This window comes from Drosophila navojoa, chromosome X, assembly GCF_054131105.1.
Source record: "Drosophila navojoa isolate 15081-1374.11 chromosome X, UAZ_NAV_1.0, whole genome shotgun sequence".
In the NCBI taxonomy this organism is placed as follows: domain Eukaryota; kingdom Metazoa; phylum Arthropoda; class Insecta; order Diptera; family Drosophilidae; genus Drosophila; species Drosophila navojoa.
Window position 1 is genome coordinate 24433813 of NC_142895.1, and position 144179 is coordinate 24577991.

General features: G+C 38.0%; 10 protein-coding genes across 45 annotated transcripts in view; 1 reads left to right on the forward strand and 9 right to left on the reverse strand.

The window, feature by feature from the left end:
* Positions 1–10385, reverse strand: part of pot (zona pellucida domain protein papillote) — a 10966-nt gene extending 581 nt beyond the window's left edge. The window contains exons 1-7 of one of the 3 annotated variants that reach the window (XM_018108778.3): positions 10252–10385; positions 4877–5070; positions 3760–3843; positions 3556–3693; positions 3348–3487; positions 1059–3267; positions 1–996 (exon numbers count right to left, since the gene is read on the reverse strand). The exon at positions 1–996 is cut by the window's left edge and continues 581 nt beyond it. In XM_018108778.3, the coding sequence (XP_017964267.1) occupies positions 859–996; positions 1059–3267; positions 3348–3487; positions 3556–3693; positions 3760–3843; positions 4877–5047 (2880 nt within the window). In that variant the 5' untranslated portion in view covers positions 5048–5070; positions 10252–10385 and the 3' untranslated portion in view covers positions 1–858. Of the gene's footprint in view, positions 997–1058; positions 3268–3347; positions 3488–3555; positions 3694–3759; positions 3844–4876; positions 5071–9914 lie in introns of all 3 variants that reach the window. The other 2 variants (XM_018108777.3, XM_089263390.1) reach the window with 2 other exon arrangements.
* A 2607-nt stretch (positions 10386–12992) lies between these two features.
* Positions 12993–17647, reverse strand: Sclp (leucine rich repeat containing protein 20 sclp). 2 transcript variants are annotated; one of them, XM_018108781.3, is made up of 4 exons: positions 17023–17647; positions 13552–13695; positions 13317–13484; positions 12993–13252 (listed from the first exon to the last, which is right to left on the reverse strand). In XM_018108781.3, the coding sequence occupies exons 1-4, from the start codon at positions 17345–17347 to the stop codon at positions 13101–13103; spliced, it is 789 nt and encodes a 262-aa protein (XP_017964270.1). In that variant the 5' UTR covers positions 17348–17647; the 3' UTR covers positions 12993–13100. The 2 variants fall into 2 exon arrangements, with proteins under 2 accessions (XP_017964270.1, XP_017964271.1); XM_018108782.3 differs by lacking the exon at positions 17023–17647 and adding an exon at positions 14525–14882.
* Positions 17648–19565: 1918 nt separating this feature from the next.
* Pdzd8 (PDZ domain containing 8) lies at positions 19566–23806 on the reverse strand. The gene is made up of 8 exons (XM_018108774.3): positions 23250–23806; positions 22945–23187; positions 22686–22878; positions 21344–22613; positions 21136–21285; positions 20476–21072; positions 20165–20399; positions 19566–20103 (listed from the first exon to the last, which is right to left on the reverse strand). Exons 1-8 carry the CDS (start codon positions 23412–23414, stop codon positions 19885–19887), a joined length of 3072 nt encoding a protein of 1023 aa, XP_017964263.1. The 5' UTR covers positions 23415–23806; the 3' UTR covers positions 19566–19884.
* Positions 23807–26203: 2397 nt separating this feature from the next.
* On the reverse strand, positions 26204–93004 carry cac (calcium voltage-gated channel subunit cacophony). 32 transcript variants are annotated; one of them, XM_089264321.1, is made up of 35 exons: positions 91265–91523; positions 87408–87585; positions 86937–87255; positions 85765–85904; positions 82490–82590; positions 81890–82045; positions 81602–81822; positions 81425–81528; positions 79304–79419; positions 78241–78300; positions 78049–78153; positions 75116–75283; positions 74539–75052; positions 72745–73080; positions 70925–71488; positions 67324–67467; positions 66896–67097; positions 64586–64750; positions 63969–64079; positions 63342–63425; positions 54015–54197; positions 51744–51838; positions 47631–47912; positions 46628–46830; positions 46323–46531; positions 45404–45418; positions 43807–43866; positions 40042–40253; positions 38526–38562; positions 35072–35193; positions 34288–34451; positions 33307–33507; positions 30978–31129; positions 30402–30628; positions 26204–30342 (listed from the first exon to the last, which is right to left on the reverse strand). In XM_089264321.1, the coding sequence occupies exons 3-35, from the start codon at positions 87153–87155 to the stop codon at positions 30192–30194; spliced, it is 5823 nt and encodes a 1940-aa protein (XP_089120447.1). In that variant the 5' UTR covers positions 87156–87255; positions 87408–87585; positions 91265–91523; the 3' UTR covers positions 26204–30191. The 32 variants fall into 32 exon arrangements, with proteins under 32 accessions (XP_089120447.1, XP_089120445.1, XP_089120443.1 ...); XM_089264319.1 differs by lacking the exon at positions 51744–51838 and adding an exon at positions 53175–53266 and having other exon boundaries at positions 75116–75313; XM_089264317.1 differs by lacking the exon at positions 79304–79419 and adding an exon at positions 80815–80930 and having other exon boundaries at positions 75116–75313.
* Positions 93005–94758: 1754 nt separating this feature from the next.
* Positions 94759–95757, reverse strand: tsg (twisted gastrulation). The gene has a single exon (XM_018107723.3). The coding sequence runs from the start codon at positions 95592–95594 to the stop codon at positions 94869–94871; it is 726 nt and encodes a 241-aa protein (XP_017963212.1). The 5' UTR covers positions 95595–95757; the 3' UTR covers positions 94759–94868.
* A 109-nt stretch (positions 95758–95866) lies between these two features.
* On the reverse strand, positions 95867–98944 carry gd (gastrulation-defective). Its single transcript, XM_018108780.3, has 5 exons — positions 98685–98944; positions 98470–98620; positions 98229–98403; positions 97571–98161; positions 95867–96473 (listed from the first exon to the last, which is right to left on the reverse strand). The coding sequence occupies exons 1-5, from the start codon at positions 98892–98894 to the stop codon at positions 95960–95962; spliced, it is 1641 nt and encodes a 546-aa protein (XP_017964269.1). The 5' UTR covers positions 98895–98944; the 3' UTR covers positions 95867–95959.
* Positions 98945–101405: 2461 nt separating this feature from the next.
* LOC108655900 (uncharacterized) lies at positions 101406–104058 on the reverse strand. The gene is made up of 6 exons (XM_018107724.3): positions 103800–104058; positions 103599–103702; positions 103463–103534; positions 102760–103399; positions 101909–102687; positions 101406–101825 (listed from the first exon to the last, which is right to left on the reverse strand). Exons 1-6 carry the CDS (start codon positions 103888–103890, stop codon positions 101415–101417), a joined length of 2097 nt encoding a protein of 698 aa, XP_017963213.1. The 5' UTR covers positions 103891–104058; the 3' UTR covers positions 101406–101414.
* Positions 104059–106304: 2246 nt separating this feature from the next.
* On the reverse strand, positions 106305–120291 carry fw (CUB and Sushi multiple domains furrowed). Its single transcript, XM_089263682.1, has 15 exons — positions 120050–120291; positions 118312–118652; positions 112042–112304; positions 111501–111975; positions 111273–111425; positions 111065–111214; positions 110830–111006; positions 110471–110766; positions 109868–110276; positions 109622–109801; positions 109421–109547; positions 108274–108386; positions 107847–108200; positions 107258–107776; positions 106305–107202 (listed from the first exon to the last, which is right to left on the reverse strand). Exons 2-15 carry the CDS (start codon positions 118448–118450, stop codon positions 107069–107071), a joined length of 3489 nt encoding a protein of 1162 aa, XP_089119808.1. The 5' UTR covers positions 118451–118652; positions 120050–120291; the 3' UTR covers positions 106305–107068.
* A 10162-nt stretch (positions 120292–130453) lies between these two features.
* On the forward strand, positions 130454–132899 carry LOC115564832 (uncharacterized). The gene is made up of 5 exons (XM_030389576.2): positions 130454–131140; positions 131232–131355; positions 132008–132174; positions 132257–132576; positions 132644–132899. The coding sequence occupies exons 1-5, from the start codon at positions 130625–130627 to the stop codon at positions 132804–132806; spliced, it is 1290 nt and encodes a 429-aa protein (XP_030245436.1). The 5' UTR covers positions 130454–130624; the 3' UTR covers positions 132807–132899.
* Positions 132900–133984: 1085 nt separating this feature from the next.
* rictor (rapamycin-insensitive companion of Tor) overlaps positions 133985–144179 on the reverse strand; it is a 10982-nt gene continuing 787 nt past the window's right edge. The window contains exons 2-12 of one of the 2 annotated variants that reach the window (XM_030389575.2): positions 142951–143161; positions 142347–142892; positions 142129–142282; positions 140101–140985; positions 139846–140034; positions 139579–139787; positions 138711–139502; positions 138521–138645; positions 138215–138453; positions 137520–138157; positions 133985–137058 (exon numbers count right to left, since the gene is read on the reverse strand). In XM_030389575.2, coding sequence (XP_030245435.1) covers positions 135015–137058; positions 137520–138157; positions 138215–138453; positions 138521–138645; positions 138711–139502; positions 139579–139787; positions 139846–140034; positions 140101–140985; positions 142129–142282; positions 142347–142892; positions 142951–143161 — 6032 coding nt within the window. In that variant the 3' untranslated portion in view covers positions 133985–135014. Of the gene's footprint in view, positions 137059–137519; positions 138164–138214; positions 138454–138520; positions 138646–138710; positions 139503–139578; positions 139788–139845; positions 140035–140100; positions 140986–142128; positions 142283–142346; positions 142893–142950; positions 143162–144179 lie in introns of both variants that reach the window. The other variant, XM_030389574.2, reaches the window with a different exon arrangement.

A 144179-nucleotide genomic window follows, 5' to 3' on the forward strand; every position in this document is an offset into this window, starting at 1 on the left:
TAATAATATATATGTATATACATACGTACTGCATCGGACAATGCATGCATATATAATATATATATACGTATTATTATCTGAAGTCCCCGAAAATAGTTTTGTTTGCAAGCTCATGTTGAAATAGAGTAGTCTTTAATGTTAATATTCCTTCACCCGAACAAATTCTATTTAGTATTTGTATCTCTAGCTATGTTTAGTAATACTATCGAAAAGTCTGTAAGCTATCCACAACACAACTGAAGTAATGTCATCTATGTATGCATATGTCTTCATTTCGGTATCTCTTTGAGTTTGCTTAGCGGCAGTAGAATGGAAATAGATCCAATTTCAGTTTGGTCCAATTTCAGATATACATGTACATATATAAATATATAGTTACTTAAAGGCAGCATGGGGTCTAAAGCAGCTGACGATATATAGACAATATTTTGCCTATTATATATGCATATATATATAAAAAAAAAAAAATTATAATTTGTGCTTGAATTTTACAAGAGTTCAAATTTATCAGGCAATGGTAATTGGCACTTTTGTTAGTAATATATTATATATAGGTATATAGACTACATATATAGATAATTGTAGATGTGGATTCGCGCTGCTGCATTGTGATCACTAAGTTAGTTATTAATCGGAAAAGCTGATCGACTCGACTAATCCCAGATTCAAACTGATTATAAGCAAATCTAGCTACTACTCTGATAACCTTTCCCGTTACATATTTTGCCGCTTGTGAGTTGATTTCTTAAAAAAAAAGAAAGTATTATTTATATAAAAATAATGAAAATTGACTTGTTTATCGAGACACATAGATAGATAGAGAGAGAGGGGGGAGAGAGAGGCAGAGAAACTATGCGTCTACCACTTGCGCGTCGGCGCTGGCAGTTGTTTTTCTGATTGGAAGACGCTGCGATGCGTCTCCACGTACTCGCTTTGTGTCTGGGAGACAATGCGCTCCTCGGGCTGGCCCGCTACGTGCTGAGCTAGCGCCAGTGGCTGAAAGTGATGAACGAGAAGATTTGAATAATGCAAAATAGGGGGGGAGAGTCGAAGCTCACCTGACGTGCTCGGTAGGCGCGAGGCGTGCCCTCGGGCGACGAAACCTCGACGTCATCGGGTGCTGTCCAGTGCTCAGTGAACTCGCTGGCCGAGCGAGCCAGCGATGGATGGCTGATTGAGCGGTGGAAGGAGCGTCTGTCCTCATCATCGTAGTACTGCATACGATAGTAAGAGCTGGCATCGCTCACGTTGTCCAGGTTGTCCGGCTGGGGCCGGCCGAAGTCGACCGTCACCTCGGACATGGACCGGAAGTCGTTGTGATCTGTCTGGTACGAGGTGCGAGAGCTACGGCGCGATCGCTGCGTATTGAAGGGGCCAGGCCCAGCCATCGGACCGCCGTGCAATGGCAGTGTCGGATCGTTGCGTATGGTGCGCACGCTGGAGCCGCCGTCGCTGTCGTACTCGTACAGCGTTGGCAGCGAGCTGCGCCTGGAGCGGGTGTCCCACGGCTGTGGCGGCGCCTTCTTGCCGCGCTTGGGTGCGCGCATTTCGACGTCCGCCTCGTCGTCGCTGGGTGGCGCCAGGATGCGTATGATGACGTCCCAGGTCTGCGGCTCGAACATGCGCTCGTACCGCGTGTCCTGGCGAATGCGCTCGAAGTCCTCGCGCACTACCGCCTCGGTCAGCATGGTGCGCAGTGACGACTGCGTGGTAATGATCTCCTTCCACTTGGCCCTGTCGTCGTAGCTGATGTTGTGCACGGAGCTGCTGTCGTCGCCGATCTCGGATAGTTCGGGCTCCTCCAGAATGCGTATGAGCACGTCCCAGTTGGGCACATCCTTGTCCTGCGGCGGCACCTCAATCGGTTTCATGTTGCCAACGAGCTCGGGGCTGGTCAACTTCTGTTTGTTATCGTGGATCTGGGCCGGCGGCTCTGCCGGTGGCAGGCTGAGCTCGGTGCGCGACATCTTCGGCGTGAGGGTTAGCCCGGAGGCGCTCGAGATATCCGAGAAGTTCTCCCATTGCTGCTGCTCGCGCTCGCTCGGATATTTGCGCACCTTCACGTCGAACGTGGGGTCAACCACCGGGGGCGGTGGTGGCGGCAGTGGGGCCTTCGGCTTGCTCTTGTACTCGGTGACGCGTCGCTTGTGGCTTTCAATATCCTCGATGGTCTTCTTCTCGGTAACCGTACGCAAATAGATGTCGTCGACAGTGTGGGATGTCACGGCCGGCAGCGGCGGCGGCGGCTGCACCACTGGCTCCGCTGGCACATACTCGTCCTCGTAGTAGTGCATCGTGTCCACCGCCCGACTGGTGTCGTGGACGACCGATCGCTCGGGCGCCTCCGAGGAGAGATCTGTAATCTCGCTCGGCTCCGGTCCGTCGGTGTAGTCAGACCAGGTCTCTGGACGACCGTCGACAACCTCATGGTGGGTGCGCGTATACACGGAGAACTTGGGCTCGGCTACCATCGGGATCGGCTGTGGCTGTGGCATTTGCGGTGCCGGATGTAGCTCGGGCACGTACGTGAACTGGGACTGCATCGTCTCTACCTGGTGTGGCAATGAGTCCATGGTCATGACACTCTCCCGGTCCTCGTAGCCCTCCATGATGGTCGACAAGTTGTTGCGGTCTCCCCGAAGAGTCGCCATGCTCTCCGTGTCGGATGTGACGGGTGATGGAATGGGCGGTGGCGATTTCTTCACCCTCACCTGAACGTCAAACTTGGGCGAGCCAGCCAACGGCTCCTGCACCATTGCAGTTTGTCGCATTACCGTGGATATCACTGCGTTGGCCGCTGGCACTTCCTGAGCCGGAGCATAGTGGTCACTGTAGATACTGGACGTTTCCTGAACAAATGCCCGATTCTCGAAGCTGCCCGCGGAGCTGAACGGCAGCGATCGTGTATCAATCTCCTCGATCTCCGAATGCGACTCACTGGGATAGTCCGAAGGTATCAAGGCGCCTTCGCTGCCCGACGAGCTATAGACCGCCTGGAGAGCCGCATGAGCTCGCGGTATCTTCACGCCCTCGAATGCACTGATATTGCCAGCGCTACTGCCGCTCAGCTTGGTGATCTCCGAGCCGCTGCCCATGCTCATCGGCAGACGTCGCACAACCGGTATGGGGCGGCTACGCAGGCAGTAGTAGGAGACGGCCAGACCCAACAGCAGCAGGGTCAGGAACATGATGGCGCATATGATCATCAAGATCTGAATGCCCTTCAGTGGTGGCTGGAGTACAGAGCCCGTGGCAATGGGATTTAAGCTGCAAAGAGCATCAAGAAGATATTCACGAATAGGAAGCGAATTGGAAGCGGGTAGACAACTATCCACTTAAGCACTCACATGGGCGCTGGCAGTGCGGGTGGCAGAGAAGGCACCGGCGGCGGATAGCGACAAACGATTGTGATGATCTCATCGCCATCCATCTCCAAATTGGCATGGAAGCGGACAATTATGTTGTTGGTGAACACGCGTGTGGGATTCTGTTGAAGCCAGACGAAAAGACCTGACATTGATCTGCGCTCTAAAGTTCAGCTAGTTCTAGCCATACCTGTATTGTTCCACAGCCCTTGAGCGGTAGCTCCAGGCGGTAGCTGAGGGCGCCTTTACCACTAACGCGACAAGCGCTGCTCCGATCGTAGTCAGCCTGAATGATGCCGTGGAAGGGATCATTGAATTTGAGATCAACCTGTTGCAAATAAAGACTTGATTGTTTTATTCCGACTCAGCGTTACGCATATCCGAATGCACTTACTTGCATTGAGCCGGCTGCGCAGTTCAACGCGGCTTTGGTGCGATTCAAAAATATCAAGGGGCTAATGTCATCCAGCTTGGTTACCTACAAAAAAATGGGGGAAAATTAAAATAGATGAGTCGGATCAGAAATCGAATTCCAACTGAGGTCTGTACTCAAATAGAGAAAGTTAAATTGTAGAAGCTATCAGTTACCCTATCCCCTATAAACAATTCCTAGGGCGAGCTGTAGCAGCTTGGTAGGATTTGTACTCCCTAGTACTACTTGAATGAGTGTAAAATTGGTTTAATAAGACAACAACTTGCCTTCCTATTAGCCGCATTTGTATACGGTCGCAGTCTGGGCGTGGGAAGCTCCTCAGCCAAAGACAATTCATTGCGCTTCCATGGATTATCATATTATATAAGCTACTAGTGTGGGCTCGCGTCGCATGACAGTCGCTTCCGTTGCTGTATGGAATTGTATTTGTCCTCGATACGAGCGCAATACAGGTTCAAAGACATTCGAGTGCCTCAGCCTCAACCTAAGCAATGAGGTTATTGTTGCAACACTTCAGACTTCTTTCCCATTGTGTCGACTCGTATTGGCCCTATTTCAAAGCACATCAGTGCAACTTTGCTGATCGACACAAAGTCACAAATATTTTATTGAGCTGTACTCTATTTATTAGTGTCGAATCATCTGATATGTAGATATTTTAATGTATTTCTCATGTTCAGAATGGATTGAATATTAGCGAGATAGACTACTCTAATTACAAATATATGAGATGGGGAAATCCCGAAGCATGCTGCTGCTTTTGACTTAGTAGACTAATATTCGTTATTCTTGATACTTTAATAACACGGCTTACACGAGTATATGTTTTATATTTGAGGCCTGTAACATCGTACGGACAACAGATGGGTATTGCATAAAACCAATATACTCATTTCGCTTTCGTGAATGAGTATAGTTACTATTTATACTTTTTAGTCTAGCTGAATCTTGTATATAATTGTGAGTACTAATACATATGTTTGTCTGACTATATATTTGGATCATCAGGAATTCAGTTTTGGTACAGCCCTCGCACCTTTGCCTGTCTGTAGTCAAGGGACAATAATGCGGCACTTACCTTGCCATCCAGGGTCGCCTCCTCGGGCAGTCCGTTTGTGGAGTAGTTGCCGCTATCGCCATGCTGCACGTAATTGGATTGGGCCAGCGCTGTGCCACCGAACAGCAGGCAGAGGAGGGCGGCGTAGGTGAGCAGCCGGCTGGACCGCGGCGGCCGTGGGTCGGACTTCATTTTGCTAGAACGTGGTATAGTATCTGCGCGACGGAGGGGAGAGAGAGGAGAAGGCAAAGAGAACGCTTGAAATTAGCACAATGAGCAGCCCGCAATGGAAACGTGTGCACACAATAAAGCCCACATAATACTAGACTAGACTGCGGCCCAGGCCCACAACCAGGCCCAGCTCTGGCCCCCAGGTGGCGATCGTGCTGAATTTGGAGTTGAGTAAGCCTGGTTGCAGCTGCAGCTGCACACGGACACCAAATCGTTAGCTATCTCCGGCCGCGGATCGTTGCAGCTGCACTCGGCGGGCATTACGATCAATTATCGTCAAGTTTGCCAAATTGGGGTTACACGAGCTCGGTTCAGCTGGGGCCTGCATCTGGTTAATAGTGGCTGTGATTGTGGCCCATGGCGAATCGTTGTTGGCTAATAAATGGATATGGATCAGTTGAGGGTTGCATTGTCTCTTCGCTTCGACTGGCATTTCTATTGCGGATACTCGAACCGTTAGCTGCCGAATTGCCAATGACCCTCTGTCAACGACGTTCGGCCCAAATCAGACGAAAAGTGTACCACAAAAAAAAAAAAACCCGAAACTCAAAATAAAAATCAAAACAAAACAAACTAACAAAAAATAAAGATCTCTGAGCATGGTTTCTCTTAGGCAGTCTTGAACAATAAAAAAAGACATAAGAAGCAGAACGCATTTCTCGTCGGTTTCTTTCAACAGAACTTTGTTGCTCTCCAGCGCTTTCTTCACAAACAAAATGAAGATTGTACTAGAAATGGCAAAAAAGACACACACACACACACACACACACTGTGCCTTTTGCACAGATTGATGATAAAGCCGAGACTCGTGTCAAATCCTCTAGAAAGTGGCTCGAAAGAGTCATTGATCGTATTCGCTTTTAATGGCCAAGTCGGTTCAAGTGAGCTATGTATGGTTGTATTGCATAAGCCAGACGCATATATTAATGTGTCTGTGTGTGTATGTGTAGCTCTTACATCAATATATGTATATCTTATCCACAAAAGACATACGTATAAAACTCCTACGACAATTTTGCCATATTTGTCAGACAATCGCCTTGAGTCGGCGCAGCTGCAGCTCGCAACTCGAGAAAACAGACAACGTCGGGCAAACTGTTGGCATTTTGTGGCTCAAATTCTACTTGGCTTAGCATTTGTTGGCCAAACAAGTTTCAGTCACACACACACACACACACACACTCGCAGCTATAGCTGCAAATGCTTGTAGGAGAACCTTTGCAGCCAGATATTATTTTAAGCTCTGCAAATTCCTTGACGCTAAAAGCTAATCAATTCAAGTGCACTGCTATATGCATGTATCTATGTATGTATATGTATACAGCATTTAGATAAGGCCTCTCACTCACTCTCTATACATACATACATATAGAGTCGTATCAAAACAGGCTTTCACAGTTAGTTTTGGAGTTAGTCATGTTGCTAATTTAATATATATTTTGAAGGTTAAAAGAACTTGAATTGAAATTCGATATATATACATACATACATATGTATATCTATTGATATACCACACTGTCAGCCAATCAAAGATTTTCAGAAATCGAATAAAAACTCGAAATGTGCGAAAAAAACATAGCTAACAGTAATATTATTAGAAAACAATAGATACGATTTATATACCCACACACACACACACACGCATCTGTAAAGAATTTCTGTGTGTGTTTAAGCCTTATTCAGTTATTGTACCTGCACATTGTTGTAACACAAAAAAAAAACAAACTCGACTCGTACCTATCGAGCCACATTCAACTACCTACAAACATGCATGCACACACATACCTACACACATATTGTACATATATATGTGTACATATGTACATACATGCACGGTATGTCGTCGCACTTATTGAAAGACTTGGCGCAACAATAAGCTCAGATGACGGCAATTTCGAGTAAAACTGGTATTTTGAGTTGCCGTAGATCGCGTCCCTCTGTCCGCGCTCGTACCTAAGCCCAGCTTATGCGGCTCCGGCACTGGGCACTGGCATGGCTTAATGATTACGTGACGCGGGAGACAAAGTAGCTGCCAGCAGAGCTGATGAAAATATGTCGGGAGTAACTAGTGAATGCGAATATGGTTGACTCAAGTACGTCTGCTGCTGCTGCTGCTGCTGCTGCAATGCCAAATCAATTCATATATGTATGTGTGTATACAATCTATCCCTTTGGGCTCTCTACACACAGTACCAAGACCATTATTGCTTAAGCTGCATATAAGCCAGCGGCGGAGATGGAGGAGAGAAACAACTTCGAGTTAGCTCAGCTTGGCCAAACTGCTAACCCACGCAACACGACGCCCTGAACTTGATGTACATACATACATACATATGTATGTACTACATTTGTGTACACACATGCACATACATATGCATACACATTGCAAACAAACACATACATATATATATATATATATGTGAATATCTGCGCTTGTTTGACTGAGTCAAAGGTATTCTGTTCAAACGAACTACAAAATTAATACTTTAAATAAATAAATTAAACTGTTTCAAACTGATTTTAAAACAAGTAAGAAAGCTCTAGTCGAGACTGCTCGACTACGAGATCCCCTGAACCCTACAAGCAACTGATATTTCAATAATAATTAGCAAACACACACACACACACACACACACACACACACACGCATACAAACAAACACACGCACACACACGCATACAAACAAACACACGCATATACACACACTCATATATACAGGCGATTACGCTTGGGTTGCGCTGCAATGTTGGCGATATTAGGAGAACTTATTTGTTGAATAATTTAATTTCTAGACGTACGATCGTAATGAAACTTTCAGAACGTAATCATAATGTTAAAATGTATGTGTATACCGAAGCACAAGTCTCTAGTATTTGATATACGACTTTTACAAAGATTAGGGTGAGGGGGTGGATTTGGGGGTGGGGGGTAAATTTTAACAAAAACCGAAATTGTATGACATGCGTCTTAATATACATTTTAAATTTGGACACTGTAGCTTGAAAGATGTAGGAGATATAATTTTTAAACTGATCTTCGATAAGGTTTTTTATCGATAAAAAAGTATCGGAATGAGTTATCGTTTTTTAGTGATAAACTCGATATCCGCGTGATATATACGGACATTTTAAAAAAAAGTTGAAGTCTCTAGCTCTTGTATCTTCTGAAATCGACGCGTTCAAACATACGGACAGACGGACGGACGGACGGACGGACGGACGGACGGACGGACGGACGGACGGACGGACAGACAGACGGACAGGGCTAAATCGACTCAGCTCGTCGCCCTGATCAAGAATATATATACTTTGTGGGGTCTGCCACGCCTCCTTCTGCCTGTTACATACATTTTAACAAAACCATTATACCCTGATTTCCCATTTTCAATGGGTTCAGGGTATAAATATATATAGTAAAATATAGTGATTTAAGAAATACAATATAATTTAGATTAAAATAACTTATTTTCAGTGCTTTTTAAAAATATAGTACAAAAATATTTGTACTCTAATAAAAATAAAAAAATAAAAGAAAAGAAAATACTGAAAATAAATTATCCAAATACTATTTATATTGTATTAATAAAACATTGATTTAAAAAAAAAAAAAAATATTTAAAATAAATCTACTTTTTTATATTAATATCAATAAGTATAATAAAAGTTACTCAAATATTATTTTTGTAAAATGAATGAAAAATAAATAAAATAAAATAGGTAAATTAACTTGTAAATTCCAGTAAATAAAATATTTACACATTGACTTGAATAATTAAAAAAAAAATTAATAATAAATTTTAAATATTTTTTAAGACAAGTTTTTAATATGTACAAAAAATGTTTAATCATTTACTGAATTATTAGCAATCATTGATTTCTTTTTAGATTTAAGTAAATGAAATATATAAAAATACATACTCAATTAATTTTTTAATTATGTTTAAAAAAATAACATAAATATTTTTTTTTAATTGTATAAAATTAGCTTCAATTTATAAATTTAAAATAATATTTTTTTTTTTAAATATTATATAACATGAAAACAGCTTGCAACAAACTTCCGTAAAAAAATATTAGAAAATTGTATGTGAAACTTGGAAAGAAAATTGCCAAAGATCAAGCCAAGTTGGAGTGGGGAAAGAAGCGAGGAAATTCGTTGGGAACTAAGACAATTAACTGAACATCATCGGGCCCTGAGCATAGCAGCGAGCGTACGAATCGAGTGTGTATACCTTGAGAGCAGCTCACCTGCCTAATACAAATACTCTCTCAAACGCACACTGAGACACACGCATTGCTGTATCTGTGGAACTCATGGAGCTCGTAGGGAGTTTGAGAAAGATTCTATACGCCGCTCAAGCGATCCACTTGGATGACATAGTGCTAGCTGCATACACGCTATACTATATACATATATACATATGTATGTATGTATGTAGATATGCGAGTGATGTTTAACACAAAGTATGCACTCATTATATAATGCAATGCAAGAGAGCAACAAAAAAAAGCAGTTTTCAGGTCTGATGTTTCCCATCTCATTGACACACTTTGCGAATATTTCATAAACATAAATATAAATCATAAATAATAAATAATAAATAATTATTAGTTATCCAGTTGGAAATGCTTGCATGTAAGTTACTATGTGAGTTTTTGAAGCACAGAAAAAAAACAAAAACAAAAACAAAAATACAACAAACACACACTCACACACATACACGTCAAAAAAAAAGGAAGGTGTTTGCAAAACGCGACTAAAAGCCCAATCACATGCAATGGATGTGAGCCGAGTTGAATGCCCAAATGGATAAATATGCAATGCTCACTTTAGCCGATATGCACTGTACTCTACTGAACGTTAGCTAAATCGTAGATCGTCTATGCATACACATATACATACATATGCATGAGCATCAAGCCGTAAACAACAGAATTTCGCAACGGTATTGCGGGACGAGCTTCTCTTGTCTCAAATTTTGTAAAGATTTTTGTTATTTGCGTCGCGATTCGATGTTTATTTATTTATGTTTTCAATGTTTCGCTCTTGTTGTTCGTTCGTTATTATAATTTAAATTTTTTTCTAGTTTTTTTTTTTTTTTTGTGAATTCTTTGCAAGCGGCCAATAATATTTTGTCCGGGCCCGAACGCGCTCTAGTAGATTACCTGCTTGCGACTGTTGCGTTCGTTTGCCATTTGACGGCTACGAGCGAGCGTTTGGCGCTGCTCCACACACAGCGTCGGCCATTTCCGCTCCCGCTCCCGTTCCCGCTCCCGCTTCAGCTCAGCTCAGCTCAGCTTGGCTGCCACTTTTAACCATGTTGGCTTACCAACATTTGAGCTTTGCCCACGTATGTATCTGTATCTCTCTGTGCGTGCGTGTGTGTGTGTGTGTGTGTGTATCTAGTTGCTTCTCTGCTTGCCTGGGTGTGTGTGTGTTTGTGTGTGTGAATTAATCATTGCGAGTTGCGACTCTCAGTCGCTCTCTGCTCAGCGACGCGGTTTTTGACTTGTTCGCCAGCTCAACTCCCGTCTGTCCACCCCTGTGCCCCCTCGCCTACGGCTAGCACGCCTCTGGCCCCTGTTGCGCCCTTGGCCCAGCGGAGCGCAACGAATTTTTATAGCCAGAACCAGCTAAAAGTTAAAGCGGCCTTCGTCCCCCCAGCACTCCCCCGCCTCTCAGCCGCCTCTATCTAAACAGTTGCGATCAGCTAGCCGCGAGTCTCCGGCCAGCGAGTCTGAGCTCAGCTCAGCTCAGCTCGGCTCGGCTCGGCTCGGTAGGGTTGGGTATCTCGGCACCAGCATCGGATTCAGTATCTGTACAAGTTTCTCTCGGCATGTTGCCAAACCTGTTATGTTCGCTATAATAATTGCGTTGGCACCGTCTCATGCACCGTCTCTGGCTCTGTTTATGTATTTCTCAGCCGTGTGCTGAGAGCTTGACTACAAAAGAGCTGGCAATCGACTGTTGTTTGGCGGTGAGCGCCACGTTGATAAGTTTTCCTTCTCATTGAGCACAGACAATGCGCACAGACATAGACACAATTAACGACGATGCTCTACTCAGCTCAGCTCCGCTCAGCCCAGCTCGGCTCTCAAAAAGGTTTTGTTCGCGATGACTAAAATTTGATTTTAATGACAACATTTCTCCAGCTCACAGCTCACAGCTCACCAGCTCGATTCTGTTTTGAGTCATAGGCATATTTCTTAGAAAACCCACATACCCAGTTTCGCACATTGCATTCCTCGAACATGAAACGAAAACATCTCTGATCCTATAATGTAAATTCTTGGCGTATTATTTTCTACATGCTCACACGCCTATTCAGAGCTACATTTTTCATAGCATTAAAGTCTTAATTCTGAAGAGTTTAATCCGATTGTGTGGCAGGAAAGTTGCTGACAAGCTGCTTTAATACTCATGCACGAAATGGGTATTTTGGCTTTTGTATGTACATATGTATGTTCTGATTATCCTAAATACTAATGCTCTCTCTCTCTCTATCTCTCGATCAGTATTACGATAACATTCTATATATTACACCAATTTGAATCTAAAAGCCTCTTTTCGATTTAAGAGTTTTCCCAAATAATTATTCTTCCGCTGTGTGAAAGCAGAAGACCCCATAGACTCAAGTACGCATAATTTCAAAAATTAGGACTCGAAAGAGTATTGTACAATTCAATGCATTCGAATGCTGTGTTCTGTCATATTGTATTTCTTACTTGTACTACTTACATATATATATTTAGTAAATATATCAGATGAGATGCAAAGATTTTAGACAGAGAAGTGGAACTATTTTTGGTTTACAAATTGCGTGACAATTTAACATTGAAAATTGTCACCTAATTGAATAATGTTTCTATCTATAGCGATTTTGTTGTAAGACTAATTTGCTATGGCAAAACACAATGCATTACGTAACTTTCATACGTATAGAATTAGCATATTTTCTCTCTATATGAGTGCACAATGTTTTAAAGATCTCATTGATGATTAATATTTAGATTCAATAAGAGCTATAGTGAGACTCCTCAACTTGATTCTTTTCTTGTAGCTCCACTCTTTCAATGTGAGATCTATAGTTCAAGTTGCTATAATTAACATCCAGCAGAGCCTATTATATTTTAGTAAACTGAAAATTCGATTGATAGTCATAGTTTGTAGATCGTGTAGAGTAACACTTCGGAACGGAATCCCAGCTACTGTACGACTAAAATTATCCATTTAACCAATCTATATAAATTGAACAAAGTTTCAAAATTCGGAAGGTAGTCTAGCTATATTATGGGAGCAGCTCTCTATATTCGTTGGATTTCGTTTCTGACTACCATCAAAAGAGGTAAGCCTAGCGCACTTCTTAACGGTACAAAACTCTATCAAATCTGTTTTGACATTAATTACAGAAGATTTTTGAAAGTACTCATTTTAACCGCTTCTAATACTATTAAAAATCAAGATATCTCCGTACTTCATGTTATATTATATACACATATGCATGTATATATAATATTTATTACACATGATATCACAATAATACATTTAACATTGAGTATAAAATTATATATATGTATTGTATATATGACATCGCGTAGATCTTTAAATAGTATTTTACACTTTCGCAAAGCTAATTAAAATTCGCTATTAAATATAATCGAATATTATTAATGTATTTCGGAAAAGAATAACAATCCTATTGGATTCCCATATCTTACAAACCAAACTTGTGGGGTGCTTAGATTTTTGTTGTATATAGATTTTTATTTTATTAGGTCACTTCAGCTGATCCTGTAAGTCCCATTGTTGAAACGCTTTAACTATATAAGATATTTTGACATGATCACAGACTAGGATTTAACTCTGCCTATTTCCGTACAGTTCATAAATAATAATCTAACGGATGTCGGCGAATTTCTTTAAATAAACGAATTTAATAAAATGATTAAAAACATTACAGTAAATGGGTTTTTCTATAGATAACGATGCACTTATTTCAATTCTTCCCAGCCGATCACCAATCGTCCTCAGCTTCCTGTGATATCTCTAGGCGAAAGCTGGTGACAAAATCTTCCAATTTGCGACGACAGTTCCTGCTCAGTGGATTATTGCGTAGATCTACCACTGTCAGGCAATCACTGCTGATTGCTTCGTCCGTGTCGATCTCTGAAATGGAGGATCGATAGAAATGCTTATTGGGCTCAATCAACAAATGGGTCTCAGTACTTACCCAAAATGGCATTATGTTGAGCATCCAAACTGGCTAGCTTCTGAAGCTTAAAGACGACTTGAGGTAATACAATAAACGAATTATGCGAGATATTTAAGTTGGTTAAAGCACTCAGAGTGGCAAATTCGTCTGGCAGCTTTGACAACTGATTATATGAGAGATTGAGATCTGAAAATGTCATTAATCGAAATGCATTATAAGCTGGCATTACATAGAGGCTTATATTAATAATCACCTGTAATTGCGCTAAACTTCAGCGCAAACTTTGGCGTCACCTTCTTCAGCACATTGCCACTAAGGTTACAAGTTTGTAGCTCTGTATTCCGCATCAAGTGATACACTGCATCTGGTATTTGCATGAGTTCACATTCTGATAGATCTGAAAAACAGAGTTGAGGATACATTAATGTAGTGGATATACTATGGATACTATATATGCATATTATAGAAAAAAATCGATCGTAGTAATTGAATAAAAGTTGAGATAAAGTTTTAAGAGATTTTGGTATTCTACAGTCAGTTATTAACTAAACAATGTCAACTCGCTGCATTCTCCAGTCAGGCATTTTCAATAAAATCATTGACAAAGATAACAACAGTGATGACTCACGGCCAGGTTTTCTCATAATTCCGGTACCCCTTAATCAGTCATTATCGAAGAAAATAACTACAACAACATTCTAGTCGGGCATTCTCAACTCAACCCAAAGTTTTAGAGTATGTTATAGTAAAGCATTTTCAAATTTGTAGATTGAATTGGGAGGATATTCACATTTAGTCAGACATTCTTGTATAGATTATCGACACATAAAGGAATAGGGTATCCCATAGTCAGTCATTGTCAAATACTAGAAATAACAACAATGACAACTCAAGGTAGATCTTTAGTGAAGCATTTTCAAGGAGAATTACAATGTATCAACATTTTGGATTATCTGTAGACATTTTTATATGGAACATTTATATTGTTCAATCTTTATATAATGTATACCAATACATTGTATGTGTATCATTGTATCTATGTAAATACATTTGTATTTATTTTAATGTATTGCCTACAGATTGAGAACTATTTATGACACATTCATACACACACGCACTTTTACACAAATGCCAGAACATACACATGCACATATACGGATGTATGACTATATACGTATACACATTTATATCTATATTTATATTATTATATGAAGGTCAAACCTTACCTAAATGTGCACTTTCTTTTGCATTTTCGCACCGCTCAATTACTTGAACCACCAAGTGCGCCATTTCCGTACCATATGCTCCAAAGGCGTATATGCATATACATGTGTGTGTGTGTGTGTTGCACTGCTCGCACGCTTGCCACTGCTCTGCACTATACTGCCTATGCGAATACGATTGAATAATAAATGCGGCAAGATCTTATGAAGTGAGTATTCGTGCGAAGACGCGTATGTGTATGCGCACGCATGTGTCGGCGGTGAGCAGCCGATAGCTGCGCCACTAGCCGTAAGCTAATTTATCCGCAACCGAAGAAGAGCACCTAACGCCCCACACTCTTGCCAAGCACTAAAAATGTTTGATATTTCTTTATATCAGCTCAGCGCAGGTCGAGTGACTCCAAGAGAGTGAGGAAGACAGAGAGCAAGAGAGCGAGCGAGAGACTGAATGAGAGCGAGCGCATAACATTTCAAATAATTAAAAGAAGAAACTAGCAAAAACTCAGAGAATAGCGAAAACATAATTAGACGCGCAACAAAGCAACAAGTGCTGCCGCTTAGTGAACAAAAAAAGCTAACTTGGCTTTTTTTTTACAGAAACAGCTGTAGAACAAACTTGTTAGATATTATTTACTATAATTAATTGCTATGTATATATTGCTTATTTACTAAATGCAATTAAGCAATAAATACAACAAAGTTTCGCCCAGGTTCGATACAATTGAAAAGCAAAGCCGAGGCTAGAATAATTAAATACAAATACATATAGTAGTAAGTAAGTAAGTAGTAAGCAGTGAAAGTAGAATTGCATTAGCATGGAAGAGTATTAGTATATTATATAAGCAGGGACAAAGCTGACATTTTCGCTTATCGAAATGAAAACACAAATTTAGCGAGAAAAAAGCGAGCATACCAGCACTGAGCAGCGACCTTAGATTTTTGCTCTCTCTTTCCTGCTCTCTCTTCCGTGCACTGAACTAAATAAGTTTCGCATAAAAACAAATGATGACCCATAAATGAATGGGTCATTCCACCACGAATTTGCTGTTTGCATTGTGGCCCTATTGCCCTCCTTGCCAATGAAACTGTTATGGTTTAAATTATTGCGCTCTCCTCTGCTATGGTAAACAATCCAAGTGCAATCCATATGGCAATTACAAAAGCAAAGCTCAAGCTAAATATTCTCTGTGTACACTCGTGATGTGCACACGAGCGAGTTGCATGTGAGTGTGTGCATGTGTGTGTGTGCGTGTGTATAAATAACAATGTGTTTCTTCTAGTGCAGTCATTAGGTTTATAGCTTTGTTGTGGTATTTAGCTACTGCAGACACCACCTACCGGCAGTTTTGTGTAGGGTTTTGAGAGTGATCATTGTGATTCACACTTCTTATCGCAAATACATTTTGCCGTTACATACTACATACATGCATACATGTATGTACATACACATAACATTTCTATTATCATGACTTATCAATAGAAATACTATTTACGTATCCATATAAGGTACAGAGATATTGCCAAATCAAATTGATAAGACTTTATGACTGAGTAAAAAGTGGGCTAATGTATGACACACACGCATACAGACATACATACATACATATGTACATATGTATATGGCCAACTTCAAGAAGTAATTTAAATAAAGAAAGAAATTAATGTCATTCATATAATATATATTATTGTATATATAGTATATATTATATACCCATATTCATATATAGATACATATATTCACATCTATCTAAGAGCATTTAACCTTCGTCGTGTCCACATTTCTTGTCGTTAATTATTATTAATTTGAATAAATAAGTAAACGTCTTGGGGGGGAAATAATGTAATGCGTATTATATTCATTTAATTCGACGCACTTTCTGGACACTCAAGGCGAAAACCAGACCAGTATTATTGAGATATTTTACATATTGTATCTATCTACGCATCTACTATATAGTTTATCATTCTAACAAAACTCAGTGCGCAATAACTGAAATTGGCTCTTGGCCAGTTTTCGATCTGTTTTCAGAGGAAAAATGTGTTCATATATTTTTACAAATTAACAATAATGTGTAACGACTAGAGTTGGTCGTACATTTACATGTCGTACGAGCGGGACTTTGTATCTTGCTTGATACTATTCAAATATTTTTTGGGATAGGTTATTTGGCCTTTCGGACAATTTTTGCAGTATATATTGAGAGAAATTTGAAATATTGAATACAGTTAACATGATGTTACATTTTATAAAGATGAATGAGACTCTCCTTGTTTGATTGATCAGCCCCAATAATCAGTGTATTAGTAATGTAGAGAGTGTATAAATTCCATTTCTCTGTATTAATATCCAATTCTTGCTGTACACAAAATATATCAACGAAGCCAAATAGGAAATTTATCCCATATTCCAAGGGCATGGCGATTCGAAATACCATTCCTTATTGTACTTGGTAGCCCCAACTAATATGACTGACCCAAGGCCGCGTGGTCATGGATCTTACCTAGCTTGTGATTTTCCTTGGCGTCCTCGCAGCGTCGCACCACTCGTATCACTCCGCGTCCGGCGATTGGCGAGAATGTGACAATGCCACCGATTCTGGCTATGTGTGGGGGTATGCGTGGATCTGTCTCTGTGTCCAGGCCCAGCTCATTTGTGGCCGAAGGATTGGGGTCTGACTCGACGTTGTCTCTGTTGATGGGGCTGTTCCCATTACCATTAACGTTGCCATTGTTATTGCCATTGCCATTGCCATTTGATCGATCGTCACCATTGCCGGCTCCATTGTTATTGGAGATGTTTGTAATATCGTTGCCGAACGGGCGCATTATTCAATTTTAGAGATTCTCCCGATGCTTTTTAGTCAGCAGTGCGATTGTTTCTGAATTGGTCTATTGCCACCAGAACACAAGTGTACAAATTCTCGATTCTACCGCACTTTAACTTCAAATTTAAAAAAAAAAAAAATAGTGTAGAAAAAAACACACGGCGAATCAATTTAACATTTATTATTATTATTTATAGTTGTATTACGAACAATTCATTCGATTGCATTACAGAAAACAGCTTTGAATTAAAATCGCGATCGCCAACTGAACGTCACTCTCTTGCGCATTGAAATATTGAAAATTCGTTTTACTTTCGGTTTTTATAGCACGGAAGAAGAAAGAAAAACTGCGCACAACAAACAAATGGAAAATAAAATAAAATGGCAAGAAAACCAACAGATCTGCCCGACAGCAAACATTCTATACCCTTTCGCACAGCGAGAGACTGAAGAGTGCATATAAAGATAGGTAAACCCATCGATATACGTACGTATATAGAGTAACATATTCATAAATGCATATGTATGCGTGTGTGTATGTGTATATGGGTGCCAATCTTAGTGCAACACTTGTGGGAATATTATATGTATATACATATATCTATAAAGATACACTATATACATATATATAGACTTTTAGAAACTGCTTTACTTAATCAGAAATCATAGAAATTGTGCTTCATACAAATATATCAAATTCATTATCTATTCGATTCATTTTCTGTTACATAAATAGTGCTGTGGCATTGCTACTCGTGCGCGGTTAGGGTATTATATGGCAAGCTACAAAATCTTGTCTTGTCATCGTAAGAGCAATACCCCCAGTTATAAACAGTCTTTCTCTTGGTCTGCTCGGTTCTGACAACGGAAAAGTGTAAGAGTTCAACACGATCGAGAGAAACATAGAGCTAACTAGAGAGTGAGGGAGAGAGCGAGAGCGAATGAGAGAGAGAGGAAATGAATCAATGCGAAATTGATGCGTATTCGTTCAAAATATACCCATATATATATGAATATATATTTGTATATATAGAACGTAGTTCTGACGCATAAATTGCGATGTTTGGATAACGGAACTATTGTATACATTTTCCGCACACTTGCCAATTGTCATTACATATATGTATGTATGTAAGAGTGTATATGCATGAATTTACACATATACATAAGTATATATATAATATATATATAATTGCCTACGGATACTTTATCTTTACCCAAGAACAATAAGCAGAGATTGTGGGAATACTTACAATCACATATTGTATAAACATATTGAAAGCCTTGTGGGCATGTTGCAACGGCATATCTTTATCAGATATGCATGTACATAGGTTTGATATCAATACAATAATCAAAAATCTGTAAAATTGTCATTTTAAGGGTAAATAAGGTAGCCAAAATTAAGTACTTGAGATTAATGAATATACAAGAAAATAATATATTTATGTAATTACAATTCTTATTTTGATCCGATTCCAATTTATGAATATGCCAATCCTTCCTTAAATCTCTATAAATATAAGAATAAAAATATATATTAGGAATACAAATCTATATACAAATTAACCAATAAATAATGCGTTACACGCTTTATGATGAAATTAGTACACTCACTCTGTGTTAGGGTATTCCCAACGAGCTTTACAGCTTTTGTGCTTTAGCATTTGTAAACGTTTTCCTCAATAAGCTTACACGCAATATATTATTAGATGTTTATACACGATACCCACTGAAAGTGTGTATGGCAAAGTAGGGTCTACCCTGCTTGTGCTAGTGAACAAAATGCTAGCACATTGATTCATCCCTTAATATTATCGTGCCAGACTTACGAAGTAGATATTACCTAAAACTATATAGCTCACTAAATACATTGGGGATATCTCGTATAATCTATGCATATATCTATGCATGTCTGCAAAAATTTCTCGTCGTAGCTGGTATCCCAGAGGTGTACATATAGAACCGATTCTTGTGCACTCTGGGAGGTCTTCGGCACTCGGTCTCTCAAATAGCTGCTGACGATGCCTATGTATATAATAATAATTATAACAGGTAAGAAAACTCTAGAGGAAATTGATTGACAGACGAGATTGACTTAGGAATATACTTTATGGGGTCTGCTAGGCCTTCTTCTGCTTGTTAAAGAAAACCTTTACACCTTGATTTCCCCATTCTCAGTGGGTTCAAGGTATACAAATGAAATGAATTGACGCAGATTTGTAGTACTTTAAAAAAACTCATTTACTTCGATCAAAGTTGAAAATAATTATGTATAATTCAATATCTCTTATATACTCAATGAAATTGTATTAATTTGACAAGATTTCTAACACACAAATACATAGTTTGCCTGTTTTTTTTTTGTTTTTTTTTTTTTTTTTCTGTTGATTTTGGTTTTATCGGAACAATTGTCTTAAGAGTAAGTTAAGTGCCGTAACACAATTAAAAAATGCCCATAGGTTCACTAACACATTTACAGTCAAATACATAACAAATATTAATAATATGTAATTCGGGATGCCCGGATGCATCGGATTACTGCATTACCGAGCCCTGCGCATGCTGTAGACCCGTGCACAAGTAGAGCATGATGATGCTTAAGGCCTGGACTCGTTCCTCGGACTTGACTTTCGTTGTGGCCATCGATTTCCATGGCGACTCCGACTCCAGCCTGTGTGTAGTCGCCTTTTCCCCATAGCTTAGCAACGTGTAGCCCTTCGTTTCCGCATCCAATGCGCCCTTCAGTTTGGTTAGCTTCAATTGAAAAACGAATCGGTTATTGGGATTGACTGAGACAAGTCGGGCTGGGACTGACCAGCTCGTTTATTTTGGTAACCCTCTCGCTGGGCGGTACGTCCGCGTAGAGCAGCTTGCTCTCGCTCTTGGCCAGATTCATCAGATCTTCGTTGCGGGAATGTCCAATGATGGGTTCTGTGATCAGCATCACCTGCTCGAAGCTCAGTGCTGAGCACTCCACGGGTAGGGTCTCTAAATGCTGTGTGACCCTTGCAAAGGGATTGGAGCTACTCTCCTCTGATATCGATGGTTTTCTGAACCGCAAGGGAATCAAATTGTTGTTCGATTAGCACTGGACGTAGAGTATATATGGGTATAAGGTACACTCACCGCGATGGCGTATGCTGGGGACTTGGAGGCAAACTTTTGGAATTCATTTGCGAGCTATTGCCGGAAAGGGACGAGACTATGCCGGGTATGTCTAGGTTGCTAGCTTGCCGCTTTATACCCTGTGTCAGCATGCCCGTCAAACTGGGCCGGTGAGTATCCAGATTGGCTTGCGGCATCTGCTCGGCGATCTCCTCCGCTGGCAGCGAGCCTCCCGCAACGTCCACATACTCGGGCTGGGTGATTGTAAACTCGGGCTTGTTGACCGCCATCGACAGTGTTGAGGGGGTGTTCGGTATCGACCCACCGTAGTCCACTGGGCCGCACACCGTGGCGCTCTGGCACTTTGCGATGCACTTCTTGTGGCAGCACATGGTGCAGTCCTTGCACTGCATGGCGTCCTTCAGCCAGATCTTCTTGCCGCAGAAGTCACACTGCGTGGCACGTTGAAAGTGCGTGCGTATGAAGTTGTGAGCCTTCGATGCTGACGTTGCACTACCAACGCCGGACACGGAACCATCGCTGGAAACGTTGGACGACCTCACTGACGCTGTTTCTGCGCTGTTCTCCTCCTGCTGCCGCTCGCTGGCCGTTGATTGGCTTTACCGACAAAGGTCAAATTTGTACACCCATTTCATAGTCAATATCAATATATGCATGTACCTGGCCGTCGATGTGGACTTTGGGGTGTTCTTTGCCGTGTTCTCGTTGGCGGTCGCATTGGGATTGCCATTCCAGATGAAGCCAAACAAAATGTCCCCGAAACAGAGGTTGGGATTGAAGCCGGATTGATTGGATAACGGATGGGATTTTCTACGGGCAAAGCGATATTATATTGCATGCATGGACAAGCGAGCTCCTCGATACTCACACTGGGAGAAGTGATGCCGGGTTTATGGCTATCTGCCTGAGGCATTGATTCAGACTCGTCTCACTGCACTCGACCAGTATCTGACTGACCTGCAAGTTGTAGTAGCCGAGGAGTATGCTCTCGCCGGCGCACTTGCCAAACACGGACACATTCAGATAGCGACTATTGGCGTCCAGCTGAAAGTTGGACAGGTCATCCATGTGGATTAGGGGGCTGAAGGGGCAGTCGATGGTCGAGTGCTGATAGAAATAGTTGACTTCCTCCAGTGGCTTGTCGCTGGCGGTGGCGCACTTGTCATCGGATTGACTGGGATGGGGCAGCTTCGCCGGCGTCTCTTCCGACTTGGGTTTGTCCTTCTCCTTTTGACTGTCGCCGCTCTCCCGGCTGATCGTCTTCTTGATGGCCTTCGCAATGATGTTCGACTTCTTGGGCGAGTTCGTGGGCGTGGACTCGTTCGAGTTGCGACTGAGACTGAGACTGGCCCTAGGCGCCAAGTGCTTGGGCAGTACTTCGGGCTCGTCGGGTTCGTGCTTCAGGCCTGCAGGAATGTCACACAGATCATCATATTTCTCCAGGTCCTCCAGTATGGCATCGTTGCGTATGATGCCCGGTATGATGCGCTCGATGCGCAGGCAGCAGACCGTCGACTGCAGGCTCTTTACCACCTTGGCGATCTGCTGGATGGTTGTCACCTGCTTGCCCTCGATGGACACGAGCGCATCGCCCGGCAGCAGATTGCTCTTGCAGGCGGGCGTGTTCGGCAATATCGACTCGATCTTGACCACCTGGCTGCTGCTCTGCTTGAACACAATGCCGATTTGCTGGTTCTTCGCCTTGTGTATGACCACATCCATGGAGATGAGCACGTGCCGATGGTCCTTCTGATGCACCTCAATGAACGGCACGGGCGCCAGCGTAATCGTGCAGTAGATGCTGCTGGTGCCCGGCCAGGCCATCAGCCGGGACAGCTCCGCGACGCGCACAGTCAACCCCCCATTGGGCTGTATGTCGCAGTCGGTGATCTCCTCCTCGGCCGCCCAGTGGAAGAAGGGCTTGTAGCGCAGCTTATAGTTGGGCAGGGTGTGTTTGCGTCGCACCGCCTTGCGTATCTGATTTGATATGAGGTTCGTAATGTTGGACTGCATTTGCCGGCCTTGATACTTGGACTCGATGACCAGGTTTAGCTCCGGGTCGCCCAAAAAGCTGAGCGACCAGTGGGTGTAAGGCTTCCGAGTGAACTGCAATCGTGCCATGCCCGAAAGTTGTTTAACTGTTGACGGAAAGGCATATTCAGGCATAACCCATCTATTTATATAACGAAAGAGTTTCGTGTTGGCATTACCCTTTAACATTATGGAGCCCTTCTTGCCCAGCACCATGTCCGCATCGATCGATGTCGAGAAGTTTCCGATGTAGTTGATGTCCAGCAACAAGTCCAAGTTCTCAATGCGCTGCTCAGCGTCGTCCAGCTGCACATTGTGCACCGAAAGGGATCTGATATTGGGAAACTGATCGCCCAGCTCTAGTTCCCTGATCTGAAAGGAAAACCAAACGAATTAGGACTTGACCCATTGCTGGACTCTCAGTTGATTGCACTGCACCGTCAGCTTGTCCAACAGCTTGCCCGTCGTTGTCTTTGTAATAAGCTCGTCCAGCTCAATGGACAGCTTCCGGTAGAACCATTTGCGGACACGGTTCGAGTTCTTGAACTCGTGGAACAGGAACTGCATAACGAAGTTCAACGATATCAGCGTCGAAGAGCCGTGATCGTTATTCGGATGCATCTCACAGCCAGCGCCATCAGTTTGCGTCGTATTCAAGTCCCGAGCTGTCTGCTTGATGTTCTAGAAGAGAGTGACGTCGTTGGTATATGTCATATATTCTGTGATCTGTAGAATCGGCTTACCAGTGGCAGGGTGTACTTGGCATTCATTTGCTTCTGCTCCTCGCTCTCGTCCGGCAAGTTGGAGAATTTGATGAAGAGCAAATATTGAAGAAGTATCATAATCACTCCGCCGATTAGCAGGAATATCAGGCAGAGCAGCAACACATTCGAAATGGGTATCTCCATATTGGGACTATTGTCAGAGCCACAACTCCTTAGGCCGAAGAATTATGTTTATTTGCTTTGTTTGCTTGCTTGAAATCAGCTAGCAGTCCTCTCAGCTATACCTGGTTAACTGCATGTACACACAGCTGAATCGGACATCGTCGTTAATGTGTACACGGGTTGAGAATGGAGTATTGCGAGTGCTAGCTAATCACTTCATCCATTGGAGTGCCTGATATTATCCCCTTTATTTATTTGCCTTTTAGTTAGCCTAGAATCTGATATATTCCTGTCGACGTGACGTCCACACAAGGGGAGAATTCTGCTACTTTCCTAGTGTATTGCTGAATGCGCTGTTAAAAAAATCGATATCCTCTCCAAATACTGCGCATGTCCCTTGCAGTCAGCTGATTTCTATATTGTTACCAAGTTATTTTCTTCTTCGTTACAGTCCGAACAGCTGTTGAGCAGATGGGACAAGCCACAGTATTACATGACCAGAGAGCCCCTCCTCATTGCTGTAAATTGACCTCATGTCATTCCCAAAAAAAGGCAAATACTTTGAGCTTGTCGGGCCAGGTCGCTTATACATAATTAATTCATATGTCAATCAATAAAATTATGTTTTACATCTCCTTCTAATTGACTGATTATTCGTCACTCTACTCTTCATGGGGATATTTCAACTGTTTTATCCGAAAAAGGAGCGAAAGCAGAGATTTTTGTGATTTTACGAACTTAAAGTGTACCGATATGAGGTCCTGTAATGGCCCTGCTTTTTCTTTTAAACTCTGTAGAGAGAGATGAAAGGATAGAAGGAAGGGTTTGTATCCCACAGAGACAGAGGGAGTAAAAACGAAATGGTGGTGGAAGCAGAAATGCAGTGAAAGATAAAAAAAGAGAGGGAGAGAAAAAAGAATGAGAGAGAGGGAGAGATAAAGATAGAAGGGAGGGAAAAGGGCAAGAAAATGAAAGGGAGAGAGAGTCGGAGAGATAGAAGGGTGGCCGACAAAGGCTTAGGCAGAGATAAGAGAGAGGGAGACAACAGAAGATATGGTGGAGGAGGCAGTGATGAGCAGAGAGTGAGATAGTGAGAGAATTCATGATAGAAGGATGATCGGTGAAGGGTTATGCAGTGATAACATGGAAAGAATCAAGATGGTGGAAGATGCAGAAAGTCAGAGAGGGAGAGCAAATAAGATGGTAGAGAGGTCGTATGACAGATACCCAGCGAATTCATTAGATGATATCTAAGCGGCAGCAAAGGATTTTCCAAAAATTTTATCCTGAAAAAAATATTACCTATAGAAAGCGTAACTTTGTCCTCAAGATAAATCAAGTCTCGAATGAATGACGTGATGTTTGCTTTCCCGTTTCAAATTCGTAATTTCGAAAATTCTATTCGGATTATGGGTACCCATATTCTGCTGCAGCCGATATGAGCTCAGTTGCTCAAGGCTTACTCCGTGTCCATTCGCTATGTCATGTAGCTGTAGGTGATTAAAGATCTAAAAGTAATACCGTTCTCCATGACCCCACAATAAAAATAGGCTCGAATTGGAATTAAGTTTTATAATTTTCTGGCATTCATTTCGTTTAGTTTGTATTATTATGTCATTCCTTTACTTTGTGTAAAATAAGAAAGTATTAATAGGTTTTATTAACAAATTTGTTGAAGGCAGGTATTTATGTTATATGTTTGTTTGTGTATATCTTGTATATAAATTACAAGTCGTTTTTCATTTTGTTTTTTTGTTTTTTTCTTTCATAATTAATAATTATTAAATTTACTTCAGTTATCTTTTACTCTAGCGTTTCTTAATATTATATTTAATATTTAAACTGCATTACTTAGTGTACTCAGTTAAGATAATTTATATATATATATGTATATATATATATATTATATTATATATATATATATTTTTTTTTATAATTAAATTGTTTGCCTTTACCATTTTAAGTTGATCTAAATTACGATTTCTTTGACTTCATTTTTTTTGTATTTTTAATTTTTTAATATTTTTTTTTAGTTTTTTTGCATTTTTTTTGTAAAAATGAAGAGCTGTTTAGATTTAGATTTAGATTTCCCATGTGACTTTCATTCCAGACAGTTATTGAACAAGCCAAATTTACAATTATAGTAGGAAAAAAAAAACATAGCGAATCGCCTCGTAACATCATAATACACTAACGCCATCAGATGAGCAATAACATTTGGAAACAAGAAAGAGTGCTCTAGTCGGGCCTACCCGATTAGCAGATACCCTGTACCCACCCTCGAGCTGCTGTCAATTACACATACTAACTTTCCGTACATCCTATATCTACACACACACACAGACACACACACACACACACACGCATACGATCATATTTAGATACTATTTTTTTAAAGCGTCTTCCAACTATGCATCTTTTTCTTATTCTTAGCTCAATCTTTCAGAACATAGAAGCCGAATGTGTTAATAATCAAATTGCAAAAAAAAAAAGTTATATATTAACTTTAACTCTCAGTGATCCATTAGCTCTACTTTATTTTAGACTTAAAAAAAAAGTAGCACAAACATGTTTTCAGTTTATATAATAGTACATATATTATTCTCAAATTTGTTAGTCTGTGCAGACGATTGGACGGACAGACAGACGACTCAGATATTTGTCCCGCTAAGGAGAATCTACAATCTACATGCACAGGGCCAGTCTGCCCATCTAGCACATATCCCAATATAAATAGGTACAAAGCATCAGAATGAATTGGCAGAATTGTTGGTGTATTGTTCGGATTAGTCTGATTACAATTACGAAACGTTCTTCGTTTTTGGTATTTACAAAATGTGAGAGCCAAGTTCTGGAGCTTGGAAGAGTTAACCGAGCTCGAGTATGTGAAATATGCATGTTAAGATATTTAAGTACTTAAACGTATTATACTCGTACGCATGGCAAGAAGGGCATATGGACGTAGCTCTCCTAATGGGAACCCATTTATCTAGATGAATCTGAGATCTAACAACATGAGTCTAACAATTTTCTATTGAGATCTTAACTTTCTCTTCAGAAAGAAACAATGTAGAATAAACGTGACTATTAGAACTGGAAAAATTTCAACAAAATCTATGAATATAACTAGGCCAATATTACTACCAACAAATATCTGAAAACTAAATTGAAATTACAAAGTTGATTGAATACAAAAATTGAATTGTTACAATTGATTTAATAATTGATAATTTTGTACTTAATAGGTCGATTCTTATGTTTTTTTTTTGTCTTCCTCTTGAAATTCTTAACATTTTTTCTTTTTAACTTTCTTTTCTTTTTTTTTGGCATTTGGTGACTGCATGGATTTGCAGATTGTTTGTGTTTTTTATTTATTTTATGTATTTTGTATTTTTTTTTTTTTAATTTGGGCTAATTATTTTATATGAAGCCGTTAGCGAGCGAACTGTGAACTCGATAAATTGATGCCTAGCTGAATGTCCGTGCAGGAACATATCATTGTAGATATACTAAAGAGAGAGTATATATACATATACATATACTATACATATACATATACATATACATAGACATATACATATACATATACATATACATATACATATACATATACATATACATATACATATACATATACATATACATATACATATACATATACATATACATATACATATACATATACATATACATATACATATACATATACATATACATATACATATACATATACATATACATATACATATACATATACATATACATATACATATACATATACATATACAAAAATGTTGAGAGGTAAATGGTAACCCATAGATCTATGTAAATGTACATATTATTCGAGATTAAAGGCAAAAGGTCATATGCCATGGTTTTTCTTTTATTTTCTTTAATTAATAAAGTAGGATTGATTTACCTATGGTTGCTATAATATACACCATTCGATATATATTGCATGTAACATCTTGCACGGCACACATACAAACATGTGTTTGCATATGTATGTGTGCATGTATGCTGTGTATATGTATGTCGATTGATGTGTGTATGAGGCTTCATCATTAATGCTTGATTTATGTACATGTATGTACGTATATCGCTCGCTCTCTCTCGCTCTCTCTCTCTCCCACTCACTTTCAAATAGTCTATGTGTATGTGTTTGAGTGTGGGTGGGTGGGTGGTGTGTGTAGATAATGTTAAAGTAGTATTAAACTAGCCTACATACATACAAACTATTTAAATATCGTATCGTATGTACTATTTAAAGTCGATCCTTACATTTTGGTTGGTGTTTGCAGGACACTTTCATATATACATATGTATATACATGCATATATATTTCTGTATATATACAAATACATATGTATATGTGTACATATATATTGTGTAAATTCGCAGTAATGCTCAGCGGTTTTAATTTTAACTTAAATTATGGATTCATTTATTTAAATTACAATATTTGTGCGCTCTTCAATCCTCCACCGAATCCCGCCTCCGAAACATCTACATATTGATTCACAGATTTTTAACTATCTAAACGCTAACTGGTTTTATTTTGTTTTCCTTTTTGATTTGGAATGTTTCTAGTGAGTAATATATATATAGTATATATATATACATATGTATGTATGTATATATATGTGAACTAGATGTCTCTCTTATATTTTGTCAGCAGGCTCTTCATATATGTATATATGTATGTTTATGTATGTCTGCATGTATATCTGTTGTTGCTATTGGTTAGCTCCTAGGGAAAATCTATTGTCAGACTCGCTCAATAATGTCATGGCTGTCTATGTACCTAAATACCTACATATATATGTATGTACATATGCATGCATATCCTTTAATGTTCTTGTAAGCATATAGATGTGTAGTATATATGAATCGGAAAAGTATCTAGATATATGTATGTATGTATACGTAAAAGAACTGCATTTAGAGTATCCGAGAATAAGTGAGATAGCTATACATATGTACAGGAAACATAGACATAATTATATGACAGTGCATTCGCTTTATCTCTGTATGCAAGAAGGGAAGACAACAAATCGATCAAACCATAATATTTGTAGACCAGCAACATAAATTGGAAATACCGTAAGCTACTTTCCTCATTCCATATATGTATGTATGTATGTATATATAATTATAGATATATTTTCCTATTATGCACATGGAATTGAATCTAGCTGAATTTAGTTTTACTTTATCTTTATCTTTAGCTATAGCTTTATCTTTAGTTTTATCTGTATCTTTATCTTTATCTTTAGTATAATAACAATGGATCTTAAGACACTTATATGCGCGCATACACACACACCCACACACGCACACGCATACACATACAGTTGCAAAAAATTGAGACTCTATCACACACACTTGCACAAACACACACACACACACACACACACATACAGCACGCGCACATATCAGTATTTCAGGCATTAAATATCCGATTCATCCGCATTGGGGCTTTAGCTTTAGCTATTTTATAATCGTAGTCGTAGTCGTAGATAAATACATTACATACAAAAATTTGATATCTACAATAATATTTGATAATATGCACAATCGTATAATAATAAAGATAGTTCGGCATTTAAATGTACATAATTGAATTATTAACTTTAAATATATATGTATATAAACAAGACAAAAACGCTTGCAAATGGATTACAGATTCATCGAGTTATGTATGTAAATATGTATATATACTGAATAACTTACGATGTATGCGTGTAACTACATATGGATACAAACATACCAGCACATACGCACACACACACGCACACATACATATGCACATAAGTGTGTGTGTGTGTGTGCGCATGTGTGTATGTGCATGCATGTGTGTATAGAGAGAGATACTACCTACTTAGAGCTAATTATGTCTACAAGTATTCGAAATATTTTTACGCCTTACATACAATACGTTTCACATCTTTTACTTTTATGACAATCGAGTTAATCCATTATTTATATATTTTTTTGTTTTTGTTTTGTTTTTGTTTTTGTTTTCTATATATACTTTTATGTTTTGCATTGTGTTTTCTCTTTGACTTTTGCTTGTTCTTTGGTTTGAAGATCTTGTTTACATTTCGAAGCGGGCTTCTGCATTTAAAGTGTGTGATACGAATGTTGTTGCTGGTCTTCGGGTGTTAGTTGTTCGTGATCTTGATTAGGTTTACTATATTGGCAATAATGTTGCTCGATCGTCTCGCCAGATAACGCATGCCCATAACTTGAGCTGGCTGCATTATAGTTAACATCGTTATCTGAATAAACTCTCTGAATGGCTGAGACTGGTATTGAAATTGGTAATATCATTGCTTGATCAGTTGGTGTCATTGGTATTGCTATTGTTGTTGCTGTTGCTGTTGCTGCTGCTGCTGCTGCTGCTGATCTTAGTTTCCTGCTTACTAGTATATCCGATAGAGGCGATGTGGTTCGTGTTCCGGGCAAGGACAAAGCCATTGGAACTGGCATTGTTAACAGTGAAGCATCGCTAGGCGAGTACTCGTAGCATGTGTCTGGCTGTAGTTGATTTAGTTCTTGTTGTTGTTGTTGTTGCTGTTGTTGTGTTAAGAATTGTTGCGATTGCGGCTGTCGATTTGGGTCTAAAGCATATGCTGATGTGCTACCTGCTGGAGCTGCTGCTGTATATCGAATACATTCGTTTCGTATCGTATCAAAATTGTGATCTAAGTTTGGTGCTGATAACGATGACCAATTGGCCTGATGCTATACCCAGATCTGTTCGTTCGGATTACGCGATCGCAATCAAAGCCTTTGCTAGCACCAGTCCTCCTCATCCGAATCGGAGTGTCGAGTATTAAGTCCGCTCTTTGGCTTAAAACCATTTAGAACTGGAGATGGCAGTACACGACCCGTTCGGCCCATAGCCAGCGCTTGCTCAAATGACAACGGTGCTATATATTCCAGTCTGAGGGCAAACAACGATTACAATTGATTGAGAACATTCAATTGAGCTGATCATATTACCTTTCTCTTTCCACTTCGCGCTCGCGATCCCGTTCACGCTCGTACAACTCTCGTTCCCGGTCCCGATACTCGTAGCGCACGTCGTACTCGTGCAGCCGATCTCGGTCTCTGAAACGTTCCCGATCACGTTCTCGCTCTCTACTACTATAATACACGTCTCTCGGATCCCGCAAAAGGTCGCGGTGATGCGGCAGCGAGTGAACACTGTGGGGTGTTGAGTGATGCGTCTGAAAGTATTGCAAATTGAATATTACTCGCAATTCACGATAAATGACGGTAGCAAAAATGAATAAGGTAAAGAATTCATAATCAAAAGATCCATAGATTTATAATCTGCAAGCCTAATATTAATTCTTTGTTAGGTTAGTGTCCGACCGAGCGGGGTGCTGGTATTTCCAGATCGATATTTATCGACATTACGAAAATGAAACAAAAGAAAAAGATGTAGATTAGACTCTCCAAGATGGACTCTACCGCACCTCGCTCCGTCTGTGGCATGTACTTGCAGGAATACTTTCTACTCTACACTGAAAACGAATCTACAAATAAAAGTTAGTTGAGGTGATTTGCACTTACGTGGGTTGGACTCGCATTCAGCTTTGGAAAATTAATATTGGTTGGCTTTAGCTGAAGGGTTGACGGTTTGCTCGGAGTCGGTGGTAGGCGTCGTCCGATGCCAGCACGACGAGAGGCCAACGTTGGGTAGCTGTGCTGTACATGGGCGCCACCTAGGGTAAACGGGGGACACACAGAGACGTGACATATTAGTTCATTTGATGGCAGATCAGCGATTGTGTAACCAATTAAAATGTCATGATATAAGCAATGTATGAGCCTAAGAAATCTATCAAGGGCAAGAGTCATCAGAAACCAAACATGGTACATATAATGAAGATATTTCGATTGAGTGTATTCTTGCCCGAATGTTCAGTTGATATTGATATTGATATGGATTTGGATATACTATGCTTCAAGAGAAACTTTTGATTATTTCATCCTGAACATTCGCGCCTATTGAACCAGAATGAACAGTAAATAGATGTACAAGTTATGTGTATATAAATATATATAACATATCTTTTAACTTATCGAATGTCCATATTGAAAAAAAGAGATATATATATATATAATGTGCTAATTATTGTTTTTGTTTTGCATCAAGATGCAGATATACGTAAGATGATTCCGAGTAGAGAGGTAAACAATTGCGATAGCATGCATGACTGTGAACTATAGATACAGGTTGTAAATCGAGAGAGTATAGAGTATAGTATATTCCAGACAGAAAGAATGAAACTAGGATAAACGTAACAGTGCAAAAAGTACGAAATGTTTAAATGTTTGTATATACATATATATAAATATACACGTATAGGTATATATATGTATATATATGTATATATTATATAACAACTGCAGCCTGAATGATAACCATGAATGCAATTCTTGAGCTAATTTCTTTCATTTTTTTTGTCTTTTCCTCTGCAAGTGGAAACGAGAACAGCATCAACAGTAAGAACAGCAACAATAGTAACAATGGTAACAACAATAACAATAACAACAACATAAACAACGACAATAACAACGACAACGACAACAACAACTAAATATAACATAAATCCACCCATGTCTTTGACTCGAAATGAGGGCAAACGAAATATGAAATGAGGATTTGAGGAGTCCCCTTAATGCAGCTGCTGACGCCTAAACTTTGTTCACATTTTGCCGTCGGGCATAAATCAATGTCAAATTAAGATAATGTTGAAGCACATAGATTCTTGGTCAGTTAATTGGGCATAGACAAACAGTAGTGATCTAACATTGAGTCGAGTATACCCCATCTACATATGGATATGATGAAACACAAGTTAAATTTGCAAATGAATTTCAAACGGTTTCGTCTTGTTCGTCGTGAGTCGCGCAAAGATCCATAAACAACATAAACTTCCGCCCCTCTCTTTCCCACTCTCCCCCCTCTAATTCTCTTTATGTTTGTGGTGTGACGAAATAATTTCTAAATTATATATATATATATAATATATAATAATTATATAATATATATATATAGTCTTAAAGTTGTGCTGTATGCATATAATATCTTACAACCGTTTAGTGAAAAGTTATTTCTTGCCAAATTATTTTCGTGTCATTGAATGAGGATGAATGTTTGTACATAGCTGAGGCTGTGGCTGTGGCTGTAGTTGTAGCTGTAGTTGTAGCTGTAGTTGTAGTTGTAGTTGAGTGTATGGGCACTAGAGAGATGGATTTATGAAATGAACGCTGCTAATACGAGTATTTGAGTTCGAGTACAAGTACATACATACATACATACAAAGGTATATTGTTCAAATGGTTCAAATGGTGAAACGCTAACAAAACTGAGAGCTGAGAGTGTAAGTTTATGATTTTTGTAGTAGTAGTAGCAGTAGTAGCAGTAGTAGTAGCAGTAGTAGTAGTAGTAGTAGTAGTAGTAGAGTAGTAGTAGTAGTAGTAGCAGTAGTAGTGGTAGTGGTAGTGGTGGTAGTGGTAGAGTAGTTAGAATAGAAAACTATTTGATTATTGAAAGCTTAGAATGGAACGTCTCATGGCATGACAATACATGTACATGTTAAGCACTTTAGCAGCTGTGTACGAGTAAGCATGTCTGATTGATATATATATCTGATGTTGAGATGTTTGAAGAAATTTGTGTAGAAGAAAGTAGTACTAGCATTATATAGAAAACATGTTGTTTTTTTTTTATCGTGAGAGTGTAAGTGTTTTTTTTTTCTTATTGATTTTGATTTTGGTTTTTTTTTTTTTTTTTTTTTTTGTGGTGTGGTTGATATATATATATTTTGATTTGATTTAATTTGGTTTGAATTGTCAGCTTTAGTTTGTTTTTTAACATGTGCCAAAGATGTACCCATATCAATCCCATAACCAAGTCTGTCTCGTTCACGCATCTCCTGAAGTCGAGCGGGACTCGGCGATCGTGATCTTTGACATAAACTTGTTGTCCCATATGTGGGATAAGGCAGTTGAGTGCGTTTACTGCGAGACAAATGACCACCATAACGAGAAGGCGAGGGCGAACGGGCCGGACTTGTCGATGCTGACCATGAACCTATATTGTACATGTAACAACAATAATAAAGAAAAACAACAATAATTAAGGATGTCGGGGCACAACAGTTTACGTATCGTAAAAATCGTTTCGTGTTTGTTTCTTTTTGTTTTATTGCAAAATTCAGATTTTTTTTTTATTATTATATAGTTTTTTTTATTATAAAGCAAAGTTCAAATCTAATTTCGGTAAATAATAGCAAGAAGAAGAAAAACGTAATAGAAAATCAAACAACGAAATGAAGTGAATAAAAGTCATCATTGAATGCTAATTAACTGTAGACATATAATCATAATGATGTATTTACTAGGATACTACAACATTTGTCTTAGATAAAACTTCGGCAGGACCGAATGCGAATGTATGCACTTTCATGTTATCGTATATAACATAAGTGATCTTTTCTCAGCTTCGTTGGATACGATATTGGTTGGGATTAAGATTAAGACCGATACACCTATGGGAACGTATTGGGTATAATTGAAGTTTGAGTCTTAATAAAAAAACGGTATTCAAGCAATCATAAAAACGCATTTCTAAGCTTGGCAGACATTTTTGTTTTCTGTATTCTCTTTTTTGCTTTAAATATATATAAATATACTTTCTGTAGTGGGATCAAATAAATGTAATGGAGCGCGTTCAAACAAATAATATTATATATTTATATTAGTTTTAGCGATCGGCTCACACATAAAAATCATAAGTGCATTAAATATACATACATATTATAGTACATACATAGATTGGTATAGAGAAATGTGTTAATTAACTGTTAAATACCTCTTGGATACCGTGGATGATTGTTGCCATGCCTAGGATGCCGAGTCTCCTTGACCATCTCTACCACATTAGATACGGTATCGGAGAATCCGATATCATGATGTATGTATTGATGGCCGCGTCGTCTAGGACTTGGCGATCTGGCCAAAGGAGAACCGTTGTGCCTGCAAATAGATGACGAAAGCAATTCAAGATTTGGCTTGAGCTATGAGAAGTTGATTTTTGTGTCTGCATATAAAACTTGAAGAAGAATGTAGAAGAAGTAGTCTAGAAATTGTTTATAAGTACAGAAAAAAGTCAAGTATAACTCAAGACTCGATCGATCTGATTTTGATCCATGAAGCAACTTTGGCTCTGCTAACCCTCTTAAAGCCAGTAAACGAGTAAATAATATTTGTCTTTAGATTGTTTATAAAATGATTAATTATAAGGTTTTCTGGAAGCTGAAGATCAAGCTGTTTATGTGAAGATTATCTCTGGCTAACATTGAAATAACATCGTCGGTTTTTAATGACTACGCCGGAAAGGTCATGGCGCAATCTCAGTAATCTTAACTATCAGCGATAAGTTCTACTACCAAGAGCTTATTATCTAAGGCACTGGAGCACTTGTTAGAGCTCTGATTGACTGCCCGTGAAACTCCAGTTGGGATAACAGAACAGAGCATGTTAGTTAACATGAAGTAGCCCTAGTGATTATTATAACAGTAATACTGATTCAGATCTCAATAGACTATATTGCTAGAATAAATTTGGAAATGAATTTAAATGGTGGATGAACTTACCTCGAGCTAGGCGAATGCCGATGGCCATTGATATACGAATGTCCAGGATGTAAATGGCCAGCATCGGGACCGGTCAGCGACTCCTGCGATGGATGTCTCGACGAGTCTTGCAGATCCAGCATCTAGTTAAGAAACGTGGTTGGAGCAGTTAGTGAATGGGTAACAGAAAAATGAATGATACCATTTGAAATCAGCCGCGGCATGGACACCCGAATGAGCATTCAAATATTTGATAGTTTAGATTCATTTTCGATCCGATTGGGGTTATTTATGTGCTTCGCAAGCTGACGGCATTCAAATGAATTCATTCATTCCTTAATTCCAATGGGGTATATATATGTATATATAATTTGATTTTATTTTGGGTATACAATAAAAGCTACAAATGTTACCAATGCTCCGTACTGGAGCGCAGGGAATATAGTATAATATAATATAATATAATATAATATAATATATAATATGATATATATACGTATAAACAAAAGCGACAAAATGAATAGATTCACACACACATATATCCGTATATGGGGGCATGTGAATGTATTCGTTTTGCGTGGGTATTCGTTAGGGGATATACATATACATATAATATGTTAATTAAGAAAAACAAAACAAAACATAGGAACAGGAGAAGAAGATACACACACACATATATACACACACATACATGTAGATATATGCATGTATGTTAGCATGTGTATGTGTATATTACTTCACTGCAACAAAATACATATCCAAATGCGAATTTCAATTGCACTAGGTTGAAGTATCGAAAGGTTCTTAAATGCAGGATAACCTAGTTTAGGGCGTGAAACATTTAAACAATTTCATACACTACTTAAGAGTATACATGTATGTTTACATACTTGAACACTTTCAAATTAATTTAGATCATTTTTTTTTTTTTTTTGGTTATAGTTTTGTTTCTGTTTTTCTTTGTATTTTATGCTCTATTTGTTTTTCTAGCTCATTTAAGTTAGTTTTTTTTTTCGAGTTTTTCATCTTTTGTTTTTTTTGTTTTTTCTTTCGTTTTATTGATGTGCCAATCATTTAGTACCCAGATTCATCTACATATTGTCCTATATTTATGTAAAACCAAGTGATATATTGTTCAACTGAATCAAATATAAGTAAATGTGAAGGATACGAAACTTAAGTTCAATAAAATACAGTTATAACTGACAAATGATGTTACACACTACGGTTGTCTATTTATATTTACATACAGTTAGTGGAGATATATACAGATATGCTACAAACAAATATGTACATGTGTGTTGTCTAAGACTCGGATCTACAGATAGATATTACATCAATACAAAAGTTAGTTCGATTCAAGCAGTGTACAGAGTTCAAAGTTGTGTAAAAACTAAGCGTGTCTGAATATTTACAGTTTAGCATCTACATATCTAAGTACATCTATTGATAGATATATGTATGTGTATATATATAGTAATCTCATGCAATCTACGGATAGTTGTACTAGTTGTGTGCGTTTGTTTGTGGGGTACATATATATATATATTGTATATGGGATTATTCTGTTGGTTTCTGATTTCAAGTTCTGGTGGATGTGCAGCTGAGCGAGCGAGTGACCTGTCCAAATGTCCATCAATCAGGTAATGAGCCCGACTTACTTACCACGCTTTAACTAACCTACTTTGTGGACTTGCAAACAGTAAGCGATTAGGTCGAGTTTTCATTCAAGTGTATTCCTATCAGGGCGGATACCAAGGCGGCATCCAAAACTTTGTTCTCTTGTTTTCTTCGAGTAGAGTTGTGTGCCCGAATCGGCACGAAAATATTTGATAGTAGTGAAGGAGTATTTAATTGTTGTTCTGTTTCGTTTTCTTGTTGTGAATTGAATACGTGTTTAGAGTTTGAAACTACTTAAGAGTACAATATAAAGGTCCTAAGTTATCAACAACAGAAAAACGGGAAAAGAAGAAGAATAATTTACTTTCCGTATTGGTAAGTGGGACACAAGAACATGTACTATAGTTATAAGAATAAAATGCTTCTGCTTTAAAATATCCTAAACACATTACTCTATATTAACACTAGAACTGCCCGAAGTCAGAAAACGTGTACACAATTATTCTGCAAGTATACGACCCTTACTGTCTCATACCCGTTCAAGCAGTCAAACTGGGCATATTGGTTCGATTTATCTGCAAGTGTCCAGTCCGGAGTTATACTACTTGACTTGAAAAGTCCCGAGATTATAACTTTAATGTGGGCGTGGCAAAACGGACATCACTGGATTTCGAACAATTTTTATGCGAATGTCTATGGAAGCTGGAGACCTGGAATTTGGTATTTAAATCCGAAGTATACGACTCTCTGATAAAAACCTTATAAAGTTAAGGCTCCTGAGACTATCAAATTTATGTCCCTATTTGAGTAGGCGTGATAAATCGCAAAATAATTATTAGTGCGATAGTTTAAAACTTGATCTGGTTTAGTTTACATATTGATCTCAAGAATATACTAAAAATTCCAAGAATTCAAAAAGTACAATTCGGTTGATCTCTTCTATTGACAGATCTGGAGCCACATCTATGGTTCGCCCATTAGACTATTTACTAAAGTGAACTGGCTGAACGGGTATTGGGCAGTCGAGTGCGCCCGACTGTCATGTTCTTGATTGTTTTTCTTTTCTTTTTAACAGATTTCGCATGGGTTGCTTTAAGGCGAAGGCTGCAGGGATTTCTTTGAGATTACTTTTCGTTTAGATTATATTACGCTTTCTAAATTTCAATCATGTTTCTGCCAATGCCAATTCGCTGTCGGAGCAATGCCAGGCGACGCTCTGTTAAATTGCCGAAGGAATGCTTACGTACATGTAAGTAATTAAGTACTTATACATACGATCAACGATCAACGATCAAATTACAACATTTAGTATGAATACTAGGCGAAGATTTGCTTCTCTAAACTGTTCAATAATGGCTATGCGATACACACGCATACACATATACGGATATGTCTATATATGTACACATATGTATATATATATATGCATATGCATGTGTATTTAAGGTATGTATGTAAGTTGCTAAATTGCTTACATTAAGTTACATCGCACGCATGTACATACATTTAGTTCTAGATGTACACACATTAATACTTATACTGTTACATACATACATTAATTTATACATATACAAGTATATATACGTACATATACAACAATAATTATATATATGTGTATATGTATATGTATATATATGTATATATAGTTGTGTATGTAGATGAGTGAGCGTATAGTTTCAAAGGTACTAGTGTTTTACTTCGACTTAAGTAATTTTGGTTTTTTTTGAACAACATTTATATCGGAAACGGATTATGGACACAAAGAGTATTCACATATATTCATAGAGATAATATACACAATTATTGATTCTTGTTTAAGTTTTTAAATTTGATTGATAATTTCTTTTTGGTTTACCGCTTGGAGTTTATCAAACTTATTCACCTTTTTGTTTCTGAAATTATTTAAAAATTAGAAAAAAAAAACAATTTACTTATGTAAATGTACAAAGCACAGAAAGTTGTTAGTGTTTGTTTGATTGTTGTTAGTTAGTGTTTGATTGTTTGTTCATTGGTTTGTTGTTGTTGCTATTGGTATTGTGATTGTTGTGTTACTTTGTGAGTGAACTTAAAGGAAAACAAATCAAATATTCAAAACAAGAGAAGTCTTGAGAGTCTCAGCAGACCTACACATAGCATATCATATGATGGCTCGAATTTATTCATTCATCAAATATACATACATATGTATATGTATGTGGTAAGTCTGATCTCCATTATATAAGTATACATATAAATAATGTATGGCAAATGGCTGATTCAGGTGAATACGAATCACGTATATATGATATTTATATGGGATGCATATGTATGTATGCACATGTATAATACATCTATGCATGTATGTATGGCATGTATGACATGTGCAGCCAGTACAGCTAAGAATAGATTGATAATAAGCTGTGGAATACCGAAATCTGAAGTGGAAGATGTATCTTCATTAAATTGTTGGGTAACTGTTATTATGACGAACACCTAAAGAGTTTTTCTTGAGATCTACATGTACATAATAATATTTTATATATTATAACTTGAAGTTATACTGGCTATATCAGAGATATCTCAAATTGAGATCATTAAATTGCATTAAAAAGGGAATCTTCGGTCCTTAAAGTACTTTTAGATAGCACTATAGAACTTCAAATGCAAATCTTTTCTGGAAAAAGTCCTCGAATACAATTAAAATATTTTGCTTCAAGATTCGATTTATCACGTGAAAAAACCATCAGGAACGTGGAATCCCTTTGGTTATTGGTTTATGTTTTAGAAGAGTGCAGAACTATGTGTGTCATACCTTTGAGCTGGTCAAAGAAGCATTGGACTTCACTTTAAAGTAAATAATTATCTTGAGGAAACATCATTTCGATCCCAAAAGCTATAGGAAGTATTGGCATACACTTCACAATTTAAACAAATCCTGCACTATGTCAATCGAATTTCGATTCCGTCCTTAAAACATTTATCAATAGACATTATGTATTATAATTAAGTGGAAAATATACTGGGTATACGAAGAGTTCCTTTCTATAACAATATACGAAATGGGTTGAAAAAGCGATTGAGGCAAGTAAGTACAATAGAGGTAAGAAGGTCTTTGTTTCGTTACACATATGAGGTTCAATCAAGGAGAGCTTCTAATGAGCAATACGAATGGATATGAGCTCTACAGCGAGCTGGTCATAAATGTACCCAGAGCAATATCGAGCGAGCAGTTCTGGCTGACAATGAAGACTGGATGTATTGATGTATACATAAAGATGAGTGATGACTGACTGATGAATGATGAATGATGACTGATGACTGATGAATGGTGACGTTAGCAATACTATGCACTTGTGATGTTAAAGTTAAGGTGTTGTTTGTTTTTAAATTACCTAACTGATCGCTTTCTGATCGTACTCCGACGTGCTAGTGTTGCCAAACTGTTGTGTTCGACATCACCATTAGCGTGATAAGTGCTTGCTAACAAATGTGTCTGTGAGTTGGCGCCTCCTTCCCCATTTGGCTCAAAACTTATCGAGCCCTGACGCGATCCTCCTTTGTCAAGGGCTGCCATATCGAGCAGGCAATTAAAGAATGATTGTTTCTATTTTGTTTCGTTTCATTTAGTTTCGTTTCGTTTTGGTTTTGGTTTGGTTTCGTTTCGTTTTGAAGTGCAGTTCGTGCCAGATTTGAGGTTCGTTTATAGCATTTGGTTTGTTTTCAGTTATTTGGTGATTGTTTCATGGGTATATATAGAAAAGGTTTTGAGTGTGTGTTTGTTGTTATTTTGTTGTTGATTTTGGATTTATCATTGTAGTTTCATTGGATGCGATTTGTTGGTTGGTTCGTAGATAGCGAAACGTTGCGAGTTCAATTTTCAGTTTTCAGTTTTCATTGTTGTAGATTTGTTGGGTGAGTGGTGAGTATAAAGAGTCATGTTTGCATTGCAACGCATTAGATTTTTTGTTTGTTTTTTTTTTTTTTTGATTTGTGTTCAAGCATTAGAATGGAATGTAAGAATTATTATAGAATAATTGAAAATGTAATAAGTAGTTACAAAACGAATTAAAGATACATAACCAAAAAAGATTTAATTATGTATATAGATATATACACATGTATGTATATATTTATATATATTAATGTATAGCTGTTGTATTTTCTTTTTATAGTCTAAAAATATATAGTTTTGTTTACGTAATATAATAGATATATATGCAGTTATATATATATATATAGGTATGTTTATATTATAGTAGTATGGGCAAATAGCGGGTTTTCTGCTGATTTCTTTGATACGTATGTGTATGGAGTAGAGTATACCATTTAGAGATGTTTAAAGCTCTATGCATTTTAGAAAAATGTGTGTGTGTGTGTGTATATATATATATAGATATAAATGTGTGTGTGTGTGTGAGTGTATTTTGATTTGGTTTTATATTGATGTTTTTTGTTTTTTATATATATATATGTATATATATTTCAATTGATGTGGTAAAAACATGCGCAAACATTTTTACAACTCACTAGGTTTTTGAAGAAAATCTAAGAAGTATCTGTGTAAATATTTGAATATGAGAATTATGAGTGCCAATTTATAGAAAATGTGGACCGGGCAAGTAAATAGAATTAGATATTTGCAAAGAAAATCGTTTATCATATTGAGAATGTTTCTTTTTTTAGTCTTAGCTTATCGCTTAGCATGGTGTGGATGTAGTCTAGTAGTAGATGGTAAATGCTCAACACAAAAGATAAGTATCGAAAAGATATCTAAGTTTTTAGGTTGCATTTTCATCACACTTTCAGTTTATTTATGGTTTTTGGTATTATTAGTTTTGGTTTTTTGTTTTGTGCATGCCAAGGATTTCAAGTTTTTTATTTTAATTAAATTAGTTTAGTTTAGATCTATGGTTGGAGATTAGATATGCAAAAAGTTGAATTGGTTACCTAACTTAAGACTTATGTAGATGGGTTTGTTTTGCATGCCTATCGTCATAAATAGAATGGTATAGGAAACTCAACGGCACAACTTGTGAAACAAATAAAAATATATTGTAAATATAGGACATTTGCCATTGTTGTTTTCAAACTCGTACTAGTTCACATTTTTTCTCCTTTTTTTTTTTTTTTTTATTGTTATTTAATCATTTTCTTAATACGTTATATAATTTGCCTCGTCTTCAAATATAATTCGATGGCGGCCATCTTGGGCGCTACATATATAGTCTGATGTTGTCCTAATTAGATATACTATATATGTGAGTGTGTATGTATATATATGTATATATATATATATATATATAGGGTATATATGTAGGTTAATAGCTTGCAGTACAATGCATCTCTATGCATACAAATATGAAACGGTGCAAAACTCGATTCGAAAATTGATTAAATTGTGCGATTTAACAAGGCTCGCGAATGCAAATCAGCAAAGATAAATCATACAAACTAAGATAGCTCTAGTATTATCATTGTGGACTTAGAGAGGGTGCTGCTCTCCGGCAGCATGGCTCAAGCATACACTCGAAGGGGGCGTACTTGCTGCGGAGGGCAAAGAATGATCTAAATGGGTCTAGGTGCGATTTCAATTTCGATTCCGATTCAGAAATTTGCCAACAGAAATTATAAAAATCAATTCAGATAACAAACATCAAATTTGAATTTTGCCGTTATGCTATGAAAAATCATATATCATATAGTGTGTATATAAAAGATTCGTCAAGCCGGTGATAATTATCAATCTATTGAATGGTGTTCTAATAAAGGCTACCCTTGCAGAGAAGTTTTTTGAGTTGAGTTCAGATCTTTAAATATATACTTTTATATACTCATTCACGAAGTCAGAAGTCAGTCAGTCATTGTTATTGAAGTTACAATCTGGAAAAGCTAGGTACATGACAAAACGGTTATGACTATATGTAAAAGTCATAATGTGGTACGTGGGTGTAGCCTGAAATTCATTACGTCACTTAGGTATATAAAGATGGTATAGCTAAGCTAAAGTTCTGAAAGCCATTGACGGGCCCATAGATAGTATCAATGGACAATAATTTAGGTCATGAATCGATGGATTTTGTTCGATGTTTATTAATCGTCACATTCAGTCCTTCTGAAACGACGAGCGTACTCTATCGATAGTATCGATCGTTAAAACAATGAGAGACATTTTCGAGTAGAGTCACTATCCTTCGTTGTGCAGCCCTGTGCAACGTCAAGCGGGATGTAAGCAATCCCCTAAAATGTAGCTGTATTCGATTCATGTTAACCTCCTTCAATTATAGATAGATAGACGAATTCTACAGGAGGAACTACATTTTACAGATGTAGATAGATTTTTTTCTATTTACTTTGTTTGCAGTTCGTGAACGAGTATTGGGTAGTCGGTAGAGCCCGACACAATATCATTTTAAACAATTTTTAAAAAGCCCAAAAGTCTAGTATGTCTGTCTGCAAGGGTAGTTGATTTGGATTCCTTCTTATATCTTGTTTTTACTCAAGTTCTTTGCACAGATATTGTATAATAATCTAGATTAAATATGGTTTGATTGCTGTACATTGGTTCGTTAATATTCGTAATTATGATCAACAGGGGGAAATTAGTTGAAAAATTCTATTAGAAAATCGAGTATAATCGTGTGTCTCGGTATCGGCCTTGGCCTAGGCCTACGCCGTTGGCAATCGGATTATTTCGAAGGGATTGGATTGGATATTGAAGCTTTGTTCGAGCCTAGTAGATTGATTGGTGAGCGAGTGAGTATAGCGAACAAGTAATTTGTGTGGAGTTTTGTAAGCGAAAACATAACCATTGCATTGTTTAGATTTGTTACATAGGTGTTCTAGTTGTAGTTGTAGCTGTTTGTTGTTGTTTGTTAACTAGATATTTAGAAATTATTAGCTTAGGGTGTCTATGAAGAAATCGCATAATGCATGTTAACTAGTGTGGTAGGTTGATTCCCATATATGTAGTTATATAGAATTATAGTTCAGTTATGCACGTTCCTATGCGAGTATGTACACATGCCTCTAGCCGAAATTGTTGGTATTTGTTACTTGCAGAAAGTTGTAAAATGGCAAAAACGGTGATATAGGAGAGCTTATTAAAAGGCAAAGTAAAATCAAGCGAAAGATATTTTGTATTTAAAGAGATTATATACCGGCTCCTCGACGGCCGTTGGGCTATATTTACGATCATCATCATCTTCGGGCTTCTTCCGCTACCATTTGCCCAATTATCCAATTACAAGTATTCAACGACAATTTGCAAATTTTTGTCAATTTGTCAGTGTTAATTTATCGATTGTTTGTGCATTTAACAAGAATAAAACAATGTATGTAATTTAATTACTTTTCTTACTCTCTTAAGGCGCTCAACGAATTTTCGATTGGTTTTATGAATGGATTGTGACTTTACAATTATAGTATATGCTTTTTTCTATTTGGGTACGTGATCAACCATCATAAGAACAAAAATAATGTAAATAAATATAAATAAGTACATAATATACGAAATAGAGAATCACTTTTGCTTTCGCTCTTTGCTCAAACAACTCAAGTAAATATTGATATTTGTAGTATGATCTACGAAGTAAGACAATCAATGAATCAATTAACTCTACAATTACCTAAAGGAACAGCAAACATACGAGAGTCAGTTACAAACTTGACACTCAAAATATATGTATGTATATATGTATGTAATTAGTTATCAACTCGTTTAACTCTACCAAATATATGTATTTGACTACGGATAATTGTTTCGCTTTCGCTTTCGCTTCAATTCGGATCGTTTTAGATAATTTGATTGCTTGACAAATGATGTTCCATCCGAACAATGCACCACGATGATTTTCAGATATTAATCGGATATGTTTCATATTTTTCGTTAGCCAATTCGACTGCCCTCAAATGCAGTCAAAGTGCATTACTTGGGGAAAACACACAAATGTGAAATACAAATGAAAAGTGTGCACGACTTTTTCCATCACTTGGCTGAACTCATCTGCTCTCGTCTCCGTTTCATTATTTTCCTAATTGATGGAGACTTACAAAAAACCTATTGTCATTGAGTAGCATTTTAATAGAGGTTCTTCTTGGATTCATTTGAATGGAAATTGAATATCCCTTAGCAAATGGCTAAAAGGAAAATATATTGAAATTTTAAGGGTAAAGAATAAAATATTTGATTTTTATTTAATGCGATCTTTGCTCGAAAATATTTGGGAAAATTCAATTTGAAAAATATTTGAAAAATATTTTTTATTTTAGTTTTTTGATAGGACAGGATAGGTAAAATTTGGTGTCTATTTTTTATATCGGATACGGAAAATCAAAGTAATTTTTGTAGCTGAAACCTAGCTCAGACCAACTCAAGAGAAATTAAAATGGTTACATATATCTTCAATTATTCTTCATTGAAATTATCCTTACTTTAGATGAATGCTCTAACTAGCTTCGCTTTCTCACTAACTTCCCACTAAAGTTTAGGAATCTTCTGTTCCCACGACTCACAAAACCTCATTAAAAGTATTTTTTTTGCTGTGATGGAAAAAGTTGAAACTGTGTCACTTATCAATCGGAAATTTCGTTTCATTTGCTGATTATGTTTGGCTCGAAAAGAAAAGTATGCGAAAAGTATGCAATGCTTTTTTTTATCGGTTTTTGGTTTTTGTATTAGATTAGATACATATGTGTCTCAACAGATACTTTTACAAGTGTGTTAAGTGTGAGGTTGCATATAAGTTGATTATATACCTCCTTCCAATTCTGCATTTGTTATTATTAGTTAAACAAAATGATCAGTATTTGTTGTAGTCGTACATTTAATTGTATTGTTTTAGGTTATGTTCGAGAGTTCATTGTTAAAAAACATATGAGAAGAGAAATCATAATATATATTAATCAAATATTTTCATTGAATTAAATGTGCTTATTTGTAGGCGATTCGATGGCCCAGATTGGATCTCAATAATTGGAATTATTACATTAAAGTTTAGATTAAGTGATTTGATTAGATTTTGGTTTAGATCGTGTTTATATCTGGTTAATTGTGCACTTCTGATTCGAGTTTATAGATGACGATTAGCCGATCCAATCCAAGCCAAGCTAAATCATATATTCAATATGCAATGTCCTTGGAGTTGGCCTACAGTGTTCATTTTTTGTTTGGCGTGAGTTGAGAATACATGAAATGTATTTCACTTAACATGATTAGACACAATCTATACACATATACATACAGCCGTGTGTACATATATATATTCATACTCGATTAATGACAGTTAAACAGACAGGACACAATCTTGAATGATGGTGTAAGAGTGACAGAACTAAATAGCCAAAAGAAATATTGTAATTTATTGTAGACATATGGGTATATAGTAATTGCGACTTCTTGAAAATAAAACTTAAGCTCTTCCTTGATACCTAGGCACGATTATCGATTCATGATTCACAGATCCCTTAAAATACGTATTGCTATTTGATCGAAAGCGACAGTGAGTTAGACTGCGATACTTAAGCCCTGCGACTGAGATATCGATCATTGAAATAATAAGGCTAAGCAAACTGAAACAGCCCTCGGGCTGATTGCTCTTATTGATATGCTGAAGTACGAATTGCGCGATATATTTGCTGTTGTTTTTGGGTATATGCGAGATGGGGGGCAACTTACCGGCATGCCTGAATCAATCTGGCCGAATCGTGTGTTTCTCCAGGATTCCAATATGAGAAAACCTGCATAGATTTTACCAACTGAGAGTTTGCCCTTGTTCAACTGATCGATGGGCGGAACCAGCAGATTCAGCATCTTCTTTGCCTGCAGTGGCCAGATGTTCGTGATGGTTTCCCTGAGCTCCAGATCCGCCTGGTCCATTTCCTCGGCTACAGATGCGGATAATCGAAAATAGTAGTGAAATGTATTGCACATTATATACATGTATATGTATTTGTCTCGTTCGGTTTTTGTTTGTAACTTACGCGCTCGCATCTTAATGCTCAGATTCTCCCGAATCAGAGCGAACAACGTCGTCGTGAATTGGACTCTCAATTCATCGTCCAATGGCATATTCATACGTATTAGTTTCTTGTAGGCAAGCCGGTTGGGACACTTATTACCGAAACCCAGGGGCGGATCCATATTTTTCAGCATGTCATACATTTCCGTATAATGTATTCTACCACTATATGAATATCGTTTGTTGTTTGTTGTTGCCAACAGGAATCAGAAAGAAACAGCATAATCAGTTTTTCAATTTTCAAATGGCCAGACCAAAACAATCTATTCGATATAACCGAATCCCAGATACACAGAAACACAAGATCAGGGTACGATCTTTGGTATCTCTGGAGTTACAACAACAACAACAAAACAGATGCAAGAGAACTGAAAGTATGCTTTGTACAACATTCTTGGAGGCAAAAACCAATAAGTAAGTTTGAAGGGGCGAAAAGAAAACACTGGAAACAGAAGAGCTGTATCATTCGATCTCTAGAGGAGATCAGATATAGATGTATCGAATAACGATTCAAATATAAAACGTGTGTAAAGAGGAAGTTACGTCTAATGGGCAAGATGAATCATTGCCAAAGACGAAATCGGAAATCAAAATATATATATGAATATATATACTTGTAAGTCTAAAGTATTCTGAAGATCGTTAGGTTTAAGAGAACTGGAGAGACTTGTGTATCAAATAAATAGAAATCATTAACTGTGTGCACGCGTAGCTGCGTTAAGAAGACCCTCGAACGGAATTGATATGAAACAAATACGATCAAATAATAATCATTTAATATTTGTTGGAATCAGAGGATTCGAGTGTAAGAAAGTGTGAGGTAGAAAGCAAGTGAACAAAATAATATGGGGCTATACGGATATAAGTGTGGATCAGAGGGTGGATATTTTCATTGGGTATATATAAAAATAAATATGTGTACATATATTTAGACATATATAAATATATATTAAACTGATAATTACGTCGCATTTGGATCATATTCCGCCCATATGCGCACAAATTCGTCTAAGTGATGAGCACCCAATATACTGGAGTCCCTCGTTAGATAATCAAAATTATCCATGATGACGGCCACGAACAGATTCAACATTAGAAACGAACAAAAGAATATAAACGATACGAAATAGGCGTAAGCCAACGTCGAGCCACAGTACTCTCCGGCACCCTTCTCGGCATCATCGTCGCAGGCCTTTCCCTTCAGGCAGGCCAGCATTATGTTTGGCCACGCCTCGCCCGTTGCGCATCTTCGTTGTGTCAATCGTCGTCGACAGGTGGGGACAGGTGAGAGCAAACGTGAATGATGGGGATACCAAAAAAAATAACAAACAAAAACACAAAAACAACACACAAAAATTGCAATCAATTTTCAAGTTTAACCGTGCCGCCCAACAGGACTCGAGTCAGTTAAAGTATGCTCTACGTAAATGCTGATTTAGTACTTATGTATGCATGATAATGGCATTTAGTAAATAACTAAGTACGTATTGTTTGCTTAGTTGTTTTCTCGTTTCTTTTCATGTTTATACATGTGGGTGTATGTACATGTGTATTTACAGTTAACTCAATACATACATACGTATTTACTCAATCTGTTTAAAAGTTTAGTTAGATATAGTTATATAAAGTTAAATACATACTAAATACGCAATACATACAAACTGCATATATACATATACGTATATATATATAGATATACATATATTGATATATATACATATATATATGTGTGAGCGTGTCTGTGTTCTAGGATACTTTATCATTGGGTATAGGTATATCCTAGTCGAGCATTTTACTTATATAGTATAGTATATATATGTATATGCTAGAGCAGTTTCAGCTACAGTCTTATACCTCTCTTACTTTGGTCAAAAGTTACTTTTTAATGAAAATATAAATGGTTATATATATATGTATATATGCTATATATATATAGAGCAACAAATAATCTTGTTCAATATGTTTAATTACTATGCAAACTATCAACTAACATTTTACCTAAGATATACCAGATTATATTATAATTTATCTAAAACTTATCTAGTTTTGGCACGGTATATGATCTAAGATTACACTAGTTTACAAAATTGTTTAATTCACTAAATTTTTACTTAATAATTTCGACTTATTTCTCTAGAATATATTCAGCAAAACTAAAAAAAATTAAATAAAAGCCAGAAACCTTTTCAGATGAGATATATCTTGTAATCTAATAAATCAATATAGAACATAGTTTCTAGATCTAAGACTAGCATAGATATAATTGCCATATGATTAGAACTAGTCTCTCTAAGGTATAAACACTTCCTGCTTTGCTAGGCCTCTAGAGGCTGGACCTGGAAAATTGAGTGTAAGTTTAAAATTTCAAGTTTCTAGCTGTAATAGCATCGAAATTCCTTGCGTTCCTACGTATAAACAGAGAAATGAACGGACAACAATACAGATAATGGAAGATAACCAATATACTCGTTTTACTTTCGTGAGTGAGAAAATAGCATTGAAATAACGAAAATTTTTTAAATAATGACATCAATTTCAATTTGACTCGGATCTTTAAAGAATTACATATTGCCAAGTGTTTCGAGCGCTCAAACGTTCGGCTGGGAGATAGCTCGAGCCCAATTTAAAAGTATCTTAGATTTTTTAGAGGGAAAACTATGTTGAGGTGAGCATATGTAGGTCCATGTCGTTTGTATATATATACATATGCATCTAGTTAAATATAAATATACATGTATATGTATATATATGGTATTAATATTGAATATGTAGGTGTTGTCATCGCTGTTCATACGTTTACCAAGTATTTATTTAGCATAACTACGGTGAGAAACATTTGTCAAAAATTACTAGAAATAACTTAGCTCAATCAACTTAATTGCAACTGCAACAACTCCAACGCCAACAATAAAAGTGCAGAACTTTGCCAAATTAAGTTGCATCTGATAAAATTTTTTGTTTTTGGGTTTTGCTTTTGGATAGGCACACACAATCATACATACATGGGAATAGTTTGGTTACATAATACACATAGGCCAGATATGCATTTCTAGGCACATCTGAAATAACGCTAACAATGATCTATATATACAAAGTCGAAATTCTTAGCTATATATATATATTTTTTTTTCTTTGCTCTATTTGCAATAATCAAAGTTTTACGCATATTCGACTCAACACATTGGACTGAACTTTCGACTCCTTTCACGTACGTAAAGAACAAAAGCAAAATGAAAACATATTTAAGGGGAAAGGCGTAGAACTCTCTCACGTTACTACATTTGTATAAACTAGTTATGTATGTATGCATGTATGTATTGTATTATAGCCAAGCTACCATAACTCCGACTAGCCGAAATTCTATTTACTCTTTACCGTCTCATAGTACATACATACATAGCGGCTTATACAGCGGACATTTACCAGCTTCCAACTGGGCCAATTTAAAAGTAAAATTCCAGTGAGGAAATGGAAATGTGGTACCTTTTTATACTCATTCACGATGCTGAAATGAGTATATTGTTTTTTTTTTTTTTTTTGAATGAAAACCATTTAGAGAATTTGGAGCATATACATATAGATATACTAGAACGTGTCCAGTTTATCTGGACAAATGAATTTTTCGTTACCAGAAATCATAAGATATGGCGAAAAATGAGTACTTTGCAGCTGGTAATCTCCGACGGAAACTTACAAAAATGGCTTAGATAGGTTAGGCAAAAATTCCCTTGAAGCTCTTTTAATATCAAGAGAAGTATTTTTCTTTTTATGAAAATGATTAAGCTATTATATATATTATATAAATCATTGTAAAAAATAAAATTTGATCTATCCTAAATAATTATCAAACAACCTTGAAAAGGAGCTTATACCGAGGATTGTTGAAAAATAAAAAATATATATCTATTTAATAATTTAGATAGACTTGAGAAGTCTATGACATCAGACAGTTGAAAATAAAGTCATATAAGAGAAAGAGGATTATTTTCAGATATTGTGACTATCTCTTTAAAAACATTGTTGCATAGGTTACGTCAGGAAAATCACCTACAAACAGAGTATGATCCTCATTGGGCAAACAGCTTTTTATCTGTCAACTTTTAATAGGATTTTAAATACTTCTTAATCAGATTAGTTTATGAGTTATCCCAATCTTGAAATTAACTTCAGAGACAGATGTTGGACATTGGGACTCGGGTACATTCTCAGAGCTGGTAAATGTCCTATGTATGTTTGATTTTATCTACTGTTCTTTTATTCTTCACCCTATTTTTAAAATACAAAATTAGTTACTAATAGAAACGAAAAGAAAAGCTGGATGTGAGTTCTAGTTATGTATGTACATTATGTATATATATCTATATATATATATGTAGTTGCATGATGACAGTTGTACTACGGCTACACTGGCCTACACAACCAAGACTCTTGCACCGAGAGATAGGTCTACTTACGCACTGGCATAGAGCTTTGATTGTCGCAGTGATAAATACTTAGTTTCGACTATGAGAGACTGAAATGTACAGTAATTTGAGATCCCTTAGAGTCACGTACTCTCTTTCTTTTCGGCTTGAGAGGCGCGGCGTCTCGTGATTGTCGATTGTCGAGCACCTAACCATATTGGTTTTTGCTAAGAATCTAGGTTAAGTTGTTAAGAATAAACTTGCCTAGGTTAATTGATGCTATCTAGTATGCTAGTACAAACGATTCCTAGTTTCCCATTAATAGTTTTAGAAATATATAGTATGTATATAGTAAAATACTACAGTGGGGTTGGCCAGCCAACTGCATCACGACGAAAACAGAACTCTATTAAATATTATAGTATATTTATTTGGTAACGCTAAGGTAGCTTGTATGTTAAATGTGGGACTATAACTATGTATATGGATATACATATGTACATATACATATATATTTCTTAAATCATGTATATATATGTAGATATACATAGGTACATATATAGAGGTACTTATTATTTGTCTTAACTATGGAAAATCGAAAATTTGCTTAAGAAACAGTCTAGTTTGGTATTAAGTCTAGGCGATTAGTCGAAGGAGTTTTTATGATTTACATACCTGAAGAGCAACATGACGCCTTGTTCAAATGACTGGAAGTTGTTGTGCCTAGTAATAGAATTTTCCACTGTACCTAGTTTGATATTTCCGAATACCTATGCACGATTCAAATATCGGTAAGTAATATTAATTATTTGCATTTGTATTTGTTGCCATAAAATGTGAAAATTCCCTTCAACACGTAACACATTTTCGCCCTTGAACATTTCTCCTCTTCTGCCCATAGAGAGATCTGACCCACAGTTGCTGAAACACATTGCTCATATAGCCAGCCACCTATTTAGCTTCACTTTGGTTTACGCTTCTCTTGCTTTACACGAAATGGGTGAATGTAGTATAGGGGTTTACTTATCGGAGATATGGGATTCCTAATGCAAATCATACAAATATCAATGCTTATATGGGTATATAAATGTGTTGCAGAGGGTAAATCAAAACATCAAATCAAATGAAATCAAATCAGAACCGATAATGATAAAGTGCCTCCTGATTAGTACTAAACTTGAATGAGATTCGCTATAGATTACGAGGTATTAAATGGATTAGTAAATGGAAAAGTATTTAAATAGAGGTGGAGGTTTGCTTCAACCCAACTCTAACGCAACATTATTAACTTGCAAATCAATCAAGCCACTAGATTTATAGCAAATTGCAAGCCGTTAACCGCAAACCGTCAAATGTTTCTTACAACTTAAGTGTATATTGATTTTGTTTTGTTTTTTTAAGTGTATTATACATTTGTATTTTGCTCGAATGCCAGTCAGCAAAACTTGTGGCAACGTTAATGTTATAACAAATGAAGATGTACAAGATACTATGCTATACTAGTTAGCTATATTAACTACCGCGAAATCTAACTACAACTGTAGCTAGTTACAATTTCAATTTCAAATTTAAATTCAATTTCAATTTCAATTTTCAACTCCAACATTTGCATACAGTTAAAGCTAATGACGAATGAGCGCATTGTGTCGTCGAACGAATCAAACGAGTTTACAGATTACTTAGTTATGCTAGTGAGTGTGAGTTAACTAGATACAAAATGCTTCAAAGCCATCCCAAGTCACAAAGGACACGCCAGATTGAGCGGATGAGAATTCCAATCTACATTCGAATCATAGTCAATCGTTGCGTTCCCTTTGTGACTTGCTCAATGTTGAGTCAACTGTGATTGACTCTTTGAGTTGATGTAACGCATATATATGTATATATAGATATAGATATATGTATTTGGTAATTCGGGTGTGAGAATGTCCTCTCAATTTGAGTTCGATTTCAATCCAAAACTAATAATAGTAGTAGTTACAGTTACAGTCGCTAATACATGAATGAATCAATTTATGTACGAATATGCGCTGTGTCTGTTGGTTGTGCCGTATCGTTAATAGACACTAAGAGTTACACTAGGGTACAACCGTATTCTTCGTTTACCGAAAGAGCAGCATGATTCCTCCAGAGAACGATTGGAAGTTATTGTGACGATTCAGTTGGGTGTCCGGATCATATTTTATGTTGCCGAATACCTTTCAGTTTGTGAGATATTATAATTGATTTAGATTATTCATAACATGTTGTATTGCTAAATTCCTAAATTGACATCTACATAGAATCGAAATATATACATATATACATACAAATATCTACAAATTTGTATGTATATATATATATATATATATTGATATTTATATACCGAACGCGGTCTTTGGATTCGGCGTTGTCTACACCCTCTACACCCAAAATGTACCTATTCAAAATCAAAACATAAGAACACTAAGCACTACAGCTAGACTTAAAGCTAAATCAAAGAAAACTTTCAGCTTCGCCTATGCTAACATTGAGTTCAGATCGGGTGTACGCCCTATTGTGCGTATCTAGAAATTAGTTTGTTTTGTTTGTAATATGTCAGACTAACTGCTAGGTGTTGTATGGCGCTTACAGACTAGATTGTGGTGAGAATGAAACAAAACAAAACTGAGAGAAAAGAACGAGAAATTATTGTGTTTGTGTGTTCAAAACGATGAGCAAATGATAAAAATATATATATGTTCCCTAACTTTAGGTTTGTTCAAAGAGCTCCCACCACTTATGTCTTATGTTGGCTATATCACCCGAAATCTGATCATGAGCAACAACTGTTCTAATGTGTTATATATTCGTGTTTCAATCGCGATTCACATATTTTTGTTTTTGGTAGTTTCTTTTCTTTGGCTTAGTTTCTCGTAACACTCAAAAGACAAACTGAGCTTCCGAGGCGGGGGAACACAGACTTACCTGCATGCCAATAATGGCGTATATAAAAAATAGCATTGCTATAAGCAAACAAACATATGGAAGTGCTTTAAATGATTGTACAAAGGTCCACAGGAGAATTCGTATTGTATATCCTTGTCGAAGCAATTTGATAAGACGCGCCGCACGAAACAAACGCAGGAAGCCAACGTTGATTGAGTTCGACTGTAAAATATTATTGGTCAAAGGGCGAGAAGAGAGAGAGAAAGAGAGAGAGAGAAAAAAAAACGAAGAAAAACAGAAAATAAGGAGAGTAGATTAGAGAGACGGTGTATCGTTGTGAAACCGATGAGTTCAGATATATTCGAGGCGAGTTGCCTAGCGGAACCCCTCGAATATAGTCTCAGGCTTAGTTTCATGTTTTTGTTTTTATTGCTTTTTCAAATTGTTTCGTTAGTTCTTAGTAGTAGCTAGTAGTTAGAGTAGTAGTAATATTAGTAGTAGTTATAGTAGTAGTCATATTAGTAGTAGCTAGTAGGTATAGTAATAGTTTTAGTAGTACAGAAGTAGTTATAGTAGTAGTAGTATTTATAGTAGAATTCATAACAGTAGTAGTAGCATTCAAAATAGTAGTAGTAGTAGTAGTAGTTATCGTAGTAGTAGTAGTAGTTATAGTAGTAGTAGTAGTTGTTATAGTAGTTACAGGAGTAGTAGTAGTAGTTATTGTAGTTATAGCAGTAGTTATAGTAGTTATAGTAGTAGTTATAGTAGTTATAGTAGTAGTTATAGTAGTAGTTATAGTAGTAGTTATAGTAGTAGTTATAGTAGTAGTATTTTTAGTAGTGGCAGTTATAGTAGTAGTAGGTATTGTAGTGGTAGTTAAACTAGTAGTAGTATTTATAGTAGTAGTAGTTATAGTAGTAGTAGTGGTAGTAGTAGTTATAGTAGTAGCAGTAGTAGTAGTAGTAGCAGTAGTAGTAGTAGTAGTGGTAGTAGTAGTTATAGTAGTAGTAGTAGTAGCAGTAGTAGTAGTAGTGGTAGTAGTAGTAGTGGTAGTAGTAGTTATAGTAGTGGTAGTTATAGTGGTGGTAGTAGTAGTAGTAGTAGTAGCAGTAGCTATAGTAGTAGTGGTAGTAGTAGTAGTGGTAGTAGTAGTTATAGTAGTGGTAGTTATAGTGGTGGTAGTAGTAGTAGTAGTAGTAGCAGTAGCTATAGTAGTAGTGGTAGTAGTAGTAGTGGTAGTAGTAGTTATAGTAGTGGTAGTTATAGTGGTGGTAGTAGTAGTAGTAGTAGTAGCAGTAGCTATAGTAGTATTTATAGTAGTATTATAGTTATATTAGTAGTGGTGCAGTAGTAGCAGCTGTTGTAGGTTCTAGTTAGTTGGTGGTACTAGCAGCTAGTACATAATAAAAAGTACATACATAATACATATTGGTAGTTAAGTAAATTAGTAGTTGGACTGGTTAGTAATGACCGAATCGTTAAAATATAATTGAAGAATTTTGAATGGGTTAGTAAAAAGTTGAAATTGAAATTTATCTTCTCTAATTAGTATATATAGTTAATAATTACAAAATAATTACAATCAAATTTGCATAATGGGTATGTTTACTCAGATATAGTAGTATATATAGAGAGAGAGAGAGAGATAAAGAGAGATAATAATAATAACAATAATAATAATGATAATGGTAAAGGAAAATCTTAGATTCTTTCCAACAAAATGCTAAATAAAATGTGTTTCCAACTGTTTGTACCTTAATCAAAATACAGCAAATGCAAATATACATATGTTTTGTTTGAATCGAAATTTTGTGTTTTGTTTTCGTTAAATTTGATCAAAAAACTATTGAGATATTTCTGTTATCAGATATATTAAGTAAATTGTAGTCTGTTTCTGTGTGTGATTGTGCGTGTCTGTCTGTTAGTGGGTGTATGCGTGTGTGTGTGTTGACTACCACACCAATACAGCGTAACATGTGCATTTGTATTTTTTTTTTGTTTTTTTTTTTTTTTTTAAGATGCTGATACTAATTACAAAACAGTTTTGAAAATGTGTCAAGTATTTGGGCCTTGGGTTGAAAATTTCTAAACAAAATTTGAAATTGTTTTTTGGTTGTTGTTGTTGTTGTTTTTGTACTGTACTAAACTATTTGGGCGAGTTTTGGTTTTAGTTTTTGCAATGGAAAAGACAAAAGCATAACGGATACCATAATATACATAAAGAAAATTTTGCATTACGAACAAAAAACAGACAATAAAGGAAAAATATACATTTTTTTATTATCCTGTATGTACATTTTCTTTTTTTTCTTTTTCATTTCGTTTCTTTTGTTGTTTTTTGTACACGTTTCATTATTCAAATTGTTGTTATTCATATTTTCTTTGTTTTTGTTTTTTTTTTTATGTGTAAAAGTAAGTTTGAGCAGTCAAGAAGTGAGGGTTAGTTCGGTGTTCGACGACATTTGAGGGACCAAAAACACAAACACAAACGAGAAAACGAAATAATAAAACCGATTTCAAAACTTTGACCAAAATATTTTACTAATCAGCTGTTGTTGCATATTAAAATTTACAAACAGTGCACATCTACATATACAAACTGCAACGGCGATCACTGCTAAATCACAGTCACGGTCACTGTGACTGTGACCGTGAGGAGTGACAGTGGGAGTGGCCAAAAAGGTTTGTATATATAGATGCGCCTTGGCAACCCGCTGACTGGGGCGACGCATACCGCCTCGACGTGGCCTCTACGTAAATAGTTAAGATTAGAAAGTAAAACAGTTATAGATGTATATATATATATATATAGAAATATGTGTCTCTGTATGTGTGTCTGTGTGTGTGTGTGTGTTTGGTACAATTATCGTTGAATAAATATGTACATATGTATATGCGGATTGGTTTACATAGATGTAGTTTACAACAATGCTCTGTTGCTATCGCTATAGTGAAGCAGTTGGGGTAGATGGTGCGAGTGGATGACATTAAGAGAATAAACTAGGCTTGACATTGATTCGAACCGTTGAACGTACATTAGACGCGTATGTATACAAAAATCATGGCCAAGACTTATTCGATACCTATTGGGCGGGGAGGGAAAAAAAACACTAGAATTCGATTCGATTCGACTTGATTCGATTCGAGTCTTCACTAACATGATGGGATATAAGCATTATTAATGACAAATTTATTATATATATATATAAAGAGAGACATAGAGAGAGAGGGAGAGAGCAATACTATTCGTATATAGTATATTTTGGTATGCCAAAATTACATCTTGGCCAATATCCATACCGAAGGGTAACAGCACTACGATTAATGATAGGGTTTATGATTTGTTGTCTGTTCACTAGAATATGTTCGGCTAATGAGCAGCTAAATACATATACATATGCAACATATACATGTATGTATGTATGTATATATATATATATGTATGTATGTGTGTATTCTCGACTGTTTGAGCTACGGAAGAGAAAAACATCAACGATGCGATGTGAATATAGTTTTGGAATAGTTTTGGATATACTTAGAGTAAAGTAAACGTTTAGCTAATTTGCTAATTGATATAAGTTCTTTCGATTTCAGTTGTTTTTAAATACATTAATATAGTAATTGGGGTGGGGGAAGAAAACAAGAGAATTAACGCAAAAGGCAACTAAATATAGAGAATAGATTTCTTTAGGTTTTGGTTTGTTTACTTACATCCTGTTGGATAGTCAGAGAAACCATATTCAATTTGAAATTTGTGTGGATTCGGATTCGTATTCGGATTCGGTATTTGTGAATCAATTGATCAATCAATTAATATAACCGCATTGTGCCCGGTATTTGGTATTTCAGAACAATATCGAGAACGGCAAATCCAAAATTTGCCCAGATTGTTTTTAGTGTGTTTCGGGTTCGACAGCAGCCAAAGGATGATTCGATTCGATTCGATTCAATTCAATTCGATTCAAGACAGTTTCAACGATAATGAAATGTGTGATTTGCAGTGTTTTTGCAGTGTGGTCAGACGTTGATTCATTTTGTCAGATATTAGAAGGTATATTTTGTTGTTATTCATTTTATTATGTATGTGTTTTTTTTTTTTTTTTTGTATTTAATATATGTTTATTATTTTGTTATTGATTTATATGGAATAGTTTTATTTGCCATAACGAGTACGCATTGATATGGTGTTTTTTTTATTAGTTATAATATATTTTAATCAAATTGCAGTTTTCATATGACGTTGTTGACGGCGTTAAGGACAGTCGATTTAGTTTTTTTTTTTATTATTTTCCAAGAAAAAATAACAAAGAAATTAATAAAGTAGAGTTGAAAATTAGTAATAATAGTTGAATTGAATTTGTTGCAGTTTGCAAATATATATATATATATAGAGAGAGAGAGAGAGAGAGAGAAATCAATGAAAATTGGTATTCGTGTGTTTTGTTGTATATGTTTATGTTTTTTGGTTTGTTTTTGTTCTTGTTTATACATAGATCGTTTCATATTGCGCTGCTGCTCTATCAAGCCTTGTACGTCTCTACCTTTAGCTACGTATGAATAGTTGTTGTACTGGATCTTAACTGAGTGTTAACTGCTAGCTAATGGACAAGGGCAACAAGATGACAACGAATGATGGGACTTACATACCTGAGGCAGTGGTCGAAAAATGTACATACAAATATAGATCTAAATACGGTATTGTTGTATGTAAGTCTCTTAAAGTATCGTGTGAACAAAGCAAAGTTATACAGCAGCTTAAGCCTAACAGCACCCAATAGCATTCAGAGGGAACTTCATTAAGCATGCATCGTAGCAATCTAAGCAAGTTGTCAGGGTTCGTACTTGCATCATAACACTAGACTATGGACTACAGTTTGTAAGGGGCAGTTTATCGGCAAGGCAGCTCGATGGATCAATCGATCGATCGAATGAGACGTTAGCGACGATCGTAGCATATAAGGACAGCAGAGAAAAAAACAAAAACTTTTTCAGGCTTATTGAAGGAGGCATGTCAGTCAGATGTAGAATCTTCAGAAGAGATAGAGAATGTAAGCTAGTAAGATGTTGGAAAGTGGTTGTAGACCCGTAGTCGGTTTAGAGGGGATAGTGGAAAGCTCTACATTCGAGGCACCTAGTTAAAATAGTTAAAAGTAGTTAGAGTAGGCAACAATATACATTCTTGCCATGTGCTGAGAAGCGAGACACTCTAAGTATCCATATGGAGTTTACATCATGCGAACATGTTTGCTATATACAGTTTATAGAGGATATACACAAGTATATATTTGGTATTTAAGAAAGTCTTTGAGTGCACATAGATGTTGGAGCGGAAGTCCTTGAATCCAATAATACTATTACTTACATTCGCCACTCCTGTCAGCTAAATAACTCCACTTACACAGTTACACACAATCGATATCGTATCGATATTTGTTAAATTACACACAATCGATATCGTATAGATATTTGTTAAATGTATCGATATTTTCATTATAGTTTGGTATTGTATTAGCACATGGTATTATACTGTAGTCGGGACTGTTCGAATCGGGTGTCTCTCGTAGTGTGCGCGTGTGTGTGTAAGTGTTTAAGTTTCAAGTTTAGAGTTTTCATTGCAAGTTTTCATGTTCGAGTATATAGAAAGCTTTGTATTTTTCAAGTTAAATAAAAGAATGCAGGCTCGGGTTTTTTGTTAGATCGATCAATCAAATCCATGCGCAAATACTGAGCAAAAAGAAAGTGAAATAGAACAACTGTTGCATAGCTTCAGATAACTAAGGGTAAAGCGCCTGAAAGTCTGCTTCATGTTCTCTCTTTTGTTTGAAATGTTTGTTTAGTCATTTAACAAAGGCAAAATATCATATTAAATACTAGAGTGAAACTTTGTATATACATATAGAAGGAAATATTTGAAAATAATTATTAAAATCGATTTCATTTAATGCTTAAGGCAGGCCATCTGATCTCTTGATCTTGGACTAGGACTGCCAAATATATAAGTAAATAATTGAGTGCGAATTCGAATTGTCTACAAAAAACATTCGGTTTAGTGTGAGGTATATGCAAATCGTCCGTCATAAAGCAATTGTTTAATCAAATCTCTAATCAAATCATAAATATTTGTGAAAATCGAAATAAGAAACTAAAGAAAGTGAGACCCATCCAGTCGCTTTATAGGTTCATCTACCAACTTGACTACAGACTTAGACACGCAATTTAAAAGAGAAGTAGATACAATCGCAATTTGGTGTGCTTTGCAACAGAAAATGGGAAAAATCACAGGTATACTATGTATATGGGCGCAACGGAAGTAAACAAAGAAGTTGATTGAAACAAGGCAAACGAATTGTGTTCGGCGAACCGAAAATCCAAATACCCCTACTATCATATACATGAATATTTATGTATATCGGGTAACATCGATTGACAATCTTTAGAACTGCTCTACACTAAAAACAAAGAAAGTAGTAAGAAAATTAGAAATATACAAAATTAATTTCACTGAACCACTCTTTGACTCTCTTCAGCTAGGAAATTTACAGAGCTCTATCAAAACTATATAGCACCTCTGTGTATTATATGGGGAGTTGGAAGCGTTATGCTTCCGAATTTCATAAATATAAGAAGAGCGTATGGGTGCCAGAGGCAAATATATATCTATAGAGCTCATAAAAGCGTTTACAGCAAATATCTTTTACATGAATATACATATAATAGAAATCTTTATATCTAGAATCTTTATATTAAAAGTATGTATAATAGCAATATTTATATCTAGAGACTTTAAAAGCCTTTATAGCCAATATGCTTCATGTGAACTTATAATAGAGATCTATATATCGAGAGATCTTAAAAGCCTTTACAGCAAATATATTTCACATGAACTTACAATAGAGATCTTAAAAGCTTTTACAGCAAATATATGAGAAAATATATGAGCTATATGAAATGTTAGTTTAATTTGTTATCTATATACAACTTATTTTCTCAACCAGAATCACATATATATAGGTATATAGCTATAAATATATACTATATATATAGTTCAGTTTCATTAGGATTAAGATGAGGAGTTAGTATTAATTGTTAGACTCGCCGCTGTTAAATGATAGTAGATAGAAATAAATGCAACTCTTTAATACAAATGTGTGTGGGTAAATTGTTAAGTGTGTGTGTGTGTGTATGCGTGTGTGTTTGTGTGGAGGAGAAAATGAATGGAGAATGTTATGGAAAAGTATAAAATCTAATAAGCTTAGTTTAGGTAGGTAAGTGAAAAGTGCTTAGCAGTAAAAGCGAAAGCTAAATCATTTGACTTTTTGTACACATAGTAGGATTTGGAAAAATGCAATTTCTGTGTAGATTGTGTTTCGTACTTACATCGTGCTGTTGGTGTTGAAATTTGTTGTACATGTCGATGTAGTTGTTGATGAGTTGTACATATATGTACATGTATGTATGCATATATTGCGATATATATATACACACATACATATATATATATATATGTGGATATATATGTATGTATGCATATGTGTGTGCCATTTGGTGTGTGCGTGTGTGTATGTGTGCGCGTTTGGGTGTGTCAACACATACACACATATTCACACACACACACACAGATGCATGCATGCATGCATATTAATAATTGTTGAATGACAACATGTTTGTAATACAATTCAATTTGTTGATTGGGTTCGTTTCATATTTCATATCGTGGTATTAATTTTGTTCGGTGAATTTGTTTTTGTTTATCATTTTTTTTTTTTTTTTGGTTTTTTGTTTTTGTTTAATACAAGTTGTGATTGGTGATGAACGAGTTAGTTGCATATTCATTGCATTTGGTAATTGGTAATTGGTAATTGGTATTTGATATTTGGCATTGGTGTTGTAATTACATAGTACATGTGTGGGTGTTGTTTTTGTGTTTTTTTTTTATTGTTTTTGTTGTTGTTTATAATTGATTGTTATTATTGATATAGATATATATGTATATATCGTGTTGGGCAGTGATAAACGTGATGTTTTTTGTTCCCGATGGCCAATTGATATGTGGGAATATTTATTGATTGGATAGGCATTTGTATAATATAATTGATGTTCGCATACATATATACATATTCATATACATAAATCGATGTATAGACACACACACACACGCATGTGTATGTGTGCATGTACATAATGTATGCACATGTACATAGGTATGCAAGTAATGCGTATAGATTTGCATGTGTTACATAATTCATACATTAATAGATATATATATGTGAGGGGTGTACATATTTTTGTTTGATTGCGTGAGTGTTTTATTTTATTATATATTTTTGCATTCATCATTTTGTTTTTTTGTTTTTTTGGTTTGATTCGGATTTGGTTTTCCCGATTTTGAGACCACATTTCGTATTTGGTAATCGTTTTCGTACACAAATAAATATGAAAAAGGAAATCAAAAAGAAATATGATTATTAATTTCTGTATTTCGTGGGATTTTATAAAAGAAATATTAAAATTTTTGCTTTTTTTTTGTTTTTTTTTTTTTTTTTTTTTGTTTCTGTGTTAAATCAAATGTAAACTTGTTATTAACAATTTCTTGTGTGCCTGTGCTTACATATAGTACATATATATATATATATAAACAGCAGTGTCAGATGTTGTCTATAACACACACTCCGTTAGGATTGCAAGTGACCCTGAGGTAGGTGGGCAGTAGATAAGATAGGTATATCTATAATATAAATACTTAAAAGTCCTATCCCAGAATATATAGCATGAGAGATAATGATTATGAATTGATGATAATCACCCAAGAAATTTACCCCAACAAAGGTAATTCCCCACTCTCTTAAATAGGTCGAAATTCGTGATATTCTTCACAGGTGCTTCAAAGTTTCATATACATATATACTCTGAATCGAAATCACCTCAATTCATTAACAATTAACTTAGGATTCATTATTGCATATGTCATATACTCTCATTCACATGGATCGTCCGTTCGTTGAGGATCATAGGTCGGTTGACATATTGCTAGTCCGTCAATTGCATAGGATTGTGACTTAAATACATATGCACGCCTGTTCACATTGACATGTGTACGTGTGTATATAGATATATACATCTTGTGTGGGTGTATATGTTTGCATATTTGTGATTTTTGGTATTCATATGAATTGTGTTCGGGTTCGAGTATCTTGGTAAAGGAACCAAACAAAAAAGAACACAAAATGAAATATATATATATACTTTTGTTGTTTAACTTATGAATTACATTGTTTGTTTGTCTTGCAAAACGGCCTACATAAATCGAACACAACAATAATATGTATGGCTCATAGTTTAAGCTCGTGCTGAACAGCATATAATTACCCCGAATTCCATCCAGAGAGCATCCACAATGCTGCCCAATACCGTAATTAGATCAAAAATGTTCCACGGATCCTTGAAAAAGTTCTACAAAACAAATATTTCGAAATATTATTTAGCGTACTTAAAAGCCTAAATATATACGTAAGCAAAGCTCTCCCCATTTACGTAGAGATAGATAGTTGAAGGAGACGATCAAAGATCACAGATTAGGGATCAAAGATCCGAGATCAAAGATTAAAGACCAGGAATCAGAGATCAGAGATAGATAGATTAGAATTTGATTGAGTTTGGATATAAGTAGAGGTAGATATATGCTAATATAGTGGATCGAGGTGTCGAGTAACTTCTAGTCGGATACATCCAAAATGTCAAATTATTCGCTTAGAAAGTGAAATGAAGTTGTACTTAATATTGGAAAGTCTTAATATTATTTAAAAATACGTATAACTGCAAAATGAGGGTCACAGATTAAACATAAATGAAATGAGCATAAAGGTTTCATACATTTTCACATAGGTTTACTCGAATCTATCCTCCCTCTTGTAGACACCCCACCCGTTAAGACTTAATGTTTAGCAATAATGCAGAGTTTCAATAATATTGAGCTCCAATAATTATGCAACTTACCTTGAAACCGAATCCAATTATTTTTAGAACAGTTTCAACACTGAACATGCCTGTGAATCCCATGTTGATGTATTTTAGTGACTTTTCGTACATCTCGCTTTGATTATGATACTGTTGAGATGATGTTTGCATATGATTAGTCTAGAATTCTTCTTGACAGTAAAAATATAAAGTATGTCTAAAACTTCTTCGTCAAAAACTTGAATTCTTTGTTTCTTCTCGGAATTTAATATATGTTCATAGACGAGTTGTGTGTCTTTGTAGAAAGCTCTGAACATCTCCTGATAATTACAATTTATGTTTTGAATACATTCTTAGAGAAACTCTTAACTAAAATAGATTATACAGCCTTTTTATTTAGTCTATCAAATGCAAGAAATTAATAATATATATCCAATATATCTGTACATATATAGTGGAGGTTCAGATTTAGAGCTTTGCACAATTGTATTGGAATTTGAATACTCTAAGTTGAAATCTTCTATTTATCTCAACTACTATTTATGACTGACTCATTTTTATGGCTATGAATACGTTTCTCTGACTCATCAGAAGATTCTCTTATATACCATACCGTATTAGTATTCATATTGGTGCTTCATGAATCAGAAACTTACCTTCATCATTAACAACAGCGTATTGAACACAATCAGCATCATTATAAAGTATTCGAATGGTGTAGAGACAACAATGCGCCACACTTTATACTTGAAAGTATTTCGATTTTTGGGCATATATCGCTCAAGTGGCCGGGCTCCGATCGTAAAATCAATACACGATTTCTGTGGGAAAAGAGACAATTAAATAATACCACATGCGAAGCCAGCTACAAATTGTGTAGAGCTAAACATTTTATAATTGGCTATAAATTAGGTCCAGCACCCAATGCAAATGGAGAACTGAGAACGAGCTGACAGCTATAGAAGGCTATATCTTCAATAGCTGTGCATCAAGTATCAACTAAGCTTCTTAATGTTGGCGTCATCCAATCGAGTCTACGAGCGTATTTAATCGTCTGTCAAAACATGTGTTACATGGCTGAAGGTCTCATAATATAACCAATCGATTGATTGATTAAAAAGTGATAAAAGATAACAATTTCTAAATTTATTAATAGAACAACGTCTAAGCAGAATTGATCGATAATTATTTTCATATACACATTTCTGTTTAACACGGAGTATCTTAGATTGTTTCGAAATTCATTGGAGCTTAAAAAATAAATAAGATATTTTAGCTATTAGACTATTTAATATATATTATTTCCAGACAACTACAATTTGATAAACAGCATTGTAGAATTGTTCAAGTACAAGGTATACGAAATAAATACAGGAATATTTGGTAATGCCTAATTATGCTGTTAGTTAATAACTCATTCTCTTTACTCAGTTGACTCGATGAAGTATTGAAATCTAATATTATGGTTTATTAAGAAGTGCCCGACTAACCGAGGAGCCTAGCACCAGGTTTCTATACTGAGACAGACGTATATAGTAGCTAAATCGACGCAATAAATGAACAAAATTAAGAAGTCTCTATACAATATTATATAGGATCCATACTAAGAATTTACACATGTATATAGTTCAGATCAGCTACTACCGTCATTTGCAATGGGTGCAGGCTATGGTATATAAACATGAATGTACAAAGTCTGCTCGCTAATGAGTTTTACACAATATTGATCGGCCCAATTGAAATGTTTATTTGTAAGCTATTAGGTGAGATGCATGCCAATCAAAACAAGATCAACAGAATGGAAAAATTTTTTGCATTTTTTGTGCAAGAGTTGAATCGATTCCAGATGTGAGACTTGGTGCCTTACTAGCTATGATATATGTACATATACATAGGTATGTCGATACAGTTACATTGGAAATAATAATATATACATATGTTTTTTATTTATAATTGATAGCTAATAAATAATAGAAATGCATATCGATTGGTTATGTCGGATATCGCCTTTATAAGAGATATTGCTGGCTTGATAGATGGCATACTTACAGTGTCGAGCGTGTTGTTATTCAGCAACGAATTGATATAGCTTATGGCTTTACGATATTAATCGTTAAATATTCATGACTGAATATTTAAGGACTATCGTGAGTATTATCAAAAATCTCTACTTTCCGGTAAATGTTCACTCTCTATATATATTCAATGGGTCTCTAATGATGTCTTATATACAGATTCCGATCGATATATTAACCCTAGCTAAATGTGCCCTAAGGCCTATGCCATGATAGCTAGCTAGATGTATTTACATCTGGAGTTTAAAACTAGTTTTGTAAAAAGTTTCCAAAACAAAAGAAAACTAAACTATTCTACGCTTAATTCCAATGGGATTTGCATGCGAGAATTGTTTTTTGTGGTTTCATATCAAATTATTATTATACTAGATGTCGTATCACATCATATTCGAGAGATAATGTCAAATGTTTTCGGCCATAAAAAATAATTCTCGCATGCTAAACGCAATATCTAATATGTATCCGCAAGGCAGGGCAGGGTCCGGGGCAGGGACAGAAGCAAGAGGTCAGAGGTCAGAGAGATATAGTAGAAGCAGATTGGAACGATTTGTGGGTGTGGGCGGGCAGAGCCCGAGCAGAGCGATCAACGTTTGCCGATCTGTGTGTCTTTGGTTGTAGTTAGTATTCGAGTTGGGCTAGCATACATATACATACATCAATGGGTTACTATCTAATAGAGGTAGCATGTACATGTATGGGTATCGTTGTATGTATGTGTGTACATTTACGTGCAGATACATAGATAATTGTTTAACGACTATCAATTTTACGAGTAAAACACACACACATATAAAAGCATTGTTTGAATTTCGATTTTGTTGTATTTTGTTGTTTTTTGTAGTTTTTAAATTTTGTTTAATTTTTGGTAAAAATTTTGATTGTCTCGCTCACCTGATTTTTGTCAATTTCACCATCTTGCAATTCAGCTTCGCCTTGCTCTTGAAATGTTATGATAATCAAGGCGACGAATATGTTGACGAAGAAGAATGGAAATACAATAAAATATACTATATAAAAGATGGACATTTCGATCCGGAAATTTTGGATTGGACCCCTATCTTCATAAGTGGCAGCCATTGAGTGTTGCAAGACCCTATTAGCAACATTCGAGTGTGTGTGTGTGTGTGAAGATAGCACAAAACAAACAAAAAAAGTAAAAAGTAACAATTCATTATTCACCATCCGCACTCGCTTAACAGAACAGCAATAATTAATCATTAATCATTATCATTATTATCAGTATGAGTATTAGTATCAGTATCAGTGTCAAGGAAAAGCAGAAATCAAAACACACAAATCTTAGAGCAAACAGAGCTTACTGTGGCCATCCCTCGCCGGTCTGTACGGCGAACAGCGTCAGCATCGCAGCGGCGACATTGTCGTAGTGGAAGCTGCGTGGCTTCCACACGCGCATCTCCTGTTTGGGCAGCAGTTCGTCTTCCTCGTATTTGAAATACGAACCCCTTTTGTGTTGGTTGGGTTGAGTTGTCAATGGATTGCATATAACATTATATGTTGATGTTTGGTTTATGGTGTGTTCGAATTTAGTTATTATTTGTTTTTTTTTTTTTTTCGTTCGATTATATAAATATAATTGGAATCGGAATAAGAAATCAGCTTAAAATAAAACTAAAAATAAAATAAACACACACACTACATATATAAAATGATAAAGTCAAATTCAATTGAAGTACATTCATTTGATATGTGAGAAGATATTTGCTAAGAGTTTGGATATATGTGAGTGTGAGAGACACAGAGTGTGTATGTGTGAGAGAGTGTGAATATATACATAGATCTAGTAAATAGATATAGCACAAATATGTTTCTATTGCGATAATGAGCTTGACGTCTTTAGGTAAATATTGCACAACAAAAATATAAACAGATTCTTATGCATGTATGTATGTATGTAGGCATGGTATGTACGTATGCATGTATGCATGTATGCATGTAGCTGATGGATGATGCGTGTGCTCAGCAATTGTAGTATTTGTGACAGTATTTAAATTTGTCTAGCTGTAGCCCAGAACAATCCAAATCAACACTGCACAATCTCAGAAGGCGTACAAAGAAAAGAAATGTTCGAAAACCTAATGCATATCTTTCAGATACAGATACAGATACAGATACAGCTATATCGGATATAGGTTCTATATCCAAGTGTGTGTTGGTGTTTCGCTTGGCTCGACGTGGTTTGAGTGTTGTTTCTGGCTGCTTGTTTGCTCGGCGATGTGTAACAAGAAAGCTGCGCTTGCGATGTCTGAAAGCGATTTTGCATAGCGATCAACGCGATCTAACGGTGCGAGAGAGAGCTCTACATATGGAAATACAAGTATGCATAGGAATGAGTAGGATGTGCGTGTATCAATTTGATTGTGGATTCTTGTATCAATTTGAATGTCAGTCAGTTGACAGCATCAAATAATAATTGAAATAGTTTCTTTTCCTCGCACTTCGATCTCAACGTGGGCTTTCTTTTCTCGATTTATTGCCAATGTATATTAGAGTATATATATTTATATAGAAAATGTGGGAGCTGTTTTGGAATCTGATTATCAGTTGTAAATGCGACTAGTCTATACATATCTAGTAGTTAGTTAGAAAGAAATGTTAGATAGAAAAGATTTATATATATAGATATATATTTAGTACGTATGAGAAAGTATAAATAGACGTTAGTAGAATTGAAAAAAGTTGAGAGAAATGGCAAAATAAAACTAGTCTCCGATATGATCAATCAGGGCTGGGCTAGGTTGGTTGGTGGGTTAAGTTGGTTGGTGGTTCACATGATATACGAGTACTACAAGAGATTGAAGTTTGGAACACGACGAGATCTACATTAAAATTGAAACGATCTGTGATACTATTTGGTACGTGTACGCGTATACAGACTTATTAAGAAATCTTCTGGTAGTAATATGGACTCTTTGGTATTTGGTAAAATACCCAATTGTAAAGAAATAATATTGATATAGTTATAGATAGATAGTAGATATTTACATGCTAAACGCGATCGGCAGTAAATTCTTGAATTGAATTGTATTGATTTGTCTGATTTTTTTGGACTTTGGATTTTGGTGTTAGTTAGAAGGCAACAGATACAGAAAAATACATTGATCGAGTTAACGGATTAACTAGAAAATCAAATAGAATAAAACTAGAAAGGTCTTTCATTCAGGTGGCATTTGTAGTTTCGCATTTCAGTTCTGATCAAAGGATTTACATATTTTTTGTTTTGTTTTCTTTTTTTTTTTCTTTTCTTTTCTTTTCTTTTTTGTTGAATTTTCTTTTATTTGTTTCCTTTTGATGTTTCTCTTTGGCTCGTTCTTTGCTTCGTTATTAAATTCACATATTTATGTTTATCGTTGGGTTTTTTCCTTCTTTTTTTTTTTTTAATTTTTTTTTTTTTTTTTTTTTCGTTTTTGGCCCTTTTACTCGCTTGATTGTGGTGGAAGCACAATTCAGGCAAGAAAACTGGGCGAGAAACTTTAAAATGCTACTCTTACATTCTGTAAAATCAGTGCACCTTTTTTGTCATCTTAGAGAACTTAGAGAACAGAAGAACGCAGAAGAAAACGAAATGAGAACGCAAAAGAACACGAAAATCAAATCGATAGAAACTTAAGGAATGTACAATCGGAAAAGTTGTAGTTAGGAGAGACCGAAAACAAATACATTTAGTACAACATAAAGTAAATAGAGTCATTTTAGTCATTCTTGCTTCACTATATATACATATATGCGTGTGTATATTTATATATAGTATTCATTTGCAAGCGATCAAAATCCTGTTCCCTGTCTGGGGCACTGCGGCTCACTCTCCCCTTTGATCTGAAATCATTTATCACAACTCAACTGAACAGAACTGAACTTGACATCTCCTGGAGCGGGATGAGTATGTATGTGGCAGAATCGCTCTTTGATCAAACTTGGTTCATGTTGTAGAGTAGTTATATATGTGATATAAGGGTATTTGAATGTGTACATACATAGAGACAACAAGGTAGACAACTAGCTAGCGTAGTGCTAACACCTCATAAGTGAGGCACACATAGACAAGCACACACACACACACAGAGAGAGAGAGAGAGAGATAGCGATAGGTTCATCAATTAGTTAGACATCTATGTATGTTCAGTCTGTTAGAGTTACCTAAAAAGCTAATGTACATATACATAGGTAGAACAGATGTAAGTTAGACACATATCAGATTGTAGCTTGTGTTGTGATTTGAGACAGCTAGGCATGTACACAGTTAACTATTGTTATGTATGTAGTAGGTATTTAAAGCTCTGTAGACACAATTGTAACAAGCTAAGGATTGGAGCACACAGACAATAACTGATGTATTTATATGTATATATATGTATATTAAAGAGTCTAATCAATCGAACATGTACATGTACATATATATGCTAATGTGAATGTATACATACATCTATATATATTCATATCAATATCAATAGGTATACATTCAAATGCATGTATTTATCGAGAGATTGAAAAACGTATGGATAAATACAAAAGAGGGAGAGACAGAGAAGGAGAGACACAGAGAGAGAGAGAGAGCAAGAGTGTGGAGAAAAACTATATATACACATATGTATATGCATATACACATACACACACACATATATATATATATATATATATATATATAGTTATGATAACACCGAAATGTATGTGTAGCGCGTCTAATAGATATAATCATCATAATAATAAGTAAGATCTATGAAATGATCATAGAAACTATACAAACTATAAGGTGAACAACAATTTGTATGGCTTACGAAACACAGAATCAACTGAAAGCAGATACAACAAGAAACGATAACGAAAATGAAAATGATAATCAAAAGTAAAATCAAAAACAATTGTCAATGTTTTTGAGAATACGGAAAGAAAATGTTTACTTACTGGCACTCTTCGGAAGTATGTTTACTCTCATCCGTACAATAAAAAAACTTTCCATTGAACAATTGTACACCAATAACAGAAAATATAAATTGAAACAATATGTACACGATTAGAATGTTAACAACATTTTTTAATGAGTTCACGACGCAATCGAAGACGGCTTTCAATTTGGGAACACGTTTAATTGTCTTCAATGGACGCAGGACGCGCAGCACCCGAAGCGATTTGATAGTGGACAAATTTTGTCCAGCGCTGCTACCGCTCATATCGAAACCGAAACTAACAGCAGCGCATATAACGACCACAGCATCCATAATATTCCAGAATTCTCTTAAATAGCTGCCAGGATGTAGGATGACACCCAAGTCTACAATTTTCAGCAACATTTCTATCGTGAATACGCCGGTAAATGCATAGTCAAAGTAATTTAAGATCTTATTTCGCCTCGAGTTCTCACGAACGGGATCTTCGGCTGCTAATGCTATTGATGACATTGATATGACGACCATTATGAAGAAATCAAAATATGGTAAATTAACCACCCAATGGGCGCCACGTCGTATGCTGTATATGCATATTGATATAGATATAGGTCATTTGATTGATTGTTGTACCAATAGAGGTGGTTGGGTTGGTTTTGTTTTCATTTTTAATTTCATTTGATTTTTGGTTTTTTTTTTTTTTTTTTTGTTTCGATCGATTTTGTTTTTCCAATAGATAGCCATGGAGAGTTCAGATTAAGTTGTTTTTTTTTTATCGTTTACAATTGCAAGATTCGATTAATTCGTTTATTACATTTGTTATTAAATTTTATAGAGATAGTTTTTTTTTTTCGATTGCGTTTTGCGTTTTGTTTAGTCAACCGTTTTATTTAATTCGATTTTGTTTTTGGTTTTCCAATTATTATTTAATCGGTTTTTATTTGAAGTAATTAGCAATTTTGTTTTGTCGTTGTTGTAGTTGTTGTTGTAGTAGTTGTTGTTGTAGTTGTTGTGTTGTAAAAGTTAAAGTTGAATAGAATGATGATGATGTGGTTCATAAGATGAATTGCAGTTGCTCGAGATGGATGGTGATTGATATTGCAGGCAAGGAGGATACAAATGAAGTATTCGTCGATATTTGTAGTGCAAATATTTACAAATATATATATTATCATGTAGATATATATGTATATATAAATTTGATTAATTTAGTTCAGTTCAATTGATTTAATTCGATTTGATTCGATTCGATTCGATTCGATTTGATTCGATTTGATTTGGATTGTTTCATTGTAGTGTGCAACAGAAAATTGTAACGAATCCAAAAGAAAAAGTGAAAAGAAAAAGAAGTGAAACAAGTTAGTACATTTGGCATTACCATTGGCTAAAAAGAAGTTTATCGATTATTAGGTCAATTACAGTGGATCATAAAAGTGTGCTAAGAGTTAACCTTCATTTACGAACCTATGCGAAGCTTACGCATACTGAAATCAAAAATAATATTTATTCATAACCCTGCCTAGGCAGCTAAGGCCGAGCCTAGCAGCTCATCGAGTGCAAATGTTCAAGATTCTTGTTGATTTTAAATAAATGTAAATATATCTTAATATCTTTAGATACGCTGTCGGACATAGACGCGGACCGACTCACTGCAAACATTATCTAGGCATTGTTCAGATATTACATTTAGAATTTTCGTTTCTTCATATAATTTACTTTTGAAATATTTTGTTTTTCAAAATGAATCAAAGATAAATTGACCGGACAAAGCCGGGCAGAACCTGACAGCCTGTAATCAAATATATTTCAGCCTTAGATATAGATGAGAAATATATTTACGGATTTGTTGGTGATAGTATGAACATCGAAGAGTATGGCAACATTGGCTTTGGCCCTTCCGTTACTTCCTCCTCCTCCTTCTTCTCTTCCTCCTTCTTTTTGCCCTTGCCCTTGCTGGTGGCCACGGTACCATCGCCGTTCTCCAGGTGGACACCGTCGCCCTGGAGGGCTTCCATTTCCTTTTCTAGTTCTTGGAGCTGTTTCTCTTTATCTTCTTCGACTTGTTCCTCTTCGGCTGCTGTCAGTTCTTGAGCGTTCGCCAAATTATCGACGGCGATAGCCAAGAACACATTTAAAAGCGTATAATTACCGAAGAGTACCAAAACGATAAAGTATCTGTTGGAAAAGAGACACAGTGCGATTAGTGCGATCCAGTGCGAACCGATGTGGAGCTAATAGTATGCTTGATAATGCTCGATGTAAAGCCCAAAGTCTACTCTGTATCCTGCATCCGGTCAAGTGTAGAAGGTCAGTTTCAATTTCGTATGTTTCTATGTTTCAAGTGATCAAATGATCTGGCGATCAGGTGATCAATTGACAGAGCAATAGCTAAATATACCAATAGGAGCTGTTCAATCTAATATATGTGAGCATAGTGTATCGGATAGTAGCAGCAGCTAGAGTGTTGAGTAGTTTAAATACTTGAAATGTTGTGCCAAGGGGCCAACAATGAGTCCAAAGCATGGTATGGCTGGAAGAGAAATGAATTATGGAAATAGATAAGCAAGCGTGAGCTCAACTAAGCTGGCATAGCTAAATGTAATACACTTACGTTATTCGATAGCGAGCGAGTGCGCAGAGGGAGGCTGCATCAACTAGGGGGGCAAACGATGGATGGACTTGGCTTGCAGAATTTCAGGATCGCATTTAACTAAATTCTCCAAGCTCTAAAGTCCAATCTTTTTACACACACATATATATATATGGGTCAATATATATATTGTGAGACCAAAACTCCAACGTTCCGGATCTTTATGGTAGATTGCACACATTAATGGTTCGACGTTCAATGAATAACAACTAATTGCCCCCAATTAGCTCCCTATATATCTTCCCAACCAACGAAAAGTACTTTTTTTTACTTCTAGGTTACAGCAACCTACTTTAAAATCAACTAGTTTTTCCAATTTTTAGTGCAAATAAATAAATATATATATAGCCCAGTTCTCTAGCAGCTTTTCTTGAGTTAGTGATAAAGCTAACGATGTTGTATACTCGGTTCACAAAGTAAAACAAATAAATCCAGATAAGAAACTCGATTTTGCTGATGATAATCATATAATGGAAAATTAATAACACAAATTTGATTGATTAATGAAATGGATTTCTCTTTAAATGATAAGAAATGCTGCTCATTATTCTCCAGCCGACCATCGACACGCTCTTCTCTCCCATTTTGCCTAGAATTCTCAAATGGTTACAGCTCAACAAGAGTTGCAAGACGAAGTCTCCTGACTATAGAACCGAAAGGTCCTGGAAATAGTTATTTGTGTATATAATTCGTAAACCCAAGAACACATACAACAAAATGAGCCCAAGGATTATACCCAATTATAGCCAATTTCATATAATATAATACAATAACTACTCATACATAAGACAAATAAAGTGCTGTGAACCGAATATAGCAAAGTCGGTGAGAGCCGACTGTAGCTAGCTTTGTTTGATTCTACAATACGATGTTAGATAGCAATACTTTAATCACATATGAATATATATGTATAATGTCAATGTCAATGAGTATTTCAATTATCGACAGTTAGCAAACATTTATAGGTATTTGTGTAAACTTACATAGAGTAAATCATTCCTTTCTTTGCACCACCTTGCGATATAATGCCCTGATACATAACTTCATTCCAATCTTCGCCGGTTAGGATTTGGAACACTGTTAGGAGTGCTATGGGAAATGTGTTAAAGTTTGTCTCGGGCGTGCCTCCTGGCAAATTGAACTGCCCACCGAACAGTTGCATGCCAAGCAGTGCAAATATCAGTATGAACAAGAAGAGCAGGAACAACAGTGAGATGATGGATCTCATCGAATTCAGCAATGATATAACTAGATTACGTAGGGATGACCAGTATTTGGTCACTTTGAAGATGCGCAACAGCCGGAGGGCGCGCAACACAGACAGACCGAACGAGCCGCCCTTAACTTCAGACCAGATCACCTCGAATATCGAACCACTAATGACGACACAATCAAAACGATTGAACGACGACTCGAAGTAAATGCGTGGCCCCAGCGCATACATCTTGATGAACATTTCCGACATGAACAGCCCCAGGAAGATGAATTCCGCATAGTCTGCAAGGGAAAAGTTCCGATTAGATCGTACCACCATTGCCCCGCCCCAGGCAAATTACTTACACAGAAACTCCGTGAGGAATGTCGGCTGTCCATAGTGCTCGACAGCGACGCACACAGTGTTGAGAAAGACGAGCACTATCACGAACCAATAGAACCACTGCGTCTTCACTGTGTGCCGTATCCAGAAGCGGAACCTTTTCTCGGCGCGCCAAAATCCTGTACAGCTGCCTTGGGGTTTCGAACGAGTTTTCAGATAACCTGTCAAGAGTACATTGACGCATGATCAGTAAGGTCGCAACGGCTGATCGATCCACTGTGTATATAGTCTAGATAGTCTTATTGCCTAAGTGTTTCGATTATTGCCACACATACAAGTTTTTGTGTATCCTGCGTATGAATACGTTGTGATATAGTCGTGGTAGTTGTTGGATTTGTTGCTGTTATTGGTACTAGTTAGTAAGTATATACAAACTCGATATCTCTATCTATACGTTGAACAAGATGCAACTACAAGCACAGTCATCTACGAGTATGATAGCACACATACATGAAATGTTCGATTTTGAGTACGACTATCGTAGACGATAGATTATCGGGAGACAAACTCTTAATAGTGATTTCAGTTATACTTTCTGTGACAGCTATAGACCTATTGAGAAAAGTAAATATCTATATCTGTATACATGTATTTTCCGGTTATTACAACACTCAAGGAATCGTCGTAATACCTAGAAGATACTATAGTCGTATAAGTTTGCTCATATAGGTTTGTCTGGGTACTACAATCCGTTGCAATAACCGTACAGATGCTATAAGCGGAGTTGTTATAGCCGGATTCTAGGCATAATACTGTAAATTCATTTTCATTTGTGGTTTTTTCTCCCATTGATATTATTTCTTAATAATCATTATGAATTTCACCAAATAGTAGATCTAGTCCATTTTATTATAGAACAAGTTTTTAGTTTTCTTATTATCCTTTTGGTATCTTACTACTTTGTTAAAGGCCTTCAGTTCGTATGATAAGAATGAGCTGGAAAAAATATCTATAGCTGCCCATAAAAGTTAAATCCTTTGATGTATCTGTTCTATAAAGTATATTTATAAAGCTTGACTAGTTACCTTAGAAAACAAAATTGTTACAAAAAAAAAAAAAAAAAAAAAAAAATTAAAATTAAAAATTAAATTAAAAAAAAAAAACAGTTAAGTTATGACTAAGAAATGCTCAAGACAATGTCCTTGAAATATATATACCATAAATAAAATTAAATTAAATGATGTTTTAGTGTTGTCCATTAGGAAAAGTCAATCTATACATATTTCTCGGGGGCTCTATTGATTTTGATGCTAAATATAGCTCGAATAAACCCATTTTCCCAATATTCGAATCTCTGAACCTTCCCGATTAATAATATACAAGTGCTTGGGTACAAACAAAAATAGAGATATATATTGAATTATACGAGCATACATATCTTTGGGGCCGTAGCATTGTTAGGGTGCCTTATAATCGATGAGAATGCATAAACAAGTGCAAGAGTAGTTTCAATTTCGAATTCATTAAGAATTGAATTGTCGCTTAGGAGACGATAAATACATTTGCATACGTACGTACAACCATTAGAGACTATGAGCCTAGCATAGATGATATCGACATGAGAGATGTGTATGCCAAACATCCCCGACATGGTTATAGAGTTAGTACAATGCGTGTATGTACATACATATACTGTTATACTGAATATGCTACCGAATGCATGTTGTTGTGATAATGATATTGAGTTGTATACGAAATCAGATTATTTATCGAATTGGTAGTTTACTTACACATTTTGAATATACATATCAATAGAGAATTTCGTATTGTTCGAATTCACAAATTCAAATTAAGAGAAAATGAAAAACGTAAATTAATTCGATTCAAAAGAACTTATTTTCAAACATAATAACTTAATTGAGATATTCTTTCAAATCGAGGTTGAATCAAGTACCGCCCATAAATGTTCTGAATTTGGGAGAATTTACTCAACAGCAAAACAAAAGCCAGCTGAAGAAATTTCCATCTAAATTTTCAGTATAAATATAGCGTTGCATGCAGAAAGAATTTGTTTCATTTCAAACCATGTTCTTAAGTATATGGCCTACATATTTTTTTGTCTTTTCAATTTTATACTAAATATCACTTTTGTGGATTTCACATGAGTACATGACAATACTTTCGATGCCATATAAATTCTTCTTGAATATCTGTTTACGGTTCACACATATTCAAATCGATCGAATCGGACCACAATATCTAAATATCTAAATCTTACTAATCGAAAAAAGATCTATAATTTGTTATGGTTTTTATCGATACTCCTACTTTTGTCTTTTTTTTTTTTTTTTTTTTTTTTTTTTTGTATTACAAAATGTATTGACTTCCTACGGTAAAACGAATACAAGCATTCCATATGCAAGTTATTCCGATTGACCTTTCTACAGAGAATACATTTATATATACTTATATATTCAGCATGTATATGCAATAGACATATGTTAGATTCAGTTAGTAAATGTCTTTCTCTTATTACCCACACTGCAAAGAAAATGCCAAAATGTGGAAATTTTATGCCTTAAATAAGCTTGTATAATAAAATGTTTAGGGGACACAAGTTTATATCTATCATCTATCTATTTATAACGAATTGAATTTTCAGTTGAAATCCCTCTCAAATATTGCCATGGCAATTTCGTTAATTGACTTCATTTGCAGTCGGATTCGCCCGACGTCCAAGGCCTTATTTGTTTTTTATTCAATATTTCATATTATCATAGATGTATTTACGATATTCGCTTTATGCATAGATCAGCCATGGACAGCAAATGTTAGCCGAGCTATTAGGTAAATAACCACCTGAATAGATTCCTTTTAAAATTCTTTTTCAAGTATTTAAGTTTCTGTTATGTTTTGAATGGGTCTTAGGATCTATGCAGTCCAATACAATTCTTACCATCATCGCCGTAATCCTCCTCGGCTTCTTCTTCTTCAGTGTCTGTTGACTTTGACTTGCCTAAGCTTTTCAGCTTTTTCCGTTTAGCTGCATTTCGCCTTCGGGCTACAAAAACAAAACAAATCCAAACAAGTTACATATATGGAAATTTCGAATACCACAAATTCGATACAGCTGAGCCGATCGACCTACCTTCCATAATATGCATTTTCTCCTCCTCTGTTGTTCGTTCTTCGGCTAATATAACTTCCTCTGCAATTATATTGTAACGGTAAACGGATTGTCAAATGTTCATGGCATGCACGAAAAAACGATTTGCGACTGAGATTTTTCATCTTTTTCATTTTTTAACAAGCAGGATTAACATATGTATGTGAATATGAGTTGATGAAGCTCGAGAGTGGATGAATGGCAGCATATAGCTTACGTTTTACTTATTTATTTGAGCATTTGAGGTTTACTTGTGTTGTGAGTTAATGTGAAGTATATCACTAACTGTGTTTGTGTCGGTGAATCAGTTTCAGCTCTTTGGATATATTTTGTTTTTATATATTTATGGGAGATCTAGAAAGTGTTTTAGGTGGACTTTTGTATTAATTATGAAAGCAAGTCAGAATTTGTGTAATATTCAAGCAACCCGACTTGAAGATACCCAAGCGACCAGCTCAGCTCTATTAGCTCAAGCTAATTGACGAATTTATACCGATTTCTAAGAGCCAAAGAGCCTTCATATGAGCTCTTGTTCCTCTTATCCTTGAATTTAAGAACAAGTTGAGCGCCATCTAGAATGGACCTGTTTATTAGCATTATCGTTAAATATCGATACATAGATCGATAATTTGATCTTTTGCTCATCGATAGCTAGAGATACCATATTTACCATGGATTGCTCTTTTCAAATTCTAGATACCTCTTAAAAAATAATCACTTTTAATTAGATTTGATTAGACTAAGTATTTACAGACATTTATCAGTTATTTTTTGAGCCAAAGATATAAATTAGCCAAACAGCGAGGGTATGAGAAGAGCTCAGGGTATTTCATAGTCGGATACTTCCGCCGTCTTTTCGTGACTTACTTCCATATGGCACATTTATTAGTTTAGTATTTTTTAAAGGTATGAGTGTATGTGTATGCGTTGGTGTCTGGTGTGTTTGGCGTTAAGAGGTGTCGGATAATATAGTATATATAGAGAGAGACAGTTATAGATATATATTTTTGATAAACATTACAAAAGAAAGGGGTAAATACTATACCAGCTTTACAAATCCATTCAACATAGCCGTTTAATTCTCTTTCTAGTTGCTGCTGCCTTCTAAGTTTAAGAAATTCTTGTCTATTTTCTACTTTTTCTCGTTCTTTTGCGAATTCACTACAAAAAATAATTAAATAGAATATGATGAACTGAAAACAGGAACGATCCAATGAACAAATATGATATATTGCATTACAAAACAACAATTTTCACATTTTGTTACCTTTTCGAGATATTTGTTTGTATTTAAGTGTGTGTATGTGTGTGTGTGTGTATTATTCAAATAAAAAACAAACTCAAATACATATTGAGTGTGATGTACAGATGATGAGAATAGTAGTTGTAGTAAAAGTAGAACAAACAGAAGTAGAGCATAAATAGAGTCAATGGGGAGATGAAGATAGAACAATTAAGTATTGGTAGCATACTGTGCATAACTCTTTAGCAGTTTCAAATTATACCCGAGATAGGAGTTGAGTATGTGAATGCCATTGTGTCGTGGGTCCATAGCAGACATACATCATGCTTGCTTCTATGCAAATATCATCGAAAAGAACATAAACAAATGTGACGCAGATCCTCTTTGAGCTTTTAGCCAGAGTACAGCATGATGAAGTACACGTCGTATATCTATCTATCTATAGATAAGTTATTATGTATATATGTGGGTGAGAACTTGAACGATCTGAACTCGTTTCTCTAACCATAGCAGAGCAGCATTTCGATATTGTCGATATTGTTTGTTAAATACGGGATTGTTTATATGTATAAAATACTAACAACAATTGCAATTGGCATAACAAACTGGTGTGGAAGTACCTTGTATGCTTGTTGAGTAAATCTATGTATATATTGAAGTTGGGAATTAGCTAGATATATAGTTGTATAGTTAGTTAGTTAGGCAGTTAGTTAGTTAGTTAGTTAAGTGGGGATTAACGTATGTTTGTATTAGCTAAAATTTGCATTGAATTAGTTGATTATGTAGCATGTAATACGAACTGGGTTCTGTTCTAGTATATGTAACATATATGGGGACTTTCGGGTGGTAGGACCAAACAGCATTTCGTATAACAGTTTTATTGCATTATCTCAATTAGCGGCAGATTTATATTTTATATATATGTATATATAGATAGTATTGAGTATATGTTGTTGTAACTATGTAGTTGACGAGAGCAAAAGATGATTTTGTTGCCGAAAGGAATTAATTTGCTTGCGGTTTTATTTGGTTTTTAACTATCGTATTAAATGGTTAACTCATTGTATTTGTTGTTGTAGTTGTATTTGCCTAATTTTGATATAGTATATAAGATAGTCTTGTATATATATATATATTTGTTTATATATATGTAGAGAGGGTTTGGTTGGTTTATTAACGTTTCTAAGTTGAAGGAGGTACAGGTTGGGCACATCTCTTGCTGAGATTCGAACAGTCTAAGGATATGACAGAATTGGCCAATTTTGTGATTATACGAATAGTTATGGCATTTGGCTAAATTGCAATTTAAAAACCTGCTTGCGTTATCCAATCAAGATATGAGACCATTGCTGTTTGAAACATGGCGCGAAAACGGCATTTCTGAAATTCCATGCGACGCTCGACGCGGTTTCTCTCGTTTGAAAACTCTCTGAATTTTCAAAACAAACAAAAGCATTTTATTAACACAAAACAACACAAAACTCAAAACGAAATAGAAAATATAATAAATGAAAGTAATATATATATGTATACATATAGAGATTTACAATAGATTTGAGATTTATAATTCGTTCGATGTATATTTTGATATTTTCAATTACATCAAATATTTTCAGTATATGTACAATATGTACAGCTTGGGGTAATCGACTATATTTTGTACAACTGTATCATAATATGTACAATATACATAATATTGACATTGAGTCGAGAGATATTCGAAAATTGATATATCCAATTCTTCGAATCGAGTTTCTTTAGTTCTGTAGAGAACGACAGAGAGAAATTCTTTAAATTTCTCAAAATGATCTTTATACATACATATATTTTGAACTCAGAGATCAAATCAAAAACAACTTAAACAATAACTGTGGCAGAAGACTGTGTGTTGGTATTCAGAGGCAAGTTTCAAGGCCAACTTACCCACTCAAGACACCAAGAACTAAGTTGAGCATAAAAAATGAGCCTATAACTATAAGAGGCACGAAATATATCCAATTAAATGATGAACCTAATGCGTCGTTGGTCTGTGGAAGAGGTAATAAGTAGCACAAATATGTATAGTATGTGTATATCACTCATCTTTATACTTATTCTTACCCAATATAGTATTGCCGTCCAGCCCTCCATTGTAATACACTGGAATACCGTCAACATGGCGAAGCCAATATTATCAAAGCTTGTTATGCCTGAATTTGGTCCATCCCACTTCTCCAGACACATACTCGTCGTAATATTACACACATAGGAACCACCCGCTTTCTCTGTGGTGTTATCTGTGTTGCAGGGTGTCTCCGATTCACCTTCCTTCACTAGTTTGTCTAGAAGAATGAAGCGGAAAATACATCAATCTGGGCATCCCCGATAAATGGTCACTGATGATATTACTTGGATCTTCTAAGCTATAACAAGTCTTATGCAGTGCGCCCGAATAAAACTCGAGTCCAATGATTGCAAATATTACGATTGCAAACAACACCAAGAGTCCGATTTGCAGTAAAGGTGCCATCGCCTTGATTATAGATTTTAAAACTACTTGTAAACCTAGATATCAGATATTATCGGTATTCATTGTTCCAAAATGGGCATGGTCGTCATGGGCGTCACAGACGAGGTGTTTTTGGAAAAATACAAATTGTATTAGTAAAATTGTATAAAATAAGGCAAAGCAATCAAAATACATTTGCTCTAGCTACTACCGCTCATCCATATATATATTATATATACATACATATATATATGTATGTATGTAAGTAGAAGAGCACTAAGAATTATATGAGGAATAGATTTACTCTATGCAAAAAACTGAACTTTATTTGAGCATGCAAGAGAAATTCATGAAAAAAGAAAATGTTTTTCTATAGATATTTTTGTTTTGTAATATCTATTACCATACGCTAGGCCGTATGGTATGCTATATACTACATATTTATGTTGTATGTTAACAATTATATTAAAGTAAAATGAACAAATTGTATGACTACTCACTAGGAATTCCAGACACTAATTTTAAGGGCCGTAGCACACGAATGGCTCTAAGTGTTCTTAGATCTACCTCGGGCCCCATTTGTGGGTACTGTGTCATGAATCTGTTAGCAGACGTTAAGCGATCGAAGCGAGCATTTCATTAGCAATATTCCAATGAATTCATTATAGTGGGTGTGGGAGGGGCGGTTGGAAAAGGAAGGGGTAGATGGATACATGGGTAGACGGGTAGATCACAATTATGGTAAAATTGTTATCAAATGGGACATTCAATTGTGCTACGATAACTAATCAACATAAACAATTTTATACATAGCATCTGGATGGCAAATAAATATGATGACAGTAAATAAATACAAAATATATAGGTGTATGTGAAAATAAATTAAAATTTAATTGAATGATTTCACTTGTTCTTATACATCGCTTGTACATAGATATGTATATTCTTATATATGATATATACATATGTACATACATATATATATATCTAACAGCTACTGAAATCTTGTTCACTATAAATTTTTCTACAAATTAATTTAAATTATTTTCTTTCTTATATCTTTACAATTGTTTGTCTTCACTTTATCAGTAAATAATAAGACAGAAATATGATATATTTATAAACTATGATTTTTGACTAGTAGTTCCAATTAGATCTTCTAGATAAAACTATAAATAAATATTCACAAATTCATTTTTTTAATAACGAAAATTCAAGTTGTATTTATAGAATAACTTGAACTGAATTTCTATGTATAAATAAATATTTATATAGAATTTGTATAGACAATATATTCTCTCAGTTCAATAAGAAAGCTAATATTTTTGCTCACATCTATGCATGTGAATCCTATATCTAAAATGTATATATATTTTCTATCTAGTACCCACTTTTTTAATTAAAGTAAAGAGAATTTGGAAAAACTTACAAACTAAATCTTTAGTTAGACACGTTTTCTTATATGCTAAATTGTATTAATTATTCGTGTGCTACTCGATAGATCTCTTCAAACGTCGAGTTCGTACATTTGCATCTCCTCTAATGAGATACAAATTTCAAGTAGTCTACATCCCAAATATATTTGCATTTGTTAATATTGTAAAATTACCAAAATTCATTTAATCAACCTGATCACATAAAAACCCAAACATAATGTATGTGTACATAAATACTTTCTGTAAGACGTATATTGTTCGTATATCATTACGTTAATTATATAGCTATATTGTAAGTAAATATTTGTTAAATTATTATTATTATTATTTAAATATGATTTTATCATAGCCATTCACACAGGCTAACAAAATTTAGTAACCAGCTATAGAACTACGCTTCTTTCAGTAGACAGAGTAGAGCTATTTTGTGATTTTCTAATAGATTTAAAATTATTATTATACTTAACAAATTTAGTTCGGAAATCAAAAACTATTTTGGCTAACTAAAACTTGTTGGCCTGTGTATTCGCCATCTTTATGCTTATGCCCTTACGAATCTGATTGTAAGAAAATGAATTACCAATTGCATATGCCGTTTTATGAAGATGATTAGCTAAGACTCTAACATTGAGCTAAAATAAACTATAATTATATACGCTATATGCATATATATGTATTTATACAACATCATTAGCTCAGCTAAGGAACGAAAATTGGCAATTCTCTGTAAATATCCAGACGATAAATGAAATGTTTATCAATTAGGTCTCCATAAATTCTTACTGAGGGAAAGAGATATTTGAAAAATGCTTTTAAAGATGAAGAATTGAATTTGTGAAGTGGCTAGAGATAAGAATAGAGTAATTGTACTTCTGGCATCCATATGAAAGTACTGAATTATCACAAGTTATTCAAGCAGTATTTGCGATTCCGAAGGGATCTTTCAATGAAGTTTAACTTTGAGACATATCTGTAGATATGATCAATGGATATGAATGATCTTTGGATTGATATAATATGTTAAAATCAGGAATTTGAAATACATAAAACATTATACATCTATATCACGAAATTTTCCTTTTTAGAGTTCTGCGATTAAACAATGTAATGCAAATTATGTAGTACAGTGAACTTCTTTTTCCTTCAGGGCTCATCGACCAAAGATAAATTTGACTCATATCGTAACATATTCAAAATATGTTTAGATTAAAGATATGTAGGAAGCTATAAAATTTAAGTAGGTACTACCGTGTATGTAGCGAAAGTCTGCTGAGCATTAGTTCATCAGTATTCATTGGGCAACCGTTTAGAAACTATACAGTCATAAATGCTATTCATTTGTAACTAACTAAGCTATGAACCAATGAAACACACACATTTTCTATTGAGTATGCTTAAATGGAACCCTGGAGCTTCTACTAAATCTCTAAATGCTCCAAGGAACCAATATATGTTTTATGTGTAATATTTATATAGATATATGAATAGATTCTGTCAACTAGCCCCTAAATTTGCTATGGCTCTAATTGAATGTACATAGTAACCAACGGAAGTAAATGACACATATAGTTAGAACTGAACTGGCCTAAGGAATCTTTTATTTTGTTTTTTGCTTTTGTTATATGAAATCTATAATTTCGGCAGCGAATTGTCTCTTACTTGGTATTCGGGATACAAGTTTCAGCGGCCGTAAGACACGAAACGAACGCAACATGCGTAGGTCAACATCAATATTGGCCTCGGCAAATATCGTCATGGCACTGTTCGGCATTCGAGTTGCCATATAGAAGTCGGTATTTACATATATATATGTGAAGAACAAATAAATTAACCAAATGCCATCAAGCTGCATAGTATAGTAGTTAGGAGTGAGAGAGCAGAGAGAACTTTTCTTTTCTCTACAGTGTAGCTCGGTTAAACATATTCATTTCACTAGTATATATACTTATACTTAAAAATAGTTAGATATTCATATAAATATGTATATTTTTTTAGCTTTTGGGTTTCTTTTATAATATCCCTCTCCATCAAAATAAAAAAATAACTCAAGATGTAATTTATATATGAACCTAATCCGCTCAACTTTAACAGTTATCATTATGATATTTGTAGATCCTGTATTTAATAATAATTATGTCTTTTGTCATTGTTTCAATATGATTTCAATAATTATTGAAAAGCAACTGAGGAAACACATTATAAATAAAATGATGACAAAAACTTAATAAATTAGTTGCATTTATTTTGCCCACAATCGATAATGGACCAAAAAATAATTATTTAAGAAATATATGGTTTATTTGCTCCTTTTGTGGTTAGTAATTAAATTACATATTTACCCCGTCACTACAACGAAAAAATCCATGATGTTCCAAATATTCCTGAGATAGGAGTGTTTATGCAGAACAAGCCCTAAGGCAAGGATCTTGAGCGATGCTTCTACACAGAAAATGCATAAAAAATAGGCCTCCGTTTTTTCCTAGAAATATGGACATTAAATTTTAATTTAATGTTAAAAAATTAATAAATTATTAAATGATATATATTTTATAGTTTAATGTTATTTTTTATTATATATAATATTTATATACAACTCTGTTCTTTATCATTTTTTGTTTTTATACTCATAGGCAAACATGAAATGAGCAAATTAGTTTTGTGCAGTTTCCCATGCGGAACACAAATCATTTCGAATGAAAATAGAGACCTGCGATTTCGAGCATATGCTCGTGTATACCTTCCAATTGAAAACTGTCAAGATTTGAACGATCCGCCCACTGAAATCGTGGTAAATCGAAAACCGATTTGAAATTGGAAAGAAAACTCGAGTGGGTTAATCGTCAATAAGAAATCTACGCATATCGGGGACGTGGCAAATCTAGTAAAACTTTTTATAATGGATACGCTCGACTGCAATGTTATTCCTTAAACGCAATTTGTACATGAAATGAATATGAATTAACAAATGCCTAAAAACCAATATTATTAATATATATTAATAAATTATATGCTCTTTATGCACCTATACATACAAACGCATGTAGAGGCAGCTGACGCAGGGCTGCACTTCGACTATGTTAGGAAAACTAAATTGCTAAATAAATCCTCTTTAGAGGAAGTATCCATATACAGCATTCAGGTAATATAATTCCAATTATTTGGCAAAGCAAATCTTAGGTGCTAACAGTATTCAAGTGACGCCTAAAAGCCGAATGATTGACATTTATCGGTTATAAGGAAATGGGATGAGTTATCGCAAAAAAAAAATTACTCTTGTACTACGTATAGTGTACACGACTATTAATGTGAAATTCCATAGCTCTAGATTTTGTCGTTTACGAGATCTGTGCGTTCCTATGGACGAACTCAGCTCGTTGCCCAGATCGAAATGTAACAAATAAATATTTAATCAAAATATAACTGTTTTTATAACGATTATCCCAGTCGTATCATAATCAATGTAGCATTATTAATTATTATTCATGAAAGTATGTATGTATATGTAGCTTACCAATTTTTGAGCCAATACTGTCTTGTCGCCCTCTGGCAAATGCTCTTCTAATGCCAACACAACACAGTTGGCTATGATTGTCAATAACACAGCGTACTCAAAGGGCGGCCATTCAATGATGAATCGTGTGTACTTTCTAATTGGGTTATCCTCGGTTAGGATAAACAATGACGTCGGACCACCACCTGGTGGGTTTTCCTCTTTTTTCGGGCCACCCATTCTATCAGCTAAGCGATGGGCTCCCTTTCGACCCAAGTGCCCCCCGCCTAAGGAGTCCTGTTGATGCCCTGCTAGCACTGCTTCCTGAGCTGCTTCCAACCTACAATTAGAGTCAATTATTAATGTTATTAATAGATATAAAAGATAAAGAAAATGATAGAAACGTATAGAAGTATATATATGTATATATGTATGTATATATAATTAGATCTTAATAGAAATTAGACTTCAAGAGATAATGATTATACATACCGTCACTATATCCAATTTTTGATACTTTTGTAACGACCGCTCGGCCATAATTATATTACACAAGATGAACAACAATACGCATTTGTCGGATGTGACACGCCGTCCGCATGGCACAAATGTGGCAACCGGACATTTAGTTGGGTAGCCAAAGGCTGTACAATGATTTCGCAATGGCCGGCTGGATTGGTAGTGCGTGTTATATACAATATATACACATGAACATATATACATAAACATGTATACATATACAAATAAATATATTTAAATATATGTATAACTCTATATATATATTTATGTATATATGTAAGTGTATGTAATAATATCAAGGCTCATTTCACTCTTCAGTTTATTTCTTTGTTCACAATTTATTTCTAATTACTTATTGCTTTTTGCTTCCAGCTTCTTTTTTTTTTAATAATTAAGAATTGTATTATTTTATATTGTTGCACAAAATTCTAATTGGTCAGGATAATTGAATTGGAATTGATTAGACTTTGATTTCATTAAGTTTTATGCACAGTTATTCGACCGGGTTTTCATATTTGGTTTTCTCTTCATTTTTTGTTAACACACTTTATTTCATTCAACATTTATTTATGCGATTTATTATTTAAGGAACTCACTAAAACTAATGAGCTTGTCGCGCTGCGAAATGGTTTTGTTTTTGTTCGGGTCAATTCAGTTCATGACCTATCGAAACACACACACACACACACACACACACACACACACACACACACATGCACATACACTAAAACATATGCATGCATGCAGCAATGCATACATATGCACGTTGGCATGCATTTGTACATATGTATGTATGTATGTATGTAGGTCTGTATGTGTGTCATTTGACACGAGTATACACATGCCACGCGCACATCTATGTACATTCTATGCATGTATGTACATATGTATGTATGTATATGTAATGTAAATATAAAAAAAAGAAGCACAATTAACAGTAATATGAAATCAATTCATAATATGAAAACATTTCACTTGTTTTTCCATTTGTTTTGTCGCTCACTTTATAATTTTGTATGTATGTAAATAGAGTTGAAGCTATCAGTATAACATTTTATTACTGGAGCACGATATGAATGAAAAGTTAGGGGATGAAACGTTCGGCACTTGCATACCCATACATACAAACACAAACACAAACATACACGGGCACTGGCACTGGCACACGCATACATACATACGTACATACATACGTAAGTGTGGTCATGAAAAAGTTCAACACGCTGTGGTGAATTGAGTGGAATGGTAAATAAGAGCTTGAGCGAGAGAGAGAGAGAGAGAGAAAAAATATCTGTGACAGCGCTGCGCTGCTGAGAGCACGAAGAACTTGGTTAAGCAGCAGCAGCGGCGCCTCGGCTCGGTTAGAGATGAATTCTATAATTAACAACAGTTGTTCATACACCAACACACACACACACACAGACATACAGGTATGCCCCTAACAACAAATGAAATGCCATCAAATTTCCAATTTCCAATACTGGTCGGGAATCTACTGATGGTATAAGGCATGCGTGTGTAGAAAGAAGCAAGCACACATTATTTACTATTTATAACGGACGATTAAAAATTTAAATATTTACGAACACGAAGAAGACGAAGAAGAAGAAGAAGGAAAAGGCCAACGTTGCATGGTATCAAATTATTGATAAACTGAGATACTTTGGACATCACACTCCAGCGCTGAAAAGTAGACTTCGTTTTCTGTTCGCCTCGCCAGTTCAAGCATTTGCATTTCAAATATTTATGAACAAATTGAATAAAGCGCAATCTTTCGGGCTAGAATACCATACTTATATATATATATATATATATATATATATATATATATATATATATATATATATATATGTACATACACATAATTGAAACTAACAGGCTTAAATTAGCCATATATGAGTTGTATGGCTAAAAATAGCTAATTCTCGGTTAACAAATGCATATAATAAATGTAGTTTAGTGACGTCATCGTGCTATCTACTCTCTTTGTTTGTGTGTGTTTCGGATGACAAACGGGAAAACATGAAATGGCAAAAATATAACAGAACTGAAGGGAACCGAACAGAATAGAACTGAGAGAACAACTTAAGCCCACAAAACAAAATAAACACAAACAACAGCTCCAGCAATACACACGCACATACACATGCATACATACATATGTACACGTACATATATGCATATGCTTGTAAAGACGTAACGGTGCCAATTTGCGCTTTCGTTGCGATTTCGCTAGCAAAAAGCATTTATTATTATTTGGCACAAGCAGAACCTTGTTGTCTAGTGTAAATGCATGTCGTATGCATGCATACATACATATGTATGTAAAGCAACATTCTTACACTCAGCTTAGAAAATACTAACGAATTTTGTTTTCATTCAATGCACCTATATACATTATGCTATATACATACATACGTAAACATATGTATGTCTGTTTGTAATGCCTGTACAAATCCCATTAGCACACAAAATACCGTTTTCATTCCCGAGGGCACTCAAAATACAATAAAAACAAAAATGAACAACAACAAAGAAGTAGCCTCAACTCTTGTACTTCTGCTTCTTCTTAACATATTGACATTTGAGTGTATGTGTGTACGTGTGTGTGTATGTACATATGCATATAAATAGGTTATAGCCATTTTAGAGGGACAAACACACAAGTACACATACATATATGTACATATATACATGTAATAAACGTAAATAATTTGCTGCTGCTGCAGATGATGCTGCTCCTTCGGCTGCTGCTGCCTCTGCTGCTGCTGGTGCTAAATACAATTCATTCACCTTGCGACACATACACGTCACAACATAAAAACCGCTGTAACCGAAACAGAAACAAAAATTCACTTGGCGTTGTCAAAAACTGTCGCTGTCGCTGACGCTGACGTTGACGCTGGCTCTGACGCCGTTACCACCCACGCAACATTCCACCCGTTGTGCTACCAACCCGCTGACCCAATCCCAAGCTCAATTCACACACACACACACACACACACACACGCGCGCAAGCACGCACACAGACACGCAGGCTGGCACGCACGCACACACATTGAAATGAGCGCACATACTGTCGCATTCACAGCCGCATTTGTAACTGGATGTACGTATGTATGCATATACACAAGTATGTAGGCTTACATAGCTAAATATAAATACATATGTACGTCAAGTGCGTATATTGAGGCTATTTAACTGTAAATGTTAGCGACAACTCAACAATTACAGCCAACTGAGCGATGCGCGACAAACATTGTTGAACAAGATGTACGACAAGGGATATGGCTATATCTATGGCTATGTCCATGGCTATACGGAATAGCAGGTGCTGGACTTGTGTACATGTGTGTGTATGTGTGTGTGAATGTTGTATGCGGTTGTGAACTGTTTAATGGGCGGCGAGCGAATATTATTAATGCATGATTTTCCTTGGATTCACTTCTTCGTCGATTTCACTTTAATTACATATACATATATGTTCACATACACACACATACATATATATCTAAATATAAGTATATTTCATGGCTTCCATTTAATTTCAATTTCGCAATTATTCGGTTGAACTTTTTCTAACTTTATATTCACCACTCGACCCGATTTTTTTCTTTCGTTTTTTTTTCTTCTTTTTTTGTGACTATATGCCACCACGAAAAGTCGAGTATTTTAGCCCCAATTAAGTGAAATGGCCAACAAATTTTGCTTTATACATTTATCTTTCACTAAATGCAGCTGGACAACGTTAACTAGGCTCGAATGCCGTTTATAAAAATAAAAAACAAAAACCGCTATGTTTTCCGGACCAGTTACCGACTTTGTCTCACCAGTTGGACGAAAAAACTTGACAAACGCAAGTCGATGAAGACTTTGTGTTACACTTTACACATTACACACACAAACACGTACACAGGCACAGGCCACAGGCACACACACGACGACTACACGCACAAGCAGCTAACCAAACAGTCCTGCGCTTTGGATCGAACATAAAAAAGCTTCACACGGAACTTGCAGGCACTGCCGCCGCAAATAAACTGCACATCACTTGATGTAACCAAGACGCTGTCTGCGGCACGGCGTGCGCGCAAAAGAGATGCATATATGAGCCGTTACTATAGCTGTGCGTTCTTTCCATCTGAGAGCAATGCTCAATAGTGCCTATTCTATTGCTCATATGACATTGACGGGAAGCTTTAAGCTTTCGCATGATGCTTTCATCCACCATTCGTTTGTGCGGCGCACAAATTTAGGGTCTCCCTAAACACCAGACGAAACCGAAAAAAAAAAAACAAAAAGCGAAAGAAAAAAAAAACAAAGCATGTTGACAGCTGGTTGGCAATTATGCTTGCTGGTCGCTTATCGATTTACTCAACTGGCAGGGCTGCTTATACATAGGCGCCATCTATTGGCAAAGCGCGTAAGCTACTGGATTTATTTAATTGGCGCAGTTTGGCAATTTGCCAAAAACTGAAAAGGATCTTAACAGCAGGAATGACCTCAATTTAAATTACCAATTGCCAAATTTAAACACGGTACAGTAAAGACAAGTATAAAGGACAAACGTTTGGCTCCTTGACATATGCTCGAAACTATGCTAGCTAAATTTAAAGATTTATTGCTTTAAAGATGTGTATATGCTTATAATTTAAAATTCTAAAGTTTAATATGATAGATGTTGGAATAGAAAAATCCATTTAAGATAAGCTTAGTATAAATAAAAATAAATAAAGCGAAACTATAAGTATATGTATAATAGATACATATAAAGAATCGACATATATTAATAATAGCTGCACCTTAATATAGCAAATGTTTAAAAGAGATCCTCCTTAATTCCTATATAGGTATATGCAAAATTTAATTTCCACTTTAGCATGATTATTATTAAAAGCGAGTTTAAATACATTTTCGAATATTTTTAAACAGCTCTGGGTAATTTTTCGGGATGAAAACAGACAATATTTTGATGGAATGTTTCAGTTTCCTTCAATTATTTGCTTTAACAACATTGAACTCGACACTAGGCTTATCCAATATTTATTTATATATTAGTCTACTCAAAAATATACAATATTTAACAAAAGTATAGTAATATATATACGATATTATTTGATAAAAATACGATATTTAAATAACATAATCTTTAAGCTAAAGCTAAGCATTTTATGGAGGTCTCTGGTGCGGTTCATATCCGCAATAACACTCGCTTCGATTATTATTTATTTATTATTAATACCTATAATAGATTTTAGCCGATTTGTCTTAGAGACCTCCATAATATATGAAATTCGAGTAGAGTTTGGAATGTATTCAAAATGGATAATACTCACATAATGTCACCCAAGTTGAGACGCGTTTGAAATGGTGCACAACTGTCCGTGCCAGCGGCTGCTAGGGGTCGTCGGCGCTTGCCAAAAGGGTGCGAGCCCGGCGGAGTGCCGCCCCTGGTGACGCCATCGCCAATGATGGCAATGTTGTCATCCAGACTGAACGTATTTGCGCTTGCCAAACGTCCCATCGGGGATGAGACCCTACCGCGTCGGGCACCCACTCCACCCAGCATCCTGAGTGGTAAAAAAACAAAAAAAAAAAAAAAAACAAAAATAGCACACACCCCAAAGCTAATTAGACAATGGAGCACAGCACGACAACGAAAGAGCTTACTGTTTCTTATAGTGAAAGCCCCTTCCGGAGATCAACGCTTGAGTATCCGAAACATTTCTCGATAATAACCACGCGCACAATGCACCGCACTAGCAAAAACCTTTTCGCCAAACATCAGAATATGTTGAATCGCACTGGATTGATGTAACTCCTATTTAGGCACTGGCACGATCTGCACCTGGCATCGATTCCCGTCCAGACATATGAAACACGACCGAGGCTGGATGCATTCCCGGGCACCTTTCGGGCCCAACTGATGTCCTGTTACCTGTACAGCAAGGCAAGCAGACTAGCCTAAGCCCCACACACACACACGCACACTCACACACACACACACATCTAGACATCGGCATCAGCATCGACAGAGACTTGCGCATATACGTAGCTCACTTTGATGATGACAATGGAGAGCAGATGATGGCGATGATGCGAGGAGGATGACGTGCTCGATAGCATCGAGCATATGCGCTTTAATTAGTTAGTGTCTGAAAATGCTTGTGCTACTTATTTGATGTGGCCCGAGCGCAAGACTTAAGCTGAAGCTTTAATTAAAGCCAGACAGACGATAAAACGAAGGACACCCCGACACTTTGACAAAGCGAAAGATTCAAGATTCCGCATTTGAGTTACATTTATGTAGTTCTAAATAATTTAGTTACTTCTCTATGTCAAACCAAATAGCTAATGCTCTCCTCTCGCCCACTCTTAGCCAAAGGGTTCCTCACTTTCACGGATAAATGCTAAGGATAAAGGTTAACTCACTCGGATAACTCTCCTTCTCTTTATCTCTCTGTCGCTCTCTATCACCAATACCCTATTGTAAGTCCCTCTACTCTATTTCCCTCTCTGTCTATAGGCAATACCCAAAGCTATTTGCTGCTGTCTCTCTCTCTCTCTACTTCTCCTTCTCCCTCACTCTACCTATCCCTCTTCCACTCTCATTCTCCCTCTCACAGCCTCCTTCTCTACTTCTCCTTCTCACACTCTCCCTTTCCATCTCTTTCTCAGCAGCATCCGGTTCTACGTACATCAACAGCTATCTCCGTCTCACTCTCTCTTACTTTCTTCAAGTATTTACCAACACGCAAACTCACTCGGATTATGCCTCCGCAACAACCATTACTTCTTCTCTTCTCTCTCTTCTTCTCTCTCTCTCTCTCTCCCTCTATCAGTAATATCTGGGCCTAGCAAGAACTACCTCCTTCTCACTCTCACATGGCTACACTAATGTCACAGCAGGAGACTCTACTATGCTACTTATTACCAACATCTATATCTGTCTCTCTCATGCCTATACTAGAGACTCTACTGTGTCTCTCTTACTCTATCGCTCTATTACTCTACCAAGCTGATGATTTCGAATTGCTTTCTGGCATACCCACTGTGTAAATCCTCGTCCAAGGAGTAGTATTTCACATACATTCGGGAATACCGACTACAGACTAATTGAAGTATACGATCTGTAATAGATGTCTATAAAATATTCATAATATATGGCATTGTTGTCTTTGATGCCTTTTTCATACATTTACAACTAACTTGGGCATTATGTCTTCTGTTCCGTCCAAGAAATACCCTAAACAGCAAACCGAAATTCACCTATTGCTATGCGATCCACAATCTAGCCTCCAATATAATAAACACACATAGAATATACAGACAAATAAAAAAAAAGAATGGTTTATTCGACTATGTACAATTTGTTGGACAGTGCAGGTGGATAGAGCATAGAGAATAGTTTGTGGAGCAGCAGCGGGGGGTAGTTTAATCCATTTCCTCGTCCTCCACATAGTCCCACATGTCGTTGGGCGCGTCGTCTTCAAAGCCAAATATGCGCTCCAGATCCTGGTCGGCGTCCGAGCTGGCCGCATCCGCAGTGAGCAGATCCTGCTCGGGACAGGAGCTGCACCGGCTCTCGTTGATGCCGTAGTTCAGGCAGTGGGCGCCCACGCACTCGCAGCAGCCGTCGTGGAACCAGCGATAGCTGTTGGCGCCCATGCTCTCGCACTGCTGCTTGCACTTGTTCGATCGGATGCACGAGTTCACATAGATGACGGTGCAGTTGACGGTGTCCGCCGGCCGGCTGTGCCGGGGCAGGCTGATCAGATTGGACTCGTCCTCCATGCGCTGCTTGAGGCCGACGCGCATCGGTATGCGTATGGTCGACCACTGGTCATCGTCCTCCGCAGTCAGGGTATCAAAGAGCTCGGGCACACCGTCCACATCGCCGATCTCCGAGCGCAGCGTCATCGCCGCCGAGACGTCCTTGTGCTTGGGGCACATGTCCAAGCAGCCGCAGCACTCCGTGTACAGCTCGCCCAGGCAGTTCAAGCAATCCTTGCAGCAGTGGCAATCGTTCAGCTTGCACTGGCAGCTCTGGGTGAGCAGGCACTTGGACACTACCGAGCCGCAGACCATTTCGTTGCAGCCGTCGTCGTTGGCCACCGCCGTCGCACCGAATCCAATTATTATCAACACCAGCTTCAGCATAACTGCAGCAATCGAGGCTCAAACGCGCAATGATGCAATGTTGGATATGGCCACGCGGCTTTATATCGGACCGTTCGCACACCTGACCTGATCAGGGGCAGGTAGGGGCGCGGATAGGGGCAGCGCCTGCGGCTTTGCTAGGTAGCGGATTAGCTAGCTGGCCATAAAAGCAATTTAAAAGAAGTTAAGCCCAGGATTTGTTTCATTAGGTAAGAAGGGACGGTAGCCAGCCCACCGCAGGGCGGTAGAGGTAGCTCTGGTAGCGTCAGGGGTTATCACAGCAGTTATTTAATTCAAATTGAATTCGCCATTTGAATCGGGCATACATTACATTGACACACACACACACTAACACACATCATGAATTATATAATAAAAGCCATTATCCAATCAATAAACTTTGCGACGTCGGCATAAATGATATATTGAGTAGTACAGCATTGAGCTGGATCGCTGCTCAGATTCTTGTCGCTGGGCAGAGCAGCCGAGACGGTGCCGCGCAGCATCCAGCGATTGTTCCTGAGTATCATCAGGCCGGCACCAGAGATGCCCGTACCAGCTCCGCGTCTCTCCCTGCGCTCCCTGCGCCCGCCGCCCCGCTGGCCGTCCAGCAGGAATCCCGCACAGAAGGTGCGATTCGACGAGAGACTGCGAAAGTGCTCGTTCGCCTTGAAGCACTCCGCATTGGAAACAATGGGCGCCTTTACCACAATTGGTATGAACTTCGCCTCAGCTGCGGTTGCCGGACTCTTCGAGATCGCCGTCGCGTTTCTGCTCCTGTCGAAGCTCCAGCCAATCACAATGCCATGCTCGCCCACGATATACTCCATTTTGCTGGAGCCCGACCACAGGCAGACGGGCTGTATGAATGTATTAAAGCTGGAGCGAAAAAGGGTATATTAGTTATATGCAAACAGGCAACAGAATGCGAGAATGGAATACACATAAAGAGGAATCATATTGCTGATTAGGGTTACGAATTTAGTGGACACTGATATGCCTCTATCTGTTTTCATATATATGAGATTATGGCGATCGCCGCTAATTATTCTAATATAAACTCAGCTTGTAGAGGAATGCGAGGCATCCAATTCTCTCCAAAATGAATACTTCATCAACTGAGTTGTCATCACCAAACTTTCCAAGAGACATAATATCATATATCTGTATTGTTAATGTAAGGAACATAATATCTAAATCTATATATGATCACTACTTTGGATGTACAGCTCCAACAGTATTCAATTTACACTGGAAAAGGCAAGCTAGCCATTTATATCGGTAACAAAATAAATGAAATGATTTATCGACAAAAAAAATCTTAATTCTTAGACCATATACCAGTATATATTGAAAATTGAAAGTCTCTAGCCACAAAGAGTTACGAGATCTCAGTGTTTATACACACAAACCAACTTCTATATATGTATGAACATATATGTATACATATGTATATCAACTCAGCTAGTTTTACGTATGCATATATGTATACCTTATAGGGTCTGTTATGTTTTTCTGCCTGTTACATATGTATGTACATTCTATGAAAACTATTGTACTCTGATTTCCCTTCAAAATGTGTATGGGTTGAGGCAATAAAAAGTCTTGGAATATATATATTATATCTCAAATATCTTCCCGCTTTTCATTTGAAATAAAATTGAAATATAATTTAAGATCGGTAATCGAAAATTCTAGAACTTAATTCAGCTATGTACATCTATCAGAGTCGGAGATCTGTAGCATTAGAAAACATCAGTTTAAGCTCTTTGTGTGTCTGCATGAATATAGGGTATATCCTAGTCGAATACTTCCCAACCGACAGCTGGCTAAAGTAAAAATATCCTATCATATGTAGATAAAGCCATAGTTTCTCGAGAGAGAGAGAAGAGAAAAGAGTGGGAGAAGAGAGTGAGAGAGAGAGAGAGAGAGAGAAATCTCAAAAAGAGACTGAGAGAAGAGTTTCCTCCACTTACCGCACTTCATTCTTGAGCAGAATGACAGCGATGTCCGCGTCGTAGTTGCTCAACTGGCCGTTGTAGTCGGAGTGTATATAGATGCCGTCGACGGGCGCTGCCAGGGAGCCGTCCTCGTTCCAGTTCTTGAGATTGTGCCTGCCGAGAAAGACGAGCACCTCGTTGGCCGTGTAGCGCTGATTGAACATCTGGAAGCAGTGGGCCGAGCTGATGACGACGCGGGCCGAGACGAGCGTGCCGCCGCACTGGTAATTGAGGGACGTGAGATTGTTGACGTATATCGCCGCCAGCCAGGGCCAAGCGCCGCGCGTTAGTGATGGCAGCATCGTATTGCCCGTGGCAGTGCCTTGGCCGTCCACGAGCACGATGCCATCGTCCTCATCCTCGGGCGACTCGTCCTCGTCGTACTCCGAGTCAAAGACTGGCAGCTGTCCGGCCGGCTCGGCTGCGAAGCGAGGCGCGGCTGGAGTGGAGGCAGCGGAGGCAGCGGAGGCGGCGGAGATCATCTTGCGCTGCCGGCGCTTGGGCAAGCGAAAGTCGAGGGCCTTGTCCACCCGGCCGCAGACCTCGCCCGGCGCATGGAATGGCTTCCTGCAATGACATAGGCACACATACATACATATGTATATACGCAGCAGAGCACACGCCCAATGCATACTTCTTGAACTGAGTGGAGTGGAGCTGGGTGGGCTGCTTCGGATTGCCGGAGGACTCCAGGCCCAGGTCTCCCTCGACCGACGGCGACAGCGTAAGGCCCGACGAACTGTTATCGGCTATAAAGGTTAGCTTTCGCGTGTGCTCCAGCTGAATCTGAGTCATAAATATGCTGTGATCTATGAATGGAATGCAGATATTATTATCCCATATAAAGAGAGACGAAGATCTCGAAACCCATTTACCGGCAGCTCCAAAGCAGATGACCTGGTTGTTGACCGAGATGAGCACCAGCTTGGGTGGAAAGTGATGTTTGGGAAAGCGGATCTTGTAGAGCACCGGCGCATTGCTCGTAAACCGGCCCCGAGTCAGCAACTCGATCTCGCCCAGGTAATTCTGAAAGCAGAGCAAACTGAATCCGAGGCCACAGCGTTCGATCGCTCGACTTTGAAGCACCCACCGTGGTTGGCTTGCCGCGCATGGAGAGCGTGATGCGGATCTGTAGCGCCTGGACGTCCGGATTTCGTATGGCTGCCAGACCGAACCACTCGCTGCCATCGAACCGGTACTGAAAGACCTTCGGGCACGGACTCACTGGCATGCCCTGGGCCAGAGCCTTAGTAAATTGCTCGATGCATATCAGCAGAATTGTAGTGAACTGCATTCTCATCTTCACCTGTTCGTATTTATCATTCGTCTCTCGCTTCTCGCTATTCGTGCACACACACACGCACGCACACGCACTTGGAAAGGCGCTTCCATATGCATTAGGGTGGCCCAATACTGCATCGCATTGAATGCGAATTTGGCTTAAATCTAACTGAAATTGTGAAAAGTTCTATAAAGTTATTTCGCTTCCGTTTTCGACATTATGTAAGCTTCCATCACTAATTGTTATAATCAAATAAACGAATAAATGAAAAGTTATTGAAAAGCATTATTTATTATATGATTATTAATATTTTCATAAACAATACTTATAACATATTTTATTTTATTATTTGACTTTTTTCAAGAAAAAATAAGCTTCATATAGTTATTTTGCTCTTTCTGATTTAATATATGCTCCAGTAACTAATTTTTTTCATTAGCTAAATGATCTAACAATACTGATACTTATTATGTTTTTATCAACGCAGAATATTATATATTTATATTTGATATATTTATATATATTTATATTTTTATATATATTATATATTTTATATATCATATATATTTATTTATTATATTTTTATTATTATATAGAATATTTATTATATATTTAACTTTTGTCTTAGACAATTTTCAAGCGACTTACAATTTTATTTTAATTGACCTAAAATTCAATAAAGGGTCAATAGTAATCTCTCTAGTATTTACACACATATTTAATAATAAAAACATGTTGTTATCCAATATGCCTTAGCATCAACAATTTAAATAAATTAAAGAAATTATATTAAATATAAATATTTATAAGGTAAACTTTTAACACTTTGCGTAGTTTGAGCCACCCTAATATGCCAGCCTAACTAACTATGCTTGTGTATGTATGCAATTGCAAATTCTATTATCTATGGACCGCGTGCTTTGTTCTTTGTTTACGTTTTGAGCCTAAAGAGTAATAGGCATACATACATATGTATATATATGTATATGTATGTATATACATATGTGTGTACATGGAAATATGCATAAATACAAGAGATCATTATCTGCTCATTTATTGTAATGGACATATGTATGTATATGACACGTTGCATACCCTGTAAAAAATTTGTAAGAGTCGTAATTAACATGGAGGAGTAGTGGTAGTAGAAATAGTATTAGTAGTAATAGTAGTAGCAGTTGTAATAGTTGTAGTAAGAATAGTAGTAGTAGTAATAGTAGTAGTAGCAGAGTAAGAGTTATGGTAGAAGCAGGAGTAACAAAAGAGTAGCAATAAGAATAAAAGTAGTAAAACAAAGGAAATTAAGTAACCTATAAAATAAATAAACATAAAATAGACCAAAATAGTAGTAAGCAAAGAGTATTACAAGAATAGCAGGAGAATAAGAGTAATGGTCATAGAACAGAAGTTATATTAGGGTAATTCTAATCGTAGAACATTGAAATAGAGTAAAGCTTGCATAAAACAAAGCAAATACAAAAGTAGTTCAGTTTCTGCTCCACAACAGAAATAGTAGTAGAACAATATAAGTGCTACAGTACATACAAGAAAGTAGTAGAATTCGGGCAGCAGTGTAAGGAGACCAGATGTGGACTAAGAGTAGTAGTATATGTATGAATAGCAGTAGAGTATAAGTTGCCATAGAGCAATGGTAGTAATAGAGTAATAGTAGTAGATCAATGGAGTAATAGCAGTATCACATTTAAAGTAACAGTAGAGCATGATTCGCAATAATCCTTAAAGAATAATAGAATAAGAATGGTAAGTAGATTAAAGCATGAATAGTAGGAGAGTATTAGTAGTAATGTAGTATAAGTAATGCCATAGAAATAGTCGCAACTGAATAGTGGTAGCAAAAGGGTAGTAGTAAAATAAGAATAGCCGTAGATTACGAATAGCTGTAAAAGAAGCGTAGTAATAGAGTAATAGTAGTAGCACACTGAAAGTAAAATGAATAGCAATATGCAATAAACAAACTAATATAAAAGAGTAGTAGTAAAATAGGAATAGTAGTAGATTACAAACAAGAGTATCAATAGAGCAATGGCAGTAGCACATTCAAAGAACATGAATAGTGATAACAAAGTAGAGTCTCGCTTTAAATAAAGAAACATTAGTAGTAGAATAGAATAGTAGCAATAGAATAGAAAGTACGAACAGTAACAGAAGAGTAAATCAAGTGATATAGAATCAGTAGTACTCGAGTAAGAGTAGGAGCCTTTACTAGAATTAATGTAGTAATTAGACGCAAAAGTAGTAGACTACAGGTAGCAGTAGCATAGAGAAACTACCATCTTTAGTATTTCTAAAACAAAATAGAAAAGTAGTAGAAGTGTAGTAGACTCTGCTGCTCCTTTAAGTCTACTACTAATAGAGTCGTCACATTCTAGTGGTCGAATAAGAGTAGTAGCAATGCTTGTTCGTATATGTAGTGTGTATTTAGCGAGATTTCGAAACGAACGGTGTGGTACAGCACTACAATATGTATACATACATACATATATGTATGTGCATAATTTGGGGTGAGAGACAATGGAACTATTCGGCTGGCGCAGGCTCCGGCGCTGCCTCTGCTGGTGGCGCCTCGGCGGGCGGTGGCTCGGCGGCCTCAGCGGGAGCAGCGGGAGCTGCGGCTTCCTCCGGGGGCGGCTCTGCAGCGGGTGCTGCTTCGGCGGCCTCGGCGGGCTGTGGCGCCTCCTCTGCCGGTGGTGCAGCCGGCGGTGCGTCCGCGGCTGGTGGTGCTTCGGCTGGTGCGCCTTCGCCCGCCGGGGCCGCTGGCTCGCCAGCCGGAGCCTCGCCCTCTGGCGGCGCGGCGGGTGCTCCTTCTGCGGGAGCGGCAGCTGCAGCTTCCGCAGGCTCGGCGTGCTTAATTTTGGACGGCTCACGCGACTTGCGTGACTCACGCGTCTTGGCTGCTGGCTCGGGGGCGGAAGCGGCCTTCTTCTTTTGCTGCACGAGGCGAAGGGAAGACAGAGAGATGGGTTAGTCAAGAGCCGGAGGGCGGAAGCAAGCGAAATCTGAGTGAACTCTACCTTCTTCGGCTTGGGCTCCACGTCGGGCGGTATCTCCTCGTCGGTCTTGTAGTCCTCCGGGAAGAACTTGAGCGCGTCCTGGCGACCATTTTCCACATTGCTGCTGCAATAGGTCGGCTCGAACTGCACCAGCGAGAGCATCGTGTACGATAGCACCTTGTTGACCTTGAGCACGAAGCGATCGGTCTTCGCCGTCTCCTTCATGTCATCGTATCGGAATATCGAGTTCGTGATGAGCTTCGCTTCGCCGGGCGTGTCGCTGGTGAAGAAGCCGTAAAGTGGCACGTCATCCTTGATGGTCTCCATCACCTCCAGGATGTCATCGCGCTTGGATGCCTCGAAGGCCATGATGACGTGCGGCGGCTCTGGTGGCGGATCGGGCGGCAGGAATCCGGTCGTCTGGTTGCGGAAGAACACATAGATCAGGGCGGCGTGGGTGCGGCGATTGTTGGCCACCCATATGGGAGGTATCTTGACGCGCTTGGTGCGCGTCAGGGGCTTCGGCGCCTCCTCCTCTTCTTCCTCGGCCTCCTCTTCGGTGGCAACGTTGTCGTCCAGTCCCAGGTCCAGGTCCAGCGGCATGCCCGGGAAGGCCGGTTGGATGGCTTGCACCACCTCCTCTTCCTCGCTGGCCTCTTCCTCGCCATCGTCTTCCATTTCCTCCTTGCGGGCTTCATCCGGCTGGGAGCCGGCCTTTGCCTTTTCGGCCGCCTTCTTCTCGGCCGCCTTCTGCCGGGCCTCTTCGGATGAGCTGATCTCCTCCACCCAAACTTCGCCCTCTGCAAAAACAAAGAAATATGAATAAACGAATGTCCTACCCCAACATCCCATCATCCCAACATCCCACATACCTTCCACTTCAACCTCGAACTTGACCTTCATCGGCGAGATGATCGGCGGAATTGGATGCGGCGATGGATGGTCGTCGTCGGGCGGTGCGACGCGCTCCTTCGTCAGCTCGTGGGCGTAGGTGGCCAGCACGTGCGGTATGGGCCCAGAGGACTCGTCGATCTTCCAGAAGCATATGAGCAGCTCCTTGCCATGCAATTGCTCTATGACGTCGGTCGACAGCGGATTCTTGCAGGCAAAGTTCACGACCTCAAAGTCCGATGCGAACACCTCAATGTACTTTCGATCCTTGCACTGCATTTTCAGATGATCCGCCGGCTCGGCGAGCTTCTTGAACATATCGCGCGAGACTTGCGGGCCAAACACTGTCACACCAATGTCCGGCAAGTTCTCCATTATAACGTCCGTGCAATGGGTGAGGTAGTCAATGCGCTTCTTGTGCTGCTTCTCCCGCTCGATGCGCTCAGCCTTCTCGATGGCATCTTTCTTGACCCGGAGTGCTTCCGCTTCGATGGGCTGCAGCGCGTCAATGGCGTAGGTCGGCCGCGGGGCTGAGGACTGCGACCTCTCGAACTCCTTCACAATGAGCGCCACCAATTTGGGTGCATCCGACCCGTAGAACAGGTTGACAGCTCGGCCATTCTGGGGGCAACGGAAAAGCGGGCTGCTCAAGGACGGTAGCGAGTGCCAGCTGCATTAACTTACCACGACAAACAGCCAGGTGGGCTCGCTCTTCTTGTAAAAGCGCCTCAGAGCTGTCACGGTATCTGCCTTGCACTGGGTGGGAAATTGGATCTAATCAGCTAACTGAGATCGTAGACTGGGGAATGCAGCTACTCACTATTGCCAGGCTCATGGCCTCGCCGCCCACTTCCAGCTTGACTTTGCGCAATGCCCCAAGCACTCCCAGGCATGGCCCACACCACTCGGAGTAAACTTCCAAAACTGCGAATCAATGGGCGACATGGAATAAAGAATCATGAATCATGAATCAAGAAACATCCTGATCTATGATCTGAGAGAGATACACAGCTATACATACTGAGCAATCCTGGACGAGCTAGGAACTTCTCTAGTTCCTCGTCCGTATTGATTTCGGCCTGCAGCTGCTGTGCTCCTCCACGCCTCGCCATTGTCTGCGCAGCTCACTTCCAAGGTGAAACATATGCAAATTTAGATCCAAGTAATTTCGAGAAATTTTGATGAAAGATCCAAATTGTTGTGCAAATCTAGCATAGTGTGTTAGTTGATGTGTGTGTTCTGAACAACTGCTCAATATTACGTACGCACTCGGCCCTGCCAGCTCAACAACTCTATTTCCAATGAAATATTGATCAAACAAATTTGTTTAAAGTCCCAGTACCAGATAGACGCAACAATTTACAGTCCTCGAGTCTGCCCAGCGGCACAATGCTTGCTCGTGTCTGCATTTTCCATGGAGGTCTATTTATAGGGCAGCTCAACAAGGGCTCCATCTGCGTCAAAAGTAGAAATAAATCTTGTAAAGGTATTCCCCCTCTTTTTGAGCAATTTACAAAGTCTGAAGTTGGATTACATAGGTTATACTACAGACATTTAAAGTTGTTGCGAGTCGAGCCGCAGTCCAATACTGATCCTATTTCCTGAGCTCAAGTGACACCCTCTTCGGGTCCTCCGATTTCAGCTCTACGCGTAGACAAATGTAAATATCTCGAATTATCTCAGGACAGCAGCTAGTCCAGGAGATCCCTATTAGCTTCTATGTCCACCTGGAGTTCTAGCTACAGAACTGATAAAGATAAAACCGGTTTCGGTTTAGCTCGTGCCCAGTATTACTAAGTGTAGATCTATAGCGAGGACAATACCAACCCGAGCAAGCAGAAATACCAAATACTTACTTGGTTACTGTTCCTCAAATAGATGAGTACCTGAATTTGCAAGTTAATTATTATTTAGTTAACATATATAATATCTATATATAATATATAATAATATATAAATATAAAAGAACTAGTAATAGAGCAAGAACGGGCACCACCGACTGTGGAATACCCACTCACTCACACTGACAGCATCAAAATAAAGATATGGATTTTCCAGTTCTACATACATATGTGTATTGCATATATATACATATATATGTATATGATTTTTGTCAGCTCAATAGAGCAAGCAAATGATGATTTATTTGATATATATCCCCGGTGGTCAATGCAAAGTTTCAAGTTTAGTCTAGTCTGGCCAAGTTTGGTGATGGTATTGGGCAAGCACCAATAATCACTCACTTGTACTTCCATGAATGAGTATACATACATATATATAAAGCAAATACCTCTATATTAGTTTCATACGGACAGACAGATGATTGCATAAAATGGATATACTCACTTTCACTTGCGTGAATGAGTATAAATATCATATTAATGTCTCTAGTCAAGAATCGTAGGGATGTACAGAGAGACGGACGAACAGACGAATGATAGAAATTTTTTTAAATACCAATATACTCACTTTCACTTTTGTAAATGACGTCAACTCTAATACTAATATCCCTAGTCAAAAAGCATAAGGGTGAGCAGCATATAAAAACCTATATCCTCACTTTCGCGTTCGTTAATGAGCATAAATAGAGTATGACGACAATCAACAAGAATTCTCTCTCATTCGCTGTCAATTCCTCGTCCATATCGATGCCATTATTAGCCCCTTGGGCCATGGGACACTATGATGTTGTTCTCCTTGGGGTGCCCAGGGCAGGAAATGTTGCCGACGCAAAGTCTGTTAATTGATGCACCTCCAATGCTCCAATGCTCTCTACAAGGTTTCTTTTGGGTCTCATATGATATCATCTGATTGTGTTTATCTATATTTATTACTTATTCGACCTTAACTCATATTCTTTACACAAAATGCTCAGGCTCAGCCACCGACTGCGTAATACTCGCTCATGGTCCAAAAAGAGTTTTATTTGATTTATGCTAAATCTCAAGAGTAGCTTAACAGTTATATAAAAGAATAATCTTTCCTCAATGTATTTAAATAGCAAGACTCTCTAGAGGATTCATATGTGCAGTCTGTATATGTGCCTAGATATATCTACTATATATATCTTGAGTTGTCCAGACGATTTTACTCTACAAATTTCTGCACTCTCTAAGTAATAGCACTTCTATTATACTAAATATTATTATTATCCGAACTGCCACGCCTCTAGTGAGTGTGTTAGGAAAATCTCAATAATGCCAAATATCAAGTCTTCAGTTATAGAATAGAGAGTAGCTGGAATTCGGACAGAAAGACGAGCACCGCCTAAAGCCAATATACCCGATTCATTTCGTAAATCAGCATAAACACGAACAGTTCCAAGACGAAACACATAAATGTATATTGTAAACGATGATCATTGCAAGAACAAACCAATACGATCGACTCAAGAAGGCTTCAAATGGTGAATACCAATATTGAGTATATACATTTATACATATACATACATATATATATATAATAGAAACATAAATGAATGCTTACATACATGTGTTAGTTTATATGTACATACATACATTCGAGCTCAATCATAATACATTAGTTAACCACATATTTATTTAAGTACAACATAGTTTCTTCTCCATCTTCTCCCTCTTCTTCTTCTTCTTCTGTTTCACTTAAGCTTTAGCGAGTACTTACACATTGCATAACAAAGTTGTACAATCCGATTATACATATTTTTACTTTATATATAGGTATATATATATGTATATAATACGTAATAATTTAAAAAAAAAAAAAAAAAAAAACAATTACGAGTGCTCTAGTCGAGGGCAGCCGACTAGCAGATACCCTGTACCCAGCCAGTGCTACACACACCAACACAATCAGAGTCTCTCTCCCCATTCTTCTCTCAGTTTGCGTTTCAGTCGAATCGAAATCAAGTTTTCAGGGCTTAAATATGGCACCCAGTGATATAGAAAAGTATGCGAAACCTAAGTGAATCTCGATCTAATCAATTACTGGATATTGATACAGCTCAAATGAACAATAATTCAAGGCAGACAGACAGAGAGACGGACTGGGCAGTCAATGCAGATGCTACAGTAATGGGCCAGAGGAGCATATACTCTCGTCTTTGATCACAACAGTTAAAGAAGTATGTCAGTGTCCAGTGTGTCTAGCGTGGGTAGTGGGCGTTAAATGGTCATTGGAATACTTCGATCTATTTTCACGTTCTCCTCTCTCTCTCTCCCTCTCTCTCTCTCTCTCTCTCTCTCTCTAAAATTACTATATACATATATAAACACAAGTTAACATTAATGACGCATGCGTGCCACATGCTCCTTATCGCACTGAAATGCCATTGATTGTGATCACATTGTTGGACACTGGCTCCGGCTCGTATACCTCGTCATTGGTGCGCATCTCGTAGGGCGCATCGTAGAACTGTTCATTTGGTATCTGGTCGTAGATGTTCTCTGCAAATGGATTTCAATTAGCTCATGAATGGGCAATTATTCTCTCAATGGGCACCTGAGCGATTGTTCACTCGTTCGCCAGCGCCCACAGCGCTGTCGTTATTGCGGGCTCCCCGATGCGCGGCGCCGCCTTGGAATGTGTTGAACGTCGCCGATGGATTGTTGTCCATGTGCATGCGGTTGTTTGCCTCCAACGTGGAGTAGGACATGACCGCGGCGTTGCGTTCATCCTTCGTTTCGGCCGCCTGAATGTTCTCGGTGTTCTTGACGGGCCGCGCCTTGTTGCGATAGAGGAATATGAGGCCAAAGATGACCAGCAAGGCGACAATTACCGTGGCGCCTATTGCCACGCCCGTGCCCAGCTCCGAGCTCTCTTGGCCCTCGACGGTCGCCAGCTCGCAGCGCGGCTGCTTGCCGCTCCAAGCGCCCTCCTCGGTGCACTTTCGCAAATACTGTCCGATGCGCTGGTAGTTGGGTATGCAGTGGTACTCGGCGGAGCCGCCGTATAGGGTCGAGTCGTTGACCACAATCACGCGCCCGTTGTCAATGGCTAACGGTCGTCCGCAGTCCACAGCTGTTGCCGTTCAAACGTGGAGCATATTAGTACAAATTGGAGAGGCATTATGCGTATGCATGGTACTCACGTCGGCACGTCGGATTCTTGCCCGACCACTTGCCATTCTTCTGGCAGATGCGCGTATCGTTGCCCATCAGAATGCGTCCCTTGGCGCACTTGAAGAGCGCCACCGAGCCGACCGCCCGCACCTCTGCCTCGACAATCAGGCTGTCGCCCACATTGGGCAAGTCGCAGACAACCTCAACGCACTTGGGCGCCTCGTGGCTCCAGTTGCCATGCTCCGTGCACAATCGCCGCGAGACGCCGTTCAGCTTGTAGTTGACATTGCACTCATACAGCACAGCGGCCCCGTAGTAGGTGGCATTCGTGGCCAAGGTCACCTTGCCGTTCGTTATATTCTCCGGTGTTCCACACTCCACATCTGCAAGAGTTCAATATTGTATTACATACATACATGCAGATATATATAAACTCTGATCGATCGTTTTACTCACAGACACACTCTGGTATAATGCCGCTCCACTGGCCGTTATCCGTGCAGGTAGCCAGTGCCTCGCCCACCATCTTGTACCCACGCTCACAACGGTATTTCGCCAGCGCTCCGATTCTGAAATGCCAACAACTTGATTACATTTCAGCAAACTGGTTTCCTTGCAAGATTTCAAGCAAGATTCCATATTCAAAGTGAGCCAAATACTTAAATTTAACCAACTGAAATACTTGAATATAAACAGCTAAATGTATATTATATTACGAATGACGTTTTTAAACAAATACTTTTGCTCTGGCTCGACGAACATTTGCTTTACACACACACATGATGAATAAGAAAGTCCAACATTTCCTTATAAGGCAGCTCAAATCAGATAATGCGACTCTTGACTAAAAAACACTTTCTATTCATTAAAAATAAAAGAGAGAGAGAGCGAGAGAGAGACAGTCGAGGTATTTAAGTTTTTATCAAGACATCGAGCTAAGTCAATCTAAGTCAATCTCTCCATTCGTATCCCATCTCCTAAACTACTTTTAGGTCTTCACAGACAAATTCATATATCTATATTCTATATATTATTCGTTTATACTTCTCATTCAACCAACCTTCATGTTATCGATAAGAATCAATATTCAGAGATATCAAATTTTCCTATTTCGATTTTAAATAGCCTACATGCATAATTTAGAATAATTAAGTTTATATATTAGTATATCTCGGTATTCCATTTATCGATAACAATCGATAATCAAGATATATCAAATTCAATATGAGAGTTTCTATGATAAATGTGAATATTTAGTCAAAAAAGCATATATGGACTTTGTATATGCAAATATAAATATAACAATTTCAAATACCTATGTATATCTACATATTATTCCTTTATATTCCTCATTCAACTTTCTTATTTTAGAAGAATCGACATTCAAAGCTAAGCCTGTAAATTGGATATGTGATAGTTATTTTAACCGACCTCCTGCTAATCCTATTTCGATTTTAGATACCAGATATAATATTTCAAAATGGAGCTCTGAGGTTTGCTAACTTCATCTGGAGCCGCAGTTCTGTTTAGCATTTAGTTGCTAACAGTGCATCTGCCAGTCGAGCACACCCGACTGGAGCACTCCTGCTTCAGCACAACTCACTTGTATGTCTGCGCCGTATTCTGTGTGGAATCGGCTGTCCGTATGAGCGTCCGGCCGTACATGCGATCATTGCCGGTGACGGACAACAGGCTATGCGTGGGCAACAATGGCTCGTGACAGCGAATTTCTAGAGTACAACAACAAATACAACACATTAAATGATATATTACTCTAAAGTGAGTTCTTAGGAAGCGGTTCTACCTTCGCATTTGGGCGAGGCATCGCTCCAGATGCCCGTCTCGAGGCATTTACGCTTGAGCGGGCCGTTCAGCTTGTGGGACGGCGCGCAGCTGAAGATCACCTCGGAGCCGACGTGCGTGGTGTTGGACACGTACTTGATGGTGCCGTAGGGTATGGGCAATATGGTGCCACAGTCGATATCTGGGGAGGACGACATGAAGTCAGATTAGATGAGGCTCGCCTCAGGTTTGTGTACAGACTGCTTACATTCACAGTAGGGCGCATCGGAGCTCCATTCGCCTGTGTCCAGGCATTCGAGCACCGGATTACCGTGCATTATGTAGCCCGGATCACAGTTGTACTGTATCTTGGAGTGGACGTTGTAGTCGTAGCCGATGACGAAGGCACCGGCTGGCACTTGCGGCGTCTCGCACGTGACCAGCTCGCAGACTGGCGCCTCGCCGGACCACTTGCCATCCCTGGTGCAATAGAGCTCCGACGGCCCGTCCAGCCAGTGATCCTCGTCGCACTCGTACTTCACCACCGAGTCGACGGTCGTGGTGCCGTTCACCAGTATCGATATGCCACGATCTGGACGAGCGGGTGCGCCGCAATCCACAAATCGGCACGAAGGCGTCTTGCTCGACCACTCACCGCCCAAGCCGCAGGAAATAATCTGGAATGTGCAGAATATGACGTTAAGGATAAAAGATATTCGATATTGACATAGATATTAGTATATGGATAAATGTGAGATCATGCAATATCTCTAGAAGAGCTGAACAGATTCAAAGCCAATGCGAATATGCTCGTCTACACGTCGTGAACGTGCATAGATGTGGCTTGATATGATTGCTGAGTTTCACTTACGGCCTCGCCAACGAGCACGTAGCCCGGCTCACACACATATGTGGCCGTGGAGCCGGCTCGCTTGTCATTGAACTTCACATGGCCGCCGGTTATCTGCTGGGGATCTGGACACCAATCGACCAGGCACTCCGGCTGCTTGCCATTCCAGCCGTCCTGCAGGCAGGTGCGATTCTCGTTGCCAATCAGCGTGTAGTTCTCGTGGCAGCTGTACGTGGCCACCACGCCGTAGCTGGTGCGGTCCTCGGACAGGTGTATCGAGCCGAATTTCAGCTCTGGCAGTGGGCCGCAATCCACATCTATCAATTGTGAGACATTGGTAAGAATTAACCGTATATATATATATAGTAAGGCCTACGCACATTTGCAGCTGGGCGCTGAATGACTCCAGGTGCCATCGGATTTGCATTCGCGTTCGGCGTGGCCCAGCAGCGAGTGGCCCTTGGGGCAATCGTATTGAATCTTTTCGCCCAGCGTAAACTTCTTGCCCGAGACCGTCGTGTTTTGCTGCGCATCCGGTGAGCCGCAGGACAAAGGAGCTTAATGGACAAAGGATTCATATAGATAGGATTCATATAGAAATGCAGCTGCACTCACTGTGTTGGCATATGAAATGCAAGTAGTCCAGATTGCAGCCGACATCGTTCCAGAGCCAATTGCGCCCGCCGTCGAAGACAACGCAGTTTTGTTCGCCATTGTAGTTATTCGGCTGATCCTTGCCCCATGCCGGCTTTTGCACCACTTCGCCTGCAATCAGCATAGCCATTTGCCGTTGTATATCATATATTGTAATCACATAACTTACCATTCACCCATTTCCAGGTGCGCGACGTTATGCCCGGCTCCTTTTGTGCGCCAATCCAAACCAATTGCGGTTTCAACTCTGACTTTCGGCGCTCCAATTCCGATAAGATGTATTGACTTGTCGCGCCGCGAAACTCGTGCACGAGGTTGCCACCTGGTTGAGGACAGAAAGGATGGCGGCTATCGTTTAAATGTGTCATCGATAGTTTGATGGGAGCTGTGTACTTGCCTGTTTGCTTGCATATGGCCTGAGCTTTTTCGAAGCTTTCTCCTTTCGTTATATGAAAGTCGTAGCATGTCTTGGAGAATGTCGTCACAACGGTATCAACGCCAATTTTGGGACTGAGACAGCGATCGACCGAAAATTCATCATTTGTAAAAGTCTCCACCTCACACAAACTCAAACTGCCCTCGACACCGACCAGCTGTATGGCCACATATTGGCCAACGAGCGGCCGGGCGCAAGTGAAAGTCTTCACAATGCCCTCGTCGAGTGTGCCCGGATACCAGGCGCACAGTGGATTCCGCTGCAAGTCCGCACTGCTATTGCCCACACGTATCTCCAGATCTTGCAGCGGCTGGTGGCCGCAGCAGCCGCGCGTCGTAATCCGCACCACATGCACCGCCTGCGGTGCCAAGAGATCAACACGCCACCATGGCGATGGCTCCTTCTGCGTTTCAGAACACTCCTGCCCATCTGGGTTCTATGAGAGACAACATACATAGATGATGACGGCTCGACATACTATTTGTATGTATGTGTATGTTACCTTGTTGCCTGGCTTGCCATCGTTTGCATAGCTGGCCGGTCCACTGCGCGTATAGGAGCTCTGATTAACGGGCTTCCGGTAGGCGACATTGACACCACAGAAGGGCAGCTCTCGCTCCCAACCGGTCCGCGCATCACATTTCACTGTTGGCGATCCGAACAGCTCGTAGCCGGCATCGCATGTGTAATGCGCCTCCGATATGCCCGTCTCACCGGACACTGTGCGAACTTTGGCATTTAGCGGCACTGCCGGCGGACCACACACTGAAAAGAAACACAAAAAGGGCTTTATTCACTGTTATGTACATATGTATGTAGATATGCATGTGTGCATGTGTATTCAAGCATGGATGTGACAACTAGAACAAGCTTATTTTTAAATATAACTGAAGTTTGTATTTGCTGACCCCTTACTCTCTTGCGCTCTCATCCAAGCTGTCTCGCTCATAAGGTGTAATGTGATCGAGCGAGAGATCCGATGCTCTCATTCGGTCGGCTCACAATGCACCATTTTCTTTTTCTTACTCTCACTTCTTTCTCAACTGTATGTTTTTGTGCATACACACATACATATACACAAGCAGCTGTGAACAAAAATGTCTTCTTCCCATTTCTTCCCTTTGGTGAGAAGAGTATGGCAAAACTATTTAAGTATTTGCTACGCTCTCAATAAATGTCGGCTTTTGCATAGTTGCTTTTGGAAGAGTAACAAAACGTTGAGGCGCTTAATAAACAGTTTCGAGCGGAGGTGCATGTTCATATGTACACATGTAAGTATGTAAGTATGTGTGCATTTACAACGGCATAATGCGTAAGCCTTGCCCAGCTGTCTGACGAAATTGCAAGAACAACATTTGTATTCATGTTTTACTCATTTCAATAAGATTCTTGAAAGTGAATCGAAACAGGTTGGCTAGGGTAGGATGTAGGAGCTATAGTGGCATATGTATGTATGTGTATATATAACATGCATGCATACATATATTCATACATATTCATGTAGGTCCTTCCGTAAGTTCAGAAACAAGTTTTTTGCTTTAATACGAAAGACCTCAATTTGATTTCAATACATTTAAATAAATTAAATTTATTGATATACACTGAATACTCCATAGATAAATTCAAATACTTTCTTAAAAATATAAATTAGGAAAAGAACAAAATTTATATTTTAACCATTTTACTAAACATAATTTAAATGGCTAATTTATGCATAGAAAAATGCCTAGACATTTTTTTATAAAGCCTTCCCAGTCGTTGTCTAGCTAATTTTCTTCTTCTAGACTTTCCTTTGTTAGAACACAAGACTCCAATTAATTTGCATATAATATATAATCAGTTATGTTTTAGGCCTTTTTCCCAGAGACCATAATTTGTAAACGAACAATTTAAAATCTGTTTTTTTTTTTGGCTGTTTCCCTTTCGTCTCACAATTTTCCCATAATGCTAAAAAAAAATATTCACATGTTTTATGTCTAGAAATTCCAACCGAAAATTTGTTATTCAAATTTTGTAACAATTTTAGAATAAAAACTCTCATTATTGTTATCTGCCTATCTACATCATACGTCTATCTCTATATATATATATGTATGCTAGATATACTCTTAACTCTGTGAGCTTTACGATTGGCATAGATATTATTATTACATTACGCATTATTATTACATTGCAGTCAACTGTAACATGATTTTCGCCTCTTCTTTAGCTTGAGAGTTTAGTGTGGCTTTTATGCCCATTAAGATATTAAAACATACCCATACCATCTGGAATCGGTACTTACACACACACACACACAACCACACACATTTCATGTTGTGATCGACATTTTCCTAAAAGAGCTGAAAACAAGTTTTGAATTGGATTTGATTGAAAACAAATTGAAATTTCTCCCACACAGACAAAACGAGTTGGACTTTAGCAAATATTCGCAAGTATATGAATATATGTATGTATAGATAAGAATCTTCAATTTGGACCAACTTTTGTCTGCCTTTGACAATATAGAAACCCCAGAGCCAGATCAAACTCTAATTTGATAAGATTGTAATGTTAAATCGGTTGACTTGACTAATCTGATAAAAATTAATAATCTAGGTGATATCTTTTCACTGGGTTTTATAGTTTCCATGCCTGGTTCACTCAAAGATCTTTCGGCTATTCAAAGCCCCTCAGTGACAAGTTTCGAGAGGAAAAGGTCAAGAGTTAAGGCTAATTCGTGTTATGCGCTGGCTCGGCCCAGAATAGAGTATTCTATCATCAATTGCTAGACGTATTTAAATTTGATATGCATATATCCCTTGCTTGGGTTTGGCATCGTTTTTGAGCTGCTTTCTGTATTGTTTTCATTTCGTTGGCTGCTGCAGCTGTTGATGTCAGGTTTCTCTCCCTTCTCGGCGTTGCAATTGTGCAAAGTGTTGCTAACTTCAATGAATTTGTTATTTTGCTTCTCTCTCATGCCCAAGAGCCGTATAAAAAGCAGTTATTGTTATGAGACAACAATCGCCTTTATCCGGTTTTACCAGTGCTTATGATATCCACACTTATACGAGGGCTGCCATTTGCATTGCGCGGCCAATCCAAATGAAAAACATGATATATGTATGTGTATCAAACGATATTAGCTCTGTTTCCACCAGAAGCAATTATTCATTGAGCTGAGCGGGTCTACCGTAAGACCTGAAAAACTTGGTAATAAATCGACTTGTGTTTTGTAAGGAAATATATGTGAATCTTAATTTTTAGATATATATATATACTTCTTTACCAAACTTGATAGATTCACAATAGTTACTTAAGATCCTCGAGTTGGAATTCTATTTAGAAATATTGTAAGGAATCTAAGATATATGTGAATCTTTACATTTTAGATATATATATATATTTCTTTACCAAACTTGATAGATTCACAATAGTCACTTAAGATTCTCGAGTTGAAATTCTATTTAGAAATATTGTATTAGAAAATTTGCAAAACATTCCTCAACATTCAAGGAAGACCTCGCATAAATCTAGATTAAACCATTATGCATGCACATACGTAATAACTTCAATGTGTCTTTCGGCTTTGTGTGGGTATACGCCAGATGTACATACACAGATCCATGTGTACAATATGATATTATAGTAATAAAAGTTATTTCCTTGTCTGATTAATTTCCTACTTATGACTAGAACAAAGTGTTAAATTTATATCATTAACTTGGCTTAAGAACAATGTTTTCAAACTCGCAATTGCTTATAAATTACATTTCAAGCAAACATTAAAATTTATTCCGTCTTCCTTTTTCATAAGGCAATGGACTTCAACTTCCATTTCAAATAATATTCACAAGTAATTTTATTAGTTAAATCTTAAATTCATGAAAGTCAAGAGAAATATTATGCAAAATACTAGCTTATGAAAGATTTACATATTCGCCGCAGAGCCTGAGCGCAACAGAGATCTGATCTTGTAATAATAATTACTATAATTATTCGTATTCAGTCCACAGTCTTGACATCAAAAATTGTCGGCACATACAACAATTTTTATTGGCTTCAGCTATTTTCTTTTGATACTCATTCACGAAAATGAACGGAGTATATTGGTTTTGTGCAATGTCCGCATGTCCACCTGTTCGTATATATGCTATTGATATACCCTTGTATACCCTTGTATTATGGAGCATCAAGATTGTGCCGATCCATCCCCTAGGAACCCAAAATCTAACGATTTCACTATATCCCTGATTCGCTGATTTGCATATACAATATTATATTGGAGGAGTGGCAAATCGATAAATCAAAATTGCTTTCGAATAGAGCAGTACTAGAGCAAAGAAACGGCAAGTTTTCCGCACTTTTGGTTCAAGCAACTTCCTATAACATGACGTGATAGATCTAATCTGGTTGCAAATTGCGATTCAGGTGATCGAAACCCATAAAAAAAAAAGTTTTAATTACCAATTCCTGTTGGCATGTGTTATTGGTCAATGAGTTTGTGGCCAAGCCAACATGGCTGTGAGTTTCATATGAAATGTGTGGGGAGTTTTGCGCATATGCATACAAGGGTCGCTATACCTATAAATAGCTAGGCAAATATACAAATTTGGATTGATCTGTTGAGCAAGTTGTTAATTATCTATAATTATCAAAACTCTATCAGAGACTTTGATGGATTTGTGTTTGTGGAGTCCAACAGCTGATATACTCATTTTGCACTTATTTGATGAGCGAGTGGGAAGGAAAGAAAGACAGATGAACTACCTTCACATTTGCGCTAACTGGGCCAGCCAGCTCGGGCAGAGTTGGGTAGTTAGGTAGCTTGAATCTAAATGCCGTTACGCCACAAAAGCGACATTTACAAACATATCACATACATAGGTGTATGCAATGTTTGAGAGTCGTTAACAAAATTCGAAATGCGTTTGCCTCCGGCAATTATAAGCGTTAAATAAAATTTATTTAAATAATGTCGAACAATTGGAAAAAGTCGAACAGCCAAATGGGTCAAGAAAAATCCAATTTATATTTGCAGCTGAATAACGTTCATTGTGCCGATTTTTATGTGGATGGATGGAGCAGGTGTATTTGAGTCTAGCTACAAGATCGAAATGGATTGCATATAAAGTGGATCTTCCAGGCCTTCTGGCTGTAAGCCAACAACCGCAGACAATTCTTCGCCTTCTCTTCTTTCATTTCTTCTGTGGGCTTTCAGTGTGTGTATACTAAATAGAATGATATATCTATATGGGTGTACATGCATTAATTTTTAGGTAACTCTTCTTTAAATTCGTACTGCTTTAAGAAACAAAAGTAATATCTAATGGAATGGAAATGTTTCTGTCTCTGGAAAGATACCAACTTTTTGTTTAGCATAGAATGCAAAGAACTATGAGATCTGCTGTAAATATGATATTAGCCCTTAGCATTAATTAGTCTGCGGTTTGGAAACTGGATTCGATCAATTTCATATTAAGTGAAGAAGTCTCTCAGTACAAATTTAGCTAGAAATATGCAAATGTTATAGAGAGTATACACATACAAATATAATATTTATATATATGTATATTTGTATCAATTATGTCTACATGATCTGTCCTAGATTTGAATGAAATACGGTCAATAGAGATAACCTTCAGAGGTCTATCACAAATGTCTATTACAGGCAAGTCTGCACTATAAAAACTCACTATATAACTAAGCTTTATATTTTTAAGAACTAAGAGTGCTCTGTACTGCTCGATTGGGAGATCATCTGATGACTCAGAGGCAAGGAACTTATGTATAATTCAATAGGGATTGCACTGGGGCTGTACTACGAAAGATTATTTGTTGAAGAAATGTAGATGAACGACCTACATATGTATATTAAACCTACAAAACATGACATGCTAATATATATATATATATATATATATATATATATATATATATATATATATATATATATATATATATATATATATATATATATATATATATGTATATATATACATATATATATATATATATATTTGGCTAAGAGCAAATGTTTACTATTTAAAATAGGGTTTTTTAAATATTGGGCGAATTGGGCGTGGTATCGAAAATCTAAACAAAGCTCTAGCAGTCTCGGCGCTCGACTAAGAGCTCCACAGAACCCTTCGAAAATCTATAATGTACACACGAATCTATATTTAAGATTTGGATACTATAGATACTATAAAGATGTAGAATATATAATTTTATAACTATTTTTCGATAAGATGTTTCATCAATAACAAAAATAAAACAGGAATAAATATCGATTTTATGCATAAACTCGATCTGCGCGCTTAATAGACGAAGCTTTCTAGTCTCTAGCTTTTATATCTCCTGAGATGGACGCGCTTACGCATATAAATATACAGATAGACAGACAAACAGACGGACAGGAGACTAAATCGTCTTGATCAAGAGTATATGTATGTATACATTTGAAGGAGTCTGTCACGCCCCCTTCTGCCTGTTGCATGCGTTGATTAAAAATATATTATAACCCGATATCTCACATTTTGAATGGGTTCGGGGTATTCAAATTACAAAATCCTTGTACTTTCACTGTAAATCGGAAATCTCCAAAAATATATGTATGTGTCCACATATCATTTCACATTTTCAATGGAATCTATTTGAAATCTATCTAGGTATAGCTAACAATTATATTCCAATAACTGCAATTTGCTGCAATCTGAATTTTGCATTTCTTGTAAAAGCATTTTCCCAAGTCAACATCATCATCAACATAATATGGTGATAAGGAACTCACCGTGACAATTTCCGTGTGCTATTAGCGACATCATCATCATCATTACCAGGAGTGAGTGTTTCGTAAAGGCCATGGCTCTATGCAAAACGTTTTCCACCGATGCGAGCAATAACCCCAGGCTCTGGCCAAAGCAAAACATGGCTGCTGCTGTTGCTGCTGCTGCTGCTGGTATTAGCTGTTGATTAGTTTGGCGTCGCAGTATGTACAGTTAGTTTTTAAAGTAATTTATGTATTTAATTGCATGTGCCGCATGTATGTTTAAATATTCAATTAATATTCACAGCTGAGCCGGAGTCGTCGAGTTTTGATTGCTCTCACAAGATTTTCATTTTGCATTCACACTGAAATTTTCACTTGATAGTCATGAATATGAATAATGTGTATGTGTGTGTGTGTGTGTGTGTGTGTGTATGTAATGGTGCATAAACAACAACAACAACAACAACAGTTGCATTTAAACATAAAGTAGAAGAAGAAAATCACAATAACCGGGCAATGACTTTGAAGCTCAAAACTATTTGAAACCGAAAATTCATTCAACATGTAAGACACACACACACATATATATATATATACCTGCTGGCTTCCCAGTTGGTAGTAGATTGGCTTGGGAAGCACTTACATAGACAGAGTATTATGCATTATGCGATTGTTGTTGGGGTCTGAAAACCACTTTACTGGATTTACTTTATGCAGCGTCTGTGGTTTTGATTTCTGTCTCTATTTTATTTTTATTTTTTTTTTTACCATGGGAATCACATTCTTGGATAAGTTGGCTGCTTATGGCCCGAACTGTTTGGTGTCTATTTTGAAATCTCAACCTACGGCCTTCAGATGTTTCTTTGTGTATATGTATATGGCCGAGCGGCAAGGCTATGCAAGCGAAATATTAACATTGTCTAACGGTCTATTCAAAAGAAATATGCACAGATACTATATCACACACACATGCATACATATATTTAGAAATAGGCCAAAAGGTAATAAACAAAAGGAAATGCCCTGTCATATGCTGTCATAACTCAAATGCAATAGAGTTACAGGCTATTTAAATATATGTATATACATACATACATATATATATACATATGTATATGCATTTATATAAATTGCTATTGAGTGGAGGATTTCGTTGACCGGTTTCTCCAACTTTCGTTACATCTAGCTAGTATCTTTCACTAATTATCAACGATGTTGCTTTTGTTGTGCGTCGATCGCTACTGGGCAAAAAGAAAAGGCAAGAAAAACGACCCACAAAACTCTGTGTGGTTCATTAGTTTTTTGGTTAGTGTTTCATTAATTCGATATACGATGTGTTAATTGAATCCATATGAGAAAGTACAATGCGCTCAAACCGAATCCAAATCCGACTCGGATTCGGTATCGGAATCGTAGTCCAAATCCGAGCCAGGCAAACGCACACACACTCACTAGTCACAATTCACTTGGAAACGTAATCCACATTTCAGTTGTTTTTCTTTTTTTATGTCACACACACACACACACACAAACTTGTATATGTATATGCAGATATATTTATTTATGATTATATACCATCTACAAATACGGCGATATTTTTATTGATTTCGCTTTCGTGAAATGTTCTACTTTTACTATTCACCAATATATTGAGTGTGGGAGATCAACTCGTTTCAATTTAACAACAACAACAAATAACGAAAAAAAAAAACATAAATAAATAAATAAATAAAAAGATACTTTTTGGACTGGCGAGCACCTTTTGAAATCAATGGCTATCTATGAGCGTGAATTTATTAAACATGTATGCATATACACATGCATGTGCATATTTACATATACAGCAAATATATTAATATAAATTTATATATATATCTATATACATATATTTATTTATGTATATATGTATATGCTTTTATGAACGGAGCTCGCTGTTGCCAAACACAACACACTGAAACGCGCACCGATCCGTACGCCTGGCACGTCCGCTTGGAATGAAAGTTGACTTATAACTGGTTTTCCATTCGCGCTTGCCTTACAAAAGCTCGCCGCAATGCGCGTGTGCAGCGGCCGAGCGAGCGCCCGAACGAGCGCCCGAACGAATGAACGAACGAACGACCACAGTCACCGTAAGGTTGATTGGTTTGCTGCTGGGCTGCTCGGTTTGATGGTTTGTTTGTTGGTTGGCCGATCGTTCGGTTGGCTGTTCGGACTGCTGGCCGTTCGTGGGTCAGGGCGGGCGGTCGGGTGGCCGGTAGCTAGTTTGCTCGGTTGGTCGGTTAGCTGTTTGTCATTGTTGTGGCATTGTTGCAGACGTGAAATACAAGCGAGCTGCGCAATCGCAGAGCTTTACACAATTTGTTCGAGGGTGGATCGTAACGTCGTTTATTGCCAATTTGAACTCAAATATGTATGTATGTATGTGGAACGTGTGTGTTGTTGTTGGTGTAGTGTAATGCATTGCAATGCTAAGAAAAGGACAACACATGCTTTTAAATATTTATATATTTTTTCATATTTATTTTTAATATTATCAACACGCTTTACATATACATACATATGTATATGGGTTTATAATAAACATTATTATTAATTTTATTTTATTATTACTACTTGATCATACTCCGGAACAATATTTTAGATGACTTTAAAATCTAGATTTGTTTAATTTATATTCCATGTTTATTTTCTTCATTATATTTATATATTAATCTTATTTTTACTTGTTTAACTAGAATCTTAAAAGTATTATTATATATATTTGTGTATTTTCTTCTTCTGCCTAAGTAAATGTCAAATTTGTACTTTTTTCCAAATAGCCTTCAGTTCCATTCTTTATCAACAACAAGAATTAGTCAGCAAAAACTCGTTATCTCAATTATTATTATTATTCGATTCAGACATATGACGTTAGCTCACACATTTTTAAAAATATTTGCATTGCTGTTATTGCTGCGTGCAAAAATATCAAATATTAAATTTGGTGTTTACGATCTGAGATTGAATACGTCTCTGGAGCGCTGTTGTAACTTCTGAAGCAACCGGTGCGTAAAAGTGCCGGCATCGCTGCCCCATTGTTAACGACGTAAAGTTGTATATACCCTGCGGATATCGTATATGGGGTAGGAGCAAGTATAACGAGTACAAAGAACAGATTATATATGTATAACAGATAGAGAACCCTATATATAAAGATATTTTATATAACAAACTGTATGTAATGGATATGCTTACCAGATACTCTAAGATTTCATATTAGATATTTTATATAGATCATATTGAACTCAACACTTGATAAAACATGTTAAATATAACAGATTGTGTATAACAGATTATACATGACAGATGGCACTGAACAACTTTTAGTCTACAAATTGCATTTTATATACGAGATTTTAGATAACAAATTTTTATAACACATTCATATTGCATGCGAGTACAGGGTATCTTTCGATCGAATACCAAAGTTTCTCTAATACCCTTTTATCATTGAAATGGGTCAGAATGGCTATATAGGTCGTATGTAAGGAATGCTAATTTGCAGAAGAGAGAAGTTTTCTACGTTGATGGAATATATGTATCTTTCCGCTCATATAAAATAACCCATGTGATTCAGTTTGATGATTAGCTGAACTATCCTTAGCTCACATTTTTGTATTATCGATGCTTCTTCTTCATGATTTATTTTAGGTTCAAGTAAAGTTAATATGCTCTTTGGCGACCGTCTAAGTCTGTCTACGGCGCATCGGCTGGTCGATTTATTAGTGATGCTGTGCTAATACTCTCTACCCATTGAAAATGCGTGCAGCCGGGTGTATTAAAACTTTTGCAAATGTGCTAATTTGCACGAAGCCAAATGTGGAAGCCTCTCCTGACCTATATATATTGTGTATGAATATAGACATGGATGTGTCTTTTGTGGAAGATAGTTTCAATATAAATTTTAGGGAATGCTGGCTCTACTAAGACTTAAAATTGAAAGAAATATAGGAGCTTTGATGAATGCTTGACTACAATCCAATAAAAAACTATTAAATAAAATAATTATTTTATTCGTTATCCGGACTAACTGTACGTAGCGTCACTCTATCATCTCTACTTTGCTATATTAACTTATATCTTAAGCGTCTCTAGGTTCTACCTTAAAGCAGGGGGAATCGGAATTTTCAATTTGCTACGCCTCAGCCTTAATAAGATAATTATATACTATATATAGATCAATATATCTAAATGAACATACTATATACTCTCTTCATTCTTTGCATAGTCAAACATGCTGTAAGTAGTTTATCTAACCATTCTTTAACTAACCCCTATATCACAATAATAATAAGTGAATAGGGAATCTCTTGGTCGCGCATACCCGTTTCCCGTTCAGAGCCTACTTAGCTTCTTATATTGCTGCCGTTCAGTTCACAGAGCGACTCGAAATAAGCCAAAAGAAAATAAAACCGTACGGTGTATAGGAACTGGAGTACAGTAAGAGCCGTGTTCTGTTTAATTCTATTAATTGGCATGGTCAATAGAGGTAACCGCAGTCAACTGTGGCCAATACATTGTCACCCATATATGTGTGTGTGTGTGTGTGTGTACTCACACACTTTAAGTAGTTCGCGCGTGAGCCCAAATGGCCAACGACTGTCCCCCAGCATTTACGGCGGAATGATGCAACCAACACCGCGCCAGCCCGAGAATGGACGGACAACAGAAGTCAAAGACTCTATCTAGCTCTAGTTTTGTTTTTGGTTTTTTGTGGTTTTCATTTGGGTCGCTTCTTTATTTGGCTTATTTCTAACGGCGAGCACTAAAAATAAAACTCTTTTTTTATAGATTCGTCACTGCGTCTTGACCGCTTGCGAACCGCAGATACTTTGCACTCTAGTGTTATTAGAACGAATTAGGAAATGTTAAATAGACTAATTAAAAACTGTACGCAATGTGCTTATGTTGTATGATAAACATGTTTTTTTGATGTCTGCTCTTTAAGTGTTTCGGAAAACTTTTAAGTACTGCAGATACTATATATAGAATTATGTATATACTTAGATACTTATCTACTATGCTGCATATATTTACTCTAACAACTGATCATGCCCATGTTATAAACTCAACAATTAACTTGACATATTTACTGTGCTCAGAAGTTTCACAATGATCGGATATAGTATAAACACCAAAGAATGCATGTCCCATAGTTTGGGGCATAGGAAAGAGAAAGTACAATCGCTGCATAAAGTGGCGCAGCTTGTGTCGTGCGTGCCTTTGTCTGTGTGTGTGTTTGTGTTTGGGAAAGAATGTATGTACGTCGATGTAAACGTGAGTGTGTAAAAGAAAGTTCGATTGTATGTTACGACAGCTCTGGGTGCAACTGGGTGCAGGGTATTATCGAGTCGTAAACACTTGGACATAACAATTTGATGTATCATATAAGAGATAAACATATGTACATATATAATATAATATATGTACGTACAGATATTTCAAGCACATACGAAATCAATGTGACTGTCAAAGAGAATCTATTCACCTATATAATAAAATAATCCAAGAGATATGTACATTATATGATATATATTATGATGCATATGAATCCATATATCTTTTAGAGATATCCTTTGGATATGTACAATATATGAAAGATGTATACATATATCTTGGATTCAAGTATATAAGAAAGTTACCCAATATTATGTGTGGGTTCTGCAGCTCTTTCGTTTTATATATGTCGGCGAATCCAATCGAAATCGCAACTTATATACATAAGTGATATACGTATATACAGTTAGTTATATTAAATCTAGTATATTGATATATACATCATCGGACAGGTAATTCTTCAAACTACAAATAAGCATTTTCACTTTTTTAATTTCAACTAATCTTACACGTTTTATGAGCGGTTGATGTTGATAAATAATAAACCGAATATTAATGTTAGACACTGTATAGAATATATGATACATGTGCCTTTCATGGGTATAGAAAATGAATATGACAATCAAAGAGAATCGATTCACCTATGTATGATGCCATAATACTATAAAATTAATATACATAAGAAATATGTATATATATTCTATATCTTTCATATCCATCTCCCAGATATATGTATATCATATGATACCCGTATCTTAGATGCATCTAGAATATCAATGTGAAAATCAAAGATTCGATTCGCCCAAATAACACAAAAGGCCTGCAAGAGCTTATAGAGAAATATGGCTAGTCGGTAGATATATAAAATTGATACATATATGCCTATGCACCATCATCATGTAGTTCGTGTCGATCGGCAGTCGTGCGTGAGCACGGCCGGCAATTATGACGATGATGCAACCAACGTATTACCAGCAAAAAAAAACTAAACTAAACTAAGCTCATGCTACAATAAAACAAAAGAAAAACAATAAATATATCAAATAATAATAATAAAAACGAAAATAAGAGTGTTCTAGGCGGGAATGCGCGACTAAGAGATACCCTTAGTTCAAGAAATAGTCTTAGCTTTTAGCTCTCTGTGCATATAAGTTGACTAAACTCTTCTATTTATATTCACTGATATCATCATCATCATCATCATTATCATTCTCATGATTATCATAAATGAGCAAATTATCGTAATGCACTACATCATTTTCATAATTGAAAAAATATGATTATCATTATCATCATTCACATGAAGTGATTATCATCTGCATAATCAGCATCATAAATCTACTGACTGCCTCTGCTGTGAGCTCTCCCACTTTCTTCTACAGCGGAAGATGGTTAAAAGAGGAGACCGACCTGGTTGAAGCTCTGCCTGACGTCAAAGTGGAGGCAATAATAGAGCAACAGTGCAAAAGATAAAGATGCTTGGGGATTTGTGGCGAAAACAAGGGGAAGCTGAAGGGAAAACGGAAAAACTGTGGACAGTGCGCCGTTGCTAAGACCCATAGAGGCGCTACACCTCGAAGGTTAATGCGATTCCAAGATGGCAAGCAGCTCAAGAAAAAGAAGATATTTCGCGTGTTCATTTTGGGTATTACCACATCTATAAGTAACTAACTTACTGAACATCATTATTATTATGGCTCGATACAAAAAACGGCATCAACAGCTTATAATATCAATTAACCCTTGCCAAGTGTAAATATTATTTATTATTTCAATTTGGTAACTATTATTATTCTTTGACAGCTGCACATTAGCATTATTATGATTCATAACTATCACGATCTTAACTGTTTATCGTTATTAATTTGTAGTGCATGATTATCATTATCCTTTTATAATTGTCAATACCAATATTATTTCATATTAGTATCATTATTTATAGCTTCATTAACAATTCTCATTGGCTTGTTGATGATTGCCAGATAATCATTATCTGAATTTTACCAAAAGAGAAAGAATATATCTTTCATAAAAGGTGAGCTAAGGATAGTAAAACTAATCAAACAAAATTGAATCCACTAAGAGCAGGATATTACAATATATTTCTTGAACTTAAAAAACTTCTCTCTTCAGGTAATTATCATTGTTTAATTACGACCCATTTGTAGGATAAATGGGTATTAGCGAAACATATACCAGCAATAAGCTGATGTTAATGATTATTATGTTATGATAAATATTCATTAGATATTATAATAATTACTGTAATGATAAGCTAAAATAAATTATATAATATTAGTTAAGAGTACTTATATTATATCATTTATTTTAGCTTATCATTACAGTGATTATTACAATATCTAATTATGTCAAATTTTCGAATTGGATATATTTGAATAGTGCTTAGTATATATGTCCGTATGTAATAGATATTCAATATCATGCAATATATATGTAATACACCAAAAGATCGAGTTGGTGACTGAAGAATTCTTATAGACTCCCACGCGACTTTCCACTTCAAATCTCAACTGTGGCGCTCTTGCCCAAATTCTAGCTTGCGCTTCTGTTTCAGTATAAATATACTAAAAATATACTGACCTACATATTTTTCTACTTAAGCTTCTTCTTCTCGCTCTTCTTCAATAAAAATGTTTTTAACTTTTATGCTAGAGTCTCGTTAGATAAAATTGATCTGCTTGTTACATACATTTGCCCACAGCTCATATACCCTAGCCAGTTGGAATGGGCCGAGGGTATTTGAAGCGAAAGACAGGTCGAGGTTTGTTTTTACTTTTCGTTTGTTCTTTGTTTGGCTTATTGCTAACGGCACGCATTAATTCAAATTTTACTTTTTCTTTTATGCAAATTCTTTCATTCTCTTTTGACCACTTCCGATTTCATCAACATATCTACACAAATATATATAGAGCCATATACATACATACACACATAATTATGCATATGAGTAAGTTTGATTTGTGGGCCAAGCTCAGATTTGATGATTATTAAATATTATATGATGATTAGAAGGAAACTTTTAATTGATATTCGATAACCTAAGCTTCGATTGCCTCTGGTTGTATTTTGTAGTTCGAGCTATTCCCACGTTGCCGTCCAATGGATCTTATCTCTTATATTATAATTCCTCACGAAAGTTGGCATCCATCTAAAACTTTATGCTCTTCGAACCCATGCGATTCCCCAACTCTGCGCTGCCCTCTGGAATACCCAAAATTTGTGATGTCTCTGGAGGTAATTAGGAATTCGAGGTTATCGAAGATATCAATCCCTGATTTTCCTTTAACAATGATATAGATATATTACAGAAGTTGGTGGATGATTCAGATAAACTTCGATCTGCTATATTAGAACTTACTAGGGAAATTAATAGAGATTAATATGGCTATGAGGTTTTCAAATTTAAGCATTCAGAGCCATGGACAGACAATTACAGCTAACTCGAGTCGATTGTTAAGTTTGATCATTGGGTTTGGAGTAGACATGGGCTGTCTATAAGAATACCGTACCTCATATAACATCCCTGTTCTTAATTTCTGCAAACAAAGACCAAGAACATCCACACTTAGAAGTCAAATCTATTATAGGTATAATTCTAACAACATTCAAGCTCTTACTTCTGATGCTATAAATCCAGTGTTGAGCAGACTAAAAGGAACATTCCAAGACCATTATTCTAGCCGTATTCTGTCAACTAAAGGGAGTCATGTAATATATACATATGTAAGTTCAATAATTACTATTCGAACCCCAGTATAAATATCATAATTCAAGTGTTTTTTAGTTCATAGAATAGAATGAAGCATTCTTTACATAAAGAAAACTATAAAATTTGCTTTAAAAGTGATTTATTTAAGAAAATTACTTTAGTTGTTTTATCATAAATATGTGGACGGCTCTAAATCCATAGAGGCTTTTTATATATATATATGTATATATATTTTTTTTTTTCGGTGACAAAAATATATTCTTGCATCAATGCTTTCGCCCCTTGGGAAATGTCTTGCGCATGAGCATGGAATTTGCGACATCGTACAAAATGATGGAGCAAAAGGCACAAGTGTTTTTCTTAGGTTCCTACATATACACATTAATGCATTGGGATTGGTGGTAACTTTAACATTCATTTCATATATCTATTACACATAATTTTTGATATTTAGATATACTCTTGTAGGGGAGAACAGAGTCATATTCGTATATATTTATATAGATCCCTAGAAGCTTCTTTAGTAACTTAAAATCTCTATTGGCATATGCTACTATACGTATGTCTCTATACTCGATAGTTTTGGACGTTCGAGATGGTCGTAAATTCATGTTCATGCTTGAATATATGCTCGTAATGTTGACAACTCGCACTAAGTGCATACAGAGAAAAAGTTTTGTAACGTTTCCAGCTCATGCGAAGAGCGCAATGGTCTGTAACTTCGTAATATCATATGCTTCGTTGACGAAATAATTGATTATCCACTCAAAGTAAAAATAATATACGAATGTATACTGGAAGTATCTGGAGTATAAGGCTGTTAGAGCTGATATCGAACTTGAAAGCCTAAGATTTGCCCAGACTTTACAGAACATTTTATAGTATAGTGATATATACATATGTATAATATATAGAGTGCATGTTTTTAGAATGCCTCTTCTGTATTCCGTACGCCCCAATTCATTTTTATCCTGAAAATGAAGTTTTTATCCTGGCTGTAAAACTGATAAAGCTATAAAGCCTTTCCGCTTGAAATGTATCAGATTATATCTATGTATGTATATAGTGGAGTCTATGTAAATATGTCATGTGATTTTCTCAACCATTTTCCAGTCGTAGAAATTGAGATTTACATAGATTTTCCCAGCTCTTGCGCTTTTAACTCTGTGTTGATCAGCAATCAGTCGTTCCTTACAAACAAAATATACATGCATACACACACACATACATATATACAGATGTATATACATAGATGTAGAAGATCTACTATTAAGATTTGGCCGAGTTGGTTTTCATTGTCAGAAGAATTTGGTGAGAAAATGTTAAGGTAGAAAAAGTGAAAATCGACTAAGTTGGCTTGGACATTAGCCGTTGCTCTGCGGCTCTCTCACACTCTCTTTTACGTTAATACCCTATAAAATGATTAACCAAAATTGGGGTATGCTTGGCATTAGTGAATGCTATGAAATCGATCAACTGCATTCACAGGCCAGAAGTAGTAGAAGAAGAAGAGTGAACTCTAAAACAACTTTAAGCCAGTTGTCATTTCATATGTAGTGCAAAATACACGGTGTCCAACTGGTCTGGCATGCTCTGTAACTGTTATTGTGCTCTCTTGCTGGTTCTGACTTGTTGTTAGTATAGAAAATGCTGCTTAGCCTTGCCACGTCAACACAACAGCAACAAGAGTTGGCGCAACAGGCCTCAACGCGGCTCAAGCTGTGCAGAGAGCGAGCGAGAGCGAGAGAGGGCGAGCGTGGCGAAGAGCATGTAAGCGAACACGAAAGCGAGGGGGAGAGAAGAGCGTAAAGCGTAAAGCGCATGAGTAGCTGTAGCTGTACTCTTGCTGCCAACGCTGGCCGCTAAGAGAGCGGATTCCGTTGCGCTAGCTGCGCTCGCAACTGTTTTTTGTTTTTGGTTTTGTTTTTGTTTCGGTTAGGCCAAGCGGCGAGCGCACAAATGGAAATTTGGCTTGTTTAAAGCGCTCGATCGCAGTGAACTCGAGAGAATTATTTTTAGTTTGTTTTCACCTTTTGGTGCGTACAGTTGCAGGCGACTCTCTCTCTCTCTCTTTCTTTCTTTACCACCACTCGCGTCTCTATATATATTATATATGTATATATTTTTGTTGTGCTATTTTTTTTTTGCCGTTTCTGTTGTTGTTTTTGTATGCGTGTGTCTTTTTTTTTGTTCTTTAATATTGACTGTTGTGTTGTGTGGCTCAGTAGAAACTACACTCACACACATACACACACACACCTGTACACATATCTAGAGTACATAACGTGTTTTTATATACTGTCGTTACGTTTATTTTGCATGCATATTTTTTAATTTAGTTTTTTTTTTACTATTTTGTTTATTGTGACTTGAAATGAATTTAAAGTTGGCAAAGTTTCTGAATGCATGCTTCTCTTTCTCTCTCCCTATCTCTTTCACTCTGCATGTCATTTACTTAAATCGGTTTATAAGACACAGATATCTATATATACCTGTATACATGTTAATTTGTTTGTAATGCGGCAGAAACCTTTAAATAGATCGCACAAAACGTTTTGTAATCAATGAAAACTCCAATTGATTTGTTTGTTTTTTGGCCTGAATGCAACACCGAAATAACATCGAGCAAACATTTAACAAGAGCAAACCCAACGGTCCATAACATTTCCTCCTTCATTATAGAGACACATACATACATATGTATGTGTGTATGTAGCTAGACCAATTACACTGTGTTGTGCTGGCTGTTGTATAGTCATGTGAATAGCCTGAAAAAAAAAACAACCCATGAGTTGAGATATAATGTATACATATATAAATTATAGTAATATATATTCATATGTATACTATGTAATCGAGCTTTGAAATATTCAAAAGTTAAATCATTATTAGATTTTTAAAGACCATGAATACCTCAGATATGGCATCAAATACTATCGTATATACATATATGTTCTGTGAAATTGAGCTATAACTTAATTTATACCACATTAAAGCATTCAAAAACTTAATCACAAATATGTTTCTTGTAATTTCGAAACAGTTCCCCAAAGAAACTTCTTAAATGTTTCTTAAAGACTCAAGAACGATCAAAGCGCAATTGGCCTAAAAGATGTTTAACAACATTTCAGCAATATTTCTCTAACGATTCATGCTGAGGATACGCTATGCGTCTGGAGGCTCTAGCATTATTGAAACAACGCCCACAGCTCAAGAAAGCGCACAACAATGCAATCACAAGCCGTACGTCCAATAAGCACCTATGACAACCTGACAACGACAACAGCGAGCACAGCCAAACCGAAGATGAAACAACAACAACAACAACAGCAGCAGCCGCAGCATCCACAGTTGCAAGATAGCCCCAGCATTGCCGTGAACGGCAACAGGAAGGCATGGCCGGCCAATGGCCAGGAGCAGGCCTCAGAGCTGAATGAGACCAGCCACAGCATAGCCGCAGTCAAAGCCGCTTTGAGCGACGCCAAGTCCAAGTTCTTTGGCATCCACAGCTGTGACGCGGCAGCGACTGCGCCAGTGTCGCCAGCCGGTGCGCGTGACTCAGCAGCCGCAGCGATGCCGTCGGTGGTTATCAAGCCGGAGCCCAAATACCAAAATGTGCCACAGCCCACGCGAATTCCCGCTCAGCCGGAAGCCAGCAGCTCGCCCACGGTCGTCTCGCAGCGCTTCGGTGCCACATACGAGCAAATTCCGCTGAGCGATCTGGATGCGCTGCAGCCAACGCAGGTGCGTACCAGCCGATCCGCCTGATAGTCTCTGCATAGATCAGTTGCTAACTCTGCCCATTCCCATTCCCATTTATGTATATGTCGCACAGGCCGTCTACATGAGCACCACGGTACCCCAGAACATGAAGGGCATGAAGATCGCCGGACGACACACCCCGACGCGGAACAGTCTCAGGCACAGTCGGATGATTGTGGTCAACAAGAACCACGACAGTAAGTGCTCAAAGCTGAAACTGGGTAGATCCATAACTGGCGCGAGTACCCTTTGCTCCTCTCATTCTGGGCTCTATTTCTCATTTCATTTCTTCTTTACTTGTGATCCCTTCTCTTGTCTCGTTTCTCTCATCCCGTCGTCTTTTTGCATCTCCTCTCTTCTCTTATCTTATCTGTTCTCTTCTCATCTCTTTCGTCCTTTCTTGTTCTTTTCCTATATTTTCTATCCTCATCCCTTATCATCCCATCTATTGCGATTTTCTGCTCCTGCCTCTCGTCTTATATCTTCCCTCTTTACTTGTACATCCTTTTCTTCTTATATTTATCTATCACTTATTTCTTCTTCTTCTTTTCCTTATTATTTTAATTTATATATATTTGAACTTCCTTTTCATTCGTTTCTTCCCTATTCTTCTCCTCGCTTTCTTCCATTCGCTGACTTTACCTTTCTTCCTTCTTTTCGTACATTTTTCCCTTGTTTTTATTTTCTCTTTTCTTATCCTTCCCTTATCAATGCTTTACATCGTCTGTCCTCTCTTCTCTTCAATTCAATCAATCATTCACCTTTCCTTACCAATGCTTTTCTTCGTTGTTCTTCTCTTCTATCTAGCTTTTGTTTCTCATCTCGTATTTTGCGTCTTCTTCTTCCCAGGCATCCAGGAGACGTATACTTCACACATTCGCAACTCGAACTTCTCACGCCAACTGCTGATCCTGCAACTGGCAGTGGGCCTCCTGATCGTGGGCCTGGCCATCTCGATACTGGTTTGGACACCGAGCGCGTCCATATTGATAAATCCGTACCTAAGTGGCCTTTCAGTGAGTAGCAACTAGCCGCCGTGTCCACCATATTGGTGTGCCCAAGTGTTACTCATCCAGTAGTAAAGGAGCATTATTTTAGCTTTTACTTGCCAGTATTGCGGGTCTAATACTGCTCGGGAGGGATCGCGAGTCCGACTACAAGAGGTCGCACAACAGCTGCTACAAAGTGCTGCTGGTGGAGTCCTACGTGTTTTCCGCCCTGGCCCTGATCTTCTGCTGCCTGGCGCTGGTCTGTGCAGCCATCGAGTTCGCCGAGCTGCAGACCACGTCCACGCTGACCGATGGCAACTGTGGCCCGGCGACCAGCTCCCTGCTCAACTACAGCAACTGCACCTGCCTGACGGAGGAGCAGCAAGCGACGACCACTGCGGCACTATCAGACGCTGACTCTGATGATATGTGAGTATATACGGAGTGAGCGTGATCCAACCTCTGGGACTAAACATTTCCGCTTACCCCATTCCAGCGACATTGGCGAGACTTGCGAGACCATTCGTGGCAAGTGGAAATACTTTCTTGGCTTCTCGATGGCTCTCAACGCCCTGGGCATCTTCGCCACGTTCTTATACATTACGATATTTATTTGCTGCTACCATAGCAGCCGAAAACATTTCAATATCTCCGTCTAAGCAACTTTGTACCTACTACGGATAGCACTAATTTGTAATACAAGTCTAATTGTAACTATCACTAAATCCAATTAAAGTTAACATTAACATTAACATTAGCTGAAAGACCCCGCATGAATTTAGGAACTTGTTTCGAACTTAAGTTTTCATATAAGACTAGAAATTTCTTATAATATCTAGAATGCATACATAATAAAGTACATTTTGGGTCTAATCCAATGCAATATACGGTCTATGAGCAAGGATGCTCGAACAATTACAGAAGCTGCAATACTTCTCTCTTTAAAAAGTCTCATAAAAGGAAGTCTGACTTGGACTCAAGAATCTGATGACGCAAAAGCTATTTTATAGAATGATTGTCTGTATGAGCCTTATCCATGTTGTATGAGCCTTATCCATGTTGTATGAGCCTTATCCATGTTGTATGAGCCTTATCCATGTTGTATGAGCCTTATCCATGTTCTATAAGCAACGAACAACTCTTTCCTATATGTAATATCATTCACAGAACCAAAAACTACGCAAAAATACCTCTGCCCGCAGGCAGCAACTTTCTATGCAAAAAATTTGTCTAGAATATTATTAATTCTAATAGAGATTTTATCCGAGAGAGAAAATCAAAAATTTTTTTAAATAGATAAAAGTAAAGCGCAAATATGGGCATTCAAAATTTGCTAATATGAGCTGGATAACAAAAATGGATATGAAATGCGAACCACGAGCTATGAATTATAGACTAGGGCGAGGATTTCGCATGGGCAGATGTTCAATGTGGGAAATGTTACATGAACTCGCAAAACTTAAATTCGAATATACTCAAATTAATTTTGAACTCTTGAGGAATATGTTCTCTACTAAGTGTGTAGTCTCTATTCATTTTAGCTGGCCGTTTTTATCCAAGTTTCAGTTTAGGCTGCCAGCTTACAAGAAGATGCGCAAAGAACTCAAGAGGAAGAATTCAACACACCAAATCGCATCATATAATTTTCATCTGGACATTGTAATATTCCCATCCTTGTCTAAAAGGCTCATTTTGCTTCAGTTTGGCTGGATAAGACTATCTTTTCCGGATAATTCGTACTCCAAGTACAGCATAAAGTTCTCCATCGTGGAATTCGTGTGTGATGATCGTGGATTAATAAAAGCAGAGTTTAAGTTTTAATTATTGTCTAAAAATATTTTAATTCATTGAGGATGTATTTATTAGATTTAGGAGCTTTTCTGTGAATACAGTTCAGAATCATTGCATATGGTTTTGCAGTAGACGCAGTTGTTGGTGAACCTTTAATTTATATGATTTGTTTTCTTTTCTTTTCATTTTTTAAGTACAATTGAATAAATAAATTGCGGTGGTTTTGCTGTTTCTTTTTTGGGTAACCTTTCTTTTGCGATATCCTTGCAGAGGATGATACAATCTCACTTACGAAATATATCTCTATATGTAGAACGCACTAGAAGTAGGCGAGTCCAAGAACCCATTTTAATCATCGATCAGTCAGTCAGTTGTTGTTATTGTTGTTTTTATTAATTATTAATATTATTATTAAAATTAAGTCTCTCAGTCAGGCAGGATCTGATGCAGAAACGGATCAGGAAAGTACACATGAATTATTCTAAAATAAAACAGGAAGCAATAAAATATTCTTTGTCTGCAAGGATATTTCTCTTCGGCGAGCCGAAAACTTAATGTTGAACTTGTTTCGTGTTTTCTCTTTTAATTAATTAATTACAAATAAAAATTACATATATATAATGTATATATATAATGTGTGTGATTTTTTCTTTTGTTTTTGGGATTATTTGTGTCACTTAACGGTAATGAATTTTATTTAAAGAAAATATTTATCAATAATATTAATTGTAATTGTAAAATCTACAGAAAATAGTTATTTTTCATATAATATTAATATTAATTAATTATTATAATGGGTTTATGTATATTTAGATGTGTGTGTATTCTCTTCATCTTCCTCTTCCTCTTACTCGTCTCCTTGTGATCGTAACATATATATGTATATATTATATATGCACAACTTACATAAATCGCTCAGCGAATATAAAAAAAAATCGAATATAAACCATGGACAACTTATCGCGTTAAGCTAAAAGAACTTAATCCATTAGAGAAAAGTCTAGTTACTTGCAGGGCGGGCATTGATGCTGTATGCTTGATCTGGATATGGATCGGGATCGGGATCGGTTGGTCTTCTAACTCCGTTTGGGTGGCGTCCAATTAATAGTATCATTGGAAACGTTCCCAACACCGCCACCGTCACCGTCACCGTCTCCCTCTCCGTCTCTGTCTCCACCACCGGCATCGCCACTGCCACCGCCCTTATCCAGCAGAGCCTCCGACTTGGAGCTCTGCAGGCGCTTCTCGCAGTAGAGACTGCCCACGGGCTTCGCTGCGGATGCAGTCAGGCTCTTGGTCATTCTGGTGTAGTAGAGCTTATCCAGGCTAATTTGTCGCGCAATCATTGACCCCAGCATCGATCCCTGGTCCGACTTTGTGGCCGTCGTTCGATTCCGATTCGTGATCGGAAATTTATTCTTCGTGCAGCTCAAATCCAGCTCCAGCGTACAGGAGCGTCCGCGCGTATACTGACGATTCTCGTTCTGTAGATTACCACACGCCGTGCTCTCTGTTGGAGTTGTTGCAGCTGATGATGATAAAGTCGTCGTCGCAGTCGCCGTCGCCGTCGCAGTCGCAGTCGCCGTCGTCAGTGTCAGCGTCGGCGGTGGTGATTCCTGCATTTGACTAATCGCACCGCCACTGCAGCGCTTGTTACTCTGGAGGGCAGGGAGGGCGGGGTTTGCAGCGCTCACACTGCTGGCCTGTGTCACGTCAAGGCTGCCATCGCAGACATCCTCGCCAGCATCCTCGTCGCTGTTCACTGCATCCTCGGTCGCATCGTCAATGTGCAGCTCATTGCGAGTGTCCGCCGCAGTCCTCCGGCGCGGCAGTCCAGAGTATGTCTGCCCCGGAGTCTCGTTGGCGCCGATGTGCTCGCCGACGCGCGGCGACTGATCCATGAGCAGGTTCTCCCAGCTGGTCTCGTACACGCTCGCCAGTTGCGCCGTCTGCTTTGGCTTCAGCTGTGCCTTATGAGTTAATAGTGTTGGATTCGAAGGACTGCCAGCCACTTGTGCTCCTGCCGCTGCCGCTGCTGCTGCTGCAGCTGATGTTGGCGTTGTGGCTGTTGCTGCGGCCGTTGAGGTCGCTGATGCTGATGCTGACGCTGGCGCTGCCGCTGTTGGATGCGCTGATGTTGATGGCCCAGCAGAGCTTTGGGATCCAGCTGACTCGTCGGCTGGCTGCCGGCGAGCGTTGATAATCAGCTGCGGCTCCACGTAGAACGCATCAAAGTTCAGGTCCAGGAAGAGCTCCTGCAGGAAGCGTCGCGCACTCATGCGATAGCTGCTCCGGCCGAGCGTCTTGCAGGACTCCGAGTAGAGGCAAATGTCCTGAAAGGCATGCGGATGCTTCTGCTTCAGCTCGAGCAGCGACATCTTCGACTGCTTCGCGCTGACCGGATTCGCCATGCGCTGCACGTTGTACAGTATGGAAGCGGTCACTTTGCCCGGCAGACCCTCTTCGCTCAGTATGCTCTCGGGCGAGTAAAAGCTCATGTCCGCCAGCTGTATCGCGGCGCCGCTCGACTTTCCCGTACTTTTGCGGGCCAGCGCCGGGCCGGCCTGCATGCCGGCGGCGACGAGCGTTGCCGATGCGCTGCTGTACAGCTCGCAGGGAGCGACTGCGCCGCCCGTGCTATTGCTATTGCTATTACTATTGCTGTTGCTGTTGCTGTTGCTGTTGCTGTTGCTGTTGCTCTCCTGTGCCGGCACCTGGGCCTGCACGCGTTGACGACGCGAGCGCGTGCAGTAGAGGCACTGACTGCGCGCATGCTTCGAGCCCTGTTGCCACTTGCAGGGCCGGCGACTGGCCGACGATGAGACATCGGAGAGCGAGGATATGACCGAGGATTCATCGCCGCCCTCATTGTTGATGGAGTCGTTGAGGAACGTCAGAAACTGCGGCCGCACGCTCAACAGATTCACGCCCGTCAGATCCTGGTCAATGATATCACATGAGACATATGTACGGCTCAGATTGCGCGACGGGAACAAATCGAGCGCGTTCTTCGGCAAACAGATGCCCGTGTAGCACGGTCCTTGTAGATCATTCTGCGGCAGAAACTTGGGCGTGTTCAGCGTGGGCAATGGCACCTGCAGTTCCTCCGACGAGAGACGTCTGCAAAACGATAATAAAAAGTCTTAATAAAGATCAAAGCAATCCGAGCATATAGACCCCAATTATATCTATGAGTGATTCTACGTCTAATAGATCAGCAATATTTATAACTTGGAGCAGCTGAACGTTAGACGTTTCTATATTTACCACATTCATAATTTCTATGCTAGCGAACCAATTTTATAATGGCTGAATCTATCCAACTCGCTCTGTTGCAGCAAACATATAGCCTTCTCTCTCTCTCTCTCTCTCTCTCTCTCTCTTAAGCGTTGTCCGCAAATATAGAGAGGGAGAGAGAGAGAGAGAAAGAGTCAAGACAGCAGACAGATAAACAAACTAATGTTTGCTCTAGATACATTGTGACCTCACATACATTCATATATATAAATATATATATATATATTTTGTTTTGTTTTTATATTTAATATATATGGAATAATAAGCTTGTCAACACTACTTACGTGAATACATTCAGCATCGTCTGTCGATCCAGGCTGCGCACCTTCATCCGGCGATGGGACTCGCCCCAGGAGTACTTGCGCGGCTGCACCTCGCCCCTATCCACAATGTCGATGAAGTCGTACAGTTCCGCCGCCGACTCTGAGAACACCGGACGGCTGCGGGCGCGCAGCGAGCGCAGCTTCGCATAGCCCTCCATTGCCAGCGGACTGAGCGCTGGCTGCAGAAATGTGGTGCCCAGCAAGGAAACGCGGCGCCGCAGCTTGGCGGCGTGATGCGGCGGCATCTCCTGCAGATTGGACATGCTCTGGATGGGACTGAGCGGAAACTGCTGAAAGTCGCTCACGTTGATAACACCAGCAGCAGCGGCCGCGGCCGCCGTTCGGCCCGTCACCGACTCACAGCTGCTGACGCCGGACGTATTCGAGTCTGTGCAGGAGTTGTAGCGTATTCGATGCTGATAGTGCATGGGACAGAAGCCAACGCCTGGCGCACTGGAGCCACCGCCTATCAGACTAAACACGTCCGTTGTCTTTGATTCGGACAGCGAGCGCTGGTGTTTGCCCTGGCGCACATTGCTTCCCTCCGGCAGAGTCTTCGATTTGGCGGCGACGCCGCTAATGTTGAGCGATCGACCGAACTGCAACTGAAGGCACATTAGGCTATTAGAGATTAGGATTGTTCAGTCATAGCACACCTCCTCGGCCGTGGTCCGGGCGCTGTCCGTGGTCGTTGTAGTTGTGGTGTTGGCATCCTGCAGATTCCAACAGCTGCCAGCATCGTAGGAAGCATCGATTTGATCCTCAATGCCCATATAGTTGTACGGCGGCATGTCCTCGTAGTGATGACGCACCGGCGTGAATTGGCTGGACATCCAGTCCTCCGGCTGATGAACGGGCCACATTGTGTTCCGATCGTGTCGCACGCTGAGCCAATCTACAGACACCACATATCCATTAGCAATATTCGAATTTCGTATGATCAAACGGTATTCACAACTTACTTAGCTTGAAGAGCAAATTGGCGCCCGCCTGAGTTCCAGCGATTAGACCCAATGCGCTGAAGCAAGTCGCCCGCACCGAGTACACCTCACACTGGGTCACCAGCAGTATGAGCTTCTCATAGAGCCTGCAGATGTAGGACATTGGTATTATTGCTAGCTGCTAGACAGTCGCAGCTGTCGCTTGACCCACCTGGCGCCTATTTCCACAAAGTAATCGATGCCATTCGAATGCGTTGAGGCATGGCTCAGAGCCCAAATGGCCGCCTTCAGCTCCAGACATTCGGCTTCGTCGTTGCACTTGCCACGCGTCAGCACCTCGAGCACTTGGGGCAAGTCGGCGTACTTGCGCAACGCTGTCATGCCCTGGGTGGTCTGCACCATCTGGCCATAGAGATGCGGCGCTATATTGGGCGGAACTTGCTGCGCCCTCTGGTTGCAGTTGCGCCTGGAGTAGTAGCCGTCCTCGTTGCGCACGTGCAGCGTGAGACAAGAGTGGGTCTCGGCCTCGACGAGCAGGACGTAGCGCTTGTTGTAGCCCGTGCGCCAATACTTGATTTCCTCCTCGATGTGGGCGTTGCTGCTGTTGAGGCCGCGCGATAGCGAATAGAAGCGGGCCATCAGCAGGCGGCCCACGTCGCCCAGTTTCTTTAGATTGGGCCAGAGACTGACGATCTCCTCCAGATAGTATTTGTCATGGCATGCCTCCTCGAGCACATCCATTGCGGCCAGCACCACGCTGCCATCCGCATCCTTGGTTTGCTGTATGATCAGTGGTAAGCCCCAGACTTCAAAGTTGGGCAAGCGTGCGCGCAGCAGCACGGCCAGAAACTGCGTGGCATACAGTCGTCCACTGCGCGTCTTGGCCTGCGTCAGCGCCTTTTCCAGCACCTTTCGCGGCAGCTTCTCGTGGCTGTAGTTCAGCCCGGAGACAATCAGCTTCACATAGCAGACGTGATCTGTTTGCTGAACCAGTATGAACAGACTAAGGAACAGAACGAGAGATAGACGATGTTAGATAGACGAAGGCCACAAAACGGGAGCCATCGTATAGCACTCACTATTCGAATACGGTTGTGTTCTTAAGCACTTCGATTCCCTTGGCGGTGCGACACATGCGCCCAATGTACAGAAAGTACTGCTGGCACATGGTGTTGTTCATATGCTGCGGACTGAACAGACAGTCGTGGGCTCGACTCGAGGTGGTCACTGCCAGCAGATGCAGGCTGACGTCTGAGAAGTAGTCCGTTATGTAGCGCATGCACTCCAGCTGATGGGCATGATTGTGGATTAGAAGAGGAGCGTTCACTCTAACCGAGAATAATTACCTCACTGCTGTCGAGCAGCACGTCAATCAGGTCGAGGCCGGCACTCACGTACGACGGCATGGAGTAGCCTGGCACCAGATCTTGGTGTGAGAAGCGATTGTTGCTCGGCTTGTAAAAGTCCACTAGGCGCTTTAGGAATTTATTTAGGAATTTGCCCGGCGTGTAGTCCAGCTTGCGTATAAAACTCGACTGGGAGAAGAAGAGGAGCGTTAGTGGCGGCAAATCAAATGGCGCATTACGAAGTGGAATGCTTACTCTCAGTATGGTGATGATCACCTCCCAGTCCCAGGCATTCGCATCCGCCTTGACCAGCACATGGGACTCGTGCAAGAGTCGATTTAAGGCACGCAAATTGTCGAGGTTGAACACCTGCGGCAGAAACTTACGCTTCAGTCTAAAGCTCGAGCGCAGGGAGCCCGATGCCTGAGAGTTGGACTCGTCGCTGGACGACACCGAGTCCAGTCGCTGACGGTCCAGCGTGGCCGTGCCCCTGTAGCCAGCTGAAAAGGACGAGGATGCGAGGGCCACGGCAGCAGCCGCCGCCCCAGCCGTATCCTGCAGCTGCAAGGCACTGCTTTGGTCCTGTGCATTGATATTGCGCCGGAAGAGACGCGTCTGTATGAGCGCGCCGCCCTGTATAATGCTGTCAAGGAACAGGCTGCACGACGCCGGCCTTTGCCGCAGAATCTTCTGATAGTTCTGCAATGCGGCGACAGCTGCGTTTGCCTGCTGATTGCCCTGCGTGGCGTGCCCAACCAGCGTGGGCAGCGCCGGACTCGTGCTGAATATATCCGCTGGCAAGTGCGTGTGCATCAGCTGCAGGATCTTCGCAATTAGCACCGTGGCGCGCACCGATACGAATTGATCGGGCGCGACGGCCACCTCGACCAGCGCATTGAGCAGTCCCGTCTCCAGGAAGCAGTAGAGCAACAGCGCCAAGTGCTGCTCCACCACATTTGGCGCACGCGCTGCCAAGCTGGGCAATATCGAACGCCCCTCAGCGGACACAAAGCCGTTGCTCAGCAGCCAGGAGTCCTGGAAGTCGGACGGATCCACCGTCTGCAGCGCCACATTATAGTCATCCGTCCAGCCGGGCTGCGGCACCGACAGCAGCTCGTAAAGCAAATCCAATATTGCTTTCTGTTGATGATGTACACAAGGAATACATAACAATTAGTAAATCGTGTTTAAATTAGACAAGTTTATATATATGTATTTACAAAGTGAGTCACTCGGAGACTCGAGACAACAAAATCTCATCCATCATGCCTTCTGCTTTAAGCCAAGCATTAAGCCCTTTGACTAGGAGCTCATAGATAACATATACCTTGTTATCAATATATCTTATACATCATAATTTTGTTTACTAAACAAAGCTTTAATCAAAATAGCTAAAGCATTTAAAGAGAATTCGTATTTAGCAATGAATTTAAACTAAATATTTATATTACATTCAAATTCATATGCTAGCTGATTTAATTAAAAGTTTCTAGATTTAACATCTGATTATAATCGTCATATTATTAGGTAATATATATATATTTTAGAGAAGAAACTTTTGTTATTTATATATTGATTCTTGGCAATGTATGTATCCCAATGTATATTTACACATACACTCATGATGAAAATAATAGATACACCAAATTTTTTTTAGAAATTCTGTCATAACTAATTAATTTTTTATATTATTAAAAAAAATTTGATGGTAACTTTAAGGAAACCATCTGGCAATATGATGTATATCTGAAAGCCTCAGCTAATTAACAAATATGAACAGCTAGCTATAAGGCTGAAGAACCATCTCTAGTTTAACTGTAAAAGATATATCCTGAGCCTACGAGTCAAGCTACCAGTCTACAAGAACATTATACAACCAATGTGGATCTCTTAGATTCCAATTTGGGACACTGCACGCTATGTACACCCTGACATCATATAGAAATTGCAAAAAAAAAAAGACCTAAGAACGATCTCCAATATGCATCCACTCCACTCAAGCAAACCAAAGGAACGAAGAACTGAAAGTCCCTTGGTTCAATTAGGAATTTTCTAGCCAAAGCTCACATGAACCACATAGTTAGACAGACCCACCAAACCTTATGCCACAACGCTGAGAATGAACCCCTGACCACTACTGAGACTCTAGTAACTAGACTTAAGCAAAATATAGCTAACATAATTGGCTGATTGTCCTAAGGGATAAATTATACATATACCGATGTGGATATATAAACATACTTATACATATAATCTCGCTGAAGAAGCTGCATGCATACTTACTCGAACTTCAATTTGATTTAAATATAAAGCGTCAACTATTGCTTTCAAGCCTGAAGGTTTGCTTGGATCACAGAATTCGAGCGTGCCCGTCCAGCTGCGTAACACAGAAAGTAACGCCAGTCGACAGCTGGTATAGCGCAGCTCGCGCGCATCTCTGCAAGAATATTTTAGATTAATATCGTGTGTAGTGAGGGAGCTGTAGTCGCTTGGCAACCAACTTGTTTTTATCCATGATGCCTAGTCCATAGGTGAAATCACAATAAGGTGCCGCCAGGCAGTCGAGTCGAACGCCGCAAATGTTGCGCGTCTGCGGCCATTCGAGCAGATAGAGCAGCACTCCGCAGAGGCTTTCGGCGATGCGTGGATTGTGGCACTCCAGCACATTCCGCGTGATGGATGAGACGCCGCCGCATACAATCAGCAGCGCCGGATTGAGCACGGCGAACTCCGCTAGGGTCGCCAGGCAGGCACGCAGCAGATTGTCGCTCTCCTCGATGCCGCTGTCGGCCAAGGAAACCAGGCACCTGACCACCACCGGGCTAATGTCTTCTGGTGCTATCGCCAGCATTTTGCGCACCAGCTTCAGTGCCTGGACACGCTCATCGTCGTTCTTTAGCATCAGATCGATGGAGCGGCATAGCAGATGCTGCAGCTGCAGCGAATTGAACGTCTTGATGTCCTTTGGTGTGCTCAGCGTGTATCGTATGGTGCGCAGCGCTGCCGCACGCACCTGCGTAAAGGTGTGCACCAGCGAGGCACTTAGGCTGCAAATACCGATAAATTAGCATGGATTCTATGCCCTTAACTCCTTTAACTACTCACCAATAGAGAAGCTCCTCCGTGCTAAAGCGTATGCTGGTGTGCGGCGATCCTGAGGTGGCCGCCAGGCATAGGGAGGCCAGCGCATTGAGCAGAAACAGACGCTTCGTATCGCGCGTCTCCTCCACGCAGAGCATGGCATAGATGTCGTGCGCATTTTCAGCTGCCGATTTCGTTGGATCCAAACGGTAAAAGTCCTCGGGATCTTGCGAGACTGAAATGAGAATAAATGTGCACTAAATATGAATACAATGGCCTTCAGCTTAAAGAGTTATCATTTACAATGCTAATCGTGGCTTATGAGCACTGTATACATGAATATAAGATCTCTACATAGAGTTTTAATGGATTGGATCTATCAGTAATACTCAATAAGCAATAGAAATTATATTCTAGTAAAATATGATATAATATTCCTATATCAATGAGCTCTCTAATATATATCAATTATATAATATACACAGACATAATATCTTTATATGGTGCATATAATTCTGTAGGGGAATATTTACATTACAGTTGAAGTTGTTTTCAATTTCAGTTAATTTCCGGCATATATATTATTTATGTTAGTTATCAATAATTAGCTTTATTGACAAGAATTGATTATAATATATATAAGTGGGTGGTGAATATGTGTGTCAGGCATGCAGTGACAGCAGTTAAATGCCAATAAATATACTGGCTATTTATCAAAGTGAAATTGTTTCACGAGCGCAGCTAATCAGAGGCCAATGCTGCCGGTGCACGTGAAATTCGAGTGAGTGTCAGAGCACATAGCCGTTGTTATTGTTGTTGCTGTTGTTGTTCTGCTGTTGTTGTTTTGTTATTCTCTTCAAGTTGCAGCGAGGCAACGGCACAGAACCAACTGTACTTGGGAAATAAATGAACAACAAATGTATATTGTTGCTGTTAGTTGTTGTTTTTGTTGCTGCTGTTGCCGTTGGTCTTTTTTTTATTAGCTTGCTGCGTCATCGTTGGGGCTATATGTTAGCGACGTGACGTCTATTAATAGAAATCAAACATGTAGTAAAAATTTGGTCAAACAAAACATAAATATATGTATGTGTATATTTATATATCAAATATATATTATATATAGATATGTATTTATATAAACATCTACATATATTTATATAAATAACAGGCCATTTCTGGCCGCAGCACTATCATCGGGAAAGTGATGAAAATGGAAAAGAATATTGCCAAGCGACTGTTGTTGCTGCTGCTGC

Excerpts from the sequence above, each read along its gene's own strand:
- Sclp (XM_018108781.3), bottom strand. The coding sequence starts at position 17,347 with ATGCGCCCGTTCGGCAACGATATTACAAACATCTCCAATAACAATGGA. Across the intron at positions 13,696-17,022 it reads CAAGGAAAATCACAAGCTAG|ATCTATCAGAATGTGAACTC; the intron begins GTAAGATCCATG and ends TCTGTTTTTCAG. Across the intron at positions 13,485-13,551 it reads GAAGTTTAGCGCAATTACAG|ATCTCAATCTCTCATATAAT; the intron begins GTGATTATTAAT and ends TGACATTTTCAG.
- Pdzd8 (XM_018108774.3), bottom strand. The coding sequence starts at position 23,414 with ATGGAGATACCCATTTCGAATGTGTTGCTGCTCTGCCTGATATTCCTG. Across the intron at positions 21,073-21,135 it reads AAGTCCACATCGACGGCCAG|CCAATCAACGGCCAGCGAGC; the intron begins GTACATGCATAT and ends TTGTCGGTAAAG. Across the intron at positions 20,104-20,164 it reads TTACCAAAATAAACGAGCTG|CTAACCAAACTGAAGGGCGC; the intron begins GTCAGTCCCAGC and ends TTTCAATTGAAG.
- cac (XM_089264338.1), bottom strand. The coding sequence starts at position 93,003 with ATGCTGGGTGGAGTGGGTGCCCGACGCGGTAGGGTCTCATCCCCGATG. Across the intron at positions 82,591-85,764 it reads TTTTTCGTTGTAGTGACGGG|ATTCATGACACAGTACCCAC; the intron begins GTAAATATGTAA and ends GTCTGCTAACAG. Across the intron at positions 33,508-34,287 it reads TCATCCACGGTATCCAAGAG|GTTCATGGTCAGCATCGACA; the intron begins GTATTTAACAGT and ends TGTACAATATAG.
- tsg (XM_018107723.3), bottom strand. The coding sequence starts at position 95,594 with ATGCTGAAGCTGGTGTTGATAATAATTGGATTCGGTGCGACGGCGGTG.
- gd (XM_018108780.3), bottom strand. The coding sequence starts at position 98,894 with ATGAGAATGCAGTTCACTACAATTCTGCTGATATGCATCGAGCAATTT. Across the intron at positions 98,404-98,469 it reads CATCTGCTTTGGAGCTGCCG|ATCACAGCATATTTATGACT; the intron begins GTAAATGGGTTT and ends TTCCATTCATAG. Across the intron at positions 98,162-98,228 it reads CACTCCACTCAGTTCAAGAA|GAAGCCATTCCATGCGCCGG; the intron begins GTATGCATTGGG and ends ATGTCATTGCAG.
- LOC108655900 (XM_018107724.3), bottom strand. The coding sequence starts at position 103,890 with ATGGCGAGGCGTGGAGGAGCACAGCAGCTGCAGGCCGAAATCAATACG. Across the intron at positions 103,535-103,598 it reads AGGCCATGAGCCTGGCAATA|TGCAAGGCAGATACCGTGAC; the intron begins GTGAGTAGCTGC and ends TTTCCCACCCAG. Across the intron at positions 102,688-102,759 it reads GTTCGAGGTTGAAGTGGAAG|AGGGCGAAGTTTGGGTGGAG; the intron begins GTATGTGGGATG and ends TTGTTTTTGCAG.
- fw (XM_089263682.1), bottom strand. The coding sequence starts at position 118,450 with ATGTTTTGCTTTGGCCAGAGCCTGGGGTTATTGCTCGCATCGGTGGAA. Across the intron at positions 109,548-109,621 it reads TGCCTCGCCCAAATGCGAAG|AAATTCGCTGTCACGAGCCA; the intron begins GTAGAACCGCTT and ends GTTGTACTCTAG. Across the intron at positions 108,201-108,273 it reads CATTATACCAGAGTGTGTCT|ATGTGGAGTGTGGAACACCG; the intron begins GTGAGTAAAACG and ends GAACTCTTGCAG.
- LOC115564832 (XM_030389576.2), top strand. The coding sequence starts at position 130,625 with ATGCAATCACAAGCCGTACGTCCAATAAGCACCTATGACAACCTGACA. Across the intron at positions 131,356-132,007 it reads GGTCAACAAGAACCACGACA|GCATCCAGGAGACGTATACT; the intron begins GTAAGTGCTCAA and ends TCTTCTTCCCAG. Across the intron at positions 132,577-132,643 it reads GACGCTGACTCTGATGATAT|CGACATTGGCGAGACTTGCG; the intron begins GTGAGTATATAC and ends ACCCCATTCCAG.